The following is a 128,026-nucleotide window of genomic DNA, read 5'->3' as shown; positions in this document are numbered from 1 at the left end:
GTATCTAATTCAGCTTTGTAATCCTAGCCTATCACATTACCTATCTGGCTTGTATATCATATGTTTTCAGACAGTAAATCAGCAAACTCTAGCTTACCGTGTTTGGTGCTAGGTTGATAAACAGCAGAGTTTAGTGGCAGTTTGCCACAGAGGGAGATGCAGGCCTGGGGGACGCATTTCCTGAACGCCTGCAGGCTCAGACTGCTACAAAGCTGATGCCAGCTGAGTCACTCCTGCATCTCAGCCTCTAACTCTGAACCTCAGAGATTTGGACCTCTGATTAGCAGACCTTCACCACCAAGCAAGGTTAATTTAACCCAGGACTGCCTTCTCATAAGGCCTCGGAGGGAGGAATGAGAGCGTGGCAGCAGAAGCTCCTTTACAGAAGACCTAGCCTGAAATCTGAAAATCCTAGAAATTTCTTAGGCATCTTAACTCCCTCCTTGTCTGCCACGCCTGCCTTTCAGGATTTATATCCTTCATAGAGCTGAAAGAAGCACATCATACCTTAGTTTGTAGCACCACACTCTTCCTGGTAGGATTTACACATGCAAACTATGAAAGGACTTTTATAGGAATTATATGTTGAACTTACGGCGCAAAGTAAAAAAGGTTATCTTTAGAGCCTCGAAGTTGTGATACATTCAATCAGGGTTGTCAAATCCAAAAGCAATTATAACACTGTTGTATGGTTTTTGAATTACAGCCTCCTTGTTAAAATGGCTATTGTTTCCCCTGAGGATCACTTACATTTTTACCTTGACGTCATCTCACTTTAGATCTCAAGAGGGTAAGGAAGTTAATAGAACAAGTGAATAAATATAGTTCTGAGATAACAGTGAATTCCAACGTGATGGTAGAAAAATGGTTACCGTTTTTAATGACCTTTCAGGTGGAGGCATAGAAAGAAAGCCATATAAGCCCAGGATTTTTGTTTTTGTTTCTAAAGTAATGTTAGCCAAGTAAATATTATCAAGAGTGATATTTTGATCATCATTGCCTTACTTTGAATCCCGTTATGACTTCATCTGAATATTGAATATTGCTAGTAGAAGGATGCCTTATTGCGTGATAGCCACGTTACTGCTACATGAGGGAAACTAATTTCCACTTCACTGGAGGCTCCAAATTTCACCCCACTGCACTGACGGTAAACACTCAAGCCAAATGGCTCTGGATTTGAGACCCTGGGGTTTGTTTACTCCACCATCACCATCTGGCCCCCCATCCACCCATCCCAGAAGAAAGCTGCCTCTGAAGACTGGCAAGAGAAGCAAGGCTCTCAAAGCTGTCTATGGGAAGGCCTACATAAAGGACACAGCAGCACTCTTTTTCTTTTCTCTTAAAATGGCATCTGTTGCTGCATGTTTTCCTTATTTGCCAGTCTCAGCTAAGGCAACGGCCTTATGCAAGTTAGCAGAAGCCCCTTAGCTTAGAAATTTTTAAAATTTTACTCTCCTCCCTTTTCAGCGCAGAATGAAATGAAGTGGAACGTTGGCCGGAGATGAGTGAATCAGGGTTAGAGAACTGGAATGCAGGACCTGATTCCTGGTTTCCTAACTCTTAACTACATCCTCTCTATGCTCCGATATTTAAACTGGTTATTGCACCGTGAGGGCAGGAATGGGAGAGGGGGATGGTTTGCTTTTTATGTGTTTATTCACAAACTTACATCTGAACTCTAACTCATGTGAGACACTTCAAACTTCAGCAGGAAGAAGTGATGATTCATAATGTATCATTTGTTTTAGAGTCCCATAATTTTTCCTGGGTCTTAAGCAATAGGATTTTCTAGATGTTACTAGACAGAACTCAGAGAAGAGAATAGGGCTAAAGAGAAAATGCTAAATGCTAATCCTAATTATTTTAAAAGTCAAATTAACCAGTGATCCTTTAACTACCAGGTCTCTACCCATGTTTCAAAATAAATTTCCAGTTTTTAAACTTGGTGTATAACTGCACCCATTAGAGATATTAATAAATGCAGCTTTTAAAGCAGACTTACATTTTTGTGTCACAGGTTATGAAGTCTTTGCCTTGTGCAGTGATGGCTGTGTTCTCATGCTTTTGTTTGTTTGGTTTTTTACCTTAATTATCCAAAAGATATACAGTGGGTATTTTTTTAAGCCTAAGAATAAATTAAGCGTAATGCATACATTGTACTATAGAGTAAAAAACATATCAAAACAGCCTTATTCAACCTGCCTTGAAAAAAATTACCTTTGGGACATTTTCCAGGACAGTCATGATAGCTGGAGAGAAAATAACCAAATGTTTGTGACTCAAAGGGCTTCTTCAAGTGACAATAAATTCTAGTCTTTCAATGTAACATCTTCAGTTGTGGAAATTGATCTCAGAATACAGGAATTGGTAGCTTCCACCTCCTCTGAGAATATCTCTCAATCAACAAGTTGTCCATCTAGCTAAGGGACAGCTTCCTAGAATTAAGACTGAAGAACCTAGGTTATAATTAACTCAGACTTCCTCCTCTTGTACCTTGGCCATGACCTTAATCCTCACCTAAAGTTTCCATCCCATCTATGGATAAAATTTGTTCTTATTTAGACTAACTGAATTCTAGTCTTGTTTGTTAAGGTGGGTTAGCATTGGTGACTGAAAGGAATCCTAAACCAATTTCAGACCATTTAGTTAGGTTTTAAGCATGTCTCAAGAAAAGATAGACATCTCAGTGGGAGGAGAACATTGTTCAGTTTTACCCTCTTTCTGCCTGTAGTTAAAAAAATAAAACAAAAATTATATGGTAATGTTAAGTCTAGTGAATTTTTTCAAAGTAGTTCTGGAGACAAGCAAAATGTTTTTAATACTAGGAACTTCAGCCTTGATAATACACAGGAGATATTAAAAGAAATGATAAAATGAGAAGGGTTTTGGAATTTAGCAGCATTCAACTGCATGGATTTAAAGTCATTTAAGTGAGACTCAGTAGGTCCACTGACTTACCTAAAGACCTCAAAGGCTTATATTACATGATCCTCTTGGCTCTTACAATTTCACAAGAGGTAAGGTTTATGGGAGAGAAAAAAGAATCAAGTGTCTGGTAGGTATGAAAATTGAGATTCAAAGAAACCATTATGCACCTTTGTTCACATGCAAGTCTTCAAGGAAAGAGGAATGACTTACCTACTACATTCAGAAAAAAATAGGAACTATCTGGCACAGACTCCTTCAGTTTCCTCCCCCTCTTCAACTGATCTATTTCTAATTATACTCTTCCCTCCTTTCTCCTCCTGGAGGAAAACACTTAAAACATTCTTTCCAAAACTATCCTTCTACCTTTGCTCTTGATTCTCTGCCTTTCCCCGCTTCAGCTGAAGAGACCTACCCATTCCCCATTTTCATTTGTTGTTTCATTTATTGTTCAACAAACATGTATTACACTCTTGTTATTAAGTCCTTGAGATACCGAAAATAAAAGACACATTTCCTACCTTCAAAGAGCTCAAAGGGAACCAATAGCAAAATAAACAATTACAGATCACGCAATTATGATACATCATGTAAAGATCAATGATAGAAGTCTGCATATTATGTTATGGTTGTGTACACAGGAGAGGTTGAAGACGGCGGGGGTGGAGGGGATGGCACCTGAGATGGCTCTAGAAGTTAGATACCAAAAGGGGAAACAAGGACTTTTTAGACAGAGGGAATAACATTCACCAAAGCGTGATCATAGGAGAGAATTTAAAGTCCGTAAGACAGGGACAAAAGGAATAGATGTGTTGGAAGCAAGGGGTAAGGGGAAAGTTAGACCAAATAACTAAGGATCATGAAGATGATAAGGAATTATTAAAGTATTCTAAGGATGGAAGTAATATGGTCAGATTTGCATTTTAGAAAGATCAGTCTTCTATCAGAGGGTGATTAGACTGGGAACTAATTGCAGTTATCCTGAAGAGAAATGAGCAATTGGGAGTACACAGTGGTGTAATTAGTGGAGGCTATACAGAAAGAGGCAAACTTTGGGGTAAACAGAAATTTAGTTTAAGGACATACAAGTGAAGATGCCTGACCAAGTGTTGGTTCTGTGTGTCTGAAATTAAAAAGAGTTATTAGTGCTGGAGATGTAAATTTGGAAGTGACAAGCACAGGGGTCGGGGGGACTGGGGCCTGGCTAATGAGATGAGATTGCTTAGGAAGACTGGGTAAGGTCCAGAAGTTGAAGGCAGATGATTCTGTAGCTTTTGTTTATTACTATATCCCCAGCACCTACAACTTGTGCCAGGTATGTAGTCAGCATTCAGTATTTGAATAAATGAATGAAATAATGAAAAGAGGATTGAGAACATAACTCTGAGAAACGTCAACATTTAGGGAGGGACGGAGAGAAGAAGCCACCGAAGGGATTTGAGATAGCAAGGTTGGAGAGGTAGGAGGAAAAGCGGAAGGAGAGTGTGAGAGGAAGCGAGCTTCCAGAAGTTCAGCAATGCTGCAACAGACCAGGTACAACAAGAACTACAAAGTCTCCATCAGTTTTAGCAACTAGAAGGTCATGGGAGTGTATGATGGCAGTGGTTTCAATGCAGGTGGTGAGTGGGCAGATGATGGTGTTTGTAGAGTATGTGAAGATAGGAAGGAAGTGAGGCTATGAATGTAGGTGACTCTTTTCAGAAAGTTGGCAGCATCTTCATTAAGCAGTTTTTCTTTCCTTTCTCATTGATACTACTCCTCAAGCTACAGATCTTAAAAACAAAAAGAAAAAATACTTTCCCTTTAATCATTCTCAACTTATTGACCTATCTTTCTTTACACTTCTTCTCAAGTGAATGGAAGTATGTGACTGTATCTTGAATCCTCTTTCTTCTGTTAATTCTCCTAGCATTTCCGCTTTCTTTATTTTCTGACCTAGGCAGCCCTTGTAGTGTATCACTCTATAATGAATATACATAGATAATTCGTTTATTCATTTACTTATCTATTCATCCTTGCTTCTCCTCTTTCTCTCACTCCCTACATTTAATACATCAAGAAATCCTGTGTGCATGCTGATTTGCTTTAGTTGTGTCTTACTCTTTGCGGCTCTATGGACTGTGGTCTGCCAGGCGCCTCTGTTCATGGGATTCTCTTGGCAAGAACACTGGAGTAGGATGCCATGCCTTCCCAGGGGACCTTCCTGACCCAGGAACCCACATTTCTTATATCTCCTGCATTGGCAGGTAGGTTCTTTACCACTAGTGTCACCTGGGAAGCCCCCAACAAACCCTTACTCTGTCCTCAAAATATATCTGGAGTCTGCTCATTTCTCATCACTTCCACATTACCTCCCAAGGCCAAGACTCCATCACCTCTCACTTGGACCACAGCAGTCACCTGCTAGCAGACCTCGCCACCTTCACCCTTGCCTCTCTATTGTCTATTCTTATACCAACAACCAAAGTGATCCTTTCAAGTATAAATTGACTATTTTGTCAGTCTACTGTTAAGAATCCTCCAGCAGCACATCATCTCATTTTACTTCTCTGTGGGATCTGAAGCACCCCCTTGCCCATTACTTGGCACAACTCGTTTCTCCCACTGTTCCTGTCATTGACCTTACTCCAGCCACAGTGGCCTCTTTGTTGTCCCAAACTCACTCCACCTCAGGTCATCTGCATTTTTCAGTTTATACTCAGAACACTCTTCCCACAGACATCATTTAGTTTACCCTCTCACTTCCGCAGCACACTGTTCAAATAGCCCCTTAACCCAAAGGTCCCCACTGGCCAGCCTTCATACACAATTGCACCTTAGTCTCTCCCAGTTCTCCACCCTCTTCATCCTTCTTACATAGCACTTGTCACCAGTTGACTTACGATGGTGACTTGTTTGTTATCTGTTTCTCTCCACTAGACTCTGAGCACCTACAAACTGTCCCTACCAAGAGCACCTCCCTTAGAGAAGCGGAGACAAAGATAACCAAGAAACTATTCCTGCCCTTGAGGAACCCACACTTCAGTGAGTCATCCAACCTAACGAGTAATTAGAATGGAAATACTCAAAGCAGTCTGGATGCCAGAGTTAGGCCTCGGGGAACAGTGCGGTTTGGGGTAGCAGTTCGGGCGCTTTCCCGCCGGGGAAGTAGTTACAACCATGAGTTCACTCTAAGAGAATGTGAGAAACGGAAAGCACTCAGGAGACATCAGCATCTAACGGGTGAAGGACAGAGGAAGCAGCCATGAAGAAGATGTGAAGACAGGCTGGAAGAATGGAAGACAAGAAGAGGCGCTCACTGAGGTTGCAGCTACTATTAATATTTTATCTTTCTAGAATATTACTAACAATTATAGCAGTGAACATTTACTAACAATTTGCTGGGAACTTCCTGGTGGTTCAATGGTTAGGACTCGGCACTTTCATTGCTGGGGCCCAGGTTCAATTCCCTGGTCAGGGAACTAAGATCCCACAAGCCAAGCAGTGTGGCCAAAAAAAAAAAAAAAAAATTGCTACATGCCATTCCTGTTCTAAGCATGTTCCATATCTTCACACATTAAACCTCACAACAATCCAGGAAGTTAGGCACTAGTATGGCCCTGTTTTACAAGGAGGGAACATTTTCACCTACCCAAGGGTACCCTCCTACTGAGAAATAAAGATTAGAACCCAAATTGTTTGAGCTCGTACTCTTTTTTAAAAAACAAAATATTTATTTATTTTTAAATTTATTTGGATGCCCCAGGTCTTAGTTGGGGGCATGTGGGATCCAGTTCCCTGACCAGGAACCGAACCCTGACCCCCTACATTGGGAGTGTGGAGTCTTAGCCACTGGACCACCAGAGAAATTCTGAGCTTGCACTCTTAATCACTATGTTGTTATCCATAATATGATATTATGCCAGGTGTATATGCCTTTTCCTACTTTATCGAGTACATATTAAAGGTCAGGTACTGTTCTAGGCATGGGCTTCCCTGGTGGCTCAGACGATAAAGAATCTGCCTACATGGAGACACAGATTCTATCCATGGGTCAGCAAGATCCCCTAGAGAAGGAAATGGCAACCCACTCCAGTATCCTTGCCTGGGAAATCCCATGGACAGAGGGGCCTGGCGGGCCACGTACAGTCCATGGGGTCACAAAGAGTCGGACATGACTGCATGACATTTCATTGTTCTAGGCTGTGGATACAGAGCAGTGAAGTGGACCAGGTCCCTCCCTTCACGGACTGCATGTCCTTGTGGGGGAGACTGATGTGAAACAAGTCCGGAGATGCAAGTGCTGTGAAGAAACACAAAATAGGGTAAGGTATCATGAATGACAGTGGTAGCCTCTCTGAGAAGCTGACATTTTAGTAGAGATCCGAGGAAGTGAGCAAGTGAGCCAAGAGGATATCTGGGGGAAGAACATTCCAGGCAGAGGGAACAGCCAGTGCAGGAGCATCAAGGTGTGAGTGTGCCAGTGTGTTCCAGGAACTGCAAGGAGGTCAGAGCAGCAGGAGCAGAGTGAACTAGAGGGAGAGTGGGAGACAAGGTTGGAAAGACACAGAAAGGTTTCCAGGACGTATGGTTAAGTGAAAAAGATGAAGGGGTAAGGCATAGTAAGTAGTTTGTATGATATAATCAATCACATTGAGTAAAAAAGAATGTGAGTGTGTCCGTGTGTACACCCATACAGACAAATGAATAAATATATATTTGTTTATATTCTGAAGTAATAGACAAACTAAAAGGGTAATTCCTTTCTGAGGAAAGGAAAGGAAAGTATATTTATACTTCTTATTTTATATTCTTTCCTATTGTTTGAAAAATTTTACTATGTGTATGTTATTTTTATAATAACCAAAATAATAGCTAAAAAAGAAAAAAACTCTTAACCAGGTGTTAAGGGCATCCAGCTAAAATCCTCTTTCCCTTTATGGCTGGGCCTCTCCAAAGTTGCCTCCACCAGCTTCTTGCCCTCTCCCTGTTCTCTTCAACCAAACACAGTCCGACTCCAGACTCTCATCTTCCTTGCAACTGCACGTACAGGGCTCACCTGTGACTTCCCTAGGACCACAAGGAACACTCTACAGTCCTTTTGCTTTTGGACCCCTCTGCTATGTTTGACATTGTTTATAGCTCCTCCGTTTGAAGCTCTTTCTCCCTTGGCTTCCCTCTTGCCCTCTTTTACTCACGGATCATTCTTTTTTTATATAATTCATTTTATTTTTTTACTTTATTTTACTTTATAATACTGTATTGGTTTTCCCATACATTGACATGAATCCACCACGGGTGTTCATGCGTTCCCAAACATGAACCCCCCTCCCTCCTCCCTCCCCATAACATCTCTCTGGGTCATCACCGTGCACCAGCCCCAAGCATGCTGTATCCTGCGTCGGACATAGACTGGTGATTCGATTCTTTATATAATTCATTTTTTAATTTATATATATATATATATATATATATTTGGCTCTGGCTGTACAACATGTGGGATCTTAGTTCCCCCTGTAGTGGAAGCATGGAGTCAACCACTGCACATCCAGGGAAGTCCCACCCTGAGCATCCTTTCTCGGTCTCGTTCCACTGGCTACTCTTTTTTAGCTTATCCAATATGAAGATAGGTTTCTTCTGATTCTATTGTTGACCCATCTGCCATTGTGTGCCACACACACCCTTCTGTGTGGTCTCATTTCTGCCCATAGTTTCAGCAACCCTCTTTATACTTCCAAGTCCCAGATCTGTATATTTAGATTTTTCTCCTGAGCTCTAGTCTACGACTCCAACTGCCTATTAGACAAACTCCACCTGCAGATCTCACAGGATATCAAACTCCACTGTTCTAAAACCAAGCTTCTCTGGTGGCTCAGTGGTAAAGAATCCACCCGCCAATGCAGGAGACTTGGGTTCAATCCCTGATCTGGGAGGATCCCACTTGCTGCGGAGCAACTAAGCCTGTGAGCTACAAAGAAGAGTAGCCCCCTCCTCAGCGCAATGAGAGAAAAGCCCGCACAGCAACAAAGACCCAGCACAACCCAAAATGAAAGTAAATTTATTTATTTTAAAAATAAATAAATAAATAAAATCAAGCTCATCATCTCCAAGCAAAAATACCTTCCTCCTCCTATTGTCCTTATCTTAGTTGGTGGTATCACCGCCTGCTGGATTGACCCAGCTGACAACCTGAGACAAATCCCTTTTTCATCCTCTAGATCAAAATGGACAGCAAAAGTCATTCTGTCTGCTAAGTAGCTCCAGAAGCTGTGCTCATTCCTGTTACGTTCACTGTCCATGCACACTTCGTCTGGACTACTACATGTGGACAGATGAGTCTGAAGCCATGGGAAGAGGTCAGAAATATCATCACTTCATTTTCTACCTCTAGTTTCAAGACCAGCCTGCTTCCTTACACCTAGTTGCCAAGTGATGTGGCATGAAGTCCATCATGTCAGTCCCTGTTTGAAATCTATCCATTTCCCCCTAATCTTTCTAGAATAAATTCCAAACTCCTTAATATGATCTTACCAGTCATTTGTTTGTTTGTTTGTTTGTTTTCTTGGCCATGCTTCATGGCTTGTGGGATCTTATTTCCCCAACCAAGGATTGAACCTAGGCCCTCAGCAGTGAAAGGGTGGAGTCCTACCCACTGGACCGCCAGGTAATTCCCTGGCCAGTCATTTTTTGACACTTTGCCTCCTGTACCTAATGTTTGGGCAATACTGAAGCCTTGTTTCTCAAAGGCCTCTTTCCTTTTCATGTTTCTGTGGAAGTTTTGTAACATCTTTGTACCTCCAGATTTAACATAATACCTGGTACAAAGTAGATGTTCAGTACATGCTCATTGAATAAAGATGCGCACAGAGGTTGAAGGTAAGAAACCAATCAGAAGACTACTTCGTTGCTGTTGTTCAGTTGCCAGGTCTTGTCCCACTCTTCGCAATCCCAGGGACTGCAGCACGCCAGGTTGCTCTGTCCCCCACTGTCTCCCCGAGTTTGCTCGAATTCATGTTCACTGAGTCAGTAATGCTATCTAGCCATCTCATCCTCTGCCACCTCCCTTCTTCTTTTGCCCTCAATCTTTCCCAGCATCAGGGTCTTTTCCACTGAGTCAGTTCTTCTCATCAGGTGGTCAAAGTAGCCAGAAGAGTACTATATAAGAGTACAAGTTAGAGGTGACCAGGAAGAAAGGGAAAGGAAACGCTTTAGTGCAACATTTCCTTCAAGCTTCAGCAAGGTGAAGCGGTAATAATCAAATAGGAATTATTCCTATCATCTTTCTCTCTTTGAGAGATGCACACTTTGATACTCACTTTGTACAATTTCTAATGGAGACAATGTAGCTGATTTTAACTAAAATGTATTTTTATGAAAAACCAGCACATGCAACTCTGACAAAATAAAACCCTTTGGGTATAAATCCCAAGGTCCAAGAGTGAAACTGGGAAGGGTCATTTATTCCACAAACATTAATTGAGCCGATATAGACACTACTCACGGAGAAGGCAATGGCACCCCACTCCAGTCCTCTTGCCTGGAAAATCCCATGAACGGAAGAGACTGATAGGCTGCAGTCCATGGGGTCGTTAAGAGTCAGACACGACTGAGCGACTTCACTTTCACTTTTCACTTTCATGCATTGGAGAAGGAAATGGCAACCCACTCCAGTGTTCTTGCCTGGAGAATCCCAGGGATGGGGGAGCCTGGGATAGGGCTGCCGTCTATGGGGTCGTACAGGGTCAGACACGACTGAAGCGACTTAGCAGCAGCAGCAGCAGCAGCAGACACTACTCAGCATAGGGGATACAAAGCAAAGCGATATGCAGTGCCTGTTGCCAAAGAGCTCAAGGCCCCCGAATTATCCAGTCTTTGCCTTTGGCCAAGACTACAGCCTAATCCTTTAAAGAAAGCTAACTGCTCATGCTGGGGCAATTATTTAAAGTCCTTTTAGTTATAGACGTAGCTATACCTAATTCTTTTGGAATGGAAATTCATGAAAGGGGCAGTAGCAAAATGTAACCACTGCTTCCTTAATGGAATAGGTGCTTCACAGAAGGCTTCCCTGGTGGCTCAGACTGTAAAGAATCTGCCTGCAATGCAGGAGACCTGAGTTCTATCCCTGAGTCCAGAAGATTCCCTGGAGAAGGGAATGGCAACCCACAGAAGAGTAATGGACTTGGCCCTTCCTTCACCAAAGAAAGCAACATCCAAGGATTCTGAACTGTCCGCCATTTGGTGATGATTAAGTCTTCCTATGGGCAAGTTTAAATGACCCAGCTACCATTCTTTTCTTAGTTCCAGGACTTTGGGGACAACTAACACAATGTTTTCCATTGGGGACCTGTTTGGAGAAAGGAAATTGCTTATTTGAGAGGAGGTATATTCACCAGTGACTAAGAAAGTGTTTTTATCTGAGTGAGAGAGAATACACTTTACTTGGATTCGGTCATTCAGTCTTCATTGATATTCTTATTTTGCAGATTAGGAAATTGAGGCATCATGAGCTTAGGTGCCTGGTTCAAGATCACATAACTACAACTACTGAATCTGAGCATACACTTGTTGTTGTTCAGTCACTCAGTCATGTCTGTTTCCGACCTCATGGACTGCAGTACGCCAGGCTTCCCTGTCCTTCACTGTCCCCCAGAGTTTGCTTAAAGTCATGTCCGTTGAATCGGTGATGCCATCCTACCACCTCACTTTCTATCACCCCGCTTCTCCTCCTGCATTCAATCTTTCCCAGTATCAGGGTCTTTTCCAATTAGTCGGCTCTTAGAATCATGTGGCCAAAGCATTGGAGCTTCAGTTTCAGCACCAGTTCTTCCAATGAATATTCCAGGTTGATTTCCTTATAAGACTGACTTGTTTGATCTCCTCACTGTCCAAGGGACTCTCAAGAATCTTCTCTAGCACCACAACTCGAAAGCATCAGTTCTTTGGTGCTCAGCCCTCTTTATGGTCCAACTCTCATATCCATACATGAGTACTGGAAAAACTATAGCTTTGGCTATAAGGACCTTTGTCAGCAATGTAACGTGTCTCCTTTTTCATACGCTGTCTAGGTTTGTCATGGCTTTTCTTCCAAGGAGCAAGCGTCTTTTAATTTCATGTCTGCAGTCACTGTCTGCAGTGATTTTGGAGCTCAAGAAAATAAAATCTGCCACTGTTTTCCCATCCATTTGCCATGGGACTGGATACCATGTTCTTTGTTTTTTGAATGTTGAGTTTTAAGCCAGGTTTTTCACTCTCCGCTTTCATCCTTATCAAGAGGCTCTTAGTTACTCTTCACTTTCTGCCATTAGAGTGGTAGGAGTAAGAATTGCATGCATGTTGATTTCCCTGGTGGCTCAGAGGTTAAAGTGTCTGCCTGGAATGCAGGAGACCAGGGTTTGATCCCTGGGTCCCCTGGAGAAGGAAATGGCAACCCACTCCAGCACTCTTGCCTGGAGAATCCCATGGAGGGAGGAGCCTGGTAGGCTACAGTCCAGGGGGTCTCAAAGAGTCGGACACGACTGAGCGGACTTCACTTTCACTTTTCACTTTAAGTTGATTGAGTCATGTCCAACTTTTCGGGACACCATGGACTGCAACTTGCCAGTATCCTCTGTCCATGGGATTCTCCAGGCAAGAACACTGGAGTGGGTTGCCATGCCTCCTCCAGAGGATCTTCAACCCAGGGATTGAACCCATGTCTCTGAAGTCTACTGCCTTAGCAGGTGAGTTCTTTACCACTAGAGCAACCTGGGAACCCTGGGAGTATGAATTAGTACAATCTTAACAAGGGGCAACTCAGTCTTTACAGGGGACACTGTGGCAACGTTTATCAAAATTATAAGTGTACATACCTTTTGACCTAGCAATTCCACTTCTAGAAATTATACTACAGATATAGTCACACATTTGCAAAATAAGATATGTTCAAGGTTGTACACTGCAGGATTGTTTGAAAGTTTGGAAATAACTTGTGTACACTAACAGAGAACTAGTTAAATAAATTATGCTTCATCTATTCCATCTAGCCCCCTTCAAGAATAAGGAAATGCTGTCTACTGATCAGAATGATTTGTAAGATAGGTTTATAAGCAGGATCCAGGAAATGGGTTTGATAGTCTTTCATTTGTGGGAAAACATCTGTTTGTATTTGCTTGCATAGGTATAGACTATCTTTTGAAGAATATACAAGAGACTGATAACCTTAGTTGCCACTAAGAAAGGATAAGGTATGACTATGGGAGGGAAGGGGACGGAACTTAAGAGTAGAGTGAAAATTTTATTTCTTTAAATTTGTAACCATATGTATATATTAGGTATTCAAGAAAAATAAACTGAATTAAAATTTAAAATAAAAAATAATAAAGCACACACAGTTTACAGTAACTTATAAGTAAGGCATAGAATGTCTTCTTTTAAAAAATATATTCACATTGTTGGGACTTCCCTGGTGGTCCAGTGGCTAAGATTCTGTTCTCCCAATGCAGGGGGCCTGGGTTTGATCCCTGGGCAGGGAACTAGATTTCACATGCTGCAACTAAGATCCTGTGTGCCACAACTAAGACCTGGTACAGCCAAAAAAAAAATATATATATATATATATATATACACACATACACAGTCACATTGTTGTGCAGCTATTACCACATTCATCACCGTAACTCGTTTCATGTTATAAATCTGAAAGTCTACCAATTAAACAATAACACCCCATTCTCCTCTCACTCCATCCTCTGGCAACAATTATACTTTGTTTTTACATTTTTTACTACCCTGCTGCTAAGTCACTTCAGTCGTGTCTGACTCTGTGCCACCCTATGGACTGTAGCCCATCAGGCTCCTCTGTCCATGCGATTCTCCAGGCAAGAATACTGGAATGGGTTGCCATGCCCTTTTCCAGGGGATCTTCCTGACCCAGGGATCAAACCCACATCTCTTATGTCTCCTGCATTGGCAGGCAGGTTCTTTACCACTAGTGCCACCTGGGAGTGAAGTGTTAGTTGCTCAGTTGTGTCCAGCTCTTTGTAACCCCATGGACTATACAGTCCATGGAATTCTCCAGGCCAGAATACTGGAGTGGGTAGTCTTTCCCTTCTCCAGGGGATCTTCCCAACCCAGGGATCAAACCTAGGTCTCCCACATCGTAGGCAGATTCTTCACCAGCTGAGTCACCAGGGAAGCTCAAGAATACTGGAGTGGGTAGCCTATCCCTTCTCCAGTGGATCTTCCCAACCCAGGAATCAAACCCGGGTCTCCTGCATTGCAGGCAGATTCTTTACCAACTGAGCTATCAGGGAAGCCACCTGGGAAGCCCCATATAAATGGAATCACACAATATTTATCTTTTTATGATTGATTGATTTTACTTAGCATAATGTCCTCAAGATTCATCCATCTTGTGACATATTTCAGAATTCCCTTCCTTTTTTCAGGCCAAATAATATTCTATTGTATGAGCATACCACATTTTGGTAATCCATTAATTGGTTGATGAATACTGGGTTTGTGTCCATGTTTTGGCTGTTGTGAATAATGCTGCCATGAACATGGGTATACAAATATCTCAAGACTGTGGTTTCAAGTTTTAGGGGGGGTATATACCCAGAAGTGGAATTGCTGGAGTAATTCTTTTTTTCCAAGGAACCACCATACTGTTTTCCACAATGGTGGCACCATTTTATATTCCTGCTTACAGTGCACAAAGGTTCCAATTTCTCCACATCTTCACCAACATGTGTTTTCCATTAAAAAAAAAAAATAGTCATCCTAATGAGTGTGAGGTGGCATAGTATGTCTTTCGGGGAATCAGCAGTATGGTTAGACCCCAGTGAGATTTGGTCTTGCACTTAACTAGCCCTGTGATTTTGGACAATACACCAGTTTCCACGTTCATCAAATCAGAATTATCTCGGAGGGTTGGTGAGAAGTGAACGTGCATAAAGCACTCAGGGTCAAAGAAAGCACTCGACAGATGTTATTCTTTCTGCCTTAAGAGCTCCAACAATAAACCAAATTCTGACTTGCTCCTTTTGGACTAGTCAGGAGGCAAGGAGACAAATCAGATGATTTTATCAAGGAGTTTTCTACTTGGAGGCTTGAGTCTGAGGACTTAACACAATCTTCAGGGACATTCTTCCTTCCTGCTGTCCCCACTGAACCTGCAGACCTCCCACCTGTGCCCCAAGAAGTATGTTTGAAATGAAGAGGTTACTCAGAACCCAGCAGGTTTATGTATTCTCAGGGGTGGAGGACGGGAAGAAATCCTGTTGACACAGTTTTGTAAAGCTTGTCACTCAGTCCCCTGCCTATTACCTCTGTAGACCGTTATGCATATTAAAGAAGGGGGGCGGCAAATACAAAAGAAAAATAAGCGAGAGAGAGTGAGAGGGGGAACAAATCAGGATGCTTGCGGGAATCCACGTGGTCGCCAATCTGTAACTGATCAGAGCAGCGATACTGAAGCAAAACCCCCAGCGCCTAACGCTAAATATATTGCAATGGAGAAACAGTCCACAATGGGGTGTCTATGTCCTTTAGCAGAGTCCTGGGGCTGCCGTTTAAGAGACTCTTCCCCTACTCCCACCCTTTTTGCACCTAGTAAACCACGCGATGTAACAACGGAATCTGGTTCTGTGTGTGCGCTCTGTGTGTGTGCGCTTTGCAAACCATCTGGGCTCCATCCTGCGCGGTTGGAACCACGATCGATCCGGGACGAGTTGGGGGAGTTGAAGCTTGCCTGTGTCTCCTCCCTTTCTCCGCTCTTCTAGGCCCCCACCCCATCGTTCGCTCAGCACAAACGTTTCGCGGGTGGAGGGACGTAGGTTTTCAGCACCAGGAGGCCGTGGACCTTCTCTGGAGGCGTGCAGAGCACCCTCCAGAGGGCCAGAGCTGATTGCAACCTGCTCACCACGACCCTCCCCCTCCTCCCCAAATTCACCGCCCCAGGCTGTTATATTACTGGCCGGGCGCCTTACGGGTGCGGGAGTCCGCGAAGGCTGCGTGACCTTCCAGCGAACTCCACCTCGGCCGGGGGGTTGTGGGGGGGGGGGGTTGGATGGAGGCTGCCCCGGGGCCTGCAGGCTGTGTATCGATCCCCTAGCCTCAGCCAACTCAAGTTCTCCCAGTACAAACCCCTCCCTCCCTTCTGTGCTTTCCCAGCCTCGCAGGCTTCTAACGCCTAGCTTGAGGCGCCCTCCCCTCTTTCCCGCAATAAAGTAAACGGGGTGGATATGCATCCCCCGCCCTAACCCTCCTTCTTCCCCCTCCCCCCTCTGCCCACTAACCCCGCGCCTAGAGCTCGCCGCCGGCGGGCCCCTTTCCACCCAGTGTATCATAATGCCCAACGCTCTTCTCCTCCCCCTCTCTTAATCAGAAACGTGCTCGCGAGCCCCCCTCCCTCCGCGTGCATATATTAGGGTCTGCTTTGCATGCAGCGGCAGGCAGAGAACGGAGGAAGAAGGGGCGGGGGCGCTTTTGCCCGCCTCTTCCCTCCAGGCCCCGTTAGCCACCCAGTTTCAGCTTCGTTGTAACGCCGCCTCGTTAGCGGAGCACGCCGGGGCCCCAGTGCCCGAGCGGGAGAAACAGTCCAACTCTCTGCAGAAAGGCACCAAAACCAGACGTTCCCCATCCCCGAGTGCACAGTAGGAAGAGGAGGTGGCTAGAGCCCGAACCACTTGGTGTACGCATTTTGGAGAGAGCTCCAGCATGAAAATGGGAGGGGCTCTTTAAAATTTTTTTTTTTATTTTTTAAAGCGCATTCATTGAGGGCCTTCCTATTTTGCATAGAGTAAACTGGGCAACAATTCCGTCTTGCCTGTAGCACAATAAGGGCTCTTTTATTCTAGAAGTGTTAAATCCGGGCTAACCCATCTCGCATCCGTGCCTCGAGGCGGAGAAGGCGCACTCGTCCCCGACCCGGCAGCCGCGTTAGACTGGAAGCGGCTCTCGCGGGCGGTTCGATTCCCAGCGCATCCCGGGAACGTGTGTAATCGGCCTCTCGGCTCTCGAGGCTGCGGGCGGTGGGGCTCCCTCCGCCTCCATCCTCCCCGTAGCCCTCGCCCCTCCCCCTCTCCCCGGAACCCGCGCTCGGCGTCGGGCTCCTGGGCTTCCTTCCCCCCGCCTTCTCCCGAGTCTGCCGCTCCCGGAGGGCGGGGCACGCAGTTATCCAGGTTGCGGGGCGGGCGGGCGGGCGGCAGGCTGCGGCCCGGGCCTCGGGATGGCGTAGCGGCGGCCCGGCGTCGGCAGGGCGGGCCTGAGCCCGCTATACAGCTCGCTGGGCCGGCTGGCGCGGCCCGGCGCTCGGCATAGCGGCGGCGGCCTGCTGGCGGCCGGGCGGCGCCGGGCGGCCCAGGCAGGTTCCGGGGCCCGCGGCCCCCCCCCTCCGCCTCCCCGCCCCCCTGTGTTGTCGCCTCTCCCTCTCGCTGCTTCACTTCACGGGGCGAACATGGCGCACAGCTGTCGGTGGCGCTTCCCCGCCCGACCCGGGACCACCGGGGGCGGCGGCGGCGGGGGGCGCCGGGGCCTAGGGGGCGCCCCGCGGCAACGCGTCCCGGCCCTGCTGCTTCCCCCCGGGCCTCCGGTCGGCGGCGGCGGCCCCGGGGCGCCCCCCTCCCCCCCGGCTGTGGCGGCCGCGGCGGCGGCGGCGGGAAGCGGCGGGGCCGGGGTTCCAGGGGGAGCGGCCGCCGCCTCAGCAGCCTCCTCGTCGTCCGCCTCGTCTTCGTCTTCGTCATCGTCCTCAGCCTCCTCCGGGCCGGCCCTGCTCCGGGTGGGCCCGGGCTTCGACGCGGCGCTGCAGGTCTCGGCCGCCATCGGCACCAACCTGCGCCGGTTCCGGGCTGTGTTTGGGGAGAGCGGCGGGGGAGGCGGCAGCGGAGAGGTAAGGGGGCGAGGAACCCCCCAGGCCCGGGGTCTCGACCCTCTGCGGAGCCCCCCTCCCCTCCCCCATCCGGGATTGTGGAGCATCCCAATTCGGGGACCATCCCTGGGTCCCTGACCCGGGGCAGACGGCCCTCCCATCTCGGGTCCCCCATACTGGGGTGCAGACCCCAAGGCGCCCCCACCCCGGGGTTCGGACCCATCTGGCCGAGGGCCTTTGCCCCCGACCCTCCTTGCCCTGACCCTTCCCCAAATCCTTTGGCACAGACCCCTCTCCCGGGTTTCCCATCCCGGGACTGAACCCCTCCTCCCTTTCACAGATTACCTCATCCGAGCAAGATTCCTCCCTCCCTCCCTTCCTAGAGACTTGATCCCGCCACATCCCCGCCTCCCTCTCTGGGCAGATGTTTTACTCCTGGGGCAGTTTTCCTCTCGGGCATCTCTCGGGTGATGGCCTCATCCAAAGCCACGTTCTTCTCCCACCCTTGGGGATCGGTGTCCCTTCCAGCACCTTGCTTCGGAAGACCTGGTGAACCCTCGCCCTGTCCCCGGGCCAGGTTCCTACACCAGCAGCCACTCCCCCTTCCTTCACCTCCACCCGCGCCCCTTCCCCCCACCCTCAGCAGAGAGGTCCTCCCGTCATCCCGCCCTACCCCACCAGGAAAAAGCTACTTTCTTCTCCACCTTTCTCCCTTCGCCTCCTTTCCCTCTGAAGATAACGGTGATCTCTTCGTACAGCAGTCTGTTTTCCCCCATCTTACAGAGCTGCAGATTCCAGCCTACGGGTAGCAGGGGCTTACACTACCTTCACTCCACCCTTTCCCTCCTTTAGAATGAAGGGTTAGTGGCATCTTTGCGGGGGGAAAATAGTCCACTGTCCCTCAGGCTCAGAGAAGAGCAGCTCTCCACCATTTCTCCTGGAGAGGAGGCAGGCTTTCCCCTCCAGCTCTGGGGAAGGGGGCCCCCGTGAGGGGAGGTGTTTGTGGGGGACTTGGGCAGCATCCTCCCAGGGGAAGCAGCTGCTGCTCTCCTACCCCACCCACTGTGCCTGAGAGCACGCAGTCTCTAGCCCTAGCTCCCTCCCGCCCTTCTTTTCTCCGTCATTTCATTATTGATCCACCTTTTCCTAGGCCAATCCTGGGGCTTAGAAGGGGTGGGGGAAGCAGGGTTGGGGTGAGGAGAGTAGATAAGGGACAGTTTTACTGGTGGCTGCTTCTGGTGGAGAGAAAGAGGGTTATGAAGAGCTTATGAAGCAAAGTTATTCCTTAGAAGGAGTTAGGGCTCTCTCTCTGATTTGTTTTAAGGGGGACCCAGGGAGGATGAAGGGTCTCGAGCTTTGCTCCTTCCCCATTAGTACCGGGAGGAGAACGGGGAGGCTTTGATAGGCATTATTTGGCCCCCTTAAGCCAAAAGGAAAGTTGCCCTGGGAAGGGAAGTTGAGTTCAGGTTCAGCCAGTGGCGTTGCGCATTTGTTTTCCATTGGGTGCAGAAGGGGGAGTTTGAATTGGAGGGGAAGGGGCAGAATGGCATAGAGGGGGGTGCTAGAAGGAGGAAGAGCAGCTGCTTGGGGCTGAAGCCGAGTGGGTAGGGGGTTGCTGCTCTGGAGTGCTCTTGATTGAAACAGAAAGGGAAAGATAACAACGAGCCGTTTCCTGCGTGCTCTGCCGTCGGTGCACACAAAATATCCTGGGCAAACCCCTGGTCCCCTATTGTGCCCCGCACCCCTTTAGATCTACAGAAAGATCCTGGGAAGAAGGGGAGGGAGGAGATCCCAGGGACCCTGGCCCCTCCTTTCAAGGAGCTGGCATTTTTTAGTTGTTAGTCTTCCTGCCTCCTTTTTTAAATCGTTTCTAAGGCAGCATGATGAGGAGACTGACAACAACCCGCCTTCTGACAGAGCAAGGAGGACATGATGGGGGCGTGTTCCTTGCTCTGTAGCTAGCTGCTGCGTCCCTCTTCCCTGCCTCTCTCTGCTCTCTCTCCACCTCCTTTTCCCAGCCTTCAGAAGGCAGCTGCAGTCAGCAGGGTTGTTTGAGACTATTTATTGGTTGCTGTAGATTATTATTTTTTTTTGAAAGGCCAATTCTGTATTTTTTAAGCTAACAACACAGATCCCATGTAGTTGGAGAACCAAAGGCCTCATACATGACAAAAAGACTGAACCGTTCAGGTTACTTGCATGGAGTTGGTGCTTAAATGTGAGTTGATTTTGTTTTTTTAAAAGATACAGCAGCAAAAAAAATAAATAAATAGACTTACTGACATTTCATTTACCTGCTTATTTTCAAAACTGAGACTTGCCTGGTTATATGTAGAATTTTAGCCCATGTATACTTGAGTATAATAAGAACATCTCTATTAGGAGAAGTTAGTCTATTTTTAAGGGGATCCTGAGAAGCATTTTCTTCTTGTTTAGCATGCTTGTATATTTTGTATTGAAGGACCAAGTACTTGTTCACATTCCAAATGTTATCACATATTCAAAAGCAAAGTTTTATGCTGACAGCTTCCAATCATAGCTTTCCAAGAGACTGGTTAGAAAGAGAGCCACCTGGATTCAGGGACCTAATGTCTGGGCACCAGAATATTTTATCTGTTGGTCTTTGATAAGTCACCTTTAAAGTTTTAATCAGGTGCTAACATTTTCTTATCCACTGGCATTATTTTGTTTAGTATTAGTATATAGTGTAAAGCCTGTCAAGGAGTTACAGTAATTTCAACTAAGAGCATATTAATTTTTTTTTTCTTTAAGACTTTTGCGTGAACAGTAGTTGCTACTTCAGTAGGAGAAGAATGGTTGACTCCTTATGTTAAACTTAAGTATTTTTTCTGAATTCAGCTAGAATGAACTGTTGTTCCATTGGTAAGCCTTTCATGTGGTAGTTTGAGCTAATCTAGGATGGGTTAATGGTATATGTTCATGAGTACTCACCCATGGTATGGTTTAGTACTAAACCATAGTGATTACATCCTTGGACCTGGTTGTTTTCAGTGTAGAAACCAAGAGTTTTGTTAGAGAGTCTTACAAATCAATGATAAAAGTTCCAAAAAGGAGGTTTAGGGTTTCCCTGGGCTAACACGGAGTTCTAAAGGTTGTTTCTCAGAAGTTGCTCACAGATCTGTATCAAGCCTTGTCTGGTTCTTGAAGGCGTGGTTTGTGATCCAGAATGATTCTGGCCTCTTTATATTCTGGTTTGCTTTAAGTGAATAATGACTATAATTTCTCCATAACAAAAGCGTACTTATTGAACTGCTAAGTTCAAGTGGTTGAAAGATGACAGAACTTCCAGGTCAGTTCCCGCCTTCAGCTGCTTTAGCTGCAGAAGGTTTGTCCCTTACTGCCACACATTCTGAACTTCCCTTGGGATTACATCTCTCTCTGAGTAATAACTACATGTAAGAGTTCTTCATGGCCAAATTCTGTCAGATGGGATTATATTTTTTAAAAATCTACATAAGTGTTGCTGGTCTCCTGTTGGGGCTTTCTTTGTGACAATTGTGAAGTAGAATTAATTTGAGTTTTATTTGATTGTGCACTGTAAGAAATCACAGCGGTCTGCTTTTTTGCTTCCCTCTGCCCTGCATGGTGTCAGGGTCCTACTTTTTGAGGATTGTCTCAGGTGGGGTTTATGTGAGTCTAGTCTGCCATCTAAATATACATAGTTCAGCATTCTCTCTGTTGATTAGAATTGGGACTGTTTTAATATGAATCCCTGAATGGTCTTATCAGCATGTAGTCTTTGCTTATTACTTTCATACTCCAGTTACTGTTCATACCACCTCACAAAAGGTTAAAAGCAGTATTTCCATTCTGATTGAACGTGGCAGACTTTGATTAGCTATAAATGGAAACTGAATCACAACATTGTTATGTATTTGTCTTTATGCTTGAAATGAATGGCAGTTTAGTTCAGGTAGCCCCAGGTGGGCTCTTGAGTGGGGATTAGAAAAGATGTAGTTGTGGAGTAGGAGAGCATCTGTGATTTTTTTTTTAATGGTCTCTGGGTATATGTGCCAAGAGTGGGAGTTGCTCTTTCCTTGCCCTCACAGCTAATCCTGAGCTGGGCAGAAGGAAAATGAAGCAGAGAACAAGTAGGCTAGAAGAAACCCCTCCGAGTAGAAGTCGGTAGATGTGACATGAGTCCTCGTGCTCATCTCTTTCACTCACCAGTCTGGACAATTTCACTTTTAACCTGAAACTTCCGACCTGTAAAATGAGAAGGTTGGGCCACATGTCAGTTAAGGAATCTTTTCTGCTCCAGTATTCTCATTCCTTTCTGTTATATTAATTATTTGCTCAGGTCAGAACTTATTCTTAATTTTTTTTAAGAGTCAGAGTCAGTGAACCTGTTTGGTAATTTTTAATATCAGAGTGTACATTAGCCCATTTAACTGCCATAATTATTGGGAAGAGAAATTTGAACTCGGTAGGAAAGTTTTCTTTGTATGGACAAGATGTAAGAACTCTATGGGAAAAGTTCTTAGCTGAAGTTGACCAATTTCATTTATGAGAAAAGTGAAGATACAATTTTGAGTATAACTTATCTGATATTTAGACACCCTCTTGTTTGGCTAAATTTGTTTCTATGTTTTCAGTATTGTTGATTCTTGACTGTCCAAAAAGAAGTTATTTTCACTCTAGGTCGTATATTCCCTTAGGTATATGAGCTTTTAAATGGAAAAAAAAAATCCAAGACACTAATGTATTTATAAGTCCAAAGTGATGGTGCCCACATTGCAGGGAGTAGTTGTTAATAGGCTCAGAAACATTCTGGTTTTTACTGAGCATCCCAAATGCAATCTTTAGAACTTTTCTTCACCTCTCACTGAAAGGCATATCACTTGTCTCCACCTTTGCTTTCCAACTAATTATCTTAAGGCACTTGCTCTTGTAGGAAATTGTTGGGTCACAAAATAGTGATTGATCTTGATTGGAAGTTGAGAAAACACTCATCTTGACTCCCCTCCCATGTCTACTCACCTGGTATCCGGCCTTCCACAGAGCAGCTAGCTGTGCAGGCTTACTACCCACTGCCTTCCTTGCCCTGTGGCTAAAGGGGGTGGGTAGCCCTGCTATGCTTGCTCTGAGGCATAACAGACTGCACTGCCTCTCTCTCCTTTGGAGACTCACTGTTTTAATTGTAGGTCTCCTAATTAAGATCTCTTTGTGCCTGCCCACATTCCACTAGTGTTGGCACAGAACTTCAGCTTCCTCCTAGCACTTAACTGAAGGCCTTCAGTCAGGCCTTTTGTGAACATCTTGTCTCTTTCCATTCTTCCTCTGCCAAGGTGGAGAGCTCAGCGGCGGAGACCTATGAGACTGGGAGAAGCTTTGTGACTGTCACTACTTTGGGAGGAATTTATTCTTGGATTGCTGGGATGGGACCTTTTTTTGTTTGCATATATTATTTTCAGGAATTAAGAAAGGTTAAATTACTAATGAGTCTGACATGTGATACCTACATTTAAGTCAGATTCTTAACCCTGTAGGCACTAGGGGGAAGGAGGAAGCTAAAGAGTTTACTATTAAAAATATTTGTTTGGGTCTTAACTACACTGGTTTAAAGCTTGATGAGCAAAATCTTATGGAGTAAGTCACGGACTTGGGCTTTCTGTGGTTTCGAAGATGATCAATCAAACGAAATGATCGATTAAATTGTATCAGATTTTTAAAAAAATACTTATTTATTTATTTGGCTGCTCCGAGTCTTAGTTGCAGCACATGGGATTCTTGGTTACTGCATGTGGGATCTAGTTCCCTGACCAGGGATCGAAGCCAGACCCCCTGCATTGGGAGCTCCGCGTCTTAACCACTAGACTACCAGGGAAGCCCACTGTATCAGATTTTAAAACATGGAGTTAACTTTGATATTTGAATTAGCTTTTTTGATTAGAAAAGATTTCCGGAGGGTCTCAAAATTGCTGAGTTAATTAAGAATGCTCTTGTGAGTCTCCAGTATTTCTTGAGAAGATCAGGAATTGTCTAGGCTTCTAGAGTAGTTTCAGAATAAGGGAAAGTAATTTTTCTGGAGAATGTAGTTTTACTCTCGTTCCCACTGTGTAAGTGCTCACAATACAGTCCTTTATATGTGGCATGTTAGAGGAACTGCAGTCTTTATTAAGAAAAAGAAATCTTGACTCCTTCACCTGGATCCAGATGGTTTCATTGATCACATCGGCATAAGACGGACAAAGGGCGACTTTTTTGTTGTTGTTATTGTCATTTCCTTGGTTGTGAAGAAGGCCTGAAAGAAGGAAGTCCGGGATCTTTATGGCATGCATGAAATAAAGCTGGAGGCCTGTGCTCTTATACCTGAGTGGGTGGTTTTATGGCCTAATTCTCTAATTGCTGGCATTTATGACAGTGTGGATGCAACTGGCCCTGTGGCTGAGATGGATTATGTTGGGAATAGGGAGAGAAAAGGGGTCCTTTTGTTAGCCTTTTCATTTTCCCCCTCAATAAGTTCTCTGAGAAAGCCCTGAGGAAATACAGGGACTTGGACTGAGGGAATGACATCCCATAAAATGGTTCTTTACGTTTTTAAAAAGGATGAGCTGCTTTTCTTGACCTATCCAAAGAAATCCATACCACCACTGTTAAATATTTCAATGAGCTTTGTACCTTGTCAGGTTACACTCCAGGGGACGCCAACCAGGAGAAGGTTGGAGGCACTGCCAGGCATTTGCTTCTAAAAACCAAGATATTTGAAAGAATTCTGTTGTGTGGATTTTATTGTAGTTGTTTTGGATGATATAAATCCTCTTGTAAGCTTAGTATGAAACTTCTTAGAGGCCAAACTTGGTTTAACTTTTTAGATGTTGAATATAACTATTCTGATGTGTTTTAGTTTTAAGGAAACAGTTAAAGATATAAATGTAAGAGTTAGTTGGCAGTTTTCTGTGCTGTGTATGAAAATTCCCCTTTTCTTTGAAATGAGTAGTTGTTTTTCTATTTGACAAATAGACTGAAGGGATTTCCCCAGCTATTTTACCTTTAATTATCGTTACAGCAGTGCCTTGTGTGGCACCAGTGGGTAGGATCTATTCAACTGGCATTTATTTCTGGAGTTGGAGTTTTTTCCCCATATATTTTATCTGTTTTCTTGCATTTCTTTTTTTGTGTTTGGTTGGAATATTTGAGTGTAGACGTTTTGATGCCTTTCATCAGTAAGAGCTATGAACTTTTCTAACGTTTGGACTGTTTCAGAGAGATCGAACCCTTACGATCCACACTTTGCTGAAGCATCATTGTTTCATTCTCATTTTACAGCATCAAAGTAATTGTGGCTTTCTGTCTTGAATTAGGGGAATAATATTACTTGTAAGGAGTGTTTTTAGAGAAACTTTTTAAAATGAAGCTCTCCTTTGTACTCTCTCAGTTCTAAAAACTGGGGAGTAGTTAATCACACATATCTGTAATAAATATCTACACCTCGAGGAATAAATATTTACACATGCTTGTATTCATCCTCTGTCCATCCATGATTATTGACTGATTTTTTAGATCAAACACAAACATACAACATTGTCCCTAGATTATTGCCTTTAATTATAAGCAGTAAAACCATGTGGATAGCATCTCTTTAAGCTTAGTTAATGAGGAAATCCTTTTGTAATCTCTCCAGCAAGGATTTTTTATTCATGCATGTATAAATACCTTTACAAGGAAAGGTAGAATCTTATTATCTAATCTGTAATAGTGTGAGATAGTATAGCACAGTAATTAGGATCTATTAAGACCATGAGCTCTGGATTTAGACCGGCTGGGTTCAAATCTTGGCTCAGCCATTTAGTAGCTGAATGACTTTGGAAAACTTTCTTAACCTCTCCATGCTTCAGTTTTTTCATTTGTAAATTAGTGGTAATTGTGCTTCATAAGATTATTGTGAGGCTTAGTTGAAATTATTATGCATGCAAAGTATTTAGCACTTTGCCTGGTACATAGCAATCTTTAATTATTATTAGGACTCAGATTTAAAGGACAGGAGTGCTTCTTTTCCCACCGAGATAACAGGTTCTTATTACTTTGAGGTATATATATATGTGTGTGCGTGTGTACATATATATCTATTCAAAGTGCTATAATCTTGATTTAAGAATGTTCTTGCTTTTGGTATCGGTGTCAAGTTCATCACTAAGCTAGGTGGAACCAAACTGAAGCCAGCCACACATCTTGCTAACAGTGGGTACCACTGGTATCTAACTAGAATATAATTAGAGATAAGTCAAAAAGGGAGGAAAGAAAACAAGACAGTAAATAGGCAGGTAGGTAACCAAGGAAGGCAGTGCCTTCATGAGTTGCATAATTATCAGGCCAAGGCAGCTGTATTGGGGTTGCTACTCTTGGTCTCTATAACTGGTGTTCCTTATCTTTTCAAGTATGAGTACATGGTGATTTCCTGAAACAACTCTGAGGCTTGGCCCCCAGGTTCAGATTCATTAGTCTATACTTGGTAACTGTTTGACATTTGTTCTCAAGTTTCAGCTTAAGGAGAGTAAGTTTAGGCCTATGGAGATCAATGCAACTACAATTTATTTACAGAGGAAATGCTAAGTTGTAGGCTGGAACTTAAACTTGAGACATAAAAATAACCACAGTAGAATAGTCAAAAAATAAATTAAGCTTTAAGAGTCATTCGTAGAGGATAGTATGCTTAAGGAGGAAAAATATAGTTTTATCTCACTTAAAAAATAGGTTTGCTAAAATACCTGATATACTATTTTTTTTACAGATGAAAAAACCAAGGTACAGACATGTTAAATAGATTTCCTTAAGTTTTGTGGCTAGTAAGTGACAGATAGTGAAAATCGTTCAGTCGTGTCCGACTCTGCGACCCCATGGACTATGTAGTCCATGGAATTCTCCGGGCCAGAATACTGGAGTGGGTAGTCTTTCCCTTCTCCAGGGGATCTTCCCAACCCAGGGATGGAACCCAGGTCTCCCACATTAGAGGTGGATTCTTCACCAGCTGAGCCGCCAGGGAAGCCTGTAAGTGATGGAGCTAGAATTCAAATCCAGACCTGTAACCATCTGGAGGCTCATTCATGCTCTTTGTACTGTGCTACCTTCTGTCCCTTTCTCTTCCCACCGCATCCAGTCAATTTCTGGGGCTTGTCTGTGATACTGTTGTAGTGTTTCTTTAATCTGTCCCTGTTTTTCTGTTTTTATCATCCTACTTTAAATTTCCATTACCTTTGCATGGATTATAATCATAATCTCCTAACTGGTCTCTCTGCTTTTTCACTGTATGTACAGTGTTGCCAGTGGTTTTCTTAAATACAGATCTGATTCTGTCACTTTATTCCTAAAACTCTGCGACTTCTCACTGAATGTAAAATAAGATTTGAAATTCCCAGCCCTTCATAATCTAGCTGGCCTACATTTCTACATTTTGAACATTATCTCCTGAACACACATTTTCACTTAAATGTGCTTCAGCCATATTGAACTACCAGTCTGTTAGATGTTCTCCACAGTGTGTTTGTACCTGCTTTTATACCTTTGCTAATGCCTCTCCTTTGCCTTAAAGCATTTTCCCATCTTGACCTGCCTCTGACTTATTCATCTCTCATGGCTCAGTTCAGACCCCACTCTTCCTGAAGCTTTCAAGATACCGCTCCTATCTGAAATTCAGCTTTTCCTTTTCTGTTTTCTTAGTGTTCTTTATCCTACTCTTAAAGAATTCACTCCGGGATACTTTCTGTTGTATATACTTTTGATTGTGTCTGTCTTTCCCCCATTAGATTATGGTTTCCTTAAGACATGGACCATTTCTGAGTCATCATTTGTGTTTTATGTTGTTTACAATGGTGACTTTTCATTTAGAAGGTGACCAGTGAATGCTGAGTTGAAAATTTGTTATACATATAACTTCTAGAAATACTTTGTAAGGATATATTACCTAAGGTATTATGTTGTTCAAGACTATTAGCAGGATAATTATGAAGCTAACTTAAGTACAGCAGAAGAAAGTCTAAGAGCCGTCAAAGGACACTTTTGTAAAAGTAGTGGTCGGGGCTTTAGAGGTGATGTCGAGGAATCTGGATGGGGTGGTATCATCTTTTATATAGATAATGCTGGCACTGGTCACCCCCTTACTGGAGTGTTGTTTCCATTTCTAGGTTCCTCAACTTAAAAGGGATGAGGAGACCTTGGAGACCGTTCCGAGGAGACTCAAAAGATGATTATATGATTGGAAGTCAGTCCTGTGAGGAAAGGTTGAGAGAATGAAAGGTTAAGAGGCAACTTAATAACTCTTCAAAAAACATGAATGGATCCATTATTAGGAATGGTAACCAGCTGTTTTCCAGCTCCACTGATGCTCAAATAAGAGAAAAATAGGTTTAAATTGAAGCAAAGAATAGTTGTGTAAAGAACTTGATGCTAATGATTATTTTCATAATGATGGTGAAAAGATTACTGAACTAATTTTATGATCTTTTCTGGAGGTGAATTTTAAAGTACAGTCTTACATATGTGTAAAATGACTTCTCAGGCTACCTTCTCACTCTCTGAATCAACAGTTTTTTTTTTTTAAATTCAGATCCTGGAGGGTGTGGATCATGTTCTATACTTTTTAATATTCCCCAAGGGCCCCTAGGGTCTCACTGGCTCCCTGAGAAGCATTTTATTTGAATTGTCAGTTTATGGCAATAATTAACTTTCAGTAGCAAGCTCTAGAGAAAGGTCTTTATGAAATGATTTTATAGTGGTTTTATAGGAGAATAAAAACTTGGTAAATGGAGCTAAGAGGGAAATCTTAAAATCGAGAAACTAGGGGAGATAGTAGTTCTGGTCTCAATATAGGAAGCAAATATTTATAGCTTTTATATCCATTTTCAGTTGTAGTCTAAAGAGATGTGCTGCAGAATATTCCTTGTTAAGGGTATCACCGCTTGTGGATGCATTATAACAAGTGCTTTGTGTATCGTTTCCAGTCTAATAAGGTTGGCTTCATGTGAATGAGGATTACAAAGGCCTCTGACCCTTGGCTTTTGAGGCCGGGAGGAGGGCTTGCATTACTCAGAATGAAACCTTTTTAGATATGTTGGGTTGCAAAAAGCATTTCCGGCACAGTCAGAATGAAAACTGTGAATTGGGATTATTCATATAGATTAACAAGAGTCTGGGCAGAACTGATATTAACACCAGCTCTTTTTCCTGCTAGCTTTTAGTCCCACAACCTTGAGTGGGTTACTGAAGCTTTAGGACTTTGGAATTTAGTACCGGAATTGTGTATAAACTCCTTCTTGTAGGTAAATTGATACTAGGTTTATTTAAGGTTATCTGGCCTTAAGTGATATCAATGTAATGAGTAGCTTCTAAGTTTCATGTAGAATGCTGTCCACTGTTAACCAGACCATCTCAAAATGACTGGAGTTCAGAGGTGAAGCTGGATTGTTGCAGGGATTCTGTAAGTGGTGGCAGAGTGAATGGTGGCTTGATTACCGAGCTGTAAAATTGGTGCCATCTGAGAAACTGGGAAAGATAAGAGAGTCCTGCTTTTCCTGTGGGGTTTCCCTGGTGGCTCAGCGGTAGGAATCCGCCTGCTAATGCGGAGACTTAGGTTCAGTCCCTGGGTTGGGAAGATCTCCTGGAGAAGGAAATGGCAACCTGCTCCAGTATTCTTGCTTGGGAAATCCCATGGACAGAAGAGCCTGGCGGACTGTAGTCCACGGGTTTGCAAAAGAGTCGGAGATGATATATATAGTGACTAAACAACAGTTTTCTCTGTAACTTTTAGTTGCTTATCATACAGGTATAAATTAAGAAAGCAAGAGATTACAAAAGCAAAGAATACTTCTCATGATTGTCTATTCTCCTTGAGAGATTCCAGTGTTAGAGTAATAAAATACCAGGGACTGTTTTGTTTTAGTGAGTTAATGCCACATAAACTTTAGTGAGCTTCTCAGAATATGACGATAAACTTCCAAATATGATGTAGAAGTCAGTCAGTTGGTTTTTTAAGATAGTAAGAACACAAAATTTCCAGATTCATACACTGAACATTAATCTTCAAAAATGTTAGGTCATATTCTGTTGACTGACTTGGTAGCTTTGTTGTTTTGCCAAAGACAATGTTGACTTTGGTGTCCGAATTCACTTTGTTCCTTTAGAAAACTGACTCTTTGTAGAGATAACTCTATTTACCTTTAGAGGAAAGAAAGTTGTGAACTCCTCAGTGTTACTTTAGTTGCTGTTGGTCGTTCGACAGCCCAGAAGGAAAGATGCAATCTGACTTTTGCACCAAGATCAGAACAACAAGCTGGAAGAAAAACAAATGAAATACTCTAGTAGAAATTTATAATTAAATGAACATATACCTCAAAATGAAGTTAACTATTGGAAGTTGGCCTATGGAGGACCAAAACTTCTTGTAATAAAAAGAACCATCTCTGAAAACAGTGTTGGTGTGTGTTTGTTTAATTTTTCTAGGCTATTCAAGTGGATCTAGTCATTTTGTGGTACTTCCCTGTTAAACAAAGAAGAAGCCTTGTCATTGTGTTGATTAATTTAATGTCTACAGTTTATCAGTTAAGTGGGCTTTATTTCTTCTACTTCAGCAAGTAGACAAACCAGTTCAGACTTGGAACCTAGAAGTCTGAAAGTCTTTAATTTTTGTTTGTTCTGTTTTGGTTTTTCTTTTTTGTTTGTTTTGTTTTTAAAGATTCTGCAAAGTAATTTGGAGCATTGCCAAGAATCTGTATAGCTTACTATCTGATGTAGTGGGTTCATTTTGCCTTTTTTCTTTTTTTCAAAGATGCTGAGCTGCTTTATGTTTGCCTCTTTTTCCAGAGCAGGATGGGTGGAGCTCACCTGTCTCTTGTGCTGTTTTGAGCATCTCTGCTTCTTGCTCCTGTTGATAAGGAGTGAGGATAAGGAGACAGTTCTTTCTCTAATTACAAAGTGGGTAGCATTTGTGTTTTGTAGGTAACATTGCTAGGTAGAATTGAATTAAATATTTGAAAACAGTTTCATTCCTGCGTAGGTGAAAACTTAACCAACTGTTGTTACTGAGGGACAGTATATTACTGTCTCTGCACTCTTTAATCCTAGATAACTTTGGGGGGTTCAGTATCAGAGAACATATTTAAAACAGTTGAAATCTCTTCCTTTCTGTTACGCATTCAAACAGCCATAGTTCTCTTTGATGCGCCAAGAGCCAGAGAGAATTTGGCCTTGGCCCTGCCACTGCCAATTTGTTGACAAGAGATGATGATGTCTGTTCAATAACTGTATACATCTCTCAACTGGTTGGATTTCAGAAACCATCTTGGCATAAGTTTATCTCCTGATATCTGTGTATTTGACTATGCTTGAATATTTTATACTTTTTTCTTATAAATTCAGTCAAATTATTGTTAAACTCACATTTGGAAATGATTCACAAGTGTCACTATATAGTTTTCTTTTATAAATGATGAACAGCTTGTAAAGAGGCTTATCTTCCTCCAGTGGCATTCATAAACATAGCACTCTACAAAGTAAGAGGTAGAGACTTAGCTATCTTAGCTATTTTTCTAAGAATGTCTTATGTACCAGGCAGATGACCAAGTGTTGGGGCATTAGCCCTGAATAAGTCCCTTCCTTCATGAAACTTACTTTTAATTCCTCTTTACCAAGCTTGGCTTCAAATATAGCATGAATGTAAGTACTAAAATTATAATACCTTGCAAGATACTTTGGATATTGGTCATTTGAAGGTTGAAGCTCTCGAAGCTAATATTAACAGAATTGTTCCTGGGAGCAATTCAAGTAGTAGTCTTTGTTTACTGATTCTTGAGTGTCAGTTATACCAAGTGTGTTTAATAGCTTTCTTTCCCCTTCCTCTTAAAAGGGAACTTAAGCACATGGGCTTTCCAGGTGGTAAAGTGGTAAAGAATCTGCCTGCCAATTCAGGAGACTCAAGGGATGTGAGTTCAGTCCCTGGGTTGGGAAGATCCCTTGAAGTAGGAAATGCGACCCACTCCAATATTCCTGCCTGGAAAATTCTATGGACAGAGGAGCCTGGTGGGCAACAGTCCATGGGGTTGCAAAGAGTCAGACACGACTGAGTGAGTGTGCGCACACCCAATCACTAGCACATCTTTCATTGCCTTCTACAGCTGAGGAAGTGCCGCTCTCCACTTTACCCTGGATTTCATCCCCTCTCATCTACTCAGGGTCATTCCTGCAGTTATCCCCTCCTCTCTCGTCCATGGCAGTTTCTGCCTCATCAACATATAAAACTGTTTAACTGATTTAAATAGTTTTTTTAAAAAACCATGGACCCCACATCCTTTCCCAGCCACTATCCAATTTTCCGCTCCCTTTCACAATAAAATTCCTTGAAAGTGCGATGTGTATTTGCATGTGCCACTTTCTCACCTGTCAGCCACTTCTCGTCCTGTGCTGTTGGGCTTTTATTTATCCTCATGACTCTGTGAAATTGCTCTTATCAAAATCCTCAAGGGCATCTCTTGCCAGATCGAATAGCTAATTTCTCAGTCCTCCTCCTGTTCAACTTTGGACACCTTTTGAACCAGCTGACCACTCCTGTCTTGAGACACGCCTTTCTTTCGTTCTGTCACACCACACATCTATTTTTTTTTACATCAGTTATTAATTTTCAGTATTCTCTATGGCTTCCTTCCATTGCTTAACTCACCTGAATGTTGGAGTCATCTAGGAGTCTGCCTTTGGCCACCTTCTTTGTGCACTTTCCTAGATGACCTCATCCAGGCCTTATCTGTATGCAGAGGACTCCTAAATCTTTGTCTCTAACCATTGACTACTTCTTGGAGTCCCAGACCTATATTTCCAGCTGCCTGTTGGACACTCCATCTGCGTAATAAGAATAAGCGTGATTAGCATTTACTGAGCGTTTGTGGTAGGCCGGGCAGTATTCGGAGTGCTTCACAGGCATTATCTCAGCTAAGCATGCCCACCCACTGCGGTAGCCACTACTATTCCCCAACAAGGAAATGGGTATCCATTGAAGTGCTTGTATATCTCGTGGGTATCTTACACTTCCCATGTCCAGAAAGTCTTTTTCTCCTTTCTCCTTGTTTCAAAATGATTCTGCTGTTTACCCAATTGCTCAAGTCTAACATACAGGAGTTACCCTTGATGTCTCCCTATATTCATATTCCAAATAACCCATCAGGAAAATCTGTATTACCTTCAGAATACCTTAAATGCACCTTCCTCTCATGCATTCTTCCAGCACACGAAGTCTTAGCCATTACAATCTTCTGGCTGGACTATTCCCTTATCTCCTTGCTCCTGTTCTTACCTCACTAAAGTTTGTTCTTCACTCTGGTGACTGTGGATTCCAAATGTAAATCCATCAATTCTTACTGTTCCCTCCTTCAAACCTATGGCCGACTCTTCCCCATCTTCCCTCTCCCAACTGCTTGTGTAAATCCGGGTTCCTTCTCCTGCTCTGCAAAGCTGTACGTGATTTGGCCTCTGGTCGGTCTGCTTCTCCTGCACCACCTCCTCTTGTCTCTCTCCACTGCTCCACTGGCCTTGTGGTCTGTCACCCATGTCATGCTCGTTGTTGTCTGTAGGCCTTTGCACCTGCTATCTAGCGAGAAAACTGTGTCATCTGGATCTTTATATCTCCGTCTTTTTCTCATTTAGGTCTAAACCAGGGTTCAGCCAGGTTTTTCTGCAAAGGGCTGAATGGTCTCTGTTGCCAGACTCCCCTCTGCTGTTGTAGTCTAAAGAACAGCCGTAGATGATACAGAAACTGACACAAGGGGCTGTGTGCCAATAAAACTTTTACTTGTGCACCATGAAACTTGGATATCATATAATTTTCATGTGCATGATTCTTCTGATTTTTTAACCATATCAGTCACTTCAGTTAAGTTGCTCAGTCGTGTCCAACTCTTTGTGATCCATGGACTACATGCAGCACGCCAGGCCTCCCTGTCCATCACCAATTCCCAGAGTTTACTCAAACTCATGTCCATTGAGTCGGTGATGCCATCCAGCCATCTCATCCTCTTCGTCCCCTTCTCCTCCTGCCTTCAATCTTTCCCAGCATCAGGGTATTTTCAAATGAGTCAGTTCTTTGCATCAGGTGGCCAAAATATTAGAGTTTCAGCTTCAGCATCAGTCTTTACAATGAATATTCAGGACTGATTTCCTTTAGGGTGGACTGGTTGGATCTCCTTGCAGTCCAGGGGACTCTCAAGAGTCTTCTCCAACACCACAGTTCAAAAGCTTCAATTCTTAAGCGCTCAGCTTTCTTTATAGTCCAACTTTCACATTCATACATGACTACTGGAAAAACCATAGCTTTGACTAGACGGGCCTTTGCTGGCAAAGTAATGTCTCTGCTTTTTAATAAGCTGTCTAGGTTGGTCATAACTTTTCTTCCAAGGAGCAAGCGTCTCTTAATTTCATGGCTACAGTCACTATCTGCAGTGATTCTGGAGCCCAAGAAAATAAAGTCTGACACTGTTTCCCATCTATTTGCCATGAAGTGATGGGACCAGATGCCATGGTCTTCATTTTCTGAATGTTGAGTTTTAAGCCAACTTTTTCACTCTCCTCTTTAACTTTCATCAAGAGGCTCTTAGTTCTTCGCTTTCTGCCATAAGGGTGATGTCATCTACATATCTGAGGTTATTGATATTTCTCCCGGCCATCTTGAATCCAGCTTGTGCTTCCTCCAGCCCAGTGTTTCTCATGATGTACTCTGCATATAAGTTAAATAACCAGGGTGACAGTATACAGCCTTGACGTACTCCTTTCCCAATTTGGAATCAGTCTGTTGTTCCATGTCCAGTTCTAACTGTTGCTTCTTGACCTGCATACAGATTTCTCAGAATGCAGGTCAGGTGGTCTAGTATTCCCATCTCTTGAAGAATTTTCCACAGTTTGTTGTGATCCACACAGTCAAAGGCTTTGGCATAATCAATAAAGCAGAATTAGATGTTTTTCTGGGACTTCTGCTTTTTCGGTGATCCAGTGGATGTTGGCAGTTTGATCTCTGGTTCCTGCCTTTTCTCAATCCAGCTTGAACATCTGGAAGTTCACAGTTCATATACTTGGAGGATTTTGCTTGGAGGATTTTGAGTATTACTTTGCTAACATGTGAGATGAGTGCAATTGTGCGGTAGTTTGAGCATTCTTTGGCATTGCCTTTCTTTGGGATTAGAATGAAAACTGAACTTTCAGTCCAGTTCTGTGGCCACTGCTGAGTTTTCCAAATTTGCTGGCATATTGAGTGCAACACTTTCACAGCATCGTCTTTTAGGACTTGAAATGGCTCAACTGGAATTCCATCACCTCTACTAGCTTTGTTCATCGCGATGCTTCCTAAGGCCCACTTGACTTCCCATTCCAGGATATCTGGCTCTAGGTGAGTGATCACACCATCGTGATTATCTGGGTCATGATCTTTTTTGTATAGTTCTTCTGTGTATTCTTGCCACCTCTTCTTAATATCTTCTAGTTCTATTAGGTCCATACCATTTCTGTCCTTTATTGTGCCCATCTTTGCATAAAATGTTCCCTTGGTATCTCTAATTTTGTTGAATAGATCTTTAGTCTTTTCCCATTCTATCGTTTTCCTCTATTTCTTTGCATTGATCACTGAGGAAGGCTTTCCTTTTTTTAAACCATATAAAAAATGTTAAAAAACCATTCTTAGTTCATGGACTGAACAAACCAGATAGCAGCTAGATTTGGCCTGTGACCAACAGTTTGCCAGTTTTTGGTAAACTATCACTTTAGAAAAGCATTTCCTGACCGTCTAAGTGAAAATAACTCCCACAGGTAACCCCTCATCAATCTTTAGTGCCCTCATTTCCTTGTTAAGTATTTATTTTCTCATGGGTCAGAAATTTGGTCAGTTCTTCACCTGTGTGTCTTTAGCGTCTAAAACAGTGTTTATTGACAATATAATACTTGCTGGAATGACTGAATACCAATGACATTTGAATTTTAACTGTAGACTGCTATCTGGTCTCCCTTTATTCAGTCTCTTTCCTACTCTAATTTCATATGTATATTTTAAAATATCCTATCCAGAAGAAACAAATTTCAGAGTTACACTTTTTCTACATTTGAGACTCAAAAGTAGCTCCTGCTGTTTAGTGGCTGAATTTTGACCATCAGTTCAGTTCAGTCGCTTAGTCGTGTCTGACTCTTTGCGACCCCACGAATCACAGCACAGGCCTCCCTGTCCATCACCATCTCCTGGAGTTCACTCAAAGTCACGTCCATCGAGTCAGTTATGCCATCCAGCCATCTCATCCTCTGTCGTCCCCTTTTCCTCCTGCCCCCAATCCCTCCCAGCATCAGGGTCTTTTCCAATGAGTCAACTCTTCACATGAGGTGGCCAAAGTACTGGAGTTTCAGCTTTAGCATCATTCCTTCCAAAGAACACCCAGGGCTGATCTCCTTTAGAATGGGCTGGTTGGATCTCCTTGCAGTCCAAGGGACTCTCAGGAGTCTTTTCCAACACCATAGTTCGAAAGCATCAATTCTTCGGCGCTCAGCTCTCTTCACAGTCCAACTCTTGCATCCATACATGACCACAGGAAAAACCACAGCCTTGACTAGACAGACTTTGTTGGCAAAGTAATGTCTCTGCTTTTCAATATGCTATTTTTCAATTTTTCAGGTTTAACCATACCATTCTAGAATTAACAAGATTCTGATAATTCATTAGTCTTTGATCTTGGCCCTGCTGTGGCTACGCCCCTTTCCAACCAAATCAGTTTTTATCAGTCTCTGCATCTTATTTCCTACTTCTCTCCACTACCCCATCCCATTTATTGTAAATTAGCCTTGTTCCATGTACTCTTGCCTGGAAAATCACATGGACGGAGGAGCCTGGTAGGCTGCAGTCCATGGGGTCGCTAAGAGTCGGACATGACTGAGTGACTTCACTTTCACTTTTCACTTTCATGCATTGGAGAAGGCAATGGCAACCCGCTCCAGTGTTCTTGCCTGGAGAGTCCCAGGGACGGGGGAGCCTGGTGGGCTGCCGTCTATGGGGTTGCACAGAGTCGGAAATGACTGAAGTGACTTAGCATGATTTATTTCCTTCAGAGCGGCGTGCTAAAAACCTTTTGTGGATTGTGAGCCTCTTTGAGAATCTGAAGAAATTTGTGTCTCTCTGTCAGATGCCCATGTAAACAAGTTTTGCCTGTGATTTCAGAGAAATCTCTAAGCTTTCTCTTGCTTGTCAACTTGTCCACTGCTCATTGCATGCTTAGCCTCTTTACTGATGTGAGAGAACTCCCCTCCACTGCACTTTGTCTTCATTTCCTCTCAGAGTCCACCCCACCTTTGCATCCCTTTTCCATCTATTGCTGATTTGCTGTTGAGAAATTTCAGCCTCTCCCTGACTGCTGTGTCCTCCTTCAGCAAATGAACACAACAGGTCAAAAAGTCATCCTCGCAGGCACGTCCCTGCGTTGTGTCCATTCTCTCCTTTCCCGTGTAATTGAGTTTTTTTCAAAAGAGCGGTCTATACACCTGCTGTAGTCACTTTCCAGTCACACCGCCACCCACTGCACTTGGGCTCCTCCTGCCTCTAACACTGCCTTGAAGTGGACCTCAGAAAGGTCATAGGTGACCTCCCAATTTTGATAACCTCTGTACAAGTTTCAGTCTGTCCCCAGCTCTGCCATCCCTTGATGTGTGTTCTTCCCTTGACTGTTACGTACTTAGATATCTACAAGTTTGTTCTCCTTGGCCGTTCCATCTCTTTCTCTTCCCTAAGATTCCCTTTCCCCTGTAGATGAAAGGTGGGTATTCCCTGGGAACTCTCCATGGGTCCCCCTTTTCTCTCTCTATTCTCTCCCTAGGTGACTGCATTTATACGTACAGTTTCAACATTCATAAATTCACTGAACCAGATGCATTTCCTCCAGATGGTTCTATCTAACAACTTGGACAGACATTTCAAATTCAGTTGTCTAAAGTGATTTCCCTTCCTCCTCATGGAAACTTCTTTAGTCCCAGTCTTAGAAATATCACCATAAACTTGCACGTCTTTACAGATAACCCTTCATATTAAAGCCATGTTCGGTTTGCCTCCTAGCCATCTATGTAATCTGCGCTTCTCAATCCCCAGTGCCACTGCAGTCATTTTATAACTGTTCTTACTGCCTCTGGCTTTAAAGGTAATCTCTGCTTCCCCACTGCGGTCATAGTGATCTTTTGAAAATACAAATCTAATCATGCTTCTCTCCTGCCCGAAAATGTTACTGATGAGCTGGAGCCCTCAGGATGAGGCCTGCACTTCCTTGAAGAGAGACTTCAAACTCATAAAGGCATTTAAGACCTTTCATGATTTGCCTCAGCCTTTTTCCCCTTCAACATCTTATGCCTCTTTCCCACATTGGCCAGGGCCTCAGCTCTGCTGAACTGTGTGTAATTTCACTCCATGCCATGCTCTTTTGTACCTCTGTCCTTTGTATGTGTTATTCTCTCTGCCTGCAGTATCTCCCTTCAACCCTAATTTATTATCCTTCAGAAGTTGGAGTAAGCTTTTCATCCTTTCTGCAGTGGTTTTCCTGGCTCTTCTCCTTGACTAAGTGAGTCACCTTTCTGCTGTGCGTTCGTATTCATTCCTCTGGCGTGTGTATTCCTCTGGCATGGCAGGAGACACACTGCATTCCATTAATTTTTAAAAATCTCTCATTTATTTTTAACATTAAAAAATTAGAGTATAGTTGCTGTATAATACTAAGTTATAGGTATACAATATAATGATTCGTAATTTTTAAGGGTTATACTACTCCATTCCTGGTTATTATACAAGATTGGATACTTATTCCACTGATTGAAAGATCTGTTTGTCACAGACTAGCAGATCCTTGAAGGCAGAAACTGTCTTTTATCTCTATATTCATCCCTTAACCCAGAAACGGGCTTATATATATTTTAATGAATGAATGGGTGAATGAATTGATTTAATTTCTCCTACCAGCCTAGAATCCCATGGATAGAGGAGCCTGGCAGGCTACAGTCCATGGGGTCGCAAGAGTTGGACATGACTTAGCAACTAAACTACCACCACCGGCCTGAGGTCCATCTCCCTGTGTATTCTTTTTTTTTTTTTCCCCCAAGGTTTACTTGTTTGTTTATTTTATTTTTGGCTGCATTGGGTCTTGTTGCCACGAACAGGTTTTCTCCAGTTGTGGCAAGCTGGGACTCCTCTTTCTTGCTGCGCACAGGCTTCTCATTTCGGTGGTTTCTCTGTTACAGAGCATGGGCTCTGGGGCTCAGGGACTCGGTAGCTGTGGTGTGCAGGGTTAGTTGCCCCTCAGATGTGGGATCTTCCTGGACCAGGGATCAAATGTGGGCTCTCAGCAGTGAAAGTGCCAAGTCCTAACCACTGGACCACCAGGGAATTGTAGCCGGTGACACACAGAGAAATGTGCCAGCAGAAGTCATAACTAACGGGAATAAATTCCCAAAGGAGAAGTGTTACTCTTTAACTGGAGCTACTGAGATGCACTATATGCCTCCTTGATGTTTCTTCATCTTCTTTAGTTCTTAGTAATTTTCTCAGTTCTGTGGCCATCCTCATATGATGGAACCATGTATGATGATATCAAAAATTATAAGCATTCAAAACAAAGAATTTAAAACAGTCTGTGGTTATGGATGTTATTTGTGAGTTGATCTATCAGTAAAACCTTTGTAGTTGAAGAAATTTGGTATTTTTAAACCAAAAAGAGTAAACATTTTGGAGACAGAAGGGTGCTGAGTTACCTGCCACCTAGTTCAGTGGTCTGAAGTGCTGAGGAATCTCACAAGAAAAGGAGCTATGAGCAGGCACCCAAAACCTTATTCACTGAAGGCCAGATGTGCCCAAGCTTGTTTATTAGAGTCTTTTTCAAAATAACTTTGGAATCTCCACATAAAATTGGGAGATGGGAAAACTCCAGGTGAGTGATTTCTGCTCTAAGGTAAATCAGGAGTAATGTAGGGGAGGAGATGAAATCTATGCATTTTAGTTGGGAGTAGGGAGGAAAACACATCGGCCTCTGTCAGTTGCAAGTTAGATCAGATGTCACTGGTATTCCTAGGAACTGTGTCACATCTAATCACTGCAGATGATTTAGGTCTTGATTACTTAAACTCTCTCCGATTTCCAATGCTGGAGTGGTGCCTAGAACAACACTGAGGCATGGAGATAGACATTGCCATCCTTGGGAGGAATTTTGAAATGTGTTGAATATTTCTCCATGAGCCTAATACTAATACAAGAGGAAGAATGGACTATTCTAAGATTTAAGCCAGTTTTTTAATTCCAGAATATGAATTACATAGCAATTTATCCTTCACTGACATTTGAAAGGGTTTTGAAAGGAAGACTGAGGTTGGGCACCTGCCTGTCTGCCTTAGATACTTCTTGGGAGCAGAGCCATCGTGTCTTACTCCTCTTTGCATCAGGAACAGATAGTTTGTAAATGGTTTTTGAATGAATGGACAAGTAAAAGAAAGTGCTTTGTTTGCAAAATTGTCCTAGTAGTACATAATTCCTTGAAATATAGAACTTCATGTGTTTTTCCAAAATGTCTTCATCATTACATTTTATATGTAAACATTATTGTCTGTAATACTTATTTTGGATTCACTTAGGTTCTCCTGTGGAAAATATTCTTTATCACTTCGTCACAAATAAAAGAGCCATTAAAGGATTAAAATCCTGCTATTAACATAAAATAAAAATCCTCAAATGTTAGGATATTTATGGGTAGTGTAGAATTTGCTGTTAAAGATATGTTTGGAAGTTCTCAAATAACCCTAGAGATTAGGGTGAAGGTAATAAATTCTACACGTTTATTATTTTAGAATTAACTTTCACTTAGGAAATGACATTGGCTTCATTGCATTCCTAATCTCTGGAAGCTAAATATGATTTAAGGTCTTAGCTTGGCAAGGATATTTTTCTATCTTTGGTGGTAAGGAAAGGATACAATTTTGATGATCTATTCTCCAAGGACATCATTATCCAGAAGGAATAGGTTTGTTGCCTCTTGCCTATACTTTGTCTTGGAATGCTGTGCTTATCAGAGAAAGCCAGAGTGAAAAGTGTAGCTGGCTGTTTGGGCCCAGTTTCCAGAAATACTTGGTCCCATGTAGCATGGTATCTCCCGTTTCCTCTTTTCAGGGCTGCTGTAGTGCCAAGTGAAAGAAAGTGAAAGTGTTAGTCACTCAGTTGTGTACGACTCTTTGCGACCCACCATGGGCTATCACCCTACAGGCTTCTCTGACCATGGAATTCTCCAGGCAAAACTACTGAAGCCAGTTGCCTTTCCCTTCTCTAGGGGATCTTCCCGACCCAGGGATTGAACCCTGGTCTCTGCTGCATTGCAGGCAGATTCTTTATCATCTGAGCCACCATGGGTTTAGTTGCAGCTCCTCTTTGCTATCTTTTTGTAGACATTTGGACTTAGTCTTTTGATTTCTAGGCAAGTCTGATTCCCTGGAAAGCCAGCACTGTTACCTTGTTTACTGCACCTTCCAGGAACTGATGAATTTAAAGGGGGTTATGGGAGAGACTGGAGAGGCAGAAAGAACTTCACTTGTAGCACCTTTTTGCAGAATTTTTTCTCCCAGTTCTTTCTCAGCTTGGGGGACTTTTATATAGAATTGGAAGTTCACAGTTAGTGGACCAGAGCTCTTTAACATAACAATGATGGCTTTTGTTTTTGACTAAACTGTCTGGATTGTTTAAACAATGGGTGCTTATTTTTTTAAGTGTGCTTAAAGAAGTCAACCTGTCAATATATTTCAAATGAAAAGAAAGTTCTTGGATGGAAGTAAAGTCAGTCTTTTCTTATTCCAACTACAAGGCCACAAAGAGTTAATGCTTTCTGTCATTTTGGAAAGTACTTGGAAACTTTAAACATTGGCAGTTAGTTTAATGACTGCTTGATAGCTCTGTAGTACTCTGTTTTGGAGTAGATTGAATTAGGGTTGTACAGTTACGTATTGTGAAAGTTTAAAATATAGAACATAGCAATGTGGATCTCATGTTTCTTTTAAAGATTAATCATCTTTCATTATTTCTGCTTTGGTTACTTTACCTGTTGGTTAGTGTGTGTATAGTTGGTAGAACTCTCTTGTTGCAACACTCTCAGAGCATAGAATTCATGCATTTAGCAATGTAGTCCCCTGGTAAGTGTTAGGAAATCCCCAGACGTCTTTGTGAAATGCATAGACTACCAGGTTGTTCCATAAGGATAATGCCGGAAAAGAATGAGTTAAATCAGAAACTTTAAGGATTTGAAAATGGGCTTCATGTTACTTTAATAGTAGCTGAAAAAATTTATCGAGTATTGTAGTATAGATAATTTATTGGATTCCTCTAAATATTTCTAGTTTTAGATTTTAGCCATTATGGTACAAAGTTCTTTGTAACTAACTGTATGGTCTTGGGTAAGTCATCTGGCCTTTTGGAGCTTCAGTTTCTAAAATCACATCAATAATAATAACTACAATGTGGATGCCACATTATAGTTTTCTGAGTGTTTTTATGTAAATTACATGACTTCTGTAAATTATTTCATCTATTCCTTGTAACACTGCAGTAAATAAAGACACTGAGACCTCAGACTAACCCTTCCCTCTCTTCAGTGGTGCCACGCATCCACAAACGAGCCGGACTGGCCCCTCAGACTGGGGGGCTTTACCTGTCTGCGTTTAATTTGGGGGTTGTCAGTATCATTCGGAGGTTCAAGAAAATCTGTCCTTAATTCCTTAATTTGTTCTTTTATATGGATTTTGTTTCTGGCATCTGAAATTCTTGTCTCTTTCTAGAAAGAACTCTTAGTCTCTGAATTGGTGAATGTCTATTAATCAAGTTGTTTAAATGGACCGTGTTTCTCAGAGAGTTTGCTCAAAATTAGTTAAATCCTTAGTATTTTTTTTTTTAAGTAGGTTAAAAGTTAGAGGGAAAGAAAAGTTTTTGCCTTCTCTAAGTACAACTGAAATTAAAGTGCTTTCTTCAGTTATCCTTGGATGCATTTCACCCTTTATGTGGTCAATTCACCATCCTTTTACAAATGCTGCTGCCCACCATTAAGTCTCTTATCACAGGGCATTTAAAAATGATGCCATAAAATGCATGTTGAGAATCTTTGGATCTCAAATGTATAGAAATCACATCTAAATGTCAATTCCTGAGTTAAGGAACTGACTATTTTGGCAATTTCAGTCTCTTAATATTTAGTAGACAAGAAATTATGATACTATAGGTTATTCCTTATGTGTCTGTAAACTTGTTGAAAATATTTTTTTATTGGGGCTGTGTATTTCTGCTATTGTACTGATTTGCTTACTTGAGTTAAAGTCATTCTTTAATTGTTTCGGGCTGTATCTATAGGTTGAAATTTAGGACTGTCCCCTGTGTACTGTGCACCAAAGGTGACTTATCAATGTTCAGTTACTACACAGCTCCTGTATGTCTGTATTGAAGCCATATGGCTGGGTTTATTTATTTCAGTATTAAGTTATTTTATAATAATATCCATAGGAATGATGATGATTGATATATAGAGGCTAAATTTTCCAAATTCATTTGTGTCTCCTCTGGGCATTTCTTTGGGATATGTTCAGATTTATGGGTTGGTTTTTTTTTTTTTTTTTTTCCTGATTTTAAAATAATTTTCCTTTGTTGTAGGATGAGCAGTTCTTAGGTTTTGGCTCAGATGAAGAAGTCAGAGTACGAAGTCCCACAAGGTCTCCTTCAGGTATGACCCATTAAACATGACCCGTTAAACACATGATGCCTTGAAGTTTTGTTTGTTAAGAGACTGACTTCCCCTTGCCTTCTTTGCGTGTAAAAGGTGGTCTTAGATTTCTTTTGGAGAAATTGTTCCCTTTCCCTTACACTAAGTAGGAAATGGCTTATGAACTAGCGCTCTTTATGGGGCTCCTCTCTGTTAGATCACTTTTGGTTTATCTTTAATTATGCTTCTCTATGGGAACCACCTGTGGCATGGGCCTAGATTTCTCTTGAATGCTTATAAAACTTGGTAGGCAAAATGAAGTTTACTTACTAATGATAGCATCCTCAGATTTATGCATTTTGAATTGTACAAATAATTTGACCATTGTTTTATTTTGTATTATTATTATTTTTTTGACCGTTGTTTTAAACAGATGAAATCTGGTCTACTTTTGTCAAAGAACTAAAAACAAAATATTGGCACTCTATAAAACTGTTTTACCTGATCCTTGAAAAACTATGTTAAAGAAGATAAAAATGACATGGGTGTTTCCATTTGTTAACAATATTTGCCATTGTTCTCACCAAGAAAATATCTAGAATGAGTTGAAATTCTAGACCTAACAGCAGTTTCCTGTGAGATGATCCTCAGTGGAAATAACATCTAATGGCGTGCAGAATTCTGTTCTGTATAAGAGAGGGAGATAGATCTTATGATGAAAATAAATTCCCCACTTGTGCTGCCATTCTGACTTCTTGTATGGTTGTCTTTGATTTTATGTAGATAGATAGGCTAGTTAAATATGATGTTAGCCATGCTTTTGGTTCTTGTCGTTGACGTTTGTGATTGTTATCATTTGCATTTCATTCAAGAGTCATCATGTACTATATAGTAATCTAACTCAAACACAGTATGTTAACAATTTTTCCTTTCCCAAGTGGTGATAGTATTGCTATTCTAGCTGGAAGGACTTAACCAGTAGTATTCCTGTACCTGTGCCATTTAGAGAGTAGCAATTTTCTCTTTTAAGATGTGATAAAATCTTAAAACTTCATATCAGAAGGTGATTTTAGAGATTGTCTAGTCTAACCCTTCACTTATAGATAACAAAATGAGGCCAGGAAAAGACACGCTGAGCAGTTACTTCTAACTGATTTGTGAGTTCTTTGAGTATATTGTGGATTATGGAAGTTAGCAGCAGAGCTGGACTTTTCTCTGTTGTGCCTTTTTCTACGTGTTCACCAAAAGTTTCTTGTAAAAGATGAATCAAAGAGGTTTTCAGAATTAGTAAAGGCCTGTGAGTGGCCACATTCAGATTTACCAAGATTACAAGGAATCTTGTGATGTACATCTGGGTAGGGTTTAATTTTTTGATTCACAACCCTTGATGGTTTCCTCTTGTTTTTTTTTCCCTTGGCTGTCAGTGTATCTTGAATATTGTCTTTTTTTTTTTTATTAAAAAAAACCCATCTATATACTTTATTATTTTAAAGAATTGAAGCATAGTTTTTCTGCTGTCCTCTAGTCCATTTTGTTGTAATTTGTTGTTTTTAGTAAATACTGAGAACAGATATGTGAATCCTTAATCTGTTAAGAGAAGTCTCAAGTTAATTGGTGAGGAAAGCATTTATATTTAGAAAGCTCAACAATCAGACCTTTGTTGATTTCTGTTCTGTTAGGAAGCCAGTTCCATAGTCTAAAATGTTCATCATAATGGCATAAATCTCTTCTGGTGCCTGTTAGGGGAAGTTTTAATCTCAGAAGAATGTTGAGTCATATAAAACATTGAAAAGTCATGAGAGAAGAAAAGATGTGACAGACGAGGCGACTCTTATTTATACATTTAGAAAGTACAGACAATGCAAAGAATTTTAGGGAGTTCCCTGGTGGCCTAGTGGTTAGGATTCTGGGCTTTCATTGCTGTGACCAGGGTTCAATTCCTGGCCAGGAAACTGAGATCCCGCAGCAATACCCCCTCCCACCCAAAAGAAAAGAATTTTAGAAAACTGTGGTTTTCTGAAGCCTCTTAATACATAGCAAATTGAGTTGATTAAATGTTGGCAGATTCCTTTTATTTAGAATAGAAGAAATCTGATTTAAATAGTCAGTTTGCTGTTGACGTTAATTATGGTTAAATCTTTTTTGTAATTTAAGACTGGTTCAAGAGCCTATAGGTAGGGGAGTAGATTAACGGATATCTCATGCCATTTCACTGATTAGTTCACCTGCCACTGAGTTCAATGATCTTTTTCTGATGTCTCATGAATGATTTTTTTTTTTTTTCAGTGAAACTTCCTTAACTTACTTTGGCAAAGCAGATTGAAAATATAGGAAGCTGAGCAGCCTGTAGAAGTTGGTGTATTATTGTAACCTATGGAAGTTGGTATATTATTGATTGGAGAGCACCTTGTTCATATTTATTAAAGCCAAAATTCTGAGTTGAAAAAAAGGGAATGACTTACTATAAATGTGTTCTCAAATGTTACCCTTGATGACTAGAATATGGAAAAGGTCATACAGATTTTTTTTAAACAGATTTTTTTTTTAAATTCAGAAAAAAAGCCTTATTCACCTAAAGATGTAAGAAAATTAGTTTCGTATATTAACTGCTCAGTTGAAAACCTCTTTGATTATCTTAGTTTTTCTATCAAAAAAGGAGTTAAGGGTTCTTTTAAGTAGAATGTTATTTACTTGATTTATTTGAGGCTGGTTTTTGGTGAAAAGAAACTTAAGCACAATAAAGATGTTTTATTGACTGATTAAACCCAGATAGAGTTCAGTACAGAATGACTTTTGCTAAATTATCTTCAGTTTAGTGAAAACCTAAACTGCAAAGCTAAATATATGCTCTTCATTGTTTAATTTCTATACACAGTTAAAACTAGTCCTCGAAAGCCTCGCGGGAGACCTAGAAGTGGCTCTGACCGAAATGCAGCTCTCCTCTCAGACCCATCTGTGTTCTCCCCTCTAAATAAATCAGAGACCAAATCTGGAGATAAGATCAAGAAGAGAGATTCTAAAAGTATAGAAAAGAAGAGAGGAAGACCTCCCACCTTCCCTGGAGTAAAACTCAAAATAACACACGGAAAGGACATTTCCGAGTTACCAAAGGGAAACAAAGAAGATAGCCTGAAGAAAATGAAACGCACGCCTTCCGCTACATTTCAGCAAGCCACAAAGATTAAAAAATTAAGAGCAGGTAAACTCTCTCCTCTCAAGTCAAAGTTTAAGACAGGGAAGCTTCAAATAGGAAGGAAGGGGGTACAAATTGTACGCCGGCGAGGACGGCCTCCATCAACAGAAAGGATAAAGACCCCTTCAGGTCTCCTCATTAACTCTGAACTGGAAAAGCCCCAGAAGGTCCGGAAAGACAAGGAAGGAACACCTCCACTCACAAAAGAAGATAAGACAGTAGTCAGACAAAGCCCTCGAAGGATTAAGCCGGTTAGGATTATTCCTTCTTCTAAAAGGACAGATGCAACAATCGCTAAGCAGCTCTTGCAGAGGGCAAAAAAGGGGGCTCAAAAGAAAATCGAGAAAGAAGCAGCTCAGCTGCAAGGGAGAAAGGTGAAGACACAGGTCAAAAACATCCGACAGTTCATCATGCCTGTTGTCAGTGCCATCTCCTCGCGGATCATCAAAACCCCTCGGCGGTTCATAGAGGATGAAGATTATGACCCTCCAATTAAAATTGCCCGACTGGAGTCTACACCGAACAGTAGATTTAGTGCCACATCCTGTGGATCTTCTGAAAAATCAAGTGCAGCATCTCAGCACTCCTCTCAGATGTCTTCAGACTCCTCCCGATCCAGTAGCCCCAGTGTCGATACCTCCACAGATTCTCAGGCCTCTGAGGAGATTCAGGTCCTTCCTGAAGAGCGGAGTGATACCCCCGAAGTCCATACGCCACTGCCTATTTCCCAGTCCCCAGAAAATGACAGTAGTGACCGGAGAAGCAGAAGGTATTCGGTGTCGGAGAGAAGTTTCGGATCCAGAACCACGAAAAAATTATCCAGTCTGCAAAGTGCCCCCCAGCAGCAGACCTCTTCCTCGCCCCCTCCACCCCTGCTGACACCACCGCCCCCTCTGCAGCCAGCCTCCAGTATCTCTGACCACACACCTTGGCTCATGCCTCCAACCATCCCCTTAGCATCACCATTTTTGCCTACTTCTGCCGCTCCCATGCAAGGGAAGCGAAAATCTATTTTGCGGGAACCGACATTTAGGTGGACTTCTCTAAAGCACTCTAGGTCAGAGCCACAGTACTTTTCCTCAGCAAAGTATGCCAAAGAAGGTCTTATTCGCAAACCAATCTTTGATAATTTCCGCCCCCCTCCACTAACTCCTGAGGATGTCGGCTTCGCGTCAGGGTTTTCTACGTCTGGTCCTGCTGCTTCAGCCCGATTGTTTTCACCTCTCCATTCTGGAACAAGGTTCGATATGCACAAAAGGAGCCCGCTTCTGAGAGCTCCGAGGTTTACTCCGAGTGAGGCTCACTCTAGGATATTTGAGTCTGTAACCTTGCCTAGTAATCGAACTTCTGCTGGCACATCTTCTTCAGGAGTATCTAACAGGAAAAGGAAAAGAAAGGTGTTTAGCCCTATTCGATCTGAACCAAGATCTCCTTCTCACTCTATGAGGACAAGAAGTGGAAGGCTTAGCACTTCTGAGCTGTCACCTCTCACCCCACCGTCTTCTGTCTCCTCCTCGTTAAGCATTTCTGTTGGTCCTCTTGCCACTAGTGCCTTAAACCCAACTTTTACTTTTCCTTCTCATTCCCTGACTCAGTCTGGGGAATCTGCAGAGAAAAACCAGAGACCAAGGAAGCAGACTAGTGCTCCAGCAGAGCCATTTTCATCCAGTAGTCCCACTCCTCTCTTCCCTTGGTTCACCCCAGGCTCCCAGACTGAACGAGGGAGGAATAAAGACAAGGCCCCCGAGGAGCTGTCCAAAGAGCGAGATGCTGACAAGAGCGTGGAGAAGGACAAAAGTAGAGAGAGAGACCGGGAGAGAGAAAAGGAGAATAAGCGGGAGTCCAAGAAAGAGAAAAGGAAAAAGGGATCAGAAATTCAGAGCAGCTCGACTTTGTATGCTATGGGTAAAGTTTCCAAAGAGAAGGCTGTTGGTGAAGATGTGGCCGCTTCATCTTCTGCCAAAAAAGCAACCGGGCGGAAGAAGTCTTCATCACTCGATTCTGGGACTGATATTGCTTCTGTGACTCTTGGGGATACGACAGCTGTCAAAACCAAAATACTTATAAAGAAAGGGAGAGGAAATCTGGAAAAAAGCAACTTGGACCTCGGCCCAACTACCCCATCCCTGGAGAAGGAGAAAACCCTCTGCCTTTCCACTCCTTCATCTAGCACTGTTAAACATTCCACTTCCTCCATAGGCTCCATGTTGGCTCAGGCAGACAAGCTTCCAATGACTGACAAGAGGGTTGCCAGCCTCCTAAAAAAGGCCAAAGCCCAGCTCTGCAAGATTGAGAAGAGTAAGAGTCTTAAACAAACTGACCAGCCCAAAGCACAGGTACTCTTTTCCATCTTGCCCGTTAAAATCAACAGTTTCTCAAGCCCCTTCTAGGAGCAGGTTTGGGGCTGTTTCAGTTAATATCTAGTTATGGGAATCAGGAAAAGGTGGTGGCATTTGCAGTGGTCCTTTAAGAACCGATAGGATTTTGATAGGTAGAAAATGATAGAGGAACATTTAAAGAGGAGGAACAGTGTAGATAGAGACAGAAAAGTATAAAATATATGGGAAGAGCAGGGAATAGCTGGACGGCTTCATGAAGGCAAGTGATGAACTAAGACCTGAAGGTGCGTGGGGCCATATTACATTGAATGCCAAGTTGTTTGTACTTAATGGGTTTGGTGTGATGGAATCTCACTTAATTTTGAAGGTCCATGTCTGCAGTCTAATTGTTTCACTGTTGTTTGCTATAGAAAACAGGGAGGGGGCGGATCTTTTCCCCTGAGTAGTGAGTGACTAGAACAGTAGATGACAGGTGTTTGCAGAGTTCATATGAGAAGCACTTGGCCTCAAGCTGTGGCACAGAAAAGCTGTGCAATTCAGTTAGTTAAGATGATAACAAACAGAGTTTGTAAAGTGCAGCACTTTTTAAGTTTTTCTACAAAGTGAGCTAGACACTGGCCTTTTATGAGAAAACCTGCCAATCTTTAGATTGTTGTTTAAAATTGCCATCTAGTAGTTGCATGTTTATATTGACATATCAAGGTTAAAATGACCACAAAGTTAGGCTTTAATGTAATTCAGCCTAGTGGCACATTTGCATTTAGTAATTCTGCCATTTGGGAGGTCTCGCAGGAATATGATGAGACTTCTGACACCATTTTGGATGTTTTTGGTTAACCTCCTAGTGATAGGAGCTGCAGCTCCCTAAAATGTGAGACATTTCTGTTTGGAGCTGTGGCCTTTTATGCCTCCGTTTGTAAGTTATTTCCCCCTCCTTCTCTACTGATCAGAGAAACAGTCTGTTGTTAGAGAAGCCCTATTTAAACGAGACTGAACTCCTTGATAATACAGACTGGCAGCTTGAATTTTTTTGAGGGGAATTTTAAAGAAGTAGTATAATTGGGAATAGAAGCTTAGTTGATTTCTGTTTTTTTATTTGAATCCTTTTCTGCCAATTTTAGAAGTAGGTGATTTCTATATATTGATATGGCATATCAGCTGGGGATAACTAGAGTTGTATGTGTTGACTCTAGACTATAGGAAGTTAATCAACTATACCTTGGCTTCATTCAGTTTTGTTTTCAACACAGATGGTTGTTATTGTTTGTTCTGGGCTTGCCTCCTACTCAGGGTCAAGAAAGTGACTCCTCGGAGACCTCTGTGCGAGGACCCCGGATTAAACATGTCTGCAGAAGAGCTGCTGTTGCCCTTGGCCGAAAACGAGCTGTGTTTCCTGATGACATGCCCACCCTGAGTGCCTTACCATGGGAAGAACGAGAAAAGATTTTGTCTTCCATGGGAAATGATGGTAGGTTGGGGATGACCTTGGGTTTGTATGCTGATCATCCTGTGGGTACGCAGTAGGCTCTGCACAGCATTGTATGTTAGGCTGGGCCCCCCAGGAACCAGATGTCAATGGGAGGATTGACCAGGTAAAGATCTTATTAGAGGAAATACCTGAAATTTGGGGAGGGAGTTAGGAAAGCCTGGGGGAGCTGTCAGCCTGCTCTGTAGGTCTGACCGTAGTAAAGGAGAGCGGAAAGGAAGGCCAGGCAGAATCTTCCTGGAGGCCGTGCAGTATGAGACTGCTCGGCAAGGCTGTCAGGGAGCCCTTGGGCAAACACGGACTGTCAGGAGTCTCATGTCTCCTCGGAGCAGGGCCTACCTTAGTGTCGCTGCCATACTCGTCACAGACCGAGGGCAGCCCCTGTGGTGAGTGTGGCCTCTGTACCCCTGGATTTCAGAGTGCCGTAGCTGGGGCCCGTGGCCAGTTATGCTCTCCGTGGTCGGAGGTTCTGAGACATATTCTTATGGTTACCATATCGTACCTAAACTCTGGGTGACTGCTCAAGTGAAATTTAGAGGTTAGAGTCTTCAGAAGCCTTCAGTTCATATTCTGGACTTTTGGTCACACTGTATTTTGTTTTTAGTGTTCGGATTTCTGCTACTGTCAAGCTGCAAGTTGTAGGCATTTAGAAACTTTTAAGTAATTACTTAAAACAGGCTCTGAGTGCTGCATATGACTATTATAGTGAATTTCGTTTCTGGTGTTCCAGTTAGAAGGTTTGAATGTGTATACTGACATCAGTAGGTTGTGAGAATCTCCCCTCTGCTCACGGGAAGGAACCAGATACTCCCTCAGAGCTGATGACGCATTCCTTTAACAGACAAGTCATCGATCGCTGGCTCAGAAGATGCTGAACCTCTTGCTCCACCCATCAAACCAATTAAGCCTGTCACCAGAAACAAGGCGCCTCAGGAACCTCCAGTGAAGAAGGGACGGCGGTCCAGGCGGTGCGGGCAGTGTCCCGGCTGCCAGGTGCCTGAGGACTGTGGTGTTTGCACTAACTGCTTGGATAAGCCCAAGTTTGGTGGCCGCAACATAAAGAAGCAGTGCTGCAAGTGAGTTCAGGTCCCCCCGGGGGGCTGGCCTTGGCCGCTGGCCTGGCCTGCCGCAGAGAAAACGCCTCCCAAGACCCAGTGTGCTTGTGCTGAGTCTCTTCGAGTTGCACAATGAGTTGCACAGTTGGACTTTGTGCTGTGCTATGTTTGGGTTGCGCTTAAATAAGAATACCTTGGGGGCAGTGCTGGGAACCCTCTATATTTGCTCAGGTCAATCAGGTAGCCCTTAGCCACATGGCTGGTTGGCACCTGAAACGTGTTTGGTGTGACTGAGGAACGGCACTTAAAATTTTCATTTAATTTTAAACTTAGCCACGTGTACCTAGAGCTATCCGTGCAGTTCTGATGGGTTACTACTTAAATGCTGACAAATTTAGGCATAGTATTTGTTAGGTCAGCTGAAATTACCTTTATGGCATTCAGGAAATATTGGTGACATAAGTCTCTCTGCTCTCAAACTCTCAGAATGTTTTCATGCCTGTGGAAGCCTCTCCCACCATGCACATAGCTTGCAGAATCTTAGTTCCCTGACCAGGAACTGAACCCGGGCCATGGCAGTGAGAGTGGAAGTCCTAACCACTGGACTGCCAGGGAATTTTCTGGAAGTTTTGATTATTCTCTTTTCCCGCTTTTTTTAGTCAGTTGTAAATGCACTTTCTACTCTCTGGGGTAATTTGTTTAAAATGGATCCAGAGGGTTGCATAAACAGAAATTTTGGTGTCTGAATATCTCATCAGGTGCCTGGCACCAGGAATAGATATTATCCATAAATATTTGCTGAATGAATGAATAGCATAAATGATTTATGTAAAATATACTTGGGAAAAATGCTGCATTATTTACTTAAGGTGAGAGTTTCTAGGACAAACTAGGTAGTTCTGGGCTTTGGTTTAGTCTGGCCCTAAGCAAGAATTCTTGTCTTGGTCCCATTAGTGGAAGGAAGTGAGACATTTCACAGATCAACAAAAAAGGTACATGATAGCAAGATAAACTTGCATTAAAATAGGCGTTGCAGTGGATTCAGTTCAATTTTAGACTTCGAATTGAGTTTCATTAAGTTGAGGACTGAAATATATATATCCAAGCCCTAAGACAGACCCTGTAGCATTATAGTGGTAGACAAAGGACTTGTTGGGTAGTTTCAGTCCATTTTGTATTCAGATTACTATGAATATTAATCTCATAAGAAAGCAGAACTAATTTGACTATAAGAAATAATGACTGATCATTTTATGTGGTGCTAGTCAGTACTGGGAAGCAAGACATTTGAGTCCCATTTCAAAAATAAATTGATAATTTCTTCTTTAAATCCTCGAGGTAGGTGGAATTGCTGATCAAAGGATTCAGAGACTTGGATTTAATCTAAATAATGAGCAGTCCTTTTTTCAACTCCCAAAATGACCCTGAATAAAGTTTAACTGATTCTTGCCCTCAAATTAACACTTGTTTCAGTTGCTTTTCCTAAATGAAGTTTGCTTATGGTATTCCTTGTTATTCTAGGATGCGAAAATGTCAGAATCTACAATGGATGCCTTCCAAAGCCTACCTTCAGAAGCAAGCAAAAGGTAGTGTTATAAAAAGATCGTTTCTAAAATGCTTCCTGCTTTAATGTCATGTAGTTGTGTACACCTAGTGTAAAGAGAACACGAGATTCTTTTCAAGAACTGCTCTTTCAAGAACAACCCAGGATGGTTGTTGGTGATAGGTACATGGATGTTCATTTTACTGTTGCTTGGAATATGTTTGAAAATTTCCTAAATAAAAATTTTTTTAAAAATCATGTAAAATTACATTATGTTTCATTTCCTCAAAATAATAAAAGTATACCGATTTGACTTACCTACTTGGCATTAACTTTCTTGAGCCTTTCAGGGTCAATGTTAGCTGTAGGAAACTCAGACTAAGATTGTTACGTTCCTATACTTATATTTTATTTATTTATTTTTATCTTTCATTATTTATTTAAATAATGCTGGGGCTTCATTGTGGTGCTTGAGCTAGAGAATTCTAGAGCCCACATCACGAGGACTTCTCCGGTTGCAGCGTGCGGGCTTAGTTGTGGCATGTGGAATCTTAGGATCAAACCAAGCCCCCTGCATTGGTAGTGGAGTCTTATCCACTGGACTGCCAGGGAAGTCCTTTTAATTATATTTTCAATAGACTTTCCTCATGTGAAAAATCTTGCTTTCTGCACCCCACTCCAGCTGTGAAAAAGAAAGAGAAGAAATCTAAGACCAGTGAAAAGAAGGAGAGCAAAGAGAGCAGTGTTGTGAAGAACTCGGTGGACTCCAGTCAGAAATCTACCCCATCGGCAAGAGAGGATCCTGCCCCTAAGAAAAGCAGCAGTGACCCTCCTCCCCGCAAATCCGTGGAGGACAAGAGTGAGGAAGGGAACACCGCGACCCCAGGACCTGAGGCCAAGCACGTGGCCACGCCCGCTTCCAGGAAGTCCAGCAAGCAGGTCTCCCAGCCGGCACCAGCCATCCCCCCACAACCCCCCAGCGCAGCACCACCGAGAAAAGAAGTTCCCAAGACTACTCCCAGTGAGCCCAAGAAAAAGCCACCTCCACCTCCGGAGTCAGGTGAGTGTGGACAGCAGATGGAGCAACCAGCACAGGACACTGGAGTCTTAAACAGCATCTGGAAACCTGAAATGTCTGTTTTTAAGTCTTTGGTACAGGAAAATTAGCTCTCTTCTAACTGTTAAATAATAATAAAAGATAGCGAAAACCAGTCAAGTTGGAGATACTGTGTTAATTTCCTATTTAAAGCCTAGAGTTTAAATAGTTTTTTGTTTTCTCTAATGCCCCCTTCCTCACAGGGCCATCAGTCCTAGAGTCATCATTGCTGTTTAGCATTAACTGAACGTTGAGTGCCATCTGACTGCAGTTTATTTTGAATCCTTTAGGTCCAGAGCAAAGCAAGCAGAAAAAAGTGGCTCCTCGCCCAAATATTCCTGTAAAACAAAAGCCAAAAGAAAAGGTGAGGAGAGATTTGTCTTCTCTGCTATTTCTCAAGCATGGGTTCTGTGCTGTAGGAAGGTGGCCCAGTCCTGAACCATTACAGGATTGAGTGATATTGCATTTTTGCTTTTATGTAGATGGCAGTGGAGTTTCTTAAAATCAGCGTACTTACTTCAGGTTTAAGCTTTAGCTCCCTTTTTTCCCCCTGGTTGTTTTCCCCTTCTTCGTAACCCCACATGCTTATGTGTACATTACAGGCTGCTTAGTATAATTTTTTTCCCCCTCAACATCCTTTAGCAGTATTTGTCTATAACAATCACCGTTCTCTGTGTCCACTATTTTTATTATGTGGAGACAGGTCTTTAAGAATCTTCTGATTCTTTCTGTGCCCCCATAATGGTGTGCATGCACGTCTAGGCCAATGCTTTGGAGCACATCAGCAGTGCTGAAAAGAGAGGCAAATGCCAAGTTCTTATTAAGTTGTGCTCCAGAGTCATTGTCTGTTTCTAACTGTGATGATGAAGCATGGTCCTGCTGTAAATTTGAAATCACTGATGATCACAGAGCTGGGAAAATTGTCTTGAATCTGATAGGCAGGTTACACAGATGTGGAGCGATCAGCTCCAGATTTGATGTGTGCAACTCCCAAGATCTAGAACAGTGGCAGAATAACCTGCTCCCTTCTCATCAGCGTGGCTTCATTGTACTGACAGCCTCAGCAGGCATCATGGACCAGAAGGAAGCAAGACGAAGATGCATGAGAGCAAAAATCCTGGCTTGTTTTTTCCAGGAATATAATACATACTTGCCAATAAAATGCCTCAGTGAGGGGTTGAGGGGGCACTGAAGATTGCTTCTCTGTCTGTATAGGATACTTAAATGGGAAGCATGTTTTCCAGAACTAGTAGTACGGTTTGTTGTTTATGTTATTATCTCTTGTGAGAGTGAAGGCAAGCCAGATGTGGATTTGTTTTTTATCCATCTTCTGTCCCCGCAGGAGAAACCACCTCCAGTCAATAAGCAGGAAAATGCAGGCACTTTGAACATCCTCAGCACTCTCTCCAATGGAAATAGCTCCAAGCAGAAAGTTCCAGCAGATGGCGTCCACAGGATCAGAGTGGACTTTAAGGTAAAAGTGCTCAGTGACCACAGAGTGTATTGAGTATTATGGACTTTATGCGTTTATTTAAAGTTTTTTTTTTACTTTTGGCTGTCTTTATTGCTGCACGCAGGCTTTCTCTAGTTGGCGGAGAGTGGGGCTACTCTCTGGTTGTGGTACACGGGCCTCTCACTGTGGTGGCTTCTCTTGTGGAGCCACAGGCTCTAGGCGCCAGGCTTCAGAGGTTGTGGCACAGGGGCTCATTGGTTGTGACTTACGGGCCCTAGAGTATCTAGGCTTCAGTATCTGTGGGGCATGGGCTTCATTCCTCTGTGGCATGTGGAATTTCCCCGGACCAAAGATCGAACCCATGTCCCCTTCATTGGTAGGCACAAGCTTAACTACCCTGCCACCAGGGGAAGTCCAAGTGTTGTGGACTTTAAATCAAGAAAATGATGTTACCTGGAGAAGGAAATGGCAACCCACTCCAGTATTCTTGCCGGGGAAATCCCATGGACAGAGGAGCCTGGTGGGCTACAGTACATGGGGTCGCAAAGAGTTGGGCTCCACTCAGGTACTAAACAACAACAGCAGAACAGTTTAGGAGGTGAGAGTGTAGTGTTAGACAAACGAGTTAAAAAAAGAAAATGATGTTACCAAAGGCATTGGAAAAGAAGAAATCCTTGCCAGGGGCAGTGGGGGTGGGTGAAGAGCTGCCATTAATAGATGGGTTCAAGTGTGTAAGAGCTCTGGTCACTTGCTACCAGGTCAGTCTGTGAACTGACTAGAGGACAGAGGCATGGAGACAGCCCTGCCCATCTTGAGCTCTAAAGTGCATTTCGATGAGAATCGTGTCTGAGGAAGTGATTGTTTCACGTAGAAATTATCAAACCATGATGATCACTTGAATCAGCCAAACTCTAAGGGAAATCCAGTCCCAGTAAATTTTTGCACTGTGGTTAACAGGTGAGCCTTTTAAGAGATTGTGTTTGAGATTTAAAGTTTTCAAAGCAGCAGTTTTGAACTCATTGGAATGAAGTATTCTTGACATTCTGGTGTCACTCTGTTTTTCTGCTTGTCATTCTTATTTTCCAGGTAGTGTTGTGTCATATGGCTCTTGTAAATGATCTTTTTCTCTCTCCACAGGAGGATTGTGAAGCAGAAAATGTGTGGGAGATGGGAGGCTTAGGAATCTTGACCTCTGTCCCTATAACACCCAGGGTAGTTTGCTTTCTCTGTGCCAGTAGTGGGCATGTAGAGGTAAGACCTCCTGCTTCTTGGTACCCCAGACAGTATGAGAGATTATTTTGCTGTGATGAAAGAAATCATTATATTCTGTTCCGTTGGTTTATAGCAGGCACTATACCCTGTTTAAACCAGCAATTGAAATGTTTTTGTTTTTTAGAAATTTCAGGAAGGAGTCTGCTTTTTGTTAGAGAAGCGGTTATTGAGTGTGAAAAGTTTCAACAGTTACATTTCTTATAATAGAGTTCTGATTTTTCTTCTAGGTATCCAAACAAATGATAAATGCTTTTCTAGAAAAAGAATTGCTGTTGGTAATCGTTTTATACTTTTGAATAGCAAAACTACCTTGTCTGTAAAGAGCTCTCAGCAATTAATAAGAAAAAGGAATAACACCCAGTTTTTAAAAATAGTCTAAAGACAGGAATATATAATTCACAAAATGAGAAGTGAAAACATGGTGTGCGGGGAATGTCAAACTTTCCTATTACCATACACTGTAAATTAAAACACAATAAAAAGGATCAAGTGTAAGTGGAGACTTCCTGTTTCTGAAAATCTAGTTAGAATCTTTCTGAGAAGATTGTTTGGAAATATGTATTTATCTTTAAAATGGGTATACCCTCTAACCCAGCACTTGCACTCCAGGCATTTATTTATCTCGAGGATATAATTAGGTAACCCGGCAAATATGTATAGGTATGTATATATGTGTTTCTATATGTATACATATTTGTCTGTACATATGATAAACAGAAGGGTTTATTTCAGTATTTATGATAATGAAAAACTGGAGACAGCTCCAGAAGTTATCAGTAAGGGGCTGCTACCTTGGTTAAAATAATTATAAGACATGTATATAATGGCAAATATGAAGTCCTTAAGATAATATAGGTTCATATTGACATGGAAAAATATCCATGACACATCACTGAGTTAAAAGAGCAGGTCACAGAATAGTGTGTAAAGCACAACCCCGTTTTGGTTTGGAAAAATGTTTTTGAAATATATACATAGGAAAAATTCTGAACGATTTACACCAAAATCTTAAGCATGTAGTCAGACTATTGGTGACTTTTGTTCTTTTCTTTATTTTTTTGAGTGTTTTCGCAGTGAGTATTTGCCACCTGTACAGTAAAGGAGAAAAAGATAGCACAGTTCTAAATAGGAAAGAGTAATATTTTTATTCATGTAATTCTCAATTCCTGAATACCTCCTTAGCTTATTATCTCAAATGTATTCTGAGGTCATAAAACCCAAAGCCAAGTTGTAATCCAGATGTTAAACAATCACTGGCTAAGAGATTCAGTCCTGCCCACTTGCTATTTTAAACTACGCATTAGCAATATTACAAATTATTGCCTGCTATTCATTCTTTGGGCTTCCCTGGTGGCTCAAATGGTTAGGAATCTGCCTGCAGTACAGGAGACCTGGGTTCGATCCCTGGGTTGGGAATATCTCCTGGAGAAGGGCATGGCAACTCACTCTAGTATTCTTGCCTGGAGAATCCGCATGGACAGAGGAGCCTGGCAGGCTCTAGTGCATGAGACTGCAAAGAGTCCGACATGACTGAGTGAATAAGCACAGCACAGCACATTCATTCTTTGCTTCCCTGTGGCTCAGTGGCAAAGAATCTGACTGCCAATGCAAGAGATGCAGGTTTAATCCCTGTTCCGGGAAGATCCCCTGGAGAAGGAAGTGGCAACCTGCCTCCAGTATTCTTATTTGGAAAACCCTATGGACAGAGGATCCTGGCAGGCTACAGTCCGTGGGGTCACAAAAGAGTCAGACACAACTCAGCGACTGAATAACATCAATTCATTCTTTAAGGAAATATTTTCTTAGTGCCTGTTACAACAATATATTGTTCTAAGTGCTGAGGTTGCTTTAGATAGCACTGAAACTAAGACTGTTCAGTCTGAAAGTGCCAGGCATCTACTGTAGCTCTTTTCCTGCTTAATCTAAGGCTTTACATACGCACACATGCTCCCCACAGGAATAACTTACTTTTGTAACACCAGTACTTCAGCTTCTGTGTTAAAACAGGTTGCTTTTTTTCCCAGAGTATAATTGCTCCAATTTAAATTGTATAGCTGTGCATAGCAGTCCCACAGGATTCCTAAAAACTGAATTAGCAAATGAACAGCCCACTGCCCACACTGCACTCCTAAAGCACAACCAGTGATTGGTGAACTCTCCCACCATGGAAACCTTTTCTATTGACATGATTTCGGATTTACAGAAAAGCTGCAAGAGTGGTACAAATAATTTCCATATACCCTCTACCTGGATTCTCCAAACATTAATATTTTTAGTTTACCTTATCCTTTTCTCTTTGTATATGTATTTTACAGAATAAGAAATAAAATATGTATGTTTTACATGTAGACATTTTTTCTTAAATTTGAGAGCAAGTTGCAGACATATGCCCTTTTAAAAACCTCTAAATATTACACGGTGTATTTCCAAGGACATCCTCTTATATAATCACAATAATTATCAAAATCAAGAAATTAACATTGGCATATTACAGTTATCTAAGTAGACTTTATAGTTTTGACCCACTAATTCTTTTATGGCAAAAGAAAATTATGAGTCACCCTCATTTGAATTTTTGAAAATCCCTGTTTCAGAATGAGAATAACATGTTTCTAAAATAAGAGATGGGAAGGACAAACCAGAACTTACACAGTTGTTTAGAAGGTTGTAGAAAACCTTTAAAACCCTCCCTATTTCCCCGTACCACAGGCTTTTACATTGCCTTAGTGTTTTATTGATAACTTCTTTTATGATACTTAGCACATTCTATTAAATTTTCAGATTATATATCTATTTAATTATTCTATTTTATTTAAGAATATTTATTTATTTAGCTGCACCGGGTGTTAGTTACAGCATGCAGGATTTTTTAGTTGTGGCATGTGAACGAACTCTTAGTTGCGGCATGTGGGATCTACTTCCCTGACCAAGGATGGAACCTGGGCCCCCTGACTTGCAAGTGCAGAGTCTTAGCCACTGGACCGCCGGGGAAGTCCCCACTTAGTTATTTTATAATTTTATTATTACTGCTTTAGTCCTCTGAAACTCCTGCAGTTCCCAGTATTCTGCTTTTGTTTTAATATAATCACTGCTTAGTGAACATATTGAATAAAAAGTATATACTACTGGACTTCTAAAGGTCAAAATAAGCAGGTAGGATTTGGTTGATATTTCTGCATGGTATTTGATGACCTCTGTGCTCCTGTCTTACCCTAGTTTGTGTATTGCCAAGTCTGTTGTGAGCCCTTCCACAAGTTCTGTTTGGAGGAGAACGAGCGCCCTCTGGAGGACCAGCTGGAAAACTGGTGTTGTCGCCGCTGCAAGTTCTGTCATGTTTGTGGGAGGCAGCATCAGGCTACAAAGGTACAAAGCTCGGTGAGGGCGTCACGTAGCGTATTACTCTCTATCTTCATTTCTGCCTTTGAATTTAGAATTTTGTATCTATATTTTTTCTCTGTTGGCTTAGTCTGGTTTGACTATTTAACCCAGTGTAATCAGTTGCCATCAATACAGCAGAAAATGTGGGATTGGATAAAATCCTCAAACCTGCTTCATCAAAATGTTTATCACTGAGTACCTTTGGCAGGAAATGAATCCCTATGCCTTGAGAGTAATTTATGAGGAAGTTTAAACTGTTAGAGTGATATGCTAGATTTACCTGAAAAGGATGAAATGGGGTACTAATGGCAGGTGGTCACTGGAGGTGAGATGACATTCACTGTTTTGCTCTCTTATTTTCCTACAGCAGCTGCTGGAGTGTAACAAGTGCCGAAACAGCTATCACCCTGAGTGCCTGGGACCAAATTACCCCACCAAACCCACAAAGAAAAAGAAGGTCTGGGTGAGTACGCACAGTGTGGACTCTTAAGGATCGTCTTGGGGCTGGGCTGTGGGGCTTGCACCAGTTGTAAAAGGAATATCCTGCTTGAGGGAAGAGGAGCCGTTCCAGTCGGGAAGCCAGCTCTGGCAACGGATTTCTTTAAGATCTTCTTAAATAAGAAGAGGTATTAAAAATAAGAAGTTCGAATTGACTTTCCATCTCTTCCAGATCTGTACCAAGTGTGTTCGCTGCAAGAGCTGTGGATCCACGACTCCCGGCAAAGGGTGGGATGCACAGTGGTCTCACGATTTCTCACTGTGCCATGATTGTGCCAAACTTTTTGCTAAAGGTAACTCAGAAAAGCTAGCTTTGTCAACTTTTAGAGGTTGTTCTCAGTGTTCGGGGGGTGAGGTGGGCACTGCAGTGGAAGGACCATTCTTGTCAAGGATGCCATTTAGACACATTTCCTGAGTTCCTGGTCTTGCTCTTTTCTTTACACACGGAATTGTAGCAACTAGAAAGGTTTTCTTATCTTTCAGGGCGTGAATTAAGGAGATTTTTTTTTTGACAGGAAAGTTGGATTTATTGGTGGGCATGAGTAAGGCTGTCATGCATGTGAGACTCGCCATTTATCCAAGGGGCCACAATTAGGGATATATTTGATTTCCTTCCCCCACCCCACCCCACAGCCATCTGGGATAAGCTGCTTTTGAGGAAGAAGAGCCGTTCAGTAGAGAAACAGAAAAACATTTGAAACCATGATTTCAAATTCATCCCTGTAACACTTAATAAGTCCCTGCTTCTTAGAGATGTGGCTCTTCTGGCAGCCAGGGAACTTGAACTTGGCCCTGCAGAGGGCCTCAATCACAGGCTCCTTGTTCTGCAGCTTGGTGCAGATGGACATTATAATTGGCCAATGTGGACCCTGGGCACTGTGCCTTGGGGCTCTCCAGAGGCTCCTGATACAGTTGTCCGGACCATGGATTGGGAACATGCCAGTCATGAAGGTCCACTGGAAAGGGCTGTCTCTAAGATCCTTTAGGTCAACCTGTATGGGTAACAGACTGCCTACACTACCAAGGAGGCTGCTGTGTGCAACCATTGCACACTGGGCCCCCATGGGGAGAAGAGCACAGTCTGCTTAATTGGCTGCAAAGGGGACTGTTTATAGTAACTCACCACAAAGAAATGCTCTAAAGCATTACTTCCCAAAGTGAGGTAAATGTACATTTGATTGTTTCAGAAGTGATTGTAGGTGATACTGAGTCCAGGATTTTAACAGTTGTGTTAGAAAAAGATTATAGCCAATACATTAAACTGACTTAGGATAATAATGATATAAAGTTCACTATTGAAGTTGCTTAAATTAAGCAAATCAACATTGTATGTTAAGTAAAAAATAATAGGTGATACACAGATAAACTGATGAAGATTGTATACTTTTCCAAATTTTAGGAAGCACTGCTCTAAACTCTAATGTAAAAGCACGAGGAATAAGGGAGAAGTATAAATTGTGTCTTTTACTCCCATTACCTTCTCCTCTTTTTTAAAAAATTTAAACATTTCTTTGGAATGTTTAAGAGAGAAAGTTCTGTCTTCCATTCTTTTTCTGTTCTGTTATCTATAAAAGCTACCTTGTGACCTTTAAAAATGGGTCTAAAGAAGAGAACTAGTGGAATATTCTGTGAGCTCAGAATAATCCTGACGCTTTACACACGTGTGAACATTTCATGGTAGATGCAGGCTGGCATTTGTAAGTAGTTTCAGAAGCAGACTGTGGTGGCTTACATTTTAGACCAGATTGGCCATATGTTAGTCAAGGGCGTTAGAGGCATTGGTGTGTGAACCAAAGCCCTGCTGAAAACTGTGCTTTGCTTTCAGGAAACTTCTGCCCTCTCTGTGATAAGTGTTATGATGATGATGACTATGAGAGTAAGATGATGCAATGTGGGAAATGTGATCGATGGGTCCATTCCAAATGTGAGAATCTTTCAGGTACAGAAGGTTGGAGTCTTTTTATTACCATTTCCTTCTTTCTTGGTACACTGCGCTAGTAGCCCCAAAGTACCATAGACATAACATTACAGTAATGGTGTTAACTTGAAGTCTTTTAAGTTTATTTTTTGGTCTCTAAAACAAGATCATTATATTACATTGTGCTCGTTTACCTTGAACACGTTCTTTAAAATACTTAAACGTTGTCCTTTGTGGATACCATAACCTGTTGGCTCTCCAGTAGCTGAATCCTGAGTTAGTGGTAATACTGTCCCTTTGGAGATCAGTATGTATGAGTTCTTAGGGGGTGTGAGAGACTTAATAACGTTTCTAACATATAGCCCGATGTTAAGTTCAGTGGAATAACTTCCTCTTTTCCCTCTCTTCCACTCTGAGAGCACCTTGTCACTGTAGGTTTTTGTCTCCCCAGATGAGATGTATGAGATTCTGTCTAATCTGCCAGAGAGTGTGGCCTACACGTGTGTGAACTGCACAGAGCGGCACCCTGCGGAGTGGCGACTGGCCCTTGAGAAAGAGCTCCAGATCTCGCTGAAGCAAGTACTGACAGCCTTGTTGAACTCTCGGACCACCAGCCACCTGCTGCGCTACCGACAGGTAGGCCCAGGTGTCATTCTGTATCCTGAGAACTTGTTCTTTGGTCTTTCTTACCTCATCGTGGAATGTGTTGGTTTTTGTGCCTGTGTGCTTCTTAATTTGTTTTCGTTTGCTTCATTCTTCATTTAGATTTGTAGAGTTCTTTGTTTTGGCCTTAGGCCAGTAAGAAAAACTTCAGCACCAAGAGTGAAATGCTTCTCTGGGGTAAAAGAAAGAAAGGGGCCACGTCTCTTTCAGAAGTCTTGCTGTTGTAATACGAAATCTGAACTTTGTATTCTGAAGGCTATGGGGAGTCAATGAAGGACTTCACTCAAAAGAGTAACCTGATGAGAATTACTTTTTCAGTTCAGTTCAGTTCAATTAAGTTGCTCAGTCATGACTGACTCTCTGTGACACCATATACTGCAGCACGCCAGGCCTCCTCGTCCATCACCAACTCCTGGAATTCACTCAAACTCATGTCCGTTGAGTCGGTGATGGCCATCCAACTATCTCATCCTCTGTCACCCCTTTCTCCTGCCTTCAATCTTGCCCAGCATCAGAGTCTTTTCAGATGAGTCAGTTCTTTGCATGAGGTGGCCGAAGTATTGGAGTTTCCAGCTTCAGCATCAGTCCTTCCAATGCATATTCAGGACTGATTTCCTTTGGGATGGACTGGTTGGATCTCCTTGCAGTCCAAGGGACTCTCAAGAGTCTTCTCCAACACCACAGTTCAAAAGCATCATTTCTTCAGCGCTCAGCTTTCTTTATAGTCCGACTCTCACATCCATACATAACTACTAGAAAAACCATAGCTTTGACTAGATGGACCTTTGTTGGCAAAGTAATGTCTCTGCTTTTTAATATGCTGTCTAGGTTGCTTTTTAGGGGAGGAAAAAAAAACCTGTAACAATGACTTGAGTGAGACGGAAGATTGGTGAGGACTGAGCCTAGAGGTGGGAGCCATGGTTGGAAGGCAAGATATAGTGCTTTAGGTTAGAGGGAGCAGGGTGGTGGCCTGATCTACGAGGGTGGTAGTGGGGCCAGAGGCCCTGGACAGTTCCAGGTCTCCTCAGGACACAATTTGAAAATCAGTACGTTTTGTCCATTCAAGTCATGAATTATACATAAATTTGTCATTGGGAACACAGGTATAACGTTGGAAGAACCACATAGCTAACTTTAACTCAGAGCTAAGCCGCTGCTCTCTCTTTCTTAAAAATAATTTTATGTATTTATTTATTGTTGGCTCTGCTAGGTCTTTACTGCTTCATGGGCTTTTCTGTGATTGTAGCAAACAGGGGCTGCTCACTAGTTGCGATGCACAGGCCTCTCATTGAATTGGCTTCTCTTATGGTGGCGCACGGGCTCTGCCTCTAAGCGGGCAGGTTTCGGTAGCTGCAGCACGTGGGCTCAGTAGTCGTGGCTTTCCATTCTAGAACGTAGGCTCAGTAGTTGCGCATAGGCTTAGTTGCTGCATGGCGTGTAGGATCTTCCCAGTCCATGGGTTGAACCCGTGTCTCCTGCATTGGCAGGTGGATTCTTTACCACCAAGCCACCAGGGAAATCCTGCTTTATCTTTTAATAAAGTCTATTTTTTAAATAGGAAGTTAGTTGCTGTCTTACTCAAAAGGAATTAGACGGTTTCTGTTTCTTCATACTAGGTTGGGAGTTACCAAGCAAAGCCCCTAAGTTAGCCCAGCCAAGCTATTAGATAGCTGGCTCATTTTAACTTTCCTTTTCTATTTGAGAAATCTCTGATTACTTTCAAGTTCTTTGGGTTTTTATAATATGCATCATCCAGTTGGTGTTCAACTGCTAAATCATGTCTGACTCTTTGCCACCCCATGGACTGCAGCATACCTGGCTTCTCTGTCCTTCACTGTCTCCTGGAGTTTGCTCAAATTCATGTCCATTGAGTCAGTGGATGCTATCTAACCATCTTGCCCTCTGCCACCTCCTTCTCCTTTGGCCTTCAATCTCCCAGAGTCAGGGTCTTTTCCGATGAGTCAACTTTTCACATCAGGTGGCCAAAGTATTCGAGCTTCAGCATCAGTCCGCCAATGAATATTCAGGGTTGATTCCTTTAGGATTGACTGGTTTGATCTCCTTGCTGTCTGAGGGACTTTGAAGAGTCTTACCCAGCACCACAAGTCAAAAGCATCAGTTCTTCGGTGCTCACCCTTCTTTGTGGTTCACCTCTCAGATCTGTACATGAATACTGGAAAAACCATAGCTTTGACTATACGGACCTTTGTCAGCAAAGTATGTCTTTGCTTTCCCAGTCTCTATTCATTTTTAAAATAGAATTTCCATGGGCATACCTCATTTTCAGTGTTAGATAAAATAAACATATTTCCTGACAACAGGCTGCCAAACCTCCGGACTTAAATCCTGAGACAGAGGAGAGTATACCTTCCCGTAGCTCCCCAGAAGGACCTGATCCACCAGTGCTCACTGAGGTCAGCAAACAGGAAGATCAACAGCCTTTAGATCTGGAAGGAGTCAAGAGGAAAATGGACCAAGGGAACTACACATCTGTGGTATGTCTATACAGCAAACTACCCAAATTTCCAGTGCCAGTTTAGCCTCCTTGAGTCTTTCTAGAGGTGAGGCTGGATGTTAGCACTAAAAGACAATTTATTAGCATTAAAAAATAAAAATACCGTGTTTTTTAGTTCTGTGTTTTGGAAGATGGGTTATGATAGAGAGGGTATTGTCTTTTTATTTGACTTTCATCTGAGTTCTTTTAAAGTTATTTTTATAAAAAAACTGTTTATGCAGAAATGCTAATGTGGAGGTAACGGGTTTGCCTCTTGTGAGATACACCTGAATAATGTGTCTTTTTACACTGGATGTTTATTTGAAGATAGAAGTCTTTTAATTTTATGGTTTAAAGAATGTGTAGGAAATGATCGTCTGTTGTCTCATATCCATCATTCATTTATTTATTCATTTCAGTCTAAGTGAAAAATCATGGCCCAGTGTGGATAACTTACCATTATACAGCTAACTTATTTGCATTCTTGCCTTATTAGTCTGGCATCTCCTGATTGCTGCAAGTTAACTATGAACTAAATCCCAGAGGCCTGCACTAAAGAGAAATGATACCATATTAAATTAGGGTGTCCGTTTTCTGTTGGATCTCTTTGCTGGATGAGTTAGGAGGGAAAAGGAAGTGATTCTGAGAGCACACTATTCTGTGAATAATTAATACTTTGTTTTTGTATACAGTTGGAGTTCAGTGACGATATCGTGAAGATCATTCAAGCAGCCATTAATTCAGATGGAGGGCAGCCAGAGATTAAGAAAGCCAACAGCATGGTCAAGTCTTTCTTTATTCGGGTGAATAATGTTAATAGTTCATGTCTTTGATACTTAATCTGTGAATTGTTATCCCAGGAACAGAACAGACTTGTTCTTGTCTGTGTTTTGCTTTGCCATGTGTATAAATTATTTTGGTTGAATTAGTTCCTGTCATTTTTTGGGAGGAGATTGGTGAGGTCCCAGAGAGGATGGACTTTATCTTGGTGTGGCCTGAAATCATCCTTATATCAACAGAGAAGCTGGTGTGAAGTTGTTAGTTTTTATGTGCTTTCCAAATGAATGGTCACATGCTTACATTTTGTTTTATTTCTCTGTTAGCAAATGGAACGTGTTTTTCCATGGTTCAGTGTCAAAAAGTCCAGATTTTGGGAGCCAAATAAAGTATCAAGCAAGTGAGTAAATTCAGTTATTACTTTTTTTCCTCCTCATCAGAAATCTGAGTTTTCTTAAATTTTTATATTGAGGTTTTATTTTAGACTCGGTTTTATTATTGAAGATTAAAAAGCAATGCCTTTTTATTGCTGGTTTAGAGACAACATTTACTGTTTATTGTAATCTGTTGCCCTTTTATTCTTTATGTATTTGTTATATTTTAGGGAACTTGTGGCATATGTACAGTACATGTTCTATATATTTATATATATCCTAGTGATTGGGCTAATTGTAACGACGTTCTATTTTATTTACTTTGAATGATGCTCTCAACAGTTTCTGATTCTCCACATTTAACCTTAAACTTTTATTTATTCCAGTAAATCCTTTTGATTTTCAGGGTTATCATTTGTTTCTAGAAGTTTAACCAAGAGTCACAATACATCAGGATTTTATTTTTAAAAATAATAAAGTCCTGTGTAGGCAGTTTTCAAATTCTATGATTTGTTCTTATGTACTGCACAGGCTCAAGACCTGATGATATCAAGAATTTGACTGTTTTGTTCAGTTTTGGGTATCTGTAGGAGTTCAATAAATACTTGTTGAATCGATTGTTTCCAGCAGTGGGATGTTACCAAACGCAGTGCTTCCACCTTCACTTGACCATAATTATGCTCAGTGGCAGGAGCGAGAGGAAAACAGCCACACTGAGCAGCCTCCTTTAATGAAGAAAATCATTCCAGCTCCCAAACCTAAAGGGCCTGGAGAACCAGACTCACCAACTCCTCTGCATCCTCCTACACCACCAATTTTGAGTAAGACACCAAATGAAGACATGTTATCCATTTCTAAGTGCAAATGATTGACTTTGTGAATCTAAATTTAATGTAATTCCATACTGGAAAACTTTCAGGTGATCCTTAAATGTAATGAAATCATTTTTGTTTCACTTGGAAGGTTACCAAACAATTGATACAAGTATCAATTTCTGTTACAATGTATTCATTGTATTCATTTCTGTTGCAATGTAACAGAAAGCAGATAGTAAGATAGCATTACTTTGAAAGTGTTTTATAGGCTATAGACTATGTAAGCTATGTTGTTTTCTTTTTTACTGGTAATCAGACATGGTGTTAACAGTTTTAACTGGATGTCTTTTGGGTTCCAAGGTACTGATAGGAGTCGAGAAGATAGTCCGGAACTGAACCCACCCCCAGGCATAGAAGATAATAGACAGTGTGCATTGTGTTTGACGTATGGTGACGACAGTGCTAATGTAAGTACCTGGGTGCACGGAGTTGTGCTTAACAGACTAACCCATGATGAACTATTTCTGTCTAAACTTGGTGACCAGTTTAGACTTTTTATTTAATGAATAAAATGAATATTTGTCACTTAGTCTGTGGTACTTGGGATTTTTTTCTATAGCTGATTTAGTTGATTTAAAAGATGACTTACCTTATATTAATATGCTGATTTCTCATAAATGTCTATAGGCAGTTTCTCAAAAAAGACTTTTATGAGAGTCAATAAAATAGAAGTTGCACATTAAATAGCTATGTCTAATGTAGTTAGCAGTGTGGCTAAGATTCCTAGTTCTGACAGATTGCCTGGATTCACTTCTGTGCTTAGCCGCCTACTTGTTGACCTTGGCAAGGAGCTTAACCTCTGACCCTCAGTTTCATTTTTTAAATAAGGATAGTAATTCTTACCTCAGAATGGTTATGAAGATTAAATGGTTATGAAATAATGTATGTAAAGCCTTTTGTAGGGCCTGCCTGGCACATAGTAAGCTTATAATTTTTTTAAAAAACATTTTTAATGCAAGCTGAGAGAACTGGCTTTGAAAAATGGTTTTTAAAGAAGTCAGTGGGCACTTCTATAAACTTAACACATTGCTTATTTTTTAATTGTTTATGTTTATAAAATATTTCCAGTCTATGGAAAAGGTAAAGAGTTGAAAAGTGAAAAGAAAGAAACTTCTAATTGTGATTTTTGTTTGCACCCCTGAGTTAAAAAATTTGAATTGATTTACTGAAGTTATCCTGACTCAGGTAAAGCCAATACCAAGGAAAACCCTATTTGATGTTACATTCTTTTAAAAAAAAAGGAAATCTCTTTGTTTCACAGGATGCTGGCCGTTTGCTTTACATTGGCCAAAATGAATGGACACATGTAAATTGTGCTTTGTGGTCAGCAGAAGTGTTTGAAGATGATGATGGATCACTAAAGAATGTGCATATGGCTGTGATCAGGGGCAAGCAGCTGGTAAGAACTTGTGGGTGAATGTCATGGAAAAGACTCCCTTTCAGTTTCCAGATGTTCTTTCTGAGGCTCAGTGCTGCCTTGCTGATGTTTCTCTTGGTTCCTTCAGAATGGTTTAGCCAGCAGCAAATATTGGTGTGCATTGTAGGCAGATTGCTATTCTGACCCTTGGAGGATGGGTGCAAAAGAAATAGGAAATAGTCTTATCTGGTTAGAGAGATAATTCAGATGCTCAGGAAAGGTATCCATTTAAGTGGTTTAGACAAAATGACCTCAAAGGTTCCAGTTGAATCAGCACTCTGAGGCTCCTTAGGATAAACCCATAGAGTACATATACAAAGAAGGGCTGTAGAAAATGATTAGTAGCAGCTGAGAGTAATCAGAAAAGGCCATGAAGGAGTAGAATTTTTAAAGCTGTGTTTTGAAGGAGGGGAGAAAATGAAGGATTATCAGAAAGCAACAAAAATAGCACATGCATAAGAAACGTAAGTGAAATATGTGGAGAGCACAGAGCAAAAGTCTTCCGTGGAGAGGAGCCCAGTTTGTGATTGTGACAGAATGAAGTGGCAACGTACAGCCTGGCTGAAGAAAATCTTTGCATCATATAAATTCATCAATTAAGCCTACTAATTAACAACCACTATGTTTCTGACTAGTATAATCGTTCTAGAACTAAGTTCTTTTGGATATAATAGCTTTCTTCCAAGATGATTTTTTTAACAATGATGTTCAAAGTTTCGTTTTCTCAGAATCAGTTGTGCATCTTAGGAAAACCTGTTTTGATCCAAGTTCTAAAGTAAATCATCATATTTAAATTTAATCATTCTAGGCCCCATGGGCTGTGGGAAAGAAAGGATTTGTGGAGGAGTCTTTATGGCTCATACCACTTCTCTGTAATTCAGCAGATTACAATAACAATGAACTGTGGGAAACCCAAAATGGGGTGACTCTGTAGAGAAGATGGAGAATGGCTAAAACATCTGAAAGTCTGACTCAGACTCTGTTCTTTTTGGGTTGTTAGAGATGTGAATTCTGCCAAAAGCCAGGAGCCACTGTGGGTTGCTGCCTCACATCCTGCACCAGCAACTATCACTTCATGTGTTCCCGAGCCAAGAACTGTGTGTTTCTGGATGATAAAAAAGTGTATTGTCAGCGACATCGGGATTTGATCAAAGGCGAGGTGAGCTTTAGTTGCTTTCTGAATTATCTGGGAAAAGAGGCTGAAGATATTAATAGCAAGGTGGTGAGCTGTATTACACCTTCCTACTAGGTGCTCCTAGAATCACCTCCTCTTGGGACAATTATCAAAGGCCCTGCTAGGGAAACAGAAGAGTGATCTAGAGATACGCCTTGTCTTTCCTGCTGAGTCAATATCCCGAGAGTAGTAAGGGAGAGCCTAACAGCTACCCTGGCCTTTCATTTAAGGTGGTTCCTGAGAATGGATTTGAAGTTTTTAGAAGAGTTTTTGTGGACTTTGAAGGAATCAGCTTGAGACGGAAGTTTCTCAATGGATTAGAACCGGAAAATATCCACATGATGATTGGTAGGACATGGGCCTTGGTTGCTGGGGAGGCTGGCTGTATCACTGAGGTACCTAAGTCTTCAGTTACAAAGTGGGCCTTCTCATAGTCACCTCTGATCAGTTCTTCTTTCCTTACTCAGGCTCCATGACAATTGACTGCTTAGGGATTCTGAATGATCTCTCTGACTGTGAGGATAAGCTCTTTCCTATTGGATATCAGTAAGTAACTCTGGAGAGAAGACAGCAGCCCAACCACATGAACACCCTGAGGCAGTGAGTGGGTCATTTGATGTAGAGCCATACTTGTTAGCAGCTTTTAAGTAATTGCTTTTTTTTTTGTTTTGCAACATCTCGTAGATTGAGGCTCAGGTATCGTTTTATGTCAGCTAGATCCAATTGTAGAAGGAAAGAATTGTTGGCATAATTTCAGAATCATTTCCAAATAAAACCTAAAAAACACCAGGTCAGTCTTTTTTAAGAATCCACTAAATTCCATTCACTTCAGTTCATAAGTCCAGTTTGTTGTCAGGCATCAAACATCTTATGCCTCTGTCCTCCTTTTACATTTTACATTTTATCGGTCCTTCTGAAACTATAAACCCCCACAATAAGGATCAGATTTTCGAGTAAGAATTTATAATCCCATAGGCAGCAAATTGTTTAAACTTCTAGCAAACTGGCATTATAAATTTAAAATTCCTTTCTCTCTCTTCTGCTTTGGAGTCTCATTTTTTCTATATATATGCCAGTTTATTCTGCATTTCAGTTCTGGCAACACTGTCTCCTCCACATCTAGCTGACAGCCCTTTGTGTAAAGCACTAGGATCCACCAGCATCTAGCTGATTTAAAGCAGTTACATTTCTCTTGTGTTATGGGACTTTTTTTGCAAAGGAAACATATCAGGTGTGATCTTTCCTCACTTTGTATACATTGTGGGCCAGTTATCCCTTCCTAAAGGCCCATAACTATGTCTTGTAATAGTTAGTGGGTTTTTTTCTTTGCATTTTAGGATATTTTACTAATTTTTCCCCTGCTTACAACACAATAAAAGATTTGATGCTGTTTTCAAGGGGCCAGGAAAAAAATCAAGAACTTAAAAAAACTCAGAAAACCCTAACTAGGGGACTCTCTAATAAGAATCCATGAAAGAAAGCTAAATTCTGTAACTCAAGGAGGCCAGGGAACCTTGGCTGAGAAGAGGTTTTGACAGACTCAGTATCTGCTTCTGTCCTCTCACTGACGGTGATCGGCACCATCTGCGTGCAGGTGTTCTCGGGTGTACTGGAGCACCACGGATGCCCGCAAGCGCTGTGTGTACACGTGCAAGATCGTTGAATGCCGTCCTCCAGTGGTAGAGCCAGATATCAACAGCACTGTTGAACATGACGAAAACAGGACCATCGCTCACAGTCCACCATCTTTTGCAGGTTACTCTTTAAAAAATGTTTTATTGGAATGTAATTGCTTTATAATATTGTATTAGTTTCTGCCATACATGAAAGTGAAATCAGTTATAGGTATATATATATCCCCCATCTTTTTTTAGATTTCCTTCCTATTTAGATCACCACAGAGCATTAAGTAGAGTTCCTGTGTTATACAGTAGGTTTTTATTAGTTATCTCTTTTATATATAGTAGTATATATATGTCAATCCCAATTTCCCAGTTCATCCCATGCCCTTCCCCCTTTGGTTTGTTCTCTACCTCTGTGTCTCTATTTCTGCTTTGCAGATAAATTTATTTGTACCATTTTTCTAGATTCCACATATAAGTGATACAGTATTTGTTTTTCTTTCTGACTTACTTCACTTTGTATGAGGGTCTCTAGGTCTATCCACGTCTCTGTAAGTGGTAATGTTTCATCCCATTTTAATGGCTGAGTAATGTCCCATTGTATATAAGTACTATATCTTCTTTATCCGTTCTTCTGTTGGTGGATACTTAGGTGTCTTCCATATCCTGACTGTTGTAAATAGTGCTTTAATGAACACTGGTGCATGTATCTTTTTGAATTATGGTTTTTATCAGGTATATGCCCAGGAGTGGGATTGCTGGGTCATATGATAGTTCTGTTTTTTGTTTCTTTGAGGAACCTCCGTACTGTTCTCCATCACAGCTATACCAATTTATATTCCTACCAACAGTGTAGGAATGTTCCCTTTTCTCCATATCCTCTCCAGCATTTATTGTTTGTAGATTTTTTGATGATGGCTCTTATGACCAGTGTGAGGTGATATCTCATTGTAGTTTTGATTTGAATTTCTCTGATGGTTAGTGATGTTGAGCATCTTTTCATGTGTGTGTTTGCCATCTGTATGTCGTCTTTGGAGAAATGCCTGTTGAGGTCTTCTGCCCATTTTTTCACTGTTTGTTTGTTTTGATACTGAGCAGCATGAACTGTTTGTGTATTTTGGAGATTAATGCCTTGCTTCATTTGGAAATATTTTCTCCCATTCTGAGGATTGTCTTTTCATTTTGTTTGCAAAAAAGTTGGGAGTTGAATTTGATCTGGAGGAATACTGTGATTGAAGGGTAGGGAAAAGGCATTGCTTTGTAAGGTGGCATTTGTTTCTGTTTTGGTATTTATCTGATAGCTGGATTTTTCTTGGCTCATTTGTTTGATTTTTTTTTTTTTTTAAATTAGCGCGACCCTGCGCCCCTCAGCACCAGCGGCACGGGCGAGGGCGGATGCCAGGAGACCTGCTCGGCAGCCGCCGCTGCCGTCATGCCTGCTTCATCGTCAGGCCGCCGACAGCGAACCTGTTGAGCAGCCTGTCACCTATATTTTTTAATTAAACTTTTTTAGTAAGAGTTTTTATTTCTTGCCACAGAAATTTCACCCAAGGAAAGTCAAAACACAGCAGAAATTGTAAGTCCTCCATCACCAGATCGACCTCCTCATTCCCAAACCTCTGGTTCCTGTTTCTATCACGTCATCTCAAAGGTCCCTAGGATTCGAACACCCAGCTATTCTCCAACGCAGAGATCTCCTGGCTGTCGACCACTGCCTTCTGCAGGTAAAGGACTTCACTGACCTACTCAACCCAACAAGGTCAGCTCAAGATTAGTTTGTAATTCTTTCAGGCAACTTTATCTTAATGACGTTTGCCAATTGAAAATGTTGATTTTCTGTTACCTGTTAACATACATAGCCAAGTCATTGAAACCAGAGACTACAACACATTTATCCTATCTGTAATAGATTTTGTTACTTTTTCTCTTTCATTTAGGAAGCCCTACCCCAACCACTCATGAAATAGTCACAGTGGGTGACCCTTTACTCTCCTCTGGACTTCGAAGCATTGGCTCCAGGCGTCACAGTACTTCTTCCTTGTCACCCCAGCGGTCTAAGCTCCGGATAATGTCTCCGATGAGAACTGGGAGCACTTACTCCAGGAACAGTGTCTCCTCTGTCTCCACCACAGGGGCCACTGCGGATCTGGAGTCAAGTGCCAAAGCGGTCGATCATGTCTTAGGGCCACTGAATTCTAATGCTAATTTAGGGCAGAACACTCCCACCTCTTCAAATTTGCAAAGGACAGCGGTTACTGTGGGCGCTAAAACCAGTCACTTGGATGGCTCTTCATCTTTCGAAATGAAGCATTCCAATGCTTCAGACTTGACATCCAAGAGCTCCTCTTTGAAGGGAGAGAAGACCAAAATGCCGAGTTCCAAGAACTCAGAGGGATCGGCCCATAATGTTGGTTACCCTGCCATTCCAAAACTGGCCCCACAGGTTCATAATGCATCAGCTGGAGAATTAAATGTTAATAAAATGGGCACTTTTGCTGACTTTTCTTCAGTGCCATTTTCTTCTAAAGAGGGCCTCCCCTTCCCACCACTCCATTTGAGAGGGCAGAGAAACGAGCGAGACCAACAGACAAATGGCAACCAGTCAGCAAACCCCAATCCCGATGAAGATGCTGAAGTCAAAACCTTGAAGCTGTCTGGAGTGAGCAGCAGATCATCCATTATCAATGAACACGTGGGAGCCAGCTCCAGAGATAGGAGACAGAAAGGGAAAAAATCTTGTAAAGAAACTTTCAAAGAAAAGCATTCCAGTAAACCTTTCTTGGAACCTGGTCAGGTGGCAACCGGTGAGGAAGGACATCTAAAGCCAGAGTTTGTTGATGAAGTGTTGACTCCTGATTTCATGGGGCAACGATCATGTAATAATGTTTCTTCTGAGAAGATTGGGGACAAAGTCCATCCTATTCCAGGAGTCCCCAAAGCTCCATCCATGCAAGTGGAAGGGTCTGCAAAGGAATTACAGACGCCCCGGAAACGCACAGTTAAAGTAACACTGACACCTCTAAAAATGGAGAGTGAGGGTCAGTCCAAGAACACCCTGAAAGAAAGTAGTCCCGTTTCCCCTTTGCAGATAGAGTCTGTGTCTCCAACAGAACCGGTTTCCGCCTCAGAAAGCCCAGGAGATGGTCCTGCGGCCCAACCAAGCCCCAGTAATACCTCATCCCAGGATTCTCAAAGTAACAACTATCAGAATCTTCCAGTACAGGACAGAAACCTGATGCTTCCAGATGGCCCCAAACCTCAGGAAGATGGCTCTTTCAAGAGGAGATACCCCCGTCGCAGTGCCCGGGCACGCTCTAACATGTTCTTTGGGCTCACCCCCCTCTATGGAGTAAGGTCCTATGGCGAAGAAGACATTCCATTTTACAGCAGCTCAACTGGAAAGAAGCGAGGCAAGAGGTCTGCTGAAGGACAGGTAGACGGGGCGGACGACCTGAGTACTTCAGACGAAGACGACTTATACTATTACAACTTCTCTAGGACAGTGATTTCTTCAGGTGGAGAGGAACGGCTGACACCGCATAATTTATTTCGGGAGGAAGAACAGTGTGATCTTCCAAAAATCTCACAGTTGGATGGCATTGACGATGGGACAGAGAGCGATACCAGCGTCACAGCCACAACTCGGAAGAGCAGCCAGATTCCAAAAAGAAACAGTAAAGAAAACGGAACAGAGAACTTGAAGATGGATCGGCCTGAAGATGCTGGGGAAAAGGAACATGTCATTAAGAGCTCAGTTGGCCACAAGAATGAGCCAAAGATAGATAACTGCCACTCCGTGAGCAGAGTGAAAGCACAGGGACAGGATTCCTTGGAGGCTCAGCTCAGCTCGTTGGAATCAAGCCGCAGGGTCCACACAAGCACCCCTTCAGATAAAAACTTACTGGACACCTATAACACTGAGCTCCTGAAGTCAGATTCTGATAACAACAACAGTGACGACTGTGGGAACATCCTGCCCTCGGACATTATGGACTTTGTCCTGAAGAATACTCCGTCCATGCAGGCTTTGGGTGAGAGCCCAGAGTCCTCTTCGTCAGAACTCCTCAACCTTGGTGAAGGCTTGGGTCTTGACAGCAATCGTGAAAAAGACATGGGTCTTTTTGAAGTGTTTTCCCAGCAGTTGCCGACGACGGAGCCTGTGGACAGTAGTGTCTCTTCCTCCATCTCAGCGGAGGAACAGTTTGAGTTGCCCTTAGAGCTGCCATCAGATCTCTCCGTCCTGACCACCCGGAGTCCCACGGTCCCTAGCCAGAACTCCAGTAGGCTAGCCGTGATCTCAGACTCAGGAGAGAAGAGAGTAACCATCACAGAAAAAGCCTCCTCTGAAGGCGACTCCTCCCTGCTGAGTCCAGGAGTAGACCCCAGTCCCGAGGGCCACATGACTCCCGACCACTTTATCCAAGGTCACATGGATGCAGACCACATCTCCAGCCCTCCCTGTGGTTCCGTGGAGCAAGGTCATGGCAACAATCAGGACTTAACTAGAAACAGCAGCACCCCTGGCCTTCAGGTACCCGTTTCCCCTACTGTTCCCATCCAGAATCAGAAATACGCGCCCAACTCCACTGACAGCCCTGGCCCGTCTCAGATTTCCAATGCTGCTGTCCAGACCACTCCGCCCCACCTGAAGCCAGCCACCGAGAAACTCATTGTTGTTAACCAGAACATGCAGCCACTCTACGTCCTCCAAACCCTTCCGAATGGAGTGACCCAGAAAATCCAGCTGACCTCATCTGTAAGTTCAGCACCCAGTGTGATGGAGACAAACACATCCGTGTTGGGCCCCATGGGGAGTGGTCTCACCCTCACCACAGGACTCAACCCAAACCTGCCAGCCTCTCAGTCTTTGTTCCCTCCTGCTGCCAAAGGCTTGCTCCCCATGCCTCATCACCAGCACTTACATTCCTTCCCTGCCGCTACTCAGAGTAGCTTCCCCCCCAACATCAGCAGTCCTTCAGGCCTACTCATCGGGGTCCAGCCTTCTCCAGACCCCCAGCTTTTGGTTTCAGAAGCAAGCCAGAGGACAGACCTCAGTACCACGGTAGCCACTCCATCCTCTGGACTCAAGAAAAGACCCATATCTCGCCTGCAGACCCGAAAGAATAAGAAACTTGCCCCCTCTAGTACTCCTTCCAACATTGCCCCTTCGGACGTGGTTTCCAACATGACACTGATTAACTTCACTCCCTCCCAACTTCCAAATCATCCCAATCTCTTAGACTTGGGGTCACTGAATACTTCATCTCACCGAACTGTCCCCAACATCATAAAAAGGTCTAAATCTGGCATTATGTATTTTGAACAGGCACCCCTGTTACCGCAGAGTGTGGGGGGGACCGCTACCCCGGCGGCAGGCACTGCCACCATAAGCCAGGATACCAGCCACCTCACGACAGGGCCCGTGTCTGGCCTGGCCTCCGGTTCCTCCGTCCTGAACGTTGTATCCATGCAAACTACCACCGCCCCCACAAGTAGCGCATCTGTTCCAGGACATGTTGCATTAACCAACCCCAGGTTGCTGGGTACCCCGGATATCAGCTCCATAAGCAATCTTCTAATCAAAGCCAGCCAGCAGAGCCTGGGGATTCAAGACCAGCCTGTGGCTTTACCGCCAAGTTCAGGAATGTTTCCACCACTGGGGACGTCACAGACTCCCTCCACGGGCGCGATGACAGCTGCACCCAGCATCTGTGTGCTCCCCTCTACCCAGACTGCGGGTGTCACAGCTGCTTCGCCTTCTGGGGAAGCGGAAGAACACTATCAGCTTCACCATGTGAACCAGCTCCTCGCCAGCAAAACCGGGGTTCTCTCTTCCCAACGGGATCTTGATTCTGCTCCAGGGTCCCAGGGATCCAGCTTTACCCAGACCATAGATGCTCCTAATCCCGTGGGCCTGGAGCAGAACAAGGCTTTACCCTCAGCTATGCAAGCCAGCTCAGCCTCTCCAGGGGGTTCCCCATCCTCCGGACAGCGGTCAGCGAGTCCCTCAGTGCCGGGGCCCACGAAACCCAAACCAAAAATCAAGCGGATTCAGCTGCCTTTGGAGAAAGGGAGTGGCAAGAAGCACAAAGTTTCCCACTTGCGGACCAGTTCTTCTGAAGCACACATTCCAGACCAAGAAGCCAACACGACACCCCAGACCTCAGTCACAGGGTGAGAGATGCAGACCTCGGCTCCGTGGGGTCGAGGGGTTTCATGCTTTGGCTTAGAGGCTGTTGAAGTGGTCTTCTGGGAGGGACACGCCTCTGCCCAAGTTGCATTACTCAGGTTTTCTGGGCTTTGATTTTTTTTTCTCTTTCTCACAGTGGTAGTTTATAGAGTGATATTTAGTTCCATTCGTGGCAGTTTGTCCCGTGAACAGAACCACATCTTTAATCACTCTCTGCTCTGATTTAGAACAGTGCTGCTGTTGGCTCATGTTTCTTTTTGCTGAGGCTCAGTTAGGAGACTAAGCGATGATTATTCCTGTCTGGAGGGCAAAACCACCTGCTGGAGATCCTCCTGGTGTCCTTTTCTGAAACATTATCATTACAATATATGTAAAGTACACAAGTGAATTTTTACCCAGGTATGCACCCACAAGGCTGCCATTTCGCTCATAATATAAAATAGTCCTAGTGTTCCAGAAAGCCCTGGTGCCCTCCCTTCAATCAGTGCCTCCTCACTGGCTGGTTAGACATGCTGACCTGTATCACCACAGGTCAGTTTTCCCAGCCCATACATTTTATGTGATCCTGTTAGAGTCATTTCTTTAGACTGACCTCCATGTTAGGTACATATTTACTCTTGTTTTTCCTGAAAAGATCCAAACGATTCTGTTCCAGGACTCCAGGAGCAGAGGCTGAGCAGCAGGATACAGCTAGTGTGGAACAGTCACCACAGAAGGAGTGTGGGCAGCCTGCAGCGTGAGTACAAAACTTAGTTCCTTAAGATGAAACCCTCAGCTCTGGCCACCTCATTTTAGAGTACAGTCCTTCCTGATTTGTATTGATTTTTTTTAAGTGGAATTAATACATGGCTTGTAAAAAAAAAAACAATTACTTAAATAGTAGGTAAAGATTCCACATTCATCCTGCTTACCCTCTTCCCAGTTTATTGCCTAGAGGTAATCATTGCTTGTAGTTTGTTTTCATTCATGCCAACATTTCTGTGCATATTGATTTATAGGGTGTATGTATGAATATGTATATACCTTTTTTTACATAAAATGAATAATGCTGTACGCACCATTCGCTACTTGTTTGCTTTGCCTATTGTATTGTGTGTATATTTCTGTGCCACTTCATTTAATGACTGCCTCCAGGTCCACTGTGTAGACGCTACAGTAATTTAGCTAGTCTCCTGTTGATCTCCATCTGGATTGTTGGCACAATTTATTTAATTTTAAAAAGTGAAAATTGGTGTGGATTACTGGCTCATGCAGCCTGCTTTTGTTTTTAATTAAACCAGCTAGCTCACTTAAGCAACTCCAGAACTGCTTCTAACAAGTGTCTTTTTTCTTTTTTTCTGACACTTAAGGGTATGAGAAGAATTTCAAGAACACAATCTACAATTCCAAAAGCAGAAACTTAATGTCAGTGTTTGGGGAAGGATCTCTCTAAAGATAGTTGGCATTGTGTATCATGCAGTAGTGTGGTGGTGTGGCCATTCGGCAGGTTGTACACAGAGCATCCTGTGGTTCATGTCTGGTGTAACTGACAGCCGAATGGCAGGTTGTGGATGTGGACAGTTTTTATCTTTGAATTGAAGAACTCGCTGCTGTTGCATCTCCTGTTTGGTTTTCTTTTCATGTAGGCAAGTGGCTGCTCTTCCTGAGATTCAGACAACACAGAATCCAGCACATGAACAAGAAAATTCAGGTATGTGGGCGGGTAACATGTTAGAATCAAAATTTCAAAGCCAAAAGCACTATAAGAATCACCTTGGGACTTCACCGGTAGTTAAGACTCCGTGCTCTCAATGCAGGGGGCCCTGGTTCAATCGGTATCTAGTCAGGGAACTAGATACCACATGACGCAGCTAAGACCTCACAGGCCACAACTAAAGATCCCGCACGTCACAACCAAGACCCTGCACAGCCAAATAAATAACTAAATGTTAAAAAAAATCGCCTTCTCCACCTACTGATTTTCTAGATTAAAGGAAAAAGAAGTCAAAACTTTAAAAAACTTAGTGATTGACCAAAGCACAGCAGACTAAGACCTGTACTATAAATACTCGACTGCTCTGTGATAACAGCAGTGTGGCTTAAATAGTCACAAGGAGCTGCCTTCATCCTTTAGTTGTCACTAGTGAAAACCGAGAACCATTCTTATTATATAATATAGCCAGACTTAGGTTATGACACCAGATACATCTCCATAGCACTTCCATCTGTCCTAATGCATTTCATTGATAAACAAGTAGTCACTTCAAGACTAGAGAGCTCTGGATATAAGTCTTTGCCCTTTTCCATTGAGGGGATTCCTGGAAGAAAACCAGGTAGAGAAAATGCTTAGGCAAAAGGTTTGGGCAGTAGTCACATTCTGCTTATTTGGTGATTCCTGGAGGGGATTGATACGTCTCTGTGTCAGTGGGCAGTATGAGGGGTAGCGGCCGAGTGCAGACTCTGGAGCCATATAGGTTGAAATCCCAGCTTTACCACGGAATCCACGAACTTGGATTCCGTGACCTCTCTCCATTTCAGTTTTCTCACCTTTAAAATTAAGATAATAATGACACCTGCCTCACTGGATTGTTCTGAGGTTTATCTAAGTTAATACAGAAAATTCCTGGAAGCATGCCTCATACATGTTAACCATTGTTATTTTTTAGCTTTGACTCTATTGAGGGCAATTATTTAGTGTAAAATGGTTAGATTATGATTATAGAAACTCACTAGAGAGACAGTATAACTTCATGTAAAAATATGTGTATATATTCTTGTTTTTGTCATTTTCTAGCTCTAACCTCAGGCAAGCTGCTCCACTTCTTTGAGCCTCAGGTGTGTTTTCTGTAAATGGAAATGATAAAGCCAGCTGTGAAATGTTGTTAGGCTTAGAGATGACATGTGTAAAGGACTCAGTATGTGTGTGCTGTGGCATCCACTCTGGCCCCCATTTTCTCCCTCACAGAACCTAAAATGGCGGAAGAAGAAGAAAGTAATTTCAGCTCTCCACTGATGCTTTGGCTCCAGCAAGAACAGAAGCGGAAGGAAAGCATTGCTGAGAAAAAGCCCAAGAAAGGACTTGTTTTTGAAATTTCAAGTGATGATGGCTTTCAGATATGTGCAGAAAGTATTGAAGGTGAGTGGGTTAAATTAGGTTGGCCTGACAGCACAGGCTCTGTTCAGTCAGGGCTGCACTTTGTCTGTAGGAGCACCATTTATGCGGGCAGCTCCGTATATGACAGATTGGATTGGAGACATTGGAAAGCAAGAGGCCACTAGTTAGAGTATTGCTGCAGTAGAGATGTCAGGTAAGAAAGTCCACTTCTGGAAGGAGAGGAAGGGAAGGGAGGGAAGAACGGACACATTTGTGACTGCTTGGATGTAGAGGGCAGAGACAGATGTCAAAGATGACTGAAGATTCAGGCCTGGGTGACTAAAAAATGTGATATATAAAGCAAACAAAAAAATAATGCAAGTTCTATATAAGATGCATTACATGCAGAGTGTGGGAAGAGAGATCACAGGCTCAAGTCAGAGGTGGAAGGGATTGTGAAGGTTTTCTGGTTACACCCCTTAATTATAAGGAGCCGAGAGGTTGTGATCTTCCCACAGTCCTGGTTAACCATTATTGCTGTTACTGTGTTGGTTAGGGGTACAGGGAGCAGAGTTCATACCACATATTCAGGTTTGGGACCTCATTTCTAGGGAAATGAGTGCTTGGGGAATCAGGGGTCATTTTCAGAAGATAGGCATCTCCTCACTGCTTTTGCATCCTTTATAATAGAAAGGAGCCCTGCTGGGTGGGACGCCTTCCCAGCTTTCTTATTCACTGAACTGATTTAAACTAAGAAATTTAGTTTAAATTTTTTTTTTTTTAGATTTAAACTAAGAAAACGACATAAAGCTGATTTAGCAGGGGATATTTCCACTACATTGGTATTGAGATGTTTGACTGAATATCTTAAAAAAAAAAACACAAAAACTTCTTATTTTATATTGCAGTATAATCAATTAATGGTGTTGTGATAGTTTCAGGTGTATTGCAGAGCAACACTTAACTGAATGTCTTACTTCCCTTACAGATGCCTGGAAGTCCCTGACAGACAAAGTCCAGGAAGCTCGGTCAAACGCCCGCCTGAAGCAGCTCTCATTTGCAGGTAATGCTACAGAGGTCATCTTCTGCCTGTTTCAGTATCCTCTGGTAGCTTGTAACTCTAAGCTACAGGGTTGGTTCTACCCCCAAAAAAAATCCTCCTCCTTTTTAAAAAAAAATCTTTTTTCACACTTTATTAAGATATAAACCTTATACTACACAGTTTACCCATTTAAAGCATACAGATCAGTGGTTTTTAGTGTATTCACAGAGCTGTGCAAGCCATCACTACTGTATAATTCCAGAACATTTTCATCATCCCTGAAAGAAACCCCATACCCATCAGTGGTCATGCCTCAGCCCCAGCTCCTGGCAGCCACTCCTCTGCTCTGTCTCTGGATGCACCTACTCATACATTTCCTACAGAAATGAATCATATATGACATAGCCTCTTGTGCCTGGCTGCTTTCGTTTAATATAATTTTTCTACTGGAACATCGCCTCAGTTCTTTTTTCCTTTTTTTACAATTTCTATTGTAGTAAAATACACATAACAAAAATTTTTAATTAGAAATAATTTAAAATTTTTTAATTAGAAATAATTAAAAAAATTTTAATTAGAAATAATTAAAAATTTTTTAATTAGAAGTAGTTTAAAATTATTTGTAAGTATACACTTCAGTGGATTAAATACAGCCACCTTGTTGTGCAGCGCTTGCCACCATCCGTCTCTCTAACTTTTCCTCATCTTATTTGTTTGTTCACGTTTCTGGCTGCCCCGGCTCTTCGAGGCTGTGTGTGGGCTTTCTCCAGTGGCAAGTGGAGGCCACTCTCTGGTTGTGGCACACGGGCTTCTCGTTGTGGCGGCTTCTCCTGTGGAGCACAAGCTTTGGGGCGCACAGGCTTCAGTGGTGGTGGCGCATGGGCTTAGTTGCCCTGCAGCATGTGGCGTTTTTTCAAACCAGAGATTGAACCCATGTTCCCTGCATTGGCCAGCAGATTCTTTAAACCACTGAACCACTAGGGAAGTCCATGTAACTTTTCATCTTGTAAAACTGAAACTCCATATCCATTAAACAGTGACTCCCTATTCTCCCCTTCCTACAGCTTCTGGTAGCCACCATTATTCTTTCTTTCCATCTTTGTGATTTTAACTGTTTGAAGCACCTCATGTGAGTGTTTGCCCTCTTGTGCCTGGGTTAGTACGCTCAGCATAATGTCCTCCAGGTGCATCGTTCCATGTTGCAGAACTTCCTTTTTCAGGCTGAATATTATTCCATTTAGTGTATATTACATTGACTTTATCAATTGATCCATCAGTGGGCACTTAGATTGCTTCCCAGTTTTTGATAATTTGAATAATTCTGCTATTAACGTGTGTACAGTTATCTCTTCAAGACTTTGCTTTCAGTTCTCTTGGATATATACCCAGAAGTATATACCAGTATATATCCAGTACCCACTGCTGGATCTTACAGTGATTCTATTTTTAATTTTATGAAGAACTGCCAAACTCTTTTCTACAATGTCTATATCATTTTACATTCCCACCAGTGATGCACAGAAGTTCCAATTTTTTCACATCCTCACCAATACTTGTTGTTTTCTGCACATTTCCCTAATCGCTTGAGATGTTGAGCATCTTATCTTGTGCTTATCAGCCATCTATATATCTTCTTTAGAGAAATGCTTATTCAAGTCCTTTGTCTGTTTCTTCATAAGATGTTTTTTTGTTTGTTGTTGAGTTTCATAAGTTCTGTATATTAAGGATAATAATTCCTTATCAGATATGTAATTTGCAAATATTTTCTTTCATTCTGTGGGCTGCCTTCTTTTTTACTTTGGGGATAGTGTCTTTTTTGTTTTTTAGATCGGTGAGGGAGATATTTTGGGGGCAACAAAATATGGTTCATAGATTCTGCTCTGTCCAGCTGTGGTGGTCATTGGGTGAACTATAATTAAAATTTGTTATATGGCCTCTCCCGGGGTCACTCTGAACTGAATATTGATGATACATGTAAGATTCTGCTCCTGGGAGTGAAACAGCTGGGTCTGTGGTGACTCTGTACTTAGCTTTATGAGGAACTGCCAAATTGTTTTTCCAGTGTGGCATCACCATTTTACATTTACCAGCAATGTACAATGATTCCAATATCCATATCCTTGTCAACACTTGTTAGTGTCTGTCTTTTTGATCATAGACATCTTAGTGAGTATGAAATGGTGTCTCATTGTGTTTTTGTTATACTTTCTTTTTAAAGTTGAAGTAGACTCATTGGTATTAGATTTCAAATTAAATTTAGGAAGTATAAAAATATATCACACAGTTTCAAATACAATTACAGATTTTAATTAATCTAGGGTGGAAGAAAACCTTCCATTCACTCTGGCTCTTCTGTATCTAGCCACCTCTCTAACAGTCTCCTTTCAGATTGGTCCTGGAAAGGAAAATGAATGAGTACCTAGAGGAATTTTCTTTATAATATTTTTGTTTAAAGAGGGAAGAGAGGACAGAGAAAGACAAATATATGATATCACTTATGAATGTGCTGTGAACATGTGAAGAAGTTTCTTAGCCGTGTCCAACACTTTGCAACCCCATGGACTGTAGCCCACCAGGCTCATCTGTCCATGGGATTCTCCAGGCAAGAATACGGGAGTGGGTTGCCATTCCTTTCTTCAGGGGACCTTCCTGACTCGGATGAAACGCACATCTCTTAGGTCTCCTGCATCTCAGGCCAGTTCTTTACTAGTAGTGCCACCATGTGGAATCTAAAAAAAAAAAAAAGATACAAATGGACTTATCTTCAAAATAGAAATAGACCCACAGACACAGAGCTTCCCCAGTGGCGCTAGTGATAAAGAACCCACCTGCTATTGCAGGAGATGCTGGATTGGAAAGACCCCCTGGAGTAGGGCATGTCAGCCCACTCCAATATTCTCGCCTAGAGAATCCCATGGACAGAGGAGCCTGGCAGGCTACAGTCCATAAGATCACAAAGGGCCAGACATGACTGAAGCGACTTAGCACACACAGACATAGAAAGCAAAGTAGCAGATGCTGGGAGTGAACCACACTGATCTCTGTGTTCCATAGTCCAGAACCTGCCCATCATTCTCCGTCTCCCAGGCTACTGCCTTGTCCTTGTCCCCACACGCTTATATTCTAGAGGTAGCTGCCAGTGCTCTGAAGAAGATAAAATGGAGTGATGAAAGAGTCTGACACAAGGGTAGGTACTTGCTGGCAGGGAGTCTCTTCTAGATAGAGTGGTCAGAAAAGGCATCTCCTGAGGTGACATTAAAGCTGAGACCTTCCTGTCTCAGGTACCTTCCAGTTATGTTCACCTTTGTTTTCCCAAGATTCTTTCTGCCACAGTGGATAGACAGAAGGAATGCAGGTGATACAGCAGGTGACCAGTAAATATCTGTTGGATGAGGAAGCGAATCGCCCACAAGAGACTAGGTTGTTCCCACAGTATCCTACTACGCATTTATCCTATATCTTACACATTTATCTGGTTGCTTTCACTTTGCGAGGTTTGTGTACATAATATATCTCCCTCTGCCAAGGGCTCCTTGAGACCAGGCACCATGCATAACTCATCTTTCTTTTCCTGTTATTGACACAATGTCTAATCTCATTGTAAGCCCTCTAGTAAATGCAGAGTTAAACACTCAGACTAAACCTTAAAATGAATTTTGCGAAAATACCTATAAGTATCTTTTTAATGGCTTTTTCTGTCAGAATGCACAGGAAACTAAAACTCCTAGGAAGAAATTCTTGGGGAAAATCAGTGTTCTTTAGAGGTAAAAAAGTGGGGCTCGCCTGGCAGTTCAGTGGCTAAGACTCTGTGCTCCCAGTGCAGGGGGCCCAGCTTTGACCCCTGGTCAGAAACTGGATGCCACATACTGCAGCCAAGAGTTTGCCTGCTGCAACTAAAAATCCCGCGTGCCACAGTGAAGACTGAAGATTCCACGTGCTGTAACTACAACCCGGTGCAGCCCAATAAATAAATACATACATATATTTAAAATGTTTGTCATAGCCTTTTATGGCTTGAGCTCTTATATTGTCAACTTGTGTTTTATGCTTGTATAGGTTGAGTTATAATCAGAACAGTAATTTTATCATAAGAATGTTGCTTATCTGGAGACTTAACTTTCTGCTTGCTTCTAAAACCAAATTATATCCCTTAGAAATTCTCAAATGGAAATTAGGCATCTAATAATAACTTTTCCCTTTTTAGAAAAATTATCCAAGATGTAAAATTTTACAAGTTGAAAAAACTACCACAATAACAAATTCAAAGGTAGGATGAGGTTCTACCTCCTAGAAGTGATTGTTAACATTTAAACACAGATATCCTTTGAGACATAACATAAGGCCCCAGAGTTATACTGGAGTTCCATCTCTATAAATATGCTTTATATTTAAGCAATGTGTCCATTGGAATTACATGTATTCCATTGGAATTGCATGTATTCTAGCACAGTTAGGCCTGTGAAATGTATATCTTGTCTACAACAGACACCATTATTATTTTGTTATCTATTAATAATACCAAAAACAATCATTGTAAATGAAATAATACTGTTTACTTCATTAGCTATTTGCTAGTGTCAAAAAGAGGGATGGCAGTTATTACCCTGTCCCATTTGTTAATGGAGGAAGACAATCATTTCAGAAAGTGTTTGACCGTCTATGCCAGCAGACTTACATAAATGTTGTTTTCTATAAATTAAAAAGAAATAGGTGCTCATTAAAAGACTTAGAGTGAAACAAAGTGGCTATTGTGTATTTCTCCATACATTCGCCATAATAACATGGAAGAGCGTTTTCTGTTAGGGTTTACCAACATTCCTTATAAATTTTAGTGAGGTGCCTATGTGTATGTGTATGAGCTCATGGAATCCAGGTGCTCCACTAGGTATAAACAAAAATGGAATCATAGTTGGAGTTACACAGTCCAAGGTTCAAATCCTGTCCCACTAGCTAGATTACCTTAGGTGTGAATCTAGATTTACTTTCCTTGAGATGAGGCCAGTAATTCCTGCCTCATCTCATAATTCATGGTCACTATGACCGTGTAATGAAATAACACAGCATTTCCCATGTGCATAGGAACATAGAAAGGAAAATAGTCCAGAATTTGATGGCATGCTTTTTTCACTGTCACAGTATTTTCCATATGGATCTGTATCCACATTATTTTTTTGGCTACCTAATGCTTATTTCTAGCTCATCTTTATATAATTCACCCTTGAGCAGCCTCTGACAGAGTTGTTCCTTAGCTTAGGCATTTCTTTGGTTGTATGTGGCTTTTGTTGGCTGGGCTCCTCACTACCCTGGTGCCTTTGATCCTACAGGTGTGAACGGTTTGCGGATGCTGGGGATTCTCCATGACGCTGTTGTATTCCTGATAGAGCAACTGTCTGGTGCCAAGCACTGTAGGAATTACAAATTCCGTTTCCACAAACCAGAGGAGGCCAATGAGCCCCCACTGAACCCTCACGGCTCAGCCAGGGCCGAAGTCCACCTGAGGCAAGTTCTGTTCTTTTCCTTAAGCAGTTTGGGGTCCTGATTTTATTGTTTACTGGTATAATTATTTTCCCACTTAACCTCTGAGACTTCCTGTTAACACTGTCCTTCACTGGTTCTACTAAACTGTCTCTCTAAACATATCTTAATCTTTTGGCTCCAGGAAGTCAGCCTTTGACATGTTTAACTTCCTGGCTTCTAAACACCGGCAGCCTCCTGAGTACAATCCCAATGACGAGGAAGAGGAGGAGGTGCAGCTGAAGTCAGCTCGGTAAGTCTGGAGTGGAGTGGGGCCACCAGAAATAGTCTTTGCGAATGAAACAATACCATTTGCAGCAATGTGGATGGACCTAGAGATTATACTAAGTGAAGTGAGAAAGAGGCAGATACCATACGATAGCATTTGTATTACGTGGAATCTAAAATGCAATACAAATGAACTTATTTTACTAAACAGAAACAGACTTACAGACATGGAAAACAAACTTACAGTTACCAAAAGGGAAAGGGAGTAGGGATAAATTAGGAGTCTGGGATTAGCAGATACAAACTACCACTGTATATAAAATAGGTGAACAGTAAGGTCCTACCATACAGCACAGGGAACCATGTTCAATCCTGTAGTAAACCGTAAAGGAAAAGAATATGTAAAAGAATGTAAAGTAAAACCACTTTGCTGTACACCAGAAATTGATACAGCATTGTAAATCAACTGTATTAAAAAATGAAGAAATACTCTTTCCTTCCCTCTCTTCCAGTTTTGCTTGCATCAGAATATCCCAAATAATATTTAAGAAGAGGAATATAGTTTGTGTTGAAGTAGCAGTAACTGGCTGGCAAAGAGAGAAGAATATGTTAACAGAGGAGAAAGTCAAATAACTAAAAGATGTATATTTTATTCAGCTGTGGTATACTCTGTCAGCTTTGGGTGAACCACCATAGACTTCATATATAATGTATTCTAGGCATAATTTTATAAGGTGGGCTTTCCTCATGGCTCAGTAGTAAAAAATCTACCTGCCAACGCAGGAGCCTCAGGTTTGATCCCTGGGTCAGAAGGATCCCCTGGAATAGGAAAGTGGCACCCCACTCCAGTATTCTTGCCTGGGAAATCCCATGGACAGAGGAGCCTGGCAGGCCACAGTCCATGAGATCACAAAAGAGTGGGACATGACTTAGCAACTAAGCAACGATACATTTTTATAAGGCACTCGTTCTGCTTCTCATTGAACACACAGTGTAGTCATATGCTCTAGGACTATTTGATCCAAGCCTCAAAACTGATGATTTCCTAAAGAGAATTTATTAATAACGAGCCTTCTTTCTTTAGGAGGGCAACTAGTATGGATCTACCAATGCCCATGCGTTTCCGGCACTTAAAAAAGACTTCTAAGGAGGCAGTTGGTGTCTACAGGTATGGAGAAAATTATAGAAAGAATTCTAGAAAACTAATGAAATTTTCCAAAATCAAAGTGGACCAAATGCTGAAGTCACGTCCTTCATTCAGCAAATGAGGTTTTTATCAGTATTACTAATTGAACCTGATGTCCTGGGATCCTGGAGCTCCTTATGTTGAACAAGGAATTTAACACAGTGAGCATTAATGTACTGATACTTCTAGTGGGTTATGGAATGGAGAAATCTTTAGTCCTTGGCCATTTGTTAGAACGATTAGTATATTCACTCAAATCAGGTGGGTCCAGTTTTTCTACCCCAAGTGTCTGTCTCTCCTGGAGAAATGGAGACCAATAGATTCTACTGAATTGAACCAGTAGAAATAGAGACCAATAAATCTCTTCATAGACATGGAGATTTTATTCATGTATTCCCACATTTAACCTTATTTGCAAAATCGGCAGCTGATGTCTTTTCCATCTTTATGTCCTAGGTCTCCCATCCACGGCCGGGGTCTTTTTTGTAAGAGAAACATTGATGCAGGTGAGATGGTGATTGAGTATGCTGGCAACGTCATCCGTTCCATCCAGACTGACAAGCGAGAGAAGTACTATGACAGCAAGGTGAGTCCCACACTTGTACTCTCCAGTTCTTTTGTTATAGAAGGAGGCCATCACCTACAGAGATGGTCCCTAGATCTTAGAGGAATTAGTGTATTTTATTAATGAGACACTTTTTTTTTATTACATTTTAACATCTCTGAATTTGTGGTGGGCCCAGTCCACTCTAGGGATTAGCACACAAAGATACTCTTTGAAGATTTGTCTGAATGGATCCCAGGATCGAAAGCACATTGTGACGCAAGCTGTAGGTTTCTCTTGCCACAGGTTTCTCTTGTGGAGACGTTAATAAACCTATGGTCCAGTGCCCGTAATCTAGGAATTTCTCGTGGAAGCATCCTGAAAGATGGGAGAGATCCAGAAATTTTACCAGAAGGAACTTTGTTCGTCAGTGGCTAAGATCACATCAGAAAAAGGTTGGGTGTTGTCCAGCCTGAGCCGTAATCAACGCCAGGCTCTCCTCTGTCCTCCTCTGTCCTCCTTCCTGCAGGGCATCGGCTGCTACATGTTCCGGATCGATGACTCCGAGGTGGTGGACGCCACCATGCACGGGAATGCCGCCCGCTTCATCAACCACTCGTGTGAGCCCAACTGCTACTCTCGGGTCATCAACATCGATGGGCAGAAGCACATTGTCATCTTCGCTATGCGCAAGATCTACCGAGGGGAGGAACTCACTTACGACTATAAATTCCCCATTGAGGACGCCAGCAACAAGCTCCCCTGCAACTGTGGTGCCAAGAAATGCCGGAAGTTCCTAAACTAAAGCTGCTCTTCTCCCCAGTATCGGAGTACTAGGACCCAGGGCCTCCACAGTGATGCCGAAGGCCTTTGCCAGCAGCCAGGTATTCCAGGATTGAGTGGGCACAGTTGAGGGGCCTGTTTGACAACTGGGCTCCCTTGGGTCCCATATTCACATTCTAGTGATCATAGTCCTGGAGAGAGATGAGGTCTAGAAGAAAAGATCCACAATCGGCTTTCTACTGGGGCCCCTCTGTGTGCCGTTAAAAAGTGGGAGAAGGGGTCCCTAGCAGACTTGCCTGGAAGGAGCCTGTAGAGGGTTAGTTGTGTGGGGAGATTGGCCTGAGCACCTCCTCAGAAGTTGCCACCCTAGCCTTGGTGTTTCCCAAGCACTGTAAGCGAGGGGTCAGGCACAGCCCTGGTGCAGGGTTGGTTAGAGACCTGACAATTTGCCAGCCCTGCCCAGCCTGTTGCCATGTGTTGAACAAAGACGGTCTGGTGGTTTTCCCTACTATCCTCCCAGTTGAGAGTTCCCTTCTGGTTGGGAGACAGGATTCTTAGCACCTTTGGTGTCAAAAGCTGTCTTGGGGTTGTGCCAATTCATTACCAAACATTGAGCCTGTGGGCTTTAAGTGGGAGTGTTATCCCCATGAGCCTTATCTCAGTCAGTCACCTTCCTAGACAATAGGAGCGGCTTCCCTCTCATTCCTTCTCTTCACTCCACTTTCTCGTTCCCCCATTCTGCATCCCACTGCTTTCCCGTTCTCTCTGGGTGGTAGGGGAGAGTGACTCCCTGTGTAAGAACACTCCCTGTTGGGCATAGGATGTGCCTACAAGACGTTCCCTGAGCCTGTAAGCACTCCCAGTGGGAAAGTGGACAGGAGCCATTGGCCGTAACCAGACAGAATTTGGAGATGTTTTCATAAAGCTCCACTGAGAGTTTTACAGAAATATATGTAGAAGAAGAAGATTATTTAAATAGGATCTGAATCATGCAACAGTCAGAGTTTCACAACCAGGATGACCCCTGGGTCCCATTCCTAGGACATGGTAACTTTATTTTCCCCTTGTTAAGACATAGGAAGACTTAATTTTTAAATGGTCAGTGTCCAGTTGAAGGCAGAACACTAATCGGATTTCAAGGCCCAAAACTTGGGGACTAGACCACCTTGTATCGAGGGACCTCTGCCACCTGTGCAAAATCTGTGGCTAAAGCAAATGAAATGAAATGACACTACTGCCCTGATTACTCCTTAGGATGTGGTCAAAACAGCATCAAATGTTTCTTCTCTTCTCTTCCCCAAGACAGTTCCTGAACCTGTTAAATTAAGTCATTGGATTTTACTCGGTTCTGTTTACAGTTTACTATTTAAGGTTTTATAAATGTAAATATATTTTGTATATTTTTCTATGAGAAGCACTTCATAGGGAGAAGCACTTATGACAAGGCTATTTTTTAAACCGCGGTATTATCCTAATTTAAAAGAAGATCGGTTTTTAATAATTTTTTATTTTCATAGGATGAAGTTAGAGAAAATATTCAGCTGTACACACAAAGTCTGGTTTTTCCTGCCCAACTTCCCCCTGGAAGGTGTCCTTTTCGTTGTTTAATGTGTAGCTTGTTTGTGCCCTGTTGACATAAACGTTTCCTGGGTTTGCTCTTTGACAATAAGTGGAAAAGGAAGGTGCCCCCAGCTCCATCGGGCCACTCCCCTCCTTCTCCAGTCAAAGCTCCTGAATGGCTGCGGTAGGATCTCAACATAGCAGTTCCTTCTCCTCTTGCCTGCCTCTCTCCCTCCTTCCTGGCACAGCCCAGTGCTGAGAGGTGAGCGCCAGCACTTCCCTGTCTTTCCTCCTTCAGAGTTAGCAACCAAGCTGAATGGCAACCTGACGTTTTCCATCACCATCTGCCTCGTAGGTCACCTCGTCCCCCCTCTCTCTGCCCAACAAGTCCTCACGCCTGCAAAGACCCCCTGGGTCCCCCCATGCCCTCTTTTGGGCCAGCCCGTTGAAACTGAAGCACAGTCTGACCACTCACGATATTGCAGATGCTCCTCGGCTTCTGTCAGCCATGAGGTTTCAGAGCAGCATAGTCCAGTGGAGGGCGGGGCGCCTCTTCTCACCACGAGAAGCCCATTCCTCCAGAAGGAAGTCTAGCAAAGCAATACGACTCAGCCCAGCGCTCTCTGCCCCGGGACTCACGGCTCTGCTGTGCCTTCCTCCCTGGGCTCCCTGTTCTTCCGTGACCTTAATTAAGAACTTTGGTGGCTCTGCTGGAACACTGTCACTGTTTTCTCTGTTGTGCAGGGAACCCAGCACTGTGGCCAGGATGGCAGAGACTCCCTGTCATCTCAGAGAAGTGCCAGCAGGGGCCTGGGGCAAAGCAGTCTGCCCAGACCTCACCTCCCTTCCTCCTTTTGCCCATGAACAAGATACAGTGGCCCAAGGGGTTCCACTGGTGTCTGGTTTCCTTTATTATTGCACTGTGTGAGGTTTTTTTGTATATCCTTTTATTCCTTTTTCTTTTTTTTTTTAAAGAAAAAAAAAAAACCTTAAGCTGCATTTGTTACTGAAATGATTAATGCACTGACGGGTCATGAATTCACCTTGAGGAAGACCCAAAGGCCAGTCGGGAGTGGGGGAAACTCAGCTCAGTAGACCTAGTGACCGCCCTGCTAGGCCGCGCTGTACTGTGAGCCCCCTCCTCATCTCTTTCTACCAACCCCAAACCCCGAGGCCAGGGGAGGAGCCCCCAGCTTCCTTCTCCTGCCAGCTGCAGATGGTTTGCCTTGCCTTTCCACTCCCTAACTGTCAACCACAGAAATGAGGAGTCCTCCTAGATCTCAGCCTTGAGTCCATTGCCAAAATTCAGCGTACCTGCCAGCAACTTGGGGATTAAGCTAAGGTTTTCCCTGCAAGAGGGAAAGAAGGCGGGAAAAAACAAAACCAACCCGGCATAGCTATCTCCAAGACACCTCTGAGTCTGTTGTGAAAGTGACCAAGGGAATCTCCGCACAAAAGTGCAGACTGAGGAACTGTGGTGGGTTGTTCCCAAGAATCCCCTAAGGGGCACCCCAAGTCCCTAAGGAGTCACAGCTGCAAACCTGGTCAGTTCTCAGTGAGAGAGCCAGCTCACTTACAGCTTTGCTGCTAGAACCTGTTGTGGCTGCATTTCCTGGTGGCCAGTGACGACTGTGTAACCAGAGGAGCTGCATGGCGCTGACCCTTTGGCCGGAACTTGGTCCCTTTGGCTCCCTCCGTTACCGTCCGCCACCTCCAGCCCAGCCCCTCCTGTTTTTAGACCAATAACCAGAATCAAGGGGGACGCCCTGGCAGCTATATATATATATATATATATATAGTTTTCAACCAGACTCCTTTGCCGGGATCCACTCCGCCACCCTGCTTGCCTCTGTCAGCCCCCCCGGCCAATGCTGTGAGCACCATGCAGCTCCCTTGATTTAAAAAAAAAAAAAAAAAAAAAATACAACAACAACAAAAAAAAACAAAAAAAAAACCTTCTAATGAATGTATCTTTCTAAAGGACTGACATTCAATCAAATATCTGAAAATACTAAAGGTCAAAACCTTGTCAGATGTTAAGTTTGATTTGGGATTTTTTTTTTTTTAATAGAAATCAAGTTATGGGTTTTTTGGTTTTTTTTTTTTTTTTTTTTAAAGGAAAAGCGGGTCATTGCAAAGGGCTGGGTGTAATTTTATGTTTCGTTTCCTTCGTTTTAAAGCAATACAAGGTTATTGAGCAGATGGTTTTGTGCCGAATCATGAATACCAGTCAAGTCTCACACTCTGAAACCTTGCAACTTTTTCGTTTTGGTTTTGAAATAAATATAAATATGATATATATAGGAACTAATATAGTAATGCACCATGTAACAAAGCCTAGTTCAGTCCATGGCTTTTAATTCTCTTAACACTATAGATAAGGATTGTGTTACAGTTGCTAGTAGTGGCAGGAAATGGTCAGTCTGGCGCTCCTCTGATCCCCCCACATGGGAGGAGACTCCAGCTCTAAGGGGATGGCAAAACAGTCCATCCCCGGGATCAGAGATAAATGCAGAAATGGTGTCACCTGGGTTTTTTCTGCCTGTGAATGTTGCCAGTCAGTACCTGTACTCCTTGTTTCTCTATTTTTGGTTATGAATGTTGGGGTTACCACCTGCATTTAGGGGAAAATTGTGTTCTGTGCTTTCCTGGTATCTTGTTCCGAGGTACTCTAGTTCTGTCTTTCAACCAAGAAAATAGACTTGTGGTGTTTCTTTTATTGAACTTTTAACAGTCTCTTTAGTAAATACAGGTAGTTGAATAATTGTTTCAAAAGCTCAACAGATGACAAGCTTCTTTTCTAGGAATAAGACATTTCTTGACAACTTTATCATGTATACCAGATCTTTCGGTTTGTTTTTTTTTTTCCCTTGTGTTCTTCCAAGCTTCTGGTTAGAGAAAAAGAAAAAAAAAAAGGAAAAAAATGTGTCTAAAGTCCATCAGTGTTAACTCCCTGTGACAGGGAAGAAGGAAAATACTTTAATAGTTCAAAAAATAATAATGCTGAAAGCTGTCTACGAAAGACTGAATGTAAAAGTAAAAAGTGTATATAGTTGTAAAAAAAAAAGGAGTTTTTAAACATGTTTATTTTCTATGCACTTTTTTTTATTTAAGTGATAGTTTAATTAATAAACATGTCAAGTTTATTGCTGCACATGGTTGAACTTTCTTTTGGCTTTGGCTGAGGTGGGAGGGCCGTGGCCCATGACCTGATTACAAAATCCCTTCCACAGTCCTTTCTTTTAAGGTGGAATCTTAAAATCATTCCCTTCTGTCAGGCCTCACTCTACACTGCCTCTCTTAATCATATTTTCTCCTCTTGTTTATCAGTGATGTATATATGGGACCTACTTAACTCTGGATGTGAGGAAGGGGTCAAGAGAACAAAAAAATAGTTCCTTTACTTCCTACAAATACCCTGTCTTCATCCGCAGGCAGTCAGGCATTGGCTTCTAACAATTTCTTCCTAAATCTGTGAGTATAAAGAAGGCATTTCAGGGAGATGGACAGTACCCTCTCTCTTGGCTCCACTCCACCTTAAAGCTGAAATGGGATTTACTTTTTCTCTTTCTCCCTCAGACTGGGGGTGGGGGGGGGGTAGAGAAGCAGTTGAGAAATATTTGTAAATATTCGGCCAAGCCAGGGTCACTGTCCCCAGGCTGAAGGGGGTTGAGGTTACACTCCAGCCGAAGACTGGACAACACTCCTCTTGGGGGCTGGTCCTCAAACAGACCTCCTCCCTCTGGATCAGGTAGAGGCTTAAAACTGGCAAGAGGCTCAGCCCTCAGCCCTTTTTCCTTTCCCTCACTGTGAGTCACCTTTTTGATCTGGGAGTTGAATACCATGGGGACTCCAAATGATCAGGCCGTCTTGCAGGCCATCTTCAACCCCGACTCCCCGTTTGGAGATATTGTTGGGTTGGACCTGGGAGAGGAAGCAGAGAAGGAAGTAGATGAAGGTGAGTATTTGACCTTGGAATCCAGCTCTCCACATTGGCTGGTCTACTACCTCGCTGGGGTGGCAGAAGTAGGCTGTCTTACAAGGCTCCTCGTCCCCCGACACTTGGATGATGACTGCTGATCCTCAGTGCACTGATGGAAGCTTGGCAAGAGTCACTGTGCCCAGAGGAGAAAGCCAGGGTTTGTCCTCCAACCCTGCCCCAAGTTTAACTGTGGTGGCGGGGAGCGGGGCCATATGAAATTAACACAGCTTTGTCAGAACAGAGGGTATCACCCTCCACAGCATGGAAGACAGAAACGGGGCAGGGGGTAGCTCAGCTAACCAGTTTCAACTAAGCAAGCATTCAGTGTCACCTTTAAATGCCAAGCCCTGAGCTAATGCTTCCAGATTGAATGTGCTCACTGGCTTTTCCACTGGCCCCTAAGAGGGACTGTCACCGTCCAGAAGTTTTGATGCTCTTTGTTTCTAACGGAGCAAAGCCCACGTCTTAATGAAACTTTAGGCTGAAAAGCTGAGGGAAGCATTGGAAATGGTTTTCATGACTGTATCATGGAGGCCTTCCTGCTGGAAGCAATGCAGTAGAACAAACTGGGGACAGACTAAGGAGTCAGAAAGACCTGGGTTCCAGTCCAATCTGTGCAACCTCCTGGGGGTGTGACCTTCAACCAGTCATTTAGCTACAGGCTAGAGTTTGGTTTCATTCTCTTGGCACTGGGGAGCCAACCAAGGCCGCTCTCCAGCTCTCTCTGGAACTAAGCAGTGCCAGGGCTCTGCCTCAGTGACCTCTGCTCCCCCTACCCCAAACACTGCATCAGATTGTAGTGACCTACACCCTGCCTGGTCAGCCCTGGCTCATGTCCCAGGTTTCCAAAGCCCACGGGAACTGTTGCTTCCTGCTGCCAACCACATAGCTGTCTCCTCCTGGCTCCCTCCCCGGCACAGATGAAGTTTTCCCGAGAGCGCAGCTGGAACAGTCCAAGGCCCTGGAGCTGCAGGCGGTGATCGCAGCCGAGGCTGGTGACCTCAGCACAGCCCTGGAGAGGTTTGGCCAAGCTATCAACCTATTGCCTGAGAGGGCCTCAGCCTACAATAACCGAGCCCAGGCCCGGCGTCTCCAAGGAGATGTGGCAGGTGAGGGGAAGTTCCCTGGAGCCTGTGCAGGGGGTCTGGGAGGACACAGACCAGAGATGGTATGGCCGTGGGGCTTGGACTTGGAGTGTGGAAAGTCACCAAGCTCCTCTGGAACCTACGTTCGTACTCATAAGAGATACGTTATGGGCCCTGCTAATCTCTTGGGGATATTGTGAGAGTCAGAGAGACTACAGTCTGTTTATGTACAAGATTTAATGAGAGCCTGTATTGTAGCAGTGGTCTAGGTGCTGAGGACTCTTATAGCAATTACTATGTGCCAGGCATTAAGCACCTGTATGTATTTTCTTAATGGTAACTTTATTCTCCTACTTTCTAAATCTGTTAACCAACATCATGCTGTACAAGATGCATCTTGTCCTTTCTCTTTAATTATGGATTCAGAGATTTTTTTTTTTTTGGTTTGCACTGGGTCTTTGCTGTGGTACATGGAAGGGGCTTTTCTATTAATAGTTTGGCGCATGGGCTTAGTTGTCCCATGGCATGTGGAATCTTCGTTCCCTGACCAGGGATCAAACCCCCAGCCCCTGTATTGGAAGGGGACTGAACCACTTGGGAAGTCCTGTTTTAAAAAATAATAAAGGTTTTTTAAATTTATTTTTATTTCCTTTTTGGCCATACCCTGCGGCTTATGGGATCTTAGTTCCCTGAACAGAGATCAAACTCATTCCCCCTGCAGTGGAAGTGCAGTCTTAACCACTGGACCACCAGGGAAGCCCCCTGACTGAACACTTTACATTTTAGTTGTCATTTGTTTAGCCCTCACGACAACCCTAAAAAGGTGCATGCTCTTGTCTCCATTTGACAAATGATACACCAAAGCTTGGAAGTTAAGTAAAATAGCTTGCTAGTCATATAGCTGAGAAGTGGCAAAGCTGGGATTTGGTTCAGGTGGCAGGGCTTAATCCCCACGTGATACTGCTTTTCATGAAGCTCAGCCTAGAGGACAGGACAGACACACAAACCTCATAGCCACATAACAAGCTGAGAGGGTTCAGCTTGGGGTCTGCTCCTGAGGTGTGAGTTTTAAAGACAAGTAGGAGGGCAGCAAGTGGGAGAAGGCATGGCCTGTAGAAGTCCAGAAGTCACGGACAGGAACAGGGAGCTTCAGATCTCTACTCTGGCTGGAAAGGGAGGGCTGGAAGGATGGAGTCTTTTCAGAGCCTGGAGAGGTAAAGAGAGACCAAGAGGGTGAGGAACTGGTAAAATGAGGCCCAGATGGAACTCTGTCTTGAAAACACCAGGAATTACTGAAGAGTAAACCACAGAAGCGTAGTAGAGAACTACTAGGGAACTCGTGGTAGTGGAGGCGTTCTTGGGGCCAGGAATGCCAGGCTGGGGAGGTGGGACTCCATTCTGAGAATATCCAGGAACTCTGAGGGCCCCTTTCCCAGGCTTCTCTGCCACCAGTTTGGCAGAGCAGGGCCATAAAGGCCGCTGAGGAAAGCCTATAGACCAGAACCCCAGAGAGCATCCAAGGGGTTTCTGCCTGAAGGCCTTCAATTCCTCCAGACCAACTCCTCTGAGGGAAATCAACAAATGCTGTGATTAGAGAGCTTCTCAACCGACCAGTTAGGGTAGGGAGCAGACCCCCTGCTGCATTCTGGGGACCAAAACTCAGAGGACGGGGAGATCAGCCTTGGTGCAGGATGCTGCTGGCACTCCCCAAGCGCCCTGCCCTAACAGGCTCTATAGACTAGAGGACAGGAGTGAATGGAAGCAGAGCCCAGAACAAATGCAGCTCGGGGGACCTACAGTGGGTGCCAACTGGCTGGCTGAGGCTGAGTTCAGAGCTCTGATGCCTAAGAAGCCAAGTATTTATGAGGGTGACCAAAGTGCTGCAGGCCAGCTCTGGCTCCAAGACCTCCTTCAAAGAAAACTTTGATACAAGATAAGGAAGACCATGGAAATAAAGAGTAAGGAGAGGCAGTCAGTAGAGAACACAGGTGAGAGGAGCTATTTTAAGGCATACAGTGGAAAAGAGGAGAGAAATGTCTTGAAAAGTTAGAGAAGAAAACGTCTCTGGTGAACCAGTTGCTAAGACTACGTGCTCCCAATGCACAGGACCCAGGTTCAAACCCTGGTGAGAGAATTAGATCCCACATGCTACAACTAAGACCTGGCACAGCCAAATAAAATACAAAAGAATACATATTAAAGGGGAAAAAAACGTTAGCGGGGGACTTCCCTGGTGGTCCAGTGGTCCAGACACTGCACTTCCACTGAAGGCGCATGGGTTCAATCCCTGGTCAGGGAATTAAGATCTCGACCGCCTGGTGCAGCCAAAAAGGAAAAACCAAACAAAAAATGGACTTTATTGTGTAAGAAATGGTTGTCAGTTAATACTAATGCTTTTGGACCCTGGGATTCAGTCAGTCACCTGGCACAGGGTAGAATTTCAATGTATGTGTAAGAAACCACCTGCTTTGTGCCGGGGAACAGGAGCAGATTCATAATATAGTGACCACCCCTGTTTTGATGTATCAGATGGTGAAAAATAACACGGACAAGGCGAGACCTGGACTTCAGTCCCAACTCTGCCACTAACTGCAGTCTAGGCCGAGTTTTGCCCACTCTTCCAGTCTTATCTCTGCGTAACGGAAATAACAATCCCGATCTCGAGGGTCGTCTGCGGGCGCAATGTAAATGGCCGAGCCCCAGAGCCTGCACTCGGGGCCGGATCTTGCTGGCCGCGGCCCTGACCTCTGCCCATCCGTCCGTCCGTCCCGCAGGCGCCCTGGAGGACCTGGAGCGCGCGCTGGCGCTGAGCGGCGGCCGGGGTCGCACCGCCCGCCAGGGCTTTGTGCAGCGCGGGCTCGTGGCGCGGCTGCAGGGCCGGGACGACGACGCCCGCAGAGACTTCGAGCGGGCGGCTAGTCTGGGCAGCCCGTTTGCGCGCCGCCAGCTGGTGCTGCTCAACCCGTACGCGGCGCTGTGCAACCGCATGCTGGCCGACGTGATGGGGCAGCTGCGCCGGCCCCGCGACGGGCGCTGAGCGCTGTTAGGCGGGAGGGCGAGGAGTTGGGGGATGCGCCAGCAACCAATAAAGCTGTCGGTTCGCCCAGCCCCAGCCTGTGTCTGCGTCCGCTCGCCATCCCTCGCAGGGATGGGCGCTCAAGGGTCCCCTCCGCGCGAGGCAGTCCCGGATCAGCCGCCCTGGAGGAAGGGCCTGTCGGGCCGAGATCGGGCATCGATTGGCCCTGTCTGGCGCAGCGCCGACCCCTGCGGCGGACTACGGTGCTCCGCAGGCCTGAGCAGTCGCTCCGGCTGCGCTCGGGGAGTGAGCCAGGTGAGCCGCCCAGAAAGGCTGGGCGGAGGTGGGAGCGGGGATGCTTCTCTGTCCCTGCGTCCTGGATCACCTTCTCTTCGGCCCAAATCCGGAGGATGGGAAAAGGGGTATGGGAAAAGGAAGCGGGCAAGAGAGAACCGGGGTTGGGAGGACGATCCCTTTGGGGGAGGGGCGCGTATACCCGAGTGTCTGCGTGTGTGCGCGTGTGTGTTGTGTATTTTGGCCTGGTGCGGGCTGCACGGTTGCCGGTTGTTTCTGTGTACCTGCGAGCATGTGTCTGTTTGTTCCTTGGAGTCAGGGCTCAATTCTGCGCCCGCAGGTGTACATGTACGTGCCAGCCGGGGTTTGGACCTTGGGGCTTGATGATCATTGCGTCTTTGTCTTCACCACTTTGGGTCATTCTACATTTGCGTTTCCGTGCATGGTTCATTTTTGTTTCTGAGAATAAATTGCTGGAGGAGTTACTAAAGCTTGCCTGCTCTCACCTGGATACTAACATTGAGGCCCGCCCTCTTCTCTCGGCAGCCTGGGGCCCAGGCCTGGGCCACCATGGCACTGCCTCCATGGCCAGCTACCCTCCCGCACACACTTCTGCTCCTGCCGGCCCTTCTGAGCTCAGGTACACCCCTGTTCATCCCTTAGCATGTGTTTATGGGGTCAAGTCCCTGTCTCTCCCCTCCTTGCCTGCATCTTCAGTTTGGGTCCCACTTTAGGCACCAAAACTGGTCTCTTCTCATCCACCTACCAAGGTCCAGCCAGTCCCTGGTGAGAGAACCCAGGTCCCTCTGGAACTGGACCTCACCCGGGTCACAACAGTACTAACCCTCCACCAGCTCTCCCCAGACTCCACTATGTTCTAGGTTGGGGGGAGCTGGCGCCACAAATTGATGGTCAGACCTGGGCAGAGCGGGCACTTCGAGAGAATGAACGCCATGCCTTCACCTGCCGGGTGGCAGGGGGACTTGGCACCCCTCGATTGGCCTGGTACCTGGATGGACAGCTGCAGGAGGCCAGCACCTCGAGACTGCAGAGTGTGGGCCGGGAGGCCTTCTCTGGAGGCACCAGCACTTTCACTGTCACTGCCCAGCGGGCCCAGCATGAACTCATCTGCTCCCTGCAGGACGCAAGCAGTGGCCAGTCAGCCAATGCATCCGTCATCCTCAATGTGCAATGTGAGTGCCCCTCGGGTGGACAGAGAGGGGTTCTCTGCCCAGGGACCCCCAACAGCCACCAGGCAGGCAGTTTGCTAGGATGTTTTAACACTTAAGCACTTTGCAAATATTAACTCACTTTATTCTCACAACAATCCTATGAGTTAATTACTATTGTCCCCATTTTATAAATCAGAAAACTGAGGCACAGAGAGGTTAAGCAATCTCCCTGGGTCATATTGCTGGTAAGTAGCAGAGTCAGGATTCTGGACATTTGGTTCTAGTGTTTATGCCCTTATGAAATGCTACCTCTGGCAGACCCAGCCATCCTTTTTCCTGGTGCCTCCTAAGGAGAGGTCCAGGCCCCTGGCTCCCTTCTGGGTTTGGGAAGAAAGGGCAAGGCAAGCAAGGGGCTGTGGTGGGAACATAGTGGTCTCTGCTTTGCACCAGTTAAGCCGGAGATTGCTCAGGTTGGGGCCAAGTACCAGGAAGCTCAGGGCCCGGGCCTTCTGGTCATCCTCTTTGCCCTCGTGCGTGCCAACCCACCTGCCAACGTGACCTGGATCGACCAGGATGGGCCAGTGACTGTCAACACTTCAGACTTCCTGGTGCTGGATGCCCAAAACTACCCCTGGCTCACCAACCACACCGTGCAGCTGCAGCTCCACAGCCTGCCACACAACCTCTCCGTGGTGGCCACGAACGACGTGGGTGTCACCAGTTCCTCGCTTCCAGCCCCAGGTGAGCACTGCCAGCCCCAGGCCCAGCAGAGCCTCAGGTGGGTGTAGGGCCATGGTGCAGAAATGGGAAGACTTGTCTTTTGGGTAAGTTCTCATGAAAGCTGTCCCCAGCCACCTTGGGCAAAGAGGACAGAGTAGGGACCTGTGGTGTCTCCGAGTCAGGGGTCATGCCTGCTTGGAACTAACGAGAGGACCACCTGCAGGGCTCCTGGCCACCCGGGTGGAAGTGCCACTGCTGGGCATCATTGTGGCTGGAGGGCTTGCCCTAGGCACCCTGGTGGGGTTCAGCACTTTGGTGGCCTGCCTGGTCTGCAGGAAAGAGAAGAAGACCAAAGGTAAGGCCAAAGCAAGGCGGGTACAGAGGATGCTGGGAGTGTGGAGATGAGGTCCGGGGTGAGGGTGAGGGCACGGGCAGGACTGGAGCTGGGCAGGTCTCTGACAAGTGGCAGGTCTTCCTGGGTGTGGCCATGGTTTAGACACATACGTCCCAGGGAGCGTGCTGAGCACTGAGAACCCAGTCTGGCCATCTGAGAGGCCCCTTGCTTGAGGGACCTGGGCCTGAGAGGGCAGGGGGCAGAGCCCAGAGGGGGTGGGCACTGAGACAGTGCTGTGGTTTCTCTCTCCTCAGGCCCCTCCCGGCGCCCATCCCTGATCTCTAGGTAATTCTCCTGGGGCTTCATGGAGGGGCCCAATGGAGAGGCGGCATGGGACAGGCGGGATTCTGGGCTTTCTGGTGGTTCTGGAATGGCCTCCAAGCAGGAATCTGTGCCCACTGGTGCCAGGGTCCATCCGAGCCTTTGTCCTCCTGTAGTGACTCCAACAACCTGAAACTCAACAACGTGCGCCTGCCACGCGAGAACATGTCCCTCCCATCCAATCTTCAGCTCAATGATCTCACTCCAGACTGCAAAGGTACACCTAGCAAGCTGTTTGCCCCAGCTTTATCTTCAGAGGTGCTTCTGGAAAAAACAGAGACACTGGACCTTAGGAGGGGCTAGGCCCCATCGGGCACACGCCTCATCCCGGCACCACCTTCTCTGTCACCCCACAGGGAAACCAGCGGAACGGCAGACGACTCAGGACAACAGCCGGCCAGACCTGCTGGACCCGGAGCCTGGTGGCCTCCTCACCAGCCGAGGTAGGAAAAGCGGCCTGCTGCCCTGCTCCCTTGCCCTCCTACGTGTCCCAAAGGCCTCTAAGTCCCCAAGGGCAGAGAGTGGTCTCCCAGCTTCCAAGAAATGAGGGTGACTGATCTCTGACCCCCCAGGTTTCATCCGCCTCCCAATGCTGGGCTACATTTACCGGGTGTCCAGTGTGAGCAGTGACGAGATCTGGCTCTGAGATGAGGCCAAGACAGAGGGTAACTTCTTGGCCCCTGGGCATCCTCCTGGGCCTCGTCCAAGGCATCCTCTGCCTGGCCATGTTGCCAATGGGAAGAGGCCTTGCCTCTGCCACTTTTGCTTGCTTGGGGGCACGGGTATTCTTGGCCAGGCTGCCAGCTGGACCTACTCCTGGCTGGACCTGGACCGACTCCAGTTGAGGGCCTGCATGACTGCCTGTGCCCAGGTGGATGGAGCTGTCTGTCCAGGTGTGCCTGGAGGTCAGCCAGCATCTAAGCGTGGCATGGCCCTGCCAGCTTGGGCCGGCTCTGCCCCGCACCAGTGCTCCTCAGCACCGTGTACAGCAGGCATAGGGCATGCCTGGTTGGGGAGCGGGGGTCCCTGCACGTCCTGGATTTCCTTCACATGCTATGCAGCTTTGTTCCCTCAGGGAAAACTTAGGACCCTGCTAGCTCTACAGAACCAACCTGCCCTTTCCACACAAACCCACCCCTGATCTAGGGGTGCTGGCGAAGCACAGACCAGTTCTTTTTGCTGCATCTCTCTGCCCCTCTCCGCCCACCCCCTCTTGGGCATCGTAGGTTATACGCTGGACCTTCTTCACTGGGCATTAGACTTCCCCACTGGCCTGGGCCCTAGTGGTGTCAGAGCCTGGTATTAGCACAAGTCAGGAGATGAGAGGGAGGTGAGAAGTCTGGTGCCTCCAGGACTGCATGTAGCTATGCCTCGTTTTCTTACAGCGATAGCACTTTAAGCACATCTCCTGGGAAGGGAGTGACTGGGCCCCTGGGCCCTGCCTGTGGCTTTCCCAAGTTTGGCCTTTTTATGATTCACTGTGAGTGCCCTGAGCCCTTGGGGTTGACGGGTTTCTGCTCAAAGTATCTCCCCCTTCCATGGGAGCCTAGCCATGACCTCCCCATCAGCAGGAAACTGTTCTTGTCCCATCCTCCGTTCTTTAGGGGATGGTCACAGTGGCACATAATTTGACAGTGCTGGAAACCTTAGGGAGACATGGGAAAGGAGGGGAGATCATATATCCCAGAACAACCTAAGTACACTGTTGAAAAGCAACATGAAAAAGATTGCAAATTAATAGCGAGCAAAGTATATTTTTCCCTTGTTGATACCTTTATAATTTTTCTTGGTACTGCCAAGGACAGTGCTGAGCACACAGTAGGTTCAATAAACTTGAATGAGTGAATATTACATGTCTGTTTCATTCCTTCAAAAAAAAATTTTCTTTTTAATTCTCCATTTATCTCTGCTCTAATCTTATTTCCTTCCTTCCACTAGCTTTGAGTTTAGTTTCTTCTTTGTCTAATTCCTCGGGTTGTAAAGCCAGACTGAGTACTTAAATTTACTGCTTTATTTGGCTGTGCCTGGTCTTACTTGTGGCATGTGAGATCTAATTCCCCAGAACTTGGGCCCCCTGCACTGGGAACTTGGGAGTGTTAGCCACTGGACCACAAGGGAAGTCCCTTGAGTACTTTTTTAATGTAAGCATTTATAACTATAAATTGCCTCTGAGCACTGCTTTTGCTGTAGCCCATAAGTTTTGGAATGTTGTGTTTTTATTCTCATTTATCTCTAAGTATTTTCCAATTTCCCTTGTGATTTCTTTGCCCGATTGGTTATTGTTTAACTTCTGCAGAATTTTTCAGTTTTTCCTTATGTTATTGATTTCTAACTGCTCTTCATGGTGGTCTGAGAAAGTACTTTGGATGCTACCTTTTAAAATCTGTTGAGACTTAATTTGTGCCCTGACATATGTTCTATCCTGGAACGTGTCCCATGTGCACTTAAGTGTATTCTCTGCTGTTGGCTAGAGTTCTGTTTATGTCTATTAGAACTAGTTGGTTTATTGTGCAGTTCAGGCTATTTCCTTACTTATTTTCAGTCTGGGTCTTCTATCCCTTATTGAGAGTGTCTTGCTATTATTGTAAAACTTTCTCCCTTCAGCTGTCAGCTTCGCCTCATATATTCTTGGAGTCTGTTATTAGGTGTGTAAATGTTTATAACTGTTGTATCTTCTTGCTGTATTTATGTTCCTTTTATAAGTCTCCTGCTTTTATTTCATGGATGTGGTATTTTCTCATCTCTCTTTGATAGTGGTTCTCAAATTTTTGTCTGCATATTGAAATAATCTGAGGAGCTTAAAAAATAGATTCTTATATCCTACCTCCAGAGGTTGTGATTTTTATCAGTCTGGTGTATTGTCTGGGAGAGGAAACTTATCTCTAGAAGATCTCCAGTTGATTCTAACATGCAACCAAATTTGAGAATTACTTCTCTATGAATATAATAGTTAAAAAAAAAGTTTAGTTTCTCTGATTTTCTTTGCTGTATTTTAGTCTCTCTTTTTCTGGCTTTCTTCAAATGCTTAGTGACTGTACATTCATATTTAAGAATGAGAGCTGCAAGTATGCCTATGTGTATACACACAGACACATACATACACACAAGAACGAGGTACCCAAAGCTGAATACAAGTTGATGGGTAGGTAGAGGGACCGAGACATTTGCTTAGATTACCCCATCAATATCTTTTCTCTTAGGCTGCTCGGGACTCTTCCAATATTCTGCTTTGGAGGGATAAGCCTGGAAGAGGGCTGAGAGCCTCACCACTCATTCCTCTATTTTATCCTCTTATTTGAAATGTGGCCCCTTATTCCTATCCTCATGTCCATTATCCACCCAGCTGCTCAAGCCCCAAAACTTGCAAGTCGTCCTTGATTTCCTCTCTTCCATCCCCCACATCTACTCTATCACCAAGTTCTATTGGTTCCACCTCTGCTGGTTCTCTCTCTGTTTTCTTACCCCACACCCTCCCTTCTGTACTCCATGCTGCCCAGTTTTCCAGATTCCCTTGCCAGCTGTTAATTTCTGCCAGTGGGAGGCACTTGGCAAAGCAGGAGAGGGTGGGAGAGAGGAGGGTGGCTGTCTCCTGCTAAGAGGAGCTGTGGGCCTGCTTGGCAGTCCTGACCCCCCCACTGGCAACTCTTCTGTTTCCAGTCCCCGCAGTGCATGCTAAACCCTTGTGCCTTCAGCACCCTCCATTCTCCCTTTTGTTTCTTCAGACACTTTTGTAACCAGCTGCCCATAGTTAACATCCTTTGTTAGAATTTGTCTTCCTGAGTAGAATTTAGCTGATAAAACGTTCAGAAAATTTCCCCAATCTGTCCACCTCTACCACTGTCACCCTAATCCAAGACCCCATCCTCTTTCCCCTCGGTGGCTGCAGTAGCTAGGCTCCCTGAGACCACAGCTGGACAGTCTGGGGCCAGACAGGCAGGCAGCACTACCTGGTGGGAGACTCCCAGAAAAAATAGGTTCCGGGAGAAAAATGTTTCCCCTCTATTGCCAACCTTGAAGGACTGGGGTTTGATTTTATTTCTGAAGGTTGATTTGCTTAAACTGCAAGTCACTGAATGCCTCTAGGCCGAGCTTCTCATCTCTGCCTACGATCAGTCTGCCTTCTCTCTTCTGTATTAAAGGACAGCAGGATAACCTGAAAGATAAGAGCATTTTATTTGTAAAACCTTTGCCAATTGACTTTATGCATGAAAGAAAATAATCCTATTGCTATCTCAAAAAGAACATCTTTTCAACCTTCCTCCCATCCTGAGCATCCTGGGATCCCAGGAATTCCAGTGCTTCTAGCTCAAATCCCCACAGTGGTGTCAATGCATACTTCCTGTATGAAGGAGCTCTGAAATAGTCATTAGCCATTTAATGACCACGAGCAGTGCTCTCTGGCAGAAACAGTAGTAGGATGAGCGCCGTGCCCGAGTCAAGGTGTGAGGCAGGCAAGGCTGCCAGGAGGCTGACGGTGACCCCTCCTCAGCTGGGGCAGAGGAGCTGGCGGAGCTGTGAGACAGCCACATGGGAGGTGTCTCAGCTGAAGGTTAACGTCTCAGCATCTCCAGCGTGGGAGTTGGAGTTGGATGGAGGGGTGAATGCTGTCTTGCCTTCAGCTAGAGCTTTAAAATGCTGTGAGGAGAGAGGAGAGGGAATATGGAGGATTTGGGGATATGCTAGTTATGACACTTTATCAAGAACTAACCTCTTCATAGGGCTTCCCAGGGGACTCTAGTGGTAAAGAACCTGCTTGCCAATGCAGGAGATGTAAAAGACACGGGTTTGATCCCTGGGTCGGGAAGATCCCTTGGAAGAGGGCATAGCAACTCATCTAGTATTCTTGCCTGGAGAACCCCATGGACAAAGGAGCCTGGTGGGCTACAGTCCATGGGGTCGCAAAGAGCTAGACACAACTAAAGCAACTTAGCACACATACAACCTCTTTACAACTCTTTAAGCTCCATTTTTCCTCCCAATTCTACTTCTAAAACAATTCCTTGGTGTTGTCTTTGAAAAATAGCTAGAAATGTGCCCTACCTCCTTCAAACATGAACCCCCTTTTTTCCATGCTTCCTGCTTCCATTCATTAGGCCACTTGGTTCTGTAAGACTGAGTGTCCACTGTAGATCCTCACCTACCCTAAGGCCCACATGGGTTCTATTTCCCCTTCCTTTACCAGCCCCACCCCTGCCTGCTTCACAGTCCCCTCCATTATGGACAGGGTAATGATAACTCCAGGCAGAGACCTCCTCCAGTGTCACAGGCAGAGTCACAGCAGATTGAGGACAGTGGAGGCAGCAGGCACTACAGCTGAAGTCAATCTCTAGTGCTGGTCTTACCTGCGAGTTCTTGAATTCCGAGTAGAGGGAAAAGAGCAGATGGAGGGACTGAATTCGACTCTTGTAGACAGGGATGTCTAGGATGGCTGAAATCGAGAACTCCCATGAGCAGAAACAAACAAAAATCTGAGAATATGGGGCATTTCTATTTATGTGGCCAGTCCCTTCCCAGATGGAATGTGTTACTGTAACTCTAGGGGTTAAATACCCAGCAGGTAGTCACAAAAACCCAAACACCACCCTCAAGTGCTGCCAAACAGCATAACTGGCTTAAAGAAAAGGCTGTAACTCAGAGTAAAAAAGCCTTTTCAACAGCCCACAGTGAATTTATCCAAAGACAGGGCCAAGAAAGGGACAGGAGGGCTTACCACAGATCATATCAATGTACTCTGCCAGGCTGCAATCAATCTCTGCTGTGGGCAGGCTCACCTAGGAGAGGCACGGGACAGACCCAAATCAAAAGGCTGAAATTTCAGTGGTCCTAGCATCATTCTCTTTCTCTAAAGGAAAAGAGCTCCGAGCATAAGGAGTGTGATGGGCTGAATTGTGTCCTCCTCAAATTTATATGCTAAAGTCTTGACCCCAAGTGTGTCAGATGGTGTATTTGGAGATATTGTCATAAAAGAGATAAGTTAACATGAGGTCATTAGGATGAACCCTACTCCAGGGTAATTGGAATCCTTATAGGAGGAAATTAGGACACAGACACTCAGAGAGGAAAGACCACATGAAGACACAGGGAAGAGACAGTCAAGGAGAAAGGCTCTGCAAGAAATCAGCTCTGTGGACAGTTTGATGTCCAACTTCCACTAGTGCGAAAAAATAACTTTCTTTTGCTTAAGCCATCCAGTCTGTGGTACTGTGTTACAGCAGCCTGAGCAATAATACAAATTTTTTTTTTTCCTGATCAGTAAAATGGAATTGGTCATACTCATTAACCATTGAAATAGCAGAAGATATAATAGGGCTAAAATATTTTATAAGTAAAATACACTGCCATGCAGTCTTCCTGTATTTGTGAAGAAGAAACTGGACCCAGGTTATGGCCAAGTATTTATAGTGACTTGGAGTTATAAGGCCTAATGGTTCTTGGACACCACAGGAACAGAAAAAGTGACATGATATCTCAGATGACAGGCTCCAGATCAAAACCAGTTCATACTGTAAGTTTAAAAACCATTAGCATCTTTAAAAACTTTTTTGTTCTCTTTTTATAAAAATCAGGGTGTAATTTTATAAAAATCAGCTTTTGCAATTTCTTTTTTCAGCATATAATTGATACTTCTCTGTATCAGAACAAAATAAGGCCAAATAATTCATCAAGTGAGTAATTCATCACTGACTGGCTGTACCACAATCTGTCTATTCAGTTCCCTGGTCAGACATTTTTTTCCTCAGCTACCGCTTTAAAATGCTGTGATAAAAGAGACTGTTTTCAAATTCTTTGCTTTTTTACAGTAATTTCTCAATAAACATATACCCCCAAAAAACTGTCTTCATTAGCTTACATTTTAGTAGGGAGAAACAAAAGACAAAATAAGGTATATAATATGTCAGAAGGTAAGTATTATGGAGAAAAAGCAGGTAAAGAGCTTGGGGAACGTGGGTAGCAGTTTTAAATACCATGACCAGGAAGGAACTGTTATCATCTTTGCTCAATTTTCTTGATATGTAAGAGCTCTTTGGGCTTCCCTGGTGGCTCAGTGGTAAAGAATCTGCCTGCAACACAGAAGCCTCAGGAGATGCAGGTTCGATCTCTTAGCACACATGCAAAAGCTCTTTGCTTGGATAGTAATGTTGTCACATACATATGTAAGTAACTTCTTGGTCCATCACTTGTTTATTTCAGCCATGCCACTCAGGAGCTTAGTTCCTGGAACAGGGACTGAACCTGGCCTTTGGCAGTGAAAGTGCGAAGCCCGAACCACTGGACCGCCAGGGAATTCCCAGTCCATCATATTTTAAACTTTGTTTATGGTAACTGTTAGAATTTTTTACTTGTGTGAGTCTAAACTCACATTTTCCACATGACTTTTAAGATTCTTTTTATGCAAAGAAATACCTCACCATCCCAACAGTAGTAAGTATTGGGTTAGCCAAAAGATTTATTTGGGTTTTCCCATAACATCAGACAGGAAAACCAGAACGAACCTTTTGGACAACTGAATATTTCTCCTATATAAAAAAAATGGTACTTGTAATAGCTTTATTTTTACTTTATATGTTTAACTCATTTGGAATTCATGTATGCATATGGTTGGGGCTTTCCTGGTGGCTCAATGGTAAAGAATCTGCCTGCAATGCAGGAGACTCAGGTTCAATCCTTGGGTTGGGAAGATCCCCTGGAGGAGAGCATGGCAAGCCACTCTAGTACTCTTGCCTGGAGAATCCCCACGGACAGAGGAGCCTGGTGGGCTACAGTCCATGCGGTCTCACAGAGTCCGACACGACTAAAGCAACTAAGCAGCAGCAGCAGCATGCAAACGGTTGAGGCATAGATCTATTGTTCTCAAGTGACTGGTCAGTAATCTCATCACAACCCATTCTACCTGTAATCATTTAACCATCTTTCTTGGGCATCCTTGATGGTCCAGTGCTTAAAATTCTGTTTCCACTGCAGGGGGCGTGGGTTTGATCCCTGGTGGGGGAACTAAGATCTTGCATGCTGTGAGGCATGGCCAAAAAAAAAAAGTAAAATGACCATCTTTCTTATACAGCAAATTTCCACATTTACGTGGTTTTTTTCTGGGTTGTCTATGTGCTGCTGATCTAGCTCTTTTCCTAACCAGAACACTATTATTTACTATAGCTCTATAATTTTCTAATGTCTGTCAGGGCAAATCCTCCATCATTTTTTCCCTGAAATTTTAATGAGACTTGAAAGTTGACTCTCTCAGATAACCTTTGTTACAAAAATTTCAATTTCTAAAAAATAATGCAGTTAAAATCCGAACTGCAACAGCATTCCACTGCCATGGTACACCGGGGAGGAGTGACGGCGCCTTCCAGGAACGAGGCTTGACTCCTCATTCACTGCGAGCTTGTGCCTGCCTTCCACTCAAGTTATATAATTTGCTTTCAAAAAGGTCTTGACAGTTTCTTATGAAATATATTCCTGGGCACTTTTTAAAAATTTAGGATCATTAGGAATGGGACATCAGCTACACAAAACAGGACATATACCTCTGTGGAAAGGGTAAGTCTGCAGTGGTAATACTTTAGGTACATACATTCACCAAAAGTTATGTGTTCAAAGCAACAGTATAATAATATTACAGAGTAATTTATAACAAATCTGGAAACTACTCAAATGGCTATCATAGAATGGATAAATAAATTTTCCTATATTCAAACAATGGAATACCATAATTAGAACAAATGTATAACCACAATCTAGGAAACAATATGGATAAATCTCTACATGGATGAACAATACAAATGAGCAAATAAACAAGACACAAAGGAACATGATTAGATTTAGATAAAATACAAAACAGGCAAACCTAATCTGTGCTGTTAGAAGTCAGGATGGTAGTTAAGTTGGGAGATAGAAGCCTGAGGGGGCTTCCAGGGTGCCAGCAATGTTCTGTTTTTTTTTATCTAATATGTTGGTTACACAAAGGTATTTGGTTGGTGAAAATTAATCAACACTTAACGTGTTTGTTTCTGATTTTACATTATACATAAATTTAAAAGTTAACGATAATAGTAATACAAGAAGAGAGAAACTGTGGTTCCTAGAATGAATGCCACACTCTCTAAGTTCCTGCTACACCTTCCACTCACCTTTCCCAAAAGTTCTTCAAACTCTGGAGACCACTCCTGCATCAGTGTGTCAATATCGGGCATAGGCCTAGAATTATAGTGGCAAATGTGAACAGAAAACATGTGCTGGTATCAGCAATCTTTGCATCATGATATTCTAGGCTGAAGGGAGGTTCTCAACCTGGGCACATTAGGATTTCAAGAGAACACAGACTGGGTGGGCCAAACTTACCCAAGACCTAGGGTTTGGAGAAGCTGGCTAAGTAAAAATACCAGGTAAACCATAATCTTTACGTCTGCAATCTTAGCCAGTAGCGGCCAGGATCCGTAGGTCCTAAGGTTGATATATTTCAAATATGTCCCAATCTTGGCACCTCCTCCTCAGAAGCAATGACTTCCTAGGTGGTGAAGATTACCATGGGTTACTATGGTGAAGAATGTGCTATTTCTTACCTGGTATAGTGCACAGTTGCAGGGGGCTTGGAACGGTGTAACTCAGAGATGCTCTCAATCCATGTGTCAATGGCTTTGGGATTCTTTTCTGCATCTTCCAGGCTCTTTACTTTCATATGTTGCTAGAAAAACAACAGGAAAGCCAGGCTGATGGCAATAAGTAGCTCCCTTGTCTTCACAGAGAAGTTCATCATATGCAGCTATTTCATATTCGAGGTAACTGATGAAAAGGGAAGCTTGCCAGCAGCCAAATGAAGATTATAGAAAACCCTGATAAAGTCTTCTGGAGCCAGGGGAAAGGGGCAAGTCAACAGGACAGGAATGATCACAATGAGAGACCATTTCAACCTAGTAGGATGGCTAGAATAAGAAAGACAGACAATACCAAGTGTTGGTGAGGATGTGGAGAAATTGGAACTCTTATTCATTGCTGATGGGACTATAAATTGATTCAACCACTTTGGAAAAGAGTTTGGCAGTTCTTCAAAATATTAAATAGTTTCCATATGGCCCAGTAACCCTACTTCTACCTATACCCAAGACAAAAAACAATATATGTCCGTGCAAAAACATGTACATGTTCATAGAAGCATAATAGAAGTGGGATTAACAGGTAAATGCATAGACAAATTGTAATATATCCATACAATGGAACATTATTCAGCCATAAAAAAGCGAATGAAGTAGTGACCAGGGTTTAGGAGTGGGGGGAATGAAGAAGAGTGACCACTAACGGGTATAGGGTTTCTTTTTGTTTGTTTCTGTGTTTTGGCTGCACTGAGTAGCTTATAGTATCTTAGTTCTCTGATCAGGGATTGAACCGGGCCCACAGCACTGCTGAGCCCTAACCACCTAGTGGGGTAATTCCCCACTAGGGAATTACCAAGGGGTTTCTTTTTGGAATATGAAAATGTTCTTAAATAATGGTGATGGTTATATTAGCTCCGTGAATATACTAAAAATCACTGAACTGTACAATTTTAAAAGGTGAATTTCACAGTAATTACATTATATTTTAATACAACTGTTATCTAAAAAATAGGGCTGGCTGAAATCATAGCCATCCCTTTTAACAGCGAGTAAGTCCAAATATTCAAATATTCAAATGTTCAAATATTAGCAAGGCTTCTACTCTCAGCCCCCTTGAGCTGGGGCCTGTGCTAGGCCAGTAGCTTACTGTGATGTTGTGCTGTTTGGAATTCTCTGTTAACCACAGTGAGAGCACTGTAGGGTCTGACTGCTTTGTTGAAGGCTCATCCAATACCAATAGGCCAAGGTTGTCAGGCTTTCCATCAGGACGTGGAACCTGGTAAGGAGAAAGGTAAGAACATGAAAAGGCACACTTGTTTTCAATAAGCTAAGGAAGAACTTTTCTGGTTCATTACTATTACTAGTATTAAAAAGTATGCCTATAAAAAAAAAAAAGTATGCCTATATATCATCCTGTACTAAAATACTATCTAGAAAAAAATACATGACCTTAAATATAAAGCTGAAGTTATGGATAATTAGGAGACAAATATATGACAAATTTTTAACACATAATGAGATAATCAATTATTTACCTATTAGCAATGAATATAATTTCAAGTTGAAAGCAAGTTAAGAATTCCAGTGAAATGAAGAATATATACTAAAGTAGTTATTGCTAGTCAAGGCAATTAGTTTAACTGTTTGTTAGAGTAATAGAGGGTTAGAAGAAACACCTAAGGAGTCATTTTTAGGACGTTCTGACCTTTAAGAATGCATCAATATCCCCAACAGCTGGGATGAAATCAGGAATGAAAGGCTTCAGTTTGTGGTCCAGGTCAATCAACTGTGGTGTATACCTAGGAGATATTGCCATGAGAAGGTGGAGACCGTCAGTGAAACTTACTTATTATTCAGAATGAAAAAAACCTAAGGGGAATGGTCATGTTTCAGATAAGAGGAAGGCAAGGGCAAGGCAGGGCTAGGGGTTATGGTGGGAGGTCCTGGTACTCACCTGCTGATGTACTGGAAGAGCTCCTTAACCTCAGCAGAAACTGGCAAATGCTCATAGTCTGCGGGATCATACGCCCTGGGGGAAGGAAACCACGGCTCAAGGTGGCCAGAGAAGGGTGGGGGTTGCTGAGTCTTGGTTCAGCCACAGAGCATGTGACTCTAAACCTAGTTTCTGCTCCACCCACATGTGCCTTTTCTGAGCAGCTTGCAAGGCAACTTTAAAACTGATTATAATTAGCTCTCAGTTATCTCTGACAATGAAGAAAAACAGTTACAAGAAATCCAAAACATAATTTTGAAAAATTTTAGAGTGTAGCAGAAATTGTTTTCCTTTTTTCTTTTTAAATGAAGGGGATAAAGAGAAAAGACAGAATGAGATCTTAATTTCTGACATGAAAATGGTTTGTCCCAAAAGGGAGTTTTTACAAAGATGTTTTTCAGTGTTATTTACAAAAGTAAAAAATTGGAAACAAATAAAATGTCTAACACTTGAGAGATAGGTCAAGCTGAACACTGCAGTTATTGAAAGGTATTTGCATTAATACGTGAAATGTATACAGTTAAAAAAATAGTAGAGTGCATACTAATGACTATAATTAAGTAAAATGTAATGAATTGATCAGGCTTCCCAGATGGCTCAATGGGAAAGAATCCACCTGCCAATGCAGGAGATGCAGGTTCGATCCCTGGGTCAAGAAGATCCCCTGGGGAAGGAAACGGCAACCCACCCCAGTGTTCTTTCCTGGAAAATTCTATGGACAGAGGAGCCTGGAGTCCGTGGGGTCACAAAAGAGTTGGACATGAATGAGTGACTAAACAACAATGAGTTGACAAAGTATATAAGTGACTTGGAAAGTGATTTAAGGTTCTTCTGGGGAGAGTTGCTTAAGAAAAAAAACTAGATTACTTAAAGAAGGAAATGGCACCCCACTCCAGTGCTCTTGCCTGGAAAATCCCATGGACGGAGGAGCCTGGTAGGCTGCAGTCCATGGGGTTGCGAAGAGTCAGACACGACTAAACGACTTCACTTTGCCTTTTCACTTTCATGCATTGGAGAAGGAAATGGCAACCCACTCCAGTGTTCTTGCCTGGAGAATCCCAGGGACGGAGGAGCCTGATGGGCTGCCATCTATGGGGTTGCACAGAGTCGGACACGACTGACGCAATTTAGCAGCAGCAGCAGCAGCAGATTAAAGTTTACCTTTCCCCAGATTATAATTTATGGAAGCAGGATCATAAGGTCAACTGTGAAGCATGAAAAGTCAGGCTGCTATTAAACACTTGCCTAATTTACTTAGTGTCTACCTGCATGGGGATAATGAAAATGTAACTATTTTTATTTTTATTAAACTACTTCATTGAATAAGTGATGCATGCACATGATAGGAAATAAAAGGTACAAAATGTATACAGTGGAAAGTTATGCTCCCCTCCCAAGAGTAATCCTATGAGTGTATGAGTTCCTAGTGTAGCCTAGAGATAGCTTATGTAGTATCTGTTTGATACACATGCCAACACAACACAAAGACTTCTATACCTTTTTAAAATGTAACAATGTCCCTTGAAGATTGTTCTTTACCACCACATAAGAGTGTTGGCTCATACTTCTTAATGGCTAGGAAGAATTCTACTGATTTGGCTACACCATCATTTATTTAGCTGGTAATTGTATTTTAAATGAACAGGCCTTAGAACTTACTTTGATTAAAACCTACCAGGGTGGGTCGCGATTAATCTAGCACCAGGGCTGGAACAGGGTGAGAAGAATTTTTACTGAAGCATCATCCAGGAACATTTTGCTTCAACATGGGAGAATAGCACCCCTATTCTCTACCTGTCCTTTTAAAAGGATCTGAACCTAAAACAGAAATGCTCCTGCACGTGGATGTTTTCCTCACTAAATAAAATGGCTTTGATGTATGATTTTATCTTCACGTATATATTTAATATGCTATTTATAATATAAATTTGTATTTATAAATGTATCTTCTCTTCCCTAAAATGTAAACTCCCTGGAGTCAGAGACCATCAGATAAATTGACTCAGCAAATCCTCATGAAATGCCTGAGCCCACAGATTTTTCAAACAGTGCAAGTGACATCATGGTGATATCACAGGACTCAGGCAGTGGAGCCAGAAAAGAAGGAAAACGCATTATATTGGGTTTCTGAGCATCTGATAACCCTAAGTAGAGAAGATCAAAAGAGCTGCTACAAGTTCACTTCTCACTGACATCCTCCTGTCCAGCGTTTTGAAGGAAGAGTTTCCTCCTTGGCGAGGGTGCTCTCCTTACCCTTCCAAAGGGGCCCCATGCTCATCATCGTCATCATCAGAATCAGTTTCAGATGAGTCGTCATCGTCATCATCATCATCGTTCTCACTAAAGCCCCGCTGAGGCGTCAGCTGTGAGGTCTTCTTCTTCTCCTGAGACAAAGCAGGGTAGGCATAGAAAGCTCCCGGTTAGGAGAAACTGGGGAGAAGGAAATTGCAACCCGCTCCAGTATTCTTGCCTGGAAAATCCCATTGACAGAGGAGCCTGGTGGGCTCCAGTCCATGGGGTCACAAGAGTCAGACACGACTGAACTGAACTGAACTGATATCTCAAGATAAGAGACTCTTCTGTTCTTGGCATTTTGACCTACCTTTCTGAGCTTCTGGTTCTCAATGTACCATCCCACCCCCTCAAGCCCATGAGAAGGGGTCTGGTGGTGCTTGGGCTTGCCAGGGCAGTTGGGATGGGGGTCCCTGTCTTTGCCTCTAGGGCATAGAGCCTGTGGTATGCCTTCACTTAGGATCTGAAAGGCGGCCAACTGGCCCCCTTTAAAAATGGGTTTTCAAGCTCAGTTTCCATATGGCTTATACTCAGGTTAAGAGATATTTGGTTCTAATTTTAAAAATTATTTAATGATTCTTTTAAAGTGGCTTCTGACACATGAAACTGTGATATATTATAGGACATCTTAAAAAAAAAAAAACTTTTGGTTACATTTTCCTCTAAGCATAACACAGATTTATTATACATCAACAAAAATGTATTTTAACTAATATGTAACATATGGTATACATGACAGTTGCAGAAATTGTCTTACTGGTATACAGTTGGTAAGGATATCCCATAGTGTTCTTTACTAATTCAAAATCTGCCCTAATTATTCTTGAGTCACATGGGAAGCAGTCTAGCAAAGGAAGCTTTTTAAGAATATTGTCAGCTTAAAGATTATTCAAAAGTGGATCCCTTTTGCTGATTCTGGGTGCATATTAAATTGGAAAGATAAATGAGCCTTTAATATTGACTATATCATGTGAAGATGAAAAACTCAGGATGAATACACAAAATTAGGAGGTCAATTTAGGAAAATTGTTCACCTTTGTCTGCTTCTTCAAATTAGTGCTTTGCAAAATCTCTGACCTAAGGCAGAAGACTTTATATACCAGACAAAAGGCCAAAAAATTACTTTGTAGGTGAGATGTCAAACAGCACATAGTCACAAAGCAGAGCTATCTCAAAACATTACATTTTAGACTTCCTATGAAATCCATCTCTCTCACTGAAGCTTTCTGCATTACTTTGAATATTCTCCTTCACTTGAGTCCTCAAAACTCCTATTCTTGGAGGATAATTAAAGCATAGGCATTGGACAATGCGCTAAGGCTAACCACAAGAGCTATTAGGCAGTGCACCTGTGCAAATTTAAGGCCCCGTCCATCTAGAGCTGTAGGCATTTTCTCATCTCTCTTTCAGAAATGGTGATTCTCGATTCATAAAATAACAATAAGTGACATCTGGGCCTTAAGACTTCAAAATTAAAATCTCTTTCACAAAATACTGGCAGTATCACAAGTACTGACAACGAACAAAGGCCAGGACCAGTCATTTCAAACTTGCTTTATCATAAGAATTATTTGCAGTGCTTGCTCAAATATATTTACATTTTCAGGTTTTTATCTTCAAGAATCCAATTAGGTAGTGGTGGGTGGGAACTCGTAATTTTTTTTTTTTTAGTAAGTACCCCAGTTGATTAACGTGACCAGAAAAGTTTCAGAAACCCTGGACCGTGTTATATGAAATTTCTTGCCAAAAAGTCAGCTATAACAATAACCTCTATTCTTGAAGGAGAATCACAGACTTAAGGCTCTTGGCCGTTGACTGTTCTCCATGAGCTTAAAGACACCTAACCAGTAGTGGTGAGTATTCAAGAAATGTTTGCTACTGAACTGGTGTCACTTTAAATCAGCTACAAATAACACAAAGCAGCAATTTCACAAGAAGTTGTGGATTATACTGCACCTTGTTATTTTCATCTTCATACTCATCACTGCTGTTATCAGCCATAGTCTTATTAGAAAGATGCGAGGAACAAGGAACTCCTTAGAAGAAAAGTTTTCCCATTAGGTTATTGTTAAAATGATTTTTAAAGACAGATATTTTCACTTATAATATTTTATGCTAACCATTTTATGGAACAGGACTGATAAGAATAGCTAACTGAAAGATAGGAAACTGAATTCTAGCATGGCTCTGTCAATTCAAGATACACTTACTAAGTAGTATTATGCTTAAGGCACTGGGTTAGACATTGAATTAATACTAACTGATTATCTGCCACTACACAAATAGCAAAAAATCTACCCTTAGTTTACGGTTGAAATAAAGTCAGTAACTAGTGAAGCAAAAGGAGTGCTGGATTTATAGTCAGAAGTCTTGGTTTAAAAGGACAACTCTATCACGTAGACAAAATGATTCAACCTCTCTGGGTGTCAGTAGTCCCACCTCTCAATGGGGTAATATTTGTCACTCAGGACTGTTGCAAGGATCACTCGAAAAAACTTTATGTGGAAGGATGGGACCTAGTTCCTGGTAAATAATAGTCACCAATATGAATCTGAATCCGTTTTTTACTTTACAAGTTTTGGGTTATTTTTAATAACCAGTGATTTACAATTACAAAAAAAAAATTTCTCTTCTTTCCCCTTTATGCCTCTCTTACCTTTGTGTTTCGTGGTTGGAGTATAAATACTTGCAACCTCTTCAGAGTCGTTAATCTCTAGACGCTCATCATACGTCTGGTTTTCAACAATCTTGGTCTAAGCAAAAGGAAGTATGACTACATAGTTTCTATCACAGGACATTAAGCATTCTCTGGAGAGGTGGATTCCAAACCAGCAATGGGTCCTCTTCCTTAACCAAGACATCAGTTTTACCTGAAACCTTTACTCCCCAGGTGGCTTAGACGATAAAGAATCTGCCTGCCAATGCAGGAGACACAGGTTCGATCCCTGGGTCAGGAAGCTCCCCTGGAGGAAGGCATGGCAACCCACTCCAGTATTCTTGCCTGGAGAATCCCATGGACAGAGAAGTCAGGCGGACTACAGTCCATGGGGTCGCAAAGAGTCGGAGACGACTGAGCGACTAACACTTCCACTTCCACTTTACGCCCCATTCAAACTTTCCTTGAGGCTTCTTGGCCCCAGGTCACACAGTTAAGTCACTTAGCCGCACCTCTTATTTAGGGACTGCTGGCAGGCTGCCTGGGGAACCAGGGAAACGAGGAGAGAAACGACAGCCAGTGTCTGCAGCAGGTACCCAAAGCTGCTAAGATAGGCGCGCGAGGGCAATACAGAATCCCTCTGTAGATAATGGCTCTCTCCTCGGGTTCGGTCAGTGTCCCAGTGCTGCCGGCGTTTCTCAGGGGAGGCTGTGGAGGTTCTAGAAAAAGTTCTGTCTCTCGGGTTACCTGGGGCGGGCGGGGGGCGGGGGGAGGCGTTCCGCAAAGCGAGGGTAATCTCGGCTCTTATCTTGGTCCCATCCAATAATCCTGAAAGCCATCACCCTTAACCCCACCCTCGTCTTGTAGGTCGGATCCCACTTAAGTTTGTCGGGGGGTAAAGGAAACAAAGATTGGCGAGGGCGTGAAGGAAGAGGAGAGAGAATATTTGCCAAGAAGACGGGAAAAGGTGCAGGAGGTTGGGAAGAGGGACCGGGAGTCCTTCCTATTCCTCTCGGGAAGGAGAAAGAGCACGAATTACCTGTAGCCCCTCTGAATCCGTCTCGTCTATATGGAAAGAACCCCAGCCGAGGACTGGGGTTTCACTCCAACCTGAGGCCTGGCCACTTCTACTTGGAAGAGAGCCACGGCTTCTACTCGGAGCAACTGGCCTGTTATCAGTTGCTAAGAAAAAAAAAAGGAAAAATCGCGAGACTTTCCTCCACTCTCGTGAGATCCTCTCCACTGCAGCGCGTTATGTCTCTTCCAGCAAAGACTCAAAGGAAGATCCAGAGGGGCTCGGATCCTGTTTGGCTAGTTTCAAAAAATACGTCTGTGGCGGCATCTAGCGTCGGGGAGCGGCAAAGCTGACGGATGAATTTCGGTTCGTCTAGAGTTAGCCTTCCCATCCGGAAATAAGGTGTGTATTTTCCTCCCAGATCAAGGATCACTGGGCTGCAATTCCTACTAAATCAGTCCAGACAGACTTTAGGCAAACTCGGAAGTTTCCTTAAATTCCCACGACACTTTGTATGACCTTTTATAGCCTTTATATTACATTATAGTCCTTTCTTTCGCTCCATTGTTTCCCATTGCATTGGACATACTTTCAGTACTAACAAATTATTATTTATCTGAGATTCAACTAATTTATCTGAGATTTAACTAATTCTCTTGCATTTTTATCTCAAGAAGGCTGGACTTCATTAGGGCAGGGTCTGTGTCCAATTACTTTTTAAGCTTTTCATAGCATCACTGCATTGCCTGGATTCAGTTTAGTCAGTTCAGTCGCTCAGCCGTGTCCGACTCTTTGCCACCCCATGAACCGCAGCAAGCCAGGCCTCCCTGCCCATCACCACCTCCTGGAGTTGACCCAAACTCATGTCCATGGAGTCCGTAATGCCATCCAACCATCTCATCCTCTGTCGTCCCCTTTCCCTCCTGGCTTCAATCTTGCCCAGCATCAGGGTCTTTTTCAATGAGTCAGCTCTTTGCATCAGGTGGCCAAAGTATTGGAGTTTCAGCTTCAACATCAGTCCTGCCAATGAACACCCAGGACTGATCTCCTTCAGGATGGACTGGTTGGATCTCCTTGCAGTCCAAGGGACTCTCAAGAGTCTTCTCCAACGCCACAGTTCAAAAGCATCAATTCTTCGGCACTCAGCTTTCTTTATACTCCAACTCTCACATTCATACGTGCTGCTGCTGCTGCTGCTGCTGCTAAGTCGCTTCAGTCATGTCCGACGCCGTGCGACCCCATAGGCGGCAGCCCACCAGGCTCCACCGTCCCTGGGATTCTCCAGGTAAGAACACTGGGATGGGTTGCCATTTCCTTCTCCAATGCATGAAAGTGAAAAGTGAAAGTGAAGTTGCTCAGTTGTGTCCGACTCTTCGCAACCCCGTGGACTGCAGCCCACCAGGCTCATCCATCCATGAGATTTCCAGGCAAGAATACTGGAGTGAGTTGCCATTGCCTTCTCCCATCCATACATGACTACTGGAAAAACCATAGCCTTGACTAGACAGACCTTTGTTGACAAAGTAATGTCTCAGCTATTTAATATGCTCCCTAGCTTGGTCATAACTTTTCTTCCAAGGAGTCAGTTCAGTCAGTTCAGTCGCTCAGTAGTGTCCAACTCTTTGCGACCCCATGAATTGCAGCATGCCAAGCCTCTCTGTCCATCACCAACTCCCGGAGTTCACCCAAACCCATGTTCATCGAGTAGGTGATGCCATCCAGCCATCTCATCCTCTGTCGTCCCCTTCTCCTCCTGCCCTCAATCCTTCCCAGCATCAGAGTCTTTTCCAATGAGTCAACTCTTCGCATGAGGTGGCCAAAGTATTGGAGTTTCAGCTTCAGCATCAGTCCTTCCAGTGAACACCCAGGACTGATCTCCTTTAGAATGGACTGGTTGGATCTCCTTGCAGTCCAAGGGACTCTCAAGAGTCTTCTCCAACACCACAGTTCAAAAGCATCAATTCTTTGGCACTCAGCTTTCTTCACAGTCTAACTCTCACATCCATACATGACCACTGGAAAAACCATAGCCTTGACTAGACGGACCTTTGTTGGCAAAGAAATGTCTCTGATTTTGAATATGCTTTCTAGGTTGGTCATAACTTTCCTTCCAAGGAGTAAGTGTCTTTTAATTTCATGGCTGCAGTCACCATCTGCAGTGATTTTGGAGCCCCCAAAAATAAAGACAGCTACTGTTTCCATTGTTTCCCCATCTATTTCCCATGAAGTGATGGGACCAGATGCCATGATCTTAGTTTTCTGAATGTTGAGCTTTAAACCAACCTTTTCACTGTCCTCTTTCACCTTCATCAAGAGGCTTTTTAGGTCCTCTTCACTTTCTGCCATAAGGGTGGTGTCATCTGCATATCTGGGATTATTGATATTTCTCCAGGCAATCTTGATTCCAGCTGGTGCTTCATCCAGCCCAGCGTTTCTCATGATGTACTGTGCATATACGTTAAATAAGCAGGGTGATAATATACAGCCTTGACGTACTCCTTTTCCTATTTGGAACCAGTCTGTTGTTCCATGTCCAGTTCTAACTGTTGCTTCCTAACCTGCATATAGGTTTCTCAAGAGGCAGGTCAGGTGGTCTGGTATTCCCATCTCTTTCAGAATTTTCCACAGTTTATTGTGATCCACACAGTCAAAGGCTTTGGCATAGTCAATAAAGCAGAAATAGATGTTTTTCTGGAACTCTCTTGCTTTTTTGATTAGGTTCTTTCAAAATGCTGATTGAGTGGATGAATGAAGGAATGAGCGAATGAAAATGTAAGGAACAAGTATTTTAAAATTACAGACATAGTTAATTTGGGGAGTTAGAGGGAGAGAAACAAAGTAAAAGAATTTTGGAAACTTGTTCATGAAAACCTGCCAGAGGAAAGAAAAAAGTGATTTTCCTTTGAAAAGGAAAACCAGAGACACCTCTTCTGAGACACTTCTGGTTAAGAAGGGAACTGAAAAACAAAAAAATATTTTGTCATGTTATGGCTAACAATAATGGGTATGTCTTGTTGAGCACTTAATACATAGGAACACTTAGAGTAGATAATCTTATTTATTAAGAAGTTCTCTAACTTCGTAACTTTATGAGGTAAGTGTTACTGCCAATATATAGATTAGGTAACTGAAGTTTAGGAGAATTAAAAAAACTTGCCTGAAGTCACCCAAGCAGTAAGGGTGAAAATGGGTCAGTCTAATTCCCAAGTCTCTGCTTTTAATCATTGTGACATACTGCCTCTGAGGTGCTCTTCAGGAAGCATGCTTACACAGGTGCTTCTATTCTGCAGTTACAGCTAATTTCATATTTTCAAAGAACCAGCATCTATTGATTTTTGTGAACATCAGTGGTCTATATTAAAGGCCCCTGAAAGTTGCCATTTAAAGCAAAAATTCTAGGCAGAATTTTTACTTTTTTAAATTAAGAATTTGTTCACCTTTTTAGACTCACAGACATAGAGAAAAGACTTGTGGTTGCCAAGGGGAAGGAGGGTGGAGAAGGGGTGAATTGGGAGTCTGGGATTAGCAGATGCAAACTGTTTTATATAGAATGGAGAAACAGCAAAGTATACTCTGTAACACAGGGACCTATATTCAATGTCCTGTAATAAACCATAATGGAAAAGAATATGAAAAAGAGTATATATGCATATCTGTGTCATTTTGTTGTATATCAGAAATTAAAACATCGTCTGTCAACTATATTTCAATAAAATAAATTTTTTTAAAGAATGTGCTCATCTTTAAAAAAAAATTTTGTGCTTTTAACTAAAGATTACTATTTGATATAATTTTCATTCCAATCCCCGAGAAAGGCAATGCCAAAGAATGTTCAAACTACTGCACAATTGCACTCATCTCACACACTGGTAAAGAAATGCTCAGAATTCTCCAAGCCAGGCTTCAGCAATACGTGAACCGTGAACTTCCAGATGTTCAAGCTGGTTTTAGAAAAGGCAGAAGAACCAGAGATCAAATTGCCAACATCTGCTGGATCATTGAAGAAGCAAGAGAGTTCCAGAAAAAAAATCTATTTCTGCTTTATTGACTATGCCAAAGCCTTTGGCTGTGTGGATCACAATAAACTGTGGAAAATTCTGAAAGAGATGGGAATACCAGACCACCTGACCTGCCTCTTGAGAAACCTGCATGCAGGTCAGGAAGCAAGAGTTAGAACTGAACATGGAACAACAGACTGGTTCCAAATAGGAAAAGGAGTACGTCAAGGCTGTATATTATCACCCTGCTTATTTAACGTATATGCACAGTACATCATGCAAAATGCCCAGTTAGATGAAGCACAAGCTGGAATCAGGATTGCCTGGAGAAATATCAATAACCTCAGATATGCAGATGACACCACCCTTATGGCAGAAATTGAAGAAGAACTAAAGAGCCTCTTGATGAACGTGAAAGAGCAGAGTGAAAAAGTTGGCTTAAAGCTCAATATCCAGAAAACTAAGATCATGGCATCAGGTCCCATCGCTTCATGGCAAATAGATGGGGAAACAGTGGCTGACTTTATTTTTAGGGGCTCCAAAATCACTGCAGATGGTGACTACAGCCATGAAATTAAAAGACGCTTACTCCGTGGAAGGGAAGTTATGACCAACCTAGAAAGCATATTAAAAAGCAGAGACATTACTTTGTCAACAAAGGTCTGTCTAGTCAAAGCTATAGTTTTTCCAGTGGTCATGTATGGATGTGAGAGTTGGACTGTGAAGAAAGCTGAGCGCCGAAGAATTGATGCTTTTGAACTGTAGTGTTGGAGAAGACTCTTGAGAGTCCCTTGGACTGCAAGGAGATCCAACCAGTCATTCCTAAAGGAGATCAGTTCTGGGTGTTCATTGGAAGGACTGATGTTGAAGCTGAAGCTCCAATACTTTGGCCACCTGATGCGAAGAGCTGACTCATTTGAAAAGACCTTGATGCTGGGAAGGATTGAGGGCAGGAAGAGAAGGGGACGACAGAGGATGAGATAGTTGGATGGCATTACCAACTCAATGGACATGGGTTTGGGTAAACTCCAGGAGCTGGTTATGGACAGGGTAGCCTGGCGTACTGCGGTTCATGGGGTCTCAAAGAGTCGGCCACGACTGAGTGACTGAACTGAACTGAACTGATATATCCTTCCAGACATTTAAAGTTGAAAAGTGTTTGTTTTGTGAAGATTCTGCTAGAAAGCCATTGGAAATGGAATTGAAATGAGTAAGAGTGAGAATTCTAAGATGCAGTATTCAAGGGTGCAGGCTGTGCAGATGAGTACCCTTTGTTGGAATCCTGACTTGGCTACTTTCTAGTCCTGAGATCTGTGGTAAAACATCCCTGTCAGTACCTTGGTTTCTCCACTTTCAAAAGGGAGGTATTAAATGGTACATATCTCAGAGAATTCTTGTGAGGATTAAGTGAGATAATCTGTGTGAAGATTTTGAAGTAAGCCTGGTACATTTTAAGTGTTCAGTAAACATTAAGGAATACACAGGCGATATAGAGAGGCAGTGTGACATAATGAGAAAAACTGAGTTTGAATCCTGGCTCTACCACTTGCTTGCTGTATGAATTGGGACAGATGCTTAACTTCTCTGATCCTTAGCGTCCTTATCGGGATTGTTGTTTACAAGGCTTAGAGATAATGTGTGTAAAGTATCTGATAACAAAATAAACACCCAATAAAATTATTGTAGCAATAATGAATAAAGAGTTAAGCTACTAACATGGGGTAAAATAATATAGGGAAGTACCCCTCAATCACCTATACTCTGTAAAGTGTGACATTTGTCAGGGAAGAACACCAATACAATCAGAAGGCCAGATTTGAACCTTGTTTCTTTTATAGAACTGGAACTTTAGGTAGTTTCTTAAACTTGTCATTTTCTTCACTTACAAAATAGACATAAACACAGTAACTGCCCTGCTTTCTACACATTTTTTTTAAAGATATAATTTACCATAACAATCACCTTTGAAGATGTACAATTCAGTGGTGTTTAGTGTATTCACAAAATTGTGTCCACTTCTATCTAATTGTAGAAAATTATCATCACTCTAAAAAGCAAACCTTGGGACTTCTCTGGCAGTCCAGTGGTTAAGACTCCATGCTTCCAAAGCAGGGGACACAGGTTCTATCCCTGGTGTGGGAGCTAAGATCCCCCATGCCTCTGCTGCTGCTGCTGCTGCTGCTAAGTCGCTTCAGTCATGTCCGACTCTGTGCGACCCCATGGATGGCAGCCTACCAGGCTCCCCCGTCCCTGGGATTCTCCAGGCAAGAACACTGGAGTGGGTTGCCAATGCCTCTAGGCGCAGCCAAAAAAAAGAACAAAAACCAAATCTCATTCTCTGTTTCCCTCCTCCTCCAGTCCCTTGCAGCCCTACTTTCTGTCTTTATGTATTTGTATGTTCTGAACAATTTATATAAACTGGGTCATGTAAGATGTTTTTTATAACTGGCATTTTTCACTTAACATAATATTTTCTAGGTTCATCCATGTTGTGCCATGTCATTACTTTATTCCTTTTTGTGAGTAACATTCCATTGAGTAGATAGACTACATTTTGTTATTCACTCATCAATTGATGGGACAGTTGGACTGTCTCCATTTTTTACTATTATGAATAATGCTTGTATGAACATTAGAATACAAATTTGTGTGTGGAATATACCTTTTTTTGGTTGTGCTGGGTGTTCATTGCTGCTGTGAGTGGGCTTTCTCTAGTTTTGGAAAGGAGGGGCTACTCTTTGTTGAGGTGCCCAGGCTTCTCATTGCAGTGCTTCTCTTTTTCCAGAGCACAGGGTGTAGTTGCCCTATGGGATCAAACCCATGTCCCTTGCATTGACAGGTGAATTCTTTGGATATGTGCTTTTAATTCTCTTGGATATATACCTAGGAGTGGTATTGGTGGATCCCACAGTAACACTATGTTTAATTTTTTGAGGAACTGCCAAACTGTTTCCCAAAGCAGCAGCACTAGTTCATGCTTCCACCAGCAGTGTATAAGGGTTTAATTTTCCCATATTCTCATCAACACTTATTATTACAACCATCCTAACAGATGTGAAGTGGGGTTCTCTAAAGATTAAAGATGTTGAGCATCTTTTTACGTGCCTACCGGTCATTTATATACCTCTTTTAGAGAAATGGCTATTTTAGCCATGTAAAAATCGGATTAGTTGTCTTCCCATTGTTGAATTTTAAAAGTTCTTTGTATATTCTGGCTACTAGTCCCTTATGAACACCAGTTATCGTGTATATCAAATGATACGGTCTCTTTGAGAGCT

At 43.1% G+C, this 128,026-nt stretch overlaps 4 protein-coding genes across 13 annotated transcripts; 3 read left to right on the top strand and 1 right to left on the bottom strand.

Annotated features, from left to right (window-relative positions):
- Nucleotides 17,318-95,374, top strand: KMT2A (lysine methyltransferase 2A). 4 transcript variants are annotated; one of them, XM_018059722.1, is made up of 38 exons: nt 17,502-17,776; nt 19,875-19,973; nt 43,425-43,494; nt 46,349-49,002; nt 50,296-50,473; nt 51,333-51,567; nt 53,068-53,132; nt 53,772-54,149; nt 54,476-54,549; nt 55,528-55,659; nt 56,776-56,889; nt 60,127-60,273; nt 60,656-60,751; nt 60,959-61,079; nt 62,612-62,734; nt 63,156-63,340; nt 65,689-65,862; nt 66,554-66,664; nt 66,965-67,038; nt 67,640-67,833; nt 68,188-68,294; nt 69,149-69,286; nt 70,305-70,463; nt 70,709-70,826; nt 70,946-71,024; nt 72,073-72,233; nt 73,639-73,824; nt 74,038-76,856; nt 77,427-78,274; nt 78,946-79,026; nt 79,916-79,980; nt 81,235-81,405; nt 82,352-82,426; nt 87,730-87,904; nt 88,065-88,172; nt 89,232-89,315; nt 89,790-89,919; nt 90,407-95,374. In XM_018059722.1, exons 4-38 carry the CDS (start codon nt 46,612-46,614, stop codon nt 90,680-90,682), a joined length of 10,572 nt encoding a protein of 3,523 aa, XP_017915211.1. In that variant the 5' UTR covers nt 17,502-17,776; nt 19,875-19,973; nt 43,425-43,494; nt 46,349-46,611; the 3' UTR covers nt 90,683-95,374. The 4 variants fall into 4 exon arrangements, with proteins under 4 accessions (XP_017915208.1, XP_017915210.1, XP_017915209.1 ...); XM_018059719.1 differs by having other exon boundaries at nt 17,318-17,776; nt 74,038-78,274; XM_018059721.1 differs by lacking the exon at nt 19,875-19,973 and having other exon boundaries at nt 17,318-17,776; nt 62,612-62,725; nt 74,038-78,274.
- Nucleotides 95,884-105,055, top strand: TMEM25 (transmembrane protein 25). 6 transcript variants are annotated; one of them, XM_018059716.1, is made up of 11 exons: nt 95,886-96,178; nt 97,123-97,311; nt 100,062-100,618; nt 101,144-101,237; nt 101,575-101,790; nt 102,220-102,510; nt 102,713-102,844; nt 103,138-103,168; nt 103,321-103,421; nt 103,561-103,647; nt 103,777-105,055. In XM_018059716.1, exons 3-11 carry the CDS (start codon nt 100,358-100,360, stop codon nt 103,848-103,850), a joined length of 1,287 nt encoding a protein of 428 aa, XP_017915205.1. In that variant the 5' UTR covers nt 95,886-96,178; nt 97,123-97,311; nt 100,062-100,357; the 3' UTR covers nt 103,851-105,055. The 6 variants fall into 6 exon arrangements, with proteins under 6 accessions (XP_017915206.1, XP_017915205.1, XP_013824959.1 ...); XM_013969505.2 differs by having other exon boundaries at nt 101,479-101,790; XM_018059717.1 differs by lacking the exon at nt 102,713-102,844 and having other exon boundaries at nt 95,884-96,178; nt 101,479-101,790.
- Nucleotides 96,064-100,324, top strand: TTC36 (tetratricopeptide repeat domain 36). The gene is made up of 3 exons (XM_018058921.1): nt 96,064-96,178; nt 97,123-97,311; nt 99,912-100,324. The coding sequence occupies exons 1-3, from the start codon at nt 96,064-96,066 to the stop codon at nt 100,322-100,324; spliced, it is 717 nt and encodes a 238-aa protein (XP_017914410.1).
- Nucleotides 107,354-120,950, bottom strand: IFT46 (intraflagellar transport 46). 2 transcript variants are annotated; one of them, XM_013969507.2, is made up of 13 exons: nt 120,775-120,950; nt 119,736-119,832; nt 119,036-119,115; nt 117,041-117,171; nt 114,749-114,823; nt 114,500-114,593; nt 113,942-114,070; nt 112,765-112,886; nt 112,544-112,645; nt 112,333-112,399; nt 108,915-108,975; nt 108,547-108,632; nt 107,354-107,839 (listed from the first exon to the last, which is right to left on the bottom strand). In XM_013969507.2, the coding sequence occupies exons 3-13, from the start codon at nt 119,078-119,080 to the stop codon at nt 107,744-107,746; spliced, it is 1,008 nt and encodes a 335-aa protein (XP_013824961.1). In that variant the 5' UTR covers nt 119,081-119,115; nt 119,736-119,832; nt 120,775-120,950; the 3' UTR covers nt 107,354-107,743. The 2 variants fall into 2 exon arrangements, with proteins under 2 accessions (XP_013824961.1, XP_005689576.1); XM_005689519.3 differs by lacking the exon at nt 112,544-112,645 and having other exon boundaries at nt 120,775-120,944.

Source organism: Capra hircus, chromosome 15, assembly GCF_001704415.2.
Source record: "Capra hircus breed San Clemente chromosome 15, ASM170441v1, whole genome shotgun sequence".
Taxonomy (NCBI): domain Eukaryota; kingdom Metazoa; phylum Chordata; class Mammalia; order Artiodactyla; family Bovidae; genus Capra; species Capra hircus.
Note: the sequence above shows the minus strand (reverse complement) of the source record. Positions and strands in the feature narration are given on the sequence as shown.

Bases quoted from the DNA above. Each gene is read 5' to 3' on its own strand.
- KMT2A (XM_018059719.1), top strand. From the start codon at position 17,345: ATGGCGCACAGCTGTCGGTGGCGCTTCCCCGCCCGACCCGGGACCACC. The intron at 56,890-60,126 runs GTAAGACCTCCT...GTCTTACCCTAG, and splicing joins CCAGTAGTGGGCATGTAGAG to TTTGTGTATTGCCAAGTCTG. The intron at 63,341-65,688 runs GTAGGCCCAGGT...TCCTGACAACAG, and splicing joins ACCTGCTGCGCTACCGACAG to GCTGCCAAACCTCCGGACTT.
- TMEM25 (XM_013969505.2), top strand. From the start codon at position 100,358: ATGCGCCAGCAACCAATAAAGCTGTCGGTTCGCCCAGCCCCAGCCTGT. The intron at 101,791-102,219 runs GTGAGTGCCCCT...GCTTTGCACCAG, and splicing joins CGTCATCCTCAATGTGCAAT to TTAAGCCGGAGATTGCTCAG. The intron at 103,648-103,776 runs GTAGGAAAAGCG...CTGACCCCCCAG, and splicing joins TGGCCTCCTCACCAGCCGAG to GTTTCATCCGCCTCCCAATG.
- TTC36 (XM_018058921.1), top strand. From the start codon at position 96,064: ATGGGGACTCCAAATGATCAGGCCGTCTTGCAGGCCATCTTCAACCCC. The intron at 96,179-97,122 runs GTGAGTATTTGA...TCCCCGGCACAG, and splicing joins AGAGAAGGAAGTAGATGAAG to ATGAAGTTTTCCCGAGAGCG. The intron at 97,312-99,911 runs GTGAGGGGAAGT...CCACTCTTCCAG, and splicing joins TCTCCAAGGAGATGTGGCAG to TCTTATCTCTGCGTAACGGA.
- IFT46 (XM_013969507.2), bottom strand. From the start codon at position 119,080: ATGGCTGATAACAGCAGTGATGAGTATGAAGATGAAAATAACAAG. The intron at 117,172-119,035 runs GTGCAGTATAAT...GCTTTGTCTCAG, and splicing joins ATGAAGATGAAAATAACAAG to GAGAAGAAGAAGACCTCACA. The intron at 114,594-114,748 runs GTGAGTACCAGG...AATATCTCCTAG, and splicing joins CTCTTCCAGTACATCAGCAG to GTATACACCACAGTTGATTG.